Genomic DNA, 144,179 nt, shown 5'->3' on the forward strand with positions numbered 1-144,179 from the left:
ACTGGGACCAACTTTACTGGCATGTGTCAGAGTCTTTGCAGTTCGATTTTTAAGTCCTTGTATCATGTCAGCTTTTCCAGTTTCTTCTTGTCAATTCTGCTGTCACCTGGGATTCCAACATTAATAATCCATACTTTTCCTCCGCACAATTGTGAGGTCAGGAGTATTTGCTCCAAAATTGTGTCAGTCTGAATTCGGAAGTCCCAGAACAAATGCAGTTTGACGTCACTTGGGCAGAGTTAAAAATCTCATTGATGTATCCTCAATATGCAACTTCCACCTTCCCAAATTCCTGACTATTCAACAAACTGGCTAAGGCTTCTGGCAGCTGGAGTCTTCCGGGAGTTGAAGTCCAAACTCTTTAAGGACTTGAGCAGGCATCCTCAACCTGAAGGCCTTCCAGCTGCCAGAAGCCCTAGCCAGTTTGTTGAATAGTCAGGAATTTTGGGAGGTGGAGGTTGCATATTGAGGATGCGTGGATTAAAGTTTAACTCTGTTCAAGTGGTGTCAAACTGCATTCGTTCTAGTAGACCTCACAACCTCTGAGGATGCCTGCCATAGAAGTAGGTGAAACATCAGGAGAGAATGCTTCTAGAACATGACCATACAGCCCGAAAAACCTACAACAACCCAGTGATTGCGGCCATGAAAGTCTTCGACAATACGTTCATGTAGAGTTTCCCAAACATTGGTCTTTCAGTTATCCGGACTTCATTTCCCACAATCCCTGCTCATGGCCGAAGCAGCCAAGGCTTCTGGGAGTTGAAGTCCAAAACTTGAAGGATGCGAGCAGGCATCCTCAACCTGAGGCCCTCCAACTTCCAGAAGCCCTAGTCAACTTGCTGAATGGTCAGGAATTCTGGAAGGTGGAGGCCGCAGGTTGAGGATGCTTGGACTAGAGTTCAAGTGGCGCCAAACTGCATTCATTCTCGTAGTTGTTTCCCAAACCCGGGTCAGCCAGGTATCTGGACTTCATTTCATAGAATCATAGAATCAAAGAGTTGGAAGAGACCTCATGGGCCATCCAGTCCAACCCCCTGCCAAGAAGCAGGAATATTGCATTCAAATCACCCCTGACAAATGGCCATCCAGCCTCTGCTTAAAAGCTTCCAAAGAAGGAGCCTCCACCACACTCCGGGGCAGAGAGTTCCACTGCTGAACGGCTCTCACAGTCAGGAAGTTCTTCCTAATGTTCAGATGGAATCTCCTCTCTTGTAGTTTGAAGCCATTGTTCCGCGTCCTAGTCTCCAAGGAAGCAGAAAACAAGCTTGCTCCCTCCTCCCTGTGGCTTCCTCTCACATATTTATACATGGCTATCATATCTCCTCTCAGCCTTCTCTTCTTCAGGCTAAACATGCCCAGTTCCCTAAGCCGCTCCTCATAGGGCTTGTTCTCCAGACCCTTGATCATTTTAGTCGCCCTCCTCTGGACACATTCCAGCTTGTCAATATCTCTCTTGAATTGTGGTGCTCAGAATTGGACACAGTATTCCAGATGTGGTCTAACCAAAGCAGAATAGAGGGGTAGCATTACTTCCTTAGATCTAGACACTATGCTCCTATTGATGCAGGCCAAAATCCCATTGGCTTTTTTTGCTGCCACATCACATTGTTGGCTCATGTTTAACTTGTTGTCCACGAGGACTCCAAGATCTTTTTCACACGTACTGCTCTCGAGCCAGGTGTCCCCCATTCTGTATCTTTGCATTTCATTTTTTCTGCCAAAGTGGAGTATCTTGCATTTGTCACTGTTGAACTTCATTTTGTTAGTTTTGGCCCATCTCTCTAATCTGTCAAGATCGTTTTGAATTCTGCTCCTGTCCTCTGGACTATTGGCTATCCCTCCCGATTTGGTGTCATCTGCAAACTTGATGATCATGCCTTCTAGCCCTTCATCTAAGTCATTAATAAAGATGTTGAACAGGACCGGGCCCAGGACGGAACCCTGCGGCACTCCGCTCATCACTTCTTTCCAAGATGAAGAGGAAGCATTAGTGAGCACTCTCTGTGTTCGTCCACTTAACCAATTACAGATCCACCTCACCGTAGTTTTGCCTAGCCCACATTGGACTAGTTTCCTTGCCAGAAGGTCATGGGGGACCTTGTCGAAGGCCTTACTGAAATCCAGGTATGCTACATCCACGGCATTCCCCGCATCTACCCAGCTTGTAGCTCTATCGAAGAAAGAGATCAGATTAGTCTGGCATGACTTGTTTTTGATAAATCCATGTTGACTATTAGCGATGACTGCATTTGTTTCTAAGTGTTTGCAGACCGCTTCCTTAACAATTTTTTCCAGAATCTTGCCCGGTATTGACGTGAGGCTGACTGGACGGTAGTTGTTTGGGTCGTCCTTTTTTCCCTTCTTGAAGATTGGGACCGCATTGGCCCTCCTCCAATCTGCTGGAACTTCTCCCGTTCTCCAAGAACTCTCAAAGATGGTTGCCAATGGTTCCGAAATGACTTCCGCTAGTTCCTTCAATACTCTTGGGTGTAGTTGATCTGGCCCTGGGGACTTTAACTCATTAAGAGCGGCCAGGTATTCCTGGACGACTTCTTTCCCAATTTGGGATTGGATGTCCTCCAATCCCTCATCCACTCCATCTTGCTGAGGGTGAAGACTCTCTTTTTGTGAGAAGACCGAGGCAAAGAAGGCATTAAGTAGTTCTGCCTTTTCCCTGTCCCCTGTCAGCATTGCCCCATCTTCTCCTCGAAGAGGTCCTATCGCCTCCTTGTTTTTCCTTTTTCTACTGACATAAGAATAGAAGCCCTTTTTATTGTTTTTAATGTCCCTGGCAAGTCTGAGCTCGTTTTTTGCTTTAGCTTTGCGGACCTTTTCCCTACAGGTGTTGGCTATTTGTTTGAATTCTTCTTTGGTGATTTCTCCCTTTTTCCACTTCTTGTGCATGTCTCTTTTGTGTCTTAGCACAGTTAGAAGTTCTTTGGACATCCATTCTGGCTTCTTTGCACTTGTCCTATTTTTTCTCTTTGTTGGCACGGTTTGCAATTGCGCTCTTGAGAAATTCCCATCCATCCGTAGCTCCCTTGTCTTTTAGTATCTGTGTCCACGGAATGCTGCTCAGCGTTTCCTTCATTTTTTGGAAATCAGCTCTCCTAAAGTCCAAAATGCGGGTTTGACTTGTCTTAGTTTCGGCCTTCCTTTGTACCTCAAATTGCAGGAGCACATGGTCACTTGCCCCTAAGGATCCTACCACTTCGACCACATCGATCAGGTCCTCCGCATTTGTTAGGATGAGATCAAGAGTAGCCAATCCCCTTGTTGCCTCTTCTACCTTCTGGACCATGAAATTGTCTGCAAGGCAAGCGAGGAATTTGTTGGACCTTGTACTCTTGGCCGAGTTTGTTTTCCAGCAAATATCGGGATAGTTGAAATCGCCCATGACTACTACATCTCTTTTCTGTGCCTATTTGGTCAACTGTTGGCAGAAGACTTCATCAAGATCTTCCTCCTGGCTTGGGGGTCTGTAGTAGACGCCTACAACGACATCTTTTTGAGTCCCAGTTCCCTTGATTCTTATCCAGATGATTTCAAGCTGGTTTCTCAGATTGCTGTCTTGAATTTCTTCTGCAGCATAAGAGTTTTTGACATATAAGGCTACTCCGCCTCCTCTCCCCTTTGTTCGGTTTCTGTGAAAGAGGTTATACCCCTCGATATCTACATTCCAGCGATAGGAGTCATCCCACCAGGTTTCAGTGATGGCTATGATATCATATTTGTGGTGTAGTGCTAGAAGTTGGAGTTCGTCTTGTTTATTTCCCATGCTCTGTGCATTAGTGTAAAGACATGTGAGCCCCTGGGATCTTCCCTTGAGCTGTTTAATTGGGATTATTGTGCTTTTGGTACTTGGTCCTTGTTGTGTTTGTGCAGCCCTCCGTTTAGCCTTCTGGCGATTCCCAGACATTATGGGTAAAGTAGTGTTCGCAAGGCTGTTGTCCCCCTCCCCCGGTGGACCTAGTTTAAAGTGCGTCTAATGAGGTTTGCGAGTCTGTTTCGGCCAATCCCTGCTCATTGGCCGAAACAGCCAAGGCTTCTGGGAGTTGAAGTCCAAAACTCTTGAAGGCTGAGAGCAGGCATCCTCAACCTGAGGCCCTCCAACTTCCAGACGCCCTAGTCAACTTGCTGAATGGTCAGGAATTCTGGAAGGCGGAGGCCGCAGATTGAGGATGCTTGGACTAGAGTTCAAGTGGCGCCAAACTGCATTCATTCTCGTAGTTGTTTCCCAAACCCGGGTCAGCCAGGTATCTGGACTTCATTTCCCACAATCCCTGCTCATTGGCCAAAACAGCCGAGGCTTCTGGGAGTTGAAGTCCAAAACTCTTGAACTACAGCAGGCATCCTCAACTAGAGGCCCTCTAGCTGCTTGGGCCTCTAGCTGCCAGAAGCCCTAGACAACTTATTGAGTGGTCAGGAATTCTGAGAGATGGAGGTCGCAGGTTGAGGATGCCTGGACTGGAGTTAAAAGTGGCACCAAACTGCACTCATTCTGATAGCTGTTTCCCAAACCCTGGTTAGCCAGGTGTCTGGACTTCATTTCCCATAATTCCTGCTCATTGGCCGAGATAGCTGAGGTTTCTGGGAGTTGAAGTCCACAATGCAGGGCTAGCGTTGGGACCCTGAGCCCCCCTCCCCCCCCCCCCCGGGCATTCGCTGGAGGGCGAGCGCGAGAAGAGTTGGCGCGAGCCTGTCCCTCGGAGCCTCTTTTCGCCTTGGCAACAGCGAGGGGCAGGAGGAGGCATGGCAGCAGCAGCAGGGCCTGCCGCAAAGGCTGCCGGTCCCTCGTAGGGGGGGGGAGGAGGGGGAGGAGGGGGAGGAGGAGGGGCGGCCCGGGCGTAAGATGGCGGCGGCGCTGGCGGGGGGGAGGCGGCGGCGGAGGCGGAGGCGCGGGTGGCGGCTCCTCCCGGGGCTGTCGCGAGGCGGCAACAACGGCGGGCAGCGGTTGTCCCCGGCCTCGCAGGGCGGATAGAGTGCGGGCGGGGCCGGGTCGGGGTGGGGGCCGGGGCCGGGCCGCCATGGGCTCCCAGGTGCTGCAGATCCTGCGCCAGGGCGTGTGGGCGGCTCTGAGCGGCGGGTGGTACCAGGACCCGCACCAGGGCGCCGGGGTGAACGCGCTCCACCTCTACCTGTGGCTCTTCTTGCTCGGCTTCCCCTTCACCCTCTACATGGTGAGTGAGGCCTAGCGCGCGCCTGAGCGGAAGGTGGAAGGGAGGAAGAAGGGCTTCCTGCCTCTGGGGAGCCAATAGACCAGGCATGGGCCAACTTGGGACCTCCGGGTATTTTGGATTTCACCTCCCACCATTCCTCACAACCTCAGGCCCCTTAAGCAGCTTAAGCGACTGAGGGAGAAAAGGAAAGGGCCTGAGGCTGTGAGGAATGGTGGGAGTTGAAGTCCAAAACCCCTGGAAGGCCCAGCTTTGCCCATGCCTGCCATAGACTGCCTGAGAGGGACTGCTCCTGGCCAAAGGTGCCTCAAGGTGCTCACTAGTAGAGCTGTCCAAACATTTCATGCTGGTGACATGCATTTTAGACACATATCGTTACAGGCAGTGTTTGAAATAGCAGCCTTCCAAGTCTCCACTAACTGGGTTGTTGTAGGTTTTTCCGGGCTATATGGCCATGTTCTGGATGCAATTTTTCTCCTGAACATGGCCATATAGCCCGGAAAAACCTACAACAACCCAGTGATTCTGGCCATGAAAGCCTTCGACAATACATCTCCACTAACTGTTTGTAAATGTGTATAATTGATAACCTATATTGTGTGTACATTTTGGTTTGCCAGTTTAACTGTATCTCTTTGGTGTGGGAGGGGCTTCGGATATAGGACTCCCATTTTTGTATTTAGTAAATGCTATTAGACCTCAATGGAGGTGGATGCAGTTTGTCTGCTTTCAGACTTCAATGAGTACAGTTATACAGTTTGGACTATATCTATATGCTTAAAGACATTGGACTATGAACTAGTATGCTGAATATATACAAGAAGTTTGTTAGTAAACCCGAGCTGTTATTTTTAAAGAAGACTACTTTCTTCTTATCCTTGAGTGGATATTTTAACTAAGAGGTTTTAAGGGAGTATATATCTTTTTGGGCAACTGCAACATCAAAGAAACAACCATCCTCTGCTAAGCAAATATACTTTTATAGTGGCATGTCTTTATCCTTGGCAGTTTAAATACATGGGTCTTCAGTTTAACAGCTGAGTTACCTGTATTACATTAATGCTTGTGAATATTACTTGTTCAAAGAGTTGACTTCTAACAAGGTCATACTCTTCTTGTCTAGTGGTTTTCAAAAAGTGGTCTCCAAATGTTCATGGAGATTCACATTTGTCAAACAGATGTGACATCACTTTTAGCTTTTCGATAAGATTATGGTGCAGTTATTTCCAGTATGTTATGGAATTTCCATAAAAATGAAATGAAATCCTATGCCCAACAAAATAGGTCCCTTCTATGCATTTTCCAGGGCCTCCAGCATGAATCCATGGCAGAGCTTTCCAAACATTTCATTTTGATGACACACTGTTTCGACATGCATTATTTTGCAACACTGTTGTTCAATTTTATTAGCAAATTGGAGGTTAGGCCAATCCGTTTAAAACAGATAAGGACACATACATCAATTGTAATAACAAAAAGGTGTGGGAACACATGAAAACGTGTTTATACACACACACACATGAGATTTATTGCTTATTTCACATAGATTCAGAGTTTTCTTGTTATGTTTGTGTAACACACCTACACCCCATTTGGAAAGCTCTGATTTACACTGCAGAATTAACACAGTGGCTCAGTGCTATAGAAACATAGAAGATGTAGTTTTATAAGGTCTTTATCCTTCAAGGAGTTGTTCCTTGGGGCCCAACTGGGCTTTGGGTTTTTCTGGCATCGGGCCGAGGACAGTGTGCTTCCAAAGGTGCCTCAGACCACTCTAAAGTTGCTCTAAAACAGTAGTTCCCAACCTTTGGGCCTCCAGGTGTTTTGAACTTCAACTCCCAGAAATCCCAGCCAGCTTACCAGTTGTTAGGTACTGTGGGAGCTGAAGTCCAAAACACCTGGAGGCCCAAAGGTTGGGAACCACTGCTCTAAAACAAAGGTTCTAAAACCTTTTCAGCCCTTTTTGAAGCAAAGGTTTCTTGTGGAGCCCCAGGAAACGTGTATATTATATATTAAAATGTATCTATATCAGACACAGGCAGAATTTTTGACCAACATAAATGTAACAGTATTTAAATGGAAGACCCTAGGGGCATTCAGTCCAACCCCCTCCTGCCATGCAGGAAAAACACAATCAAAGCACCCCCAACAGATGCTACACAGTAGTAGTAGTAGTAGTAGTAGTAGTAATAGCAGAAACCCCAGGGGCCATCCTGTCCAGTCCCCTTCTGCCATGCATGAAAAGCACAATCAAAGCATCCCCTGAGCGGAAGCAAGCAAGGTAAAGGGAAAAGGATCTGGGCAGTTAGGGAGGCAAGTGAAAAAGGATTTTGAGGGTGAGGGAAGCCAGGAAAAAATACTTTTGGTGGCAAGGAGGGGGGGGAGACTTTTGGTGGCACAGGAGGTGGGGGAGGGGAAGGAGCAGGAAAGTAGAGGTAAAACCTGAAGGGGGAGGAGGAGAGAAGGAAATGTGGAGCCCCTCAGCATGCTTCACAAAGCTCCAAGGGCTCCGCAGAGCACACTTTGAGAACCACTGCTTTAAAATATGCCAGTGAGTACTTGTTCAGTGGACATGGACTACTGACTGATGGCTGATGGTTTCAGGGAACGAGGAAGAGGGGAAACAAAAATGTAATGGAAAATGCATTACTCCAAATGTGTGGGTGTTGTCTCCTAGGAAGAGGGGGTGGGGTGGGTGAATCTACACTGTAGAATTGATGCAGTTTGACACTGCTGTCATTGCATGCTGCTGTAGTTATAGTTTCATAAGGTATTTAGCTTTCTTTGCTCAAGAGTGCTAATGCCACACTAAACTACAACTCCTAGGATTCCATGGCATTGAGCCATGTCAGCTAAAGTAATGTCAAACTGCATTGATTCTACACCAAAGGAATCCATGACTTGGGTGTACAGAACCTGAACAGGGTTGTTGATGATGGGGAGAGTTGCCATGTACCTACACTGAAGAATTAATGGAGTTTTTCCACCACTTTAACTGCCAGGCTTAATGCTGTGAAATCATGGGAATTGTAGTTTGGTTAGGCTCCAACACTGTTTTTTCAGTGAAGGCTATAAGACTTGGTAAACTTAGAACTATCATTGAGCCATGACAGTTAAAGTGTCAACCTTCTTTATTTCTATAGTGTAGAAGCACCCCATGTGTCAAGGACAAAGGAGAAGAAGGCTCTTCAGTACAACACTTCAAAATGTAAACAGAAAGGGAGTTGTGGAGCTGTTCAGTGGAATGGTAACCTGGTTTTGGGAGTGCCATAAACACTTGCTTGAGGACCACTTCACACATTGCAAAATTCTTACTTTGTAACCAAAATTATCACAGTTTAGTGTTGCTTTTTATGGCAAATGGCTCAGTACTATAGAATCCTGAGATTTATTTTGTTGTTGTTATTGTGGCACCAGAGCTCTGTGACAGAGAAGGGTAAATACAGTATCTTGCAAAATGACAAATTTCAGAATTCCATGTTGTCTGATCAGTTGATTATAATAATAAATTGCAATTTCAGAATTCCATAGCATTGTAGTTAAAGTGTTGTCAAACTGCTATATTTTGTAGAGTGGCTAGATCTATAGAGTTTTGTTTTTGAATAAATGTTCCATCTGAGTTTGAATTCGGATGGGTGGCGGGTTGACATTTGGGGTATTCTTCTGTGTGTGTTTGCGTTTGCAATACAGGATAGACTGTAGTTTGGGATAACATATATACAGTTGAGACTTCGTATCTATAAATTCTGCATCCATGGATTCAACAATTCAAGACTTGAAAATATTCCCCCCCCCCCCCCAAAAAAAAATCCCAAAAGCATACCTTGATTTTGCCATAAGGGACACCATTTCACTACAGCATTGTGTATAACAGAACTTGAGCATCCACTATTTTGTTATCCACAGGGGTCCTGGAGCCAAACTCCAGAAGATACCAAGAGAAGTCTGCACTCCTCTTCTAGGGGGCTTTGTTTAAAATAACTACATACATCTTCAGTAGTTAATGTGTTGCCTCTTAATCTATACTACCAGGGTGGGCTGGTGCGTATAATGTTTCTAATGTCACTCAGATTAATTTCTCTCAGTGTGGTGCAATAGAAGATGCCAACTCTGGTATTGTGAATGCTAATCTTAAAGGCCCTGGGCTTTTTCATATTGAACCATACTGATTGATATCTGTTGGCTTGTCTCAAAAAGGGCTAGGCATCTCCCTGGGTCTGTTATAAGTATCATTGAAAAACTGTGGGATGAACTTTGTTGTGCTTTTAAACTGCAAACAGTTTTGTTTCATTTGAACTAAGTGGCTTATTTTTTGCAATAATCCAAAGTACTGGAAAACTTGCCATATTACTATCAACATGGAAAGCCAGTACTGGAATCTTTTGTCCTTTTGACGGAGGTGACAAAGATTGCACAATGTTTTAATAAGCAGTGGCATGCTCTCCAACTAGGGCTTGAATTTAAATGTTTTAATCTGGTATATCAAGCAAAAAGTGGGCGCTAGAAACAACATCATACGAAAGCTGACTTTTTTGCAATAATCCAAAGTACTGGAAAACTTGCCATATTACTATCAACATGGAAAGCCAGTACTGGAATCTTTTGTCCTTTTGACGGAGGTGACAAAGATTGCACAATGTTTTAATAAGCAGTGGCATGCTCTCCAACTAGGGCTTGAATTTAAATGTTTTAATCTGGTATATCAAGCAAAAAGTGGGCGCTAGAAACAACATCATACGAAAGCTGGGGATCACAACCAGACACAGTGAAGACATCTGCCCTTGCGCTATGCTACTCTGCTGCTGAGTACGCATGCCCAGTGTGGAACACATCTCACCACACTAAAACAGTAGATGTGGCTCTTAATGAGACATGCCGCATTATCACAGGGTGTCTGCGCCCCACACCACTAGAGAAATTACACTGTTTAGCCAGTATTGCACCACCTGACATCCGCCGGGAAGTAGCAGCCAATAGTGAAAGGACAAAGGCAGAGACATCTCCAGCTCATCCCCTGTTTGGGTATCAGCCAGCATGTCAACGACTTAAATCAAGACATAGTTTTCTTAGATCTACAGAGACACTCGCTGGAACACCTCAGCAAGTGAGAGTCCAAATGTGGCAGGCCCAAACCCAGCACCTCAATCCATGGGTGATACCAGATGAGAGACTCCCCCCTGGGCACACAGAAGACTGGGCGACTTGGAAGGCACTGAACAGACTTCGCCCTGGCACCACGAGATGCAGAGCCAATCTTAAGAAATGGGGCTACAAAGTGGAATCCACGGCATGCGAGTGCGGAGAAGAACAAACCACTGACCACCTGCTGCAATGCACCCTGAGCCCTGCCACATGCACAATGGAGGACCTTCTTGCGGCAACACCAGAGGCACTCCAAGTGGCCAGATACTGGTCAAAGGACATTTAACCAAATACCAAATTTGCAAAATCTGTGTGTTTTTTTTTAATCTGTGTGTTTGTTTTGTTCTGTTAGAAATGTAATACAATGGTATGGTTGCTGATGACACGATAAATAAAAATCTGGTATATAAATCTGTAAAAATGGATGTTGCATCTGAGGAAGTAGATAGTCTACAAAAGCTTATTCTACCAATTTTGTTTTCTTAGTTAGTCTCCCAAGGTACTACAGGAATTCTTTGCATAGTGATATTCCAGATTGACAAGACTATGTCTATCGAGAATCAAGTGTTCGGGATAACAGAGAATAAACTTCTTCTTAATGTATGATATTATACATCACAAAACTTATTAAATCAAACCTTAACTGTTTATTGGTGTGAGACATGATGGGTTTCAGGGGCTGAGAGTTTGCTGCCTAGCCCTAGCTTGATAATATATGCTTGTCTCTTTTCTTTCTTTCTCCCCATATTTTTCCATGGCATGCAAGATGTTTGGTATTTTTTTCCCCTACGAGGCCACACATAGTATCAGTTTTCATTTCAGGAATCAAAATACTTAGTTGGAACTGTATCATTGAGTGGAATTAAAAATGGGCATCTCCTCGTTAAATGTTTGATGCAGAAATGCTATCTTTTTCTCACTTTTATCCCGGACTTTATTTTGTCCGCTGTATATATATGACTAATTTTTAGTAAGTGTGTTGTTGCTGTGACAACCAGACAGTGATCACATTTCATTCTTGGCAGCCTCAAATACAGAGTCATTACAAGGCAAAAGCTAACTTTTTAAAAAGTGTTTGTGAATCATTATATGAGACTCCAGGGAGAACTCTACATGAGCATAGAAACTACATGATTGAAGAGCTCACTGGGAGTGACTGACTAGTTGTTTCATTAGCAACTATTTTTGATGGGAGTAAGCTTTGTGCAATTATAAGTATTGCAAAAGGTGTGTGACTAAGAAAGAATATGGAGAATTGCTTCTCAGGACATTAATCCTCCTAGTTTGTATTTTGTTTTATCATTTTAAAGTTACTCACATGATTGAAAACGATATATTATTGGCAATGAAACAGAAGAGAGCGACCGATCATGGCATTCTGTCTAAAGCTGTAATGTGTAATAGATGAGTAATCATGATTTTTTTTATGACTAAACATTTGCCATAAGAAGCTATAATGCTGTTTCTAAAAGTTGCCTCATCATAAAAGAAGTTGTTTTTGTGTTTGTGTTTGGAGTCGCTCTGTTCAAAAGTTGACATGCTCTGTTGGCATTAACCCATGAAGATTATGCACAGCTTGTACCTGTCAACTTTGTGTGATGAATGTAATGGTGTAGCAAACGATGTAGTAAATAAGGTCTGGGGAAGTAAAACAATAGAGAATTTGGTTACAATTCTGTTTGGCTATGGAAACAACATTCTTTCAGTCTCAGAGGCAACTCTTTCAGCTCTGAACAAATCTTGTCAGGAAGATACACTTAGGTGACTGCAAAGTAATATAGACACAAAACAGTTCCAAGTGATACAAACTTGAAGAAGCAAGACCATTGTTTTGTACATATCTATTCAAGTTATGCTTTCTGTGTATCAGTGTCATTATGAAAAACAGTTAGTATTGGATAATCTCGAGGCTCTTTTATGGCCTGCAATATCTTGATTGAAATATTACTTATTAGATCTGATAACAGTGGAGAACAGCATAAACATTTGAGCAACATTTTGAAAGCAATGACAGACTCATATATGCTGTATTTCCAAATCTAGTAATCTTAGTATTTAAGGTTATGTTTGGAGACTGTATATGATATGAATTTAAGATGTCTGCTTTGTCAGGATAAAAACATCAGGTGATGGAATTGAATTTGACATTTCAGAATTGTTCTTGAGCAGTAATTGTTTTATAGCCTTTTGTCTAGAGATAAGTGAAACTATCATTCTTGTTAGTCTCTGGTGCTCACTAATAAGGAAAAAGCACACTAAAGATAATTGGTTCAGAGAGGAAATTATTATTGGATGACCTAGGACTAAAAGCAAAGGTACTCTGCCTTAACTGTTAATATAGGGCAATTAGTTGTGGATTATAAGAGTTTGAACCATGATTTGCAATCCTTATTTGCTGTATTCACATTTTGCCATGTATGTTCAGTCTAGACATATTCTAAACAGAAAAGACCACTGTGGTCATCACCCTCTTTCTTTCCAAAGTATTGTTTACTGGAGGCATTCTGAAGCTCTGCCATTATAGCAGTTTCACAATAGAGCCATATTTTACGATGCATCCTTTGGGAAAGTCAGAACCTTTTTTGGATGTGGTTTCTAACTGTGTACAGAAACCAGTAGCTTCAGAATAACATACTTAATATTACCTAATGTCTCATAAATTTCAATCATAAAAACATTAGGGGAAATTAAACATATGCCAAGTTTATACTGTGGCAAATTGCTTGAAGGAAGATTGCTTACAGTCCAAGCAGTAGTCCTTTGCTTGGCTAGAACTGCTCAGAGAAGATCTTGTGAGTTCCTTTCTCTGAAATGTTGCTTGTAGCACCTGATATTCATTGGCCATCTCCCAAGTACAAAATTTGTATCATACTGTTCTTAAAAATTGGTCTTGATAGTGTCTATGGAATTGTAGGTGAGAACCATAAATTAGAAAGTGTATATCAAATCAGCAATATTAGGAACAATTTGTATTTCTTTCTAGGTGATGAGCATATTTCCATGAACATGGTTGCATGTCATAGAAAGTTGGAATACTATCCTTATGTTATCATGAAGATAAGCTGCTGCTGGTCTTGCCTAGTAAAAAAAAGCCAAAATTGAGGAAGGTCATTAAGTAAGTGATAGACACTCACAAAACTATCCATCAAAACAACACATATGGGAAAATGTAAAATCTAAAACTGTAGATATAGATATAAAAAACCTTAACTAAAATCATATGCCACTAAACTAAAATTTCCCACTTCTTAACAGGTGTTTAAAACTGTTGAACTATAGGAATTTATCGAAATAAATGTCCAATTTGTACTTTTACATCATATTTAATTCTACTAATCCTGAAAACCTCACACTGTTAAATTATCCCAATATTGCCTCAAACGAACATTTACCAGATCTCAATCCTTCTTAAAAAAATTACAGACTTATCTTTGATCAAAATTGTTAGTATATACAGTTCAGCAAGATCATACAATCTAATCAACCAATCTCCTTACATTGGTGTGTTGATATATTTCCTATTGAAGTCTGGCAGCTATGAATGATGTGCAGGATGATTTTTCCATGCTTCTTTTTTAATCGTTCTTTAATCAGACCCAAATGGGGAAAAAATCAGTTTTCATTTAAATTTTTATTTTCAAAATATCCTTCACATCCCTCCAAAATAAAAAAATAAGGAATTCACAGTGAAATCACGGGAGGAAATTAGCTCTCAATTTGGCAAGACATCATGGCTTCAATACTACCAAATGCAAAAATATTTCAAAAAAGACAAAAAAGGGGGGTTCACATCAGACACAACACCATGGGATGTGATAAATAATGAATGAATGAAAGAAATCTAGAAATCTATAACAAGAATATATAAAATTCTACTTGAATGGAACACTGAAAAAGAATCTATCATGTATGATAAGCTGGGCGAGAAACATAGGGAGAACGATCACCTTAAAAGAATGGGCGACAATTTGGAAAAGAAAAATGTACTATACATACTCTTACAAACTGAAAGAAAACTTGATCATGATGACACTTCAATGGTATATAACGGCAAACAACCGGGCATAAAAAATATATATAAACAGTAATTGCTGGGAATGTGGCAAAATAGACGCAACCTTCCACCATCTTTGGTAGACATGTGACAAAGCGAAACAGTATTGGAATGGTATACATGAACTTTCCTCTTCAAAAACCTGCTAGAAAAGAAAGGTTTTATCCTGCTACCAGAAGGACAACTGGGAGGGGGCATTTTGACTTTACTGGTCAGAGTATTTCAGAGTCGAGGGGCAGCCCCTGCTTCCACCAACTGAGCTTTGCGAGGATCTCAGGACATGGACAGGTTTGTACGGGAAGATGCTATCAGCCAAATAGTCTGGACCTGAGATGTATGGAGCTTTGAATTTTATCTGGAAACAGTCTGGCAGCCAGCAGAGCTGCTGTAATGGATTGTTCGATCCCTGTAGCTAGCCCTGGTCAGCACCTCAACACAGCTTTTTGGACCAGCCAAAGTTTCCAAACATCTTTCAAAAACAGCCCCACATGGAGCACGTTACAGTAATCTAAATGGGATGTGCCACCATGGCCAGATCTGGCATCTCAAGGAATGGGTGCAGTTGACGCACATGTTTTAAATGTTCAAATGCACTCCTGGCGACCAACTGACAAGGAACACCCCTGTCTTGTCTGGATTAAGTTTAAATTTTATTGCTGTCATCATGTCCATTACTGATGATAGACACTGTTTTAGAATCAGGACAGCTTCCTTGCCTTTAGGTGGAAAGGAGTAATAGAGTTGGGTGTCTTCTGCGTATAGATGGTACCACACTCCAAAACTCTGATGACCTCTCTTGGCAGTTTTGTGTACATGTTAAAAAGCATGGGGACAAAACGGAGCTATCTGTACATCATCTTGTAATTTTTTCTCAATGTTAACCTTAAATCTTTTGTCCATATATTTTCTCATTGATTTATATATATCCCAGGACCAATATTTTGTGACCACTTAATCGTACAATCTTCATCGTGATCAACTTCCATTTATAGTTTCAAGAAGTGAATGTAGTTTATGTGGATAACATGATAAGTCCATTTGACTTATCAAAGATGACTATAATGTTTTTATTTGAGACCATGGGTTTGTCCATGTTATAAAATAGTGCTAGAGTTACCTCCTACCTCTAAAGTCCCTTCTAACTCAGTTATTGAATGATTTCAATTTTTCTGGGATATAGTAGCAGAAATTGCATCATGAAAACCTAGTTCTAACATTTTAGTGTGGTGTTACATCACTGCTATGTTGATTTAAGCACTGCTTCTGAATTTTGAATACTTTTTGTTCAGAAATGCTAATGTTTTCTCTTTCCCATTGTCTAGTTAGACTTAATTTGTTGTTAGTTGCACATCAGCTGTTGATCTGTTTCTTGGCTAAGATCTACTATATATCATTCTCCCTCTTACACATAAACATACAGTAAGAGAGAATTAAATTTGCTTTAAACTCTTATGGAGACAGGAAGGGAGTTGGCAAGGCATGAGAGGAAGTCATGGTCTAAAACTGGGAAAGAATGATATGTGGAAGGAATATAACAAAAGCACAGAAAGTTCCTGTCAATTCAGAACATTGTTTGCATACTTTGTAACTATAAATGACTGAAGTGCTTTGCATAGGTAGAAGTCCTACAGGATCCAATAGAGCAGTGGTTCTCAACCTGTGGGTCCCAGTCGTTTTGGCCTACAACTCCCAGAAATCCCAGCCAGTTTACCAGCTGTTAGGATTTCTAGTAGTTGAAGGCTAAAACACCTGGGGACCCACAGGTTGAGAACTACTGCGATAGAGAGTCCATTTAGATTGGTAGCCAGCCAGATGCTTCAGGAAAACCAAAAGGTAGGACATGAAGACAGAACTTGAAGCCTGTCTTTTTTGGCAACTGATATTCTGAAATATTTGGGTTTTAAATGCAGGGGTTGATTTATCTATAATGGCTGAAAAACCTGTCAGTGACTATCTACATTACATTTTTGTATCCTTTTGAAAGGCCATCAGGTAATCACTATGATGTGATGTTCGTGAATCTCAATTCATTATTTGTGAATTTTGTGAAATGATTTCTTTAAAATAGTTGCCACCACCACTGAATTCTTGGATAACCCTGTGTTATAAAATTTTATTTTTATTCCAAAGCAGGCAGAAGTACTATTAGTAAGCAATTTATGTGGTCAAATAATGGACTTTTATTTGCTTAGTGTAGTTGTGATCCCTTTGAAAGTTTAGGAAATCAATCTAGGTTTGTTGTAAGATCCAGCCTTAAGAGGAGGGGGATGCCTTTCCTGCCGCTTTGTTCGCACTAGGGCCTTGTAAAAAACTTCCCCGGCCGCCAGCACACCTTCCGCCCTTTGAAGAAAGCAGCCCCAGCAGCTGGGAACCTTCATTAATTTTGACGCACATTGCACAACCAGCGTAGGGTTCGTTGGGTACCAGCTATCATACTTTTGCCGAATGTCTAAATTCATTTGTACAGTAAGATTACAAGTCCAACTCCGTTTATATGTTTTTATTATCCTGACAGCTTGATTTCCAGTTCTTTTCTTTATAATCCTAACACAGTCTTTGCCTTTTTACTGCACACCGAGTCTGATGTATTTAGCGAGCTCCCCATATTTTATTTTAAGACCTTTTTCTTCTATAACTCATCAAAAGAAATATGTGTGGACATACACATACAGAGAAGGAGAGAGAGAGAGAGAACTTGATTTTCTGCTCATTTGTGTCATTTTACGTGTACATGAATCTCATTTGCAATTTTGTGACCCAGTTTGGAATTTTTCAGAGCCTGCTTTGGATTCTATTATACCGCTTGATTTGATGTCCTCTACAAATGTGTTTCTTCTCAGCTATGTCTAAGTAATAATAGCAGTTCTTCATTCATTTGTGGGACTGTACTATTTTCTTCCTTCTGTTGAGAAAATTGTAAATATGTTCCTGTTGTCTGCAATTTGCCAGTTTATAAGGGATTTGCCCTTCTATATTTTGAATGTGGTGCTTCTTTAGGAGCCTTGAGTGAGGGGTTTTGTCAAAAACCTTTGAAAGTTCAAATTAAATGCCCAGTTGACTGCCAATACCTGTAGGAATTCTATCAGGTTAGTCCTTTAATAGAATCTGTTCCAGTCATAACCCTTATTGTTCCATATCCCTAATAATTTTAAGCGTGGTAATGTTTCCAACATCACCAAGTGGTGTTCCATTTCTGAGAGAGAAAGTTAGGCTATCATTCCTGTATTTTCCTAGATCCTTTTCTTAGAAATTGCATTGCTACCTTCCAGTTCTTTGGCAAGGATGCTGGTCTGAATAATTCACATATTTTTGTTAAAGGTTTTGGCCAATTTCACATTTGAGTTCAAGAACATTCAGGAGAATGTTGATAGAGCCTCATAGTTTGTTGACTTCTAACTTCGCATTTAGCTCTCAACATCTATCTTCCTGACTTCTGTTTAACATTGGAGAAGAAATGCCCTCTCTACCAGATGTAGTCAAGATACACCATACATATCACCATGTTCTTACATCATGAAGACCAATGCTACAAATTTAAATATATTTAGTCTGTGACTGTTGATTGCTTTCCTGATTCTTTTGGCGGCGAGGGAGTTGGGGGAAAGGGCTTTTGATAGTGAGAGGGTGTACAGGGTGGAGGGGGGAGAAGCGGAAAAGAGGAGGGAAAACTTGGGAGGAGGGGGAGGGGACCTTGGAGTCCCTCAGTATGCTTTGTGGAGCGCCAAGGGCTCCGTGGAGCATACTTTGAGAACTGCTTCTCTAGAGGAAGGCAAAAGACAAAACAGAAGCCTCACCAGTTCAAAGTACTAACCAGCTCTTTTTTCAGAGGTAACAAAATATTTTCATGTATTGGGACTGAGAATTCAGTTCTTAGGTTCTCACCATGGAAACTACTCAATGCATAATTTTGATCCTAGGCATCTTGGCAACAAAATACCTGGACTTTTAAAAAGCTTGTCAGTTTTGGTTCTAAACCACTAGTTTTTTTTTATGAACACAACAAGCAACATTAGACAGGTTCATCTGCGTAACTGAAGGTGTAGATGCATTTGAGTACATAGTTCTCTAGAGATACTGAGGCAACTGGGTATTGCAGTTTTGTTTTTTATCACCATGGTGCTTTGGGGTGGGGAACACACAAGCTAGATCCAGTCTAGCAAGGTAGTGATGCTTTGGGGGGGGGGGGGGGCACTGAAGTAGTTCTAAGACAGAAAATAGGGAATTCTAGAACTCAATATATTAAATGGTTAGTATGATAAAGAGATAACATTTTAAAATGTGACTTTTAAAGCCAAGCTTTCTTCTGTGTGAGGGAGTGATGGAATATCAGTGTAAATCTCAGTGCTTTTGTTTGTAATATAATTTGCTCCAAAGTCTTTTTCACCAAAGAATTATTTTCCATAGCATGTTCAGGGCTGGCAGGCAACTTGTGTATGTGTGTGCTGTCTATCATATGTTGACTTATGGCAACCCTATAAACTTCATAGAAGACTACTCAGAGGTGGTTTTGCCAGTTTCTTCTTCTAAAGTATAGCCTACTGGTATTTGTTGCAGGTTTCCTACTGAAGTACTGAGCTGATCCTGCTTAGTTTCCAAGATCATATGGGATCTGATGCCTTTAGGATATTTTGGTCCCTTGTAGAAGTACCAATATGCTTACTTGTGTGTCAACCCACAAATCCTGTAATTTGTGCGGGTTTTTTTTTCTAACACAAGAATTTTGCACAAACATTCCATGTTGGTGACATAACCTTTTGGGCATGCACTGTTTTGTGACACAGTAATTCAGTTTTACTTGCAAACTGGAGGTTAAACCAAAACCTTATAAGAGATACGTACACATACATAAATTGCAATGACAAAATATATGGGATCAGAACATACTTTCATTTATATTTTGTGTGTGTGTGTATTGTGTAAGATAATAACATAATTTCTAAGATTTATGTCATTTCTTGTTAGGTTTTCATAACACACTAATGTGCCACCACACACAGTTTGGAAAACTACTCTAACACATTGTCCATGGTACAGAGTGTAAATAATGCAGAATGCCAATTTTGAGAAATAACAGTGTTGCTATCAAATTATCTTTGCTTGTTTAAATCCATAATCTCTTTGGGGAAAGCACTGAAATAGTGTGCCATGTGCCTATTTCAGTTCACGTTCAGTTATCATGCAGAGTAATTGTATCTTTTTCTTGCAAAAACAATACATCATGCTATACATTAAAGGTAATAATCGAGACTCTAATTGTTGTCGCAGCACAAAGTGTGATACACTTTTCTTTAAGTTGGTCTCCTGGACTGACTGATGCCTTGCTAGATTTCCTAGCCCTTAAGAGAGCATCCAATGAAAGCAATGTATGTAATCCTATATTCCTGTAATATTAGGAATCTTCATACTTCGCTTAGCCAGCAGATTCCTTTCTGGCTTGGCCCCATTTTCTGCAGAGTGTGAGCCAAAAAGTTCCCCCCTGTATTAAAGGCATATGGTGAGCATGCTATTTAAGTTGTTCCTATTGAAGCTCGAAGTACTGTTATTAGACAATAACCCATAAAACCCTTGATCACTCTTTCATGCCCTACAGTAGGAAAAGAGATGGAGTATTTCTAGCGTAACCTTGTCTTGCTGAGATGCTCTAGGGTTTTTTATTATGCAGCAGTGCACAACCTCCGGCCTTGCAGGTAGAAACAGGATAGAGATCATTGCAAGACTACCAAGATTAACCTGTCTTTCTCTAACCTCAGGGTTATGAGATAGACTTGCCATTTGTCATGTTTGCCAGAGACTGGTGCCATATTGTATGTGGTAAGTAAAAAACAGAAACTTGGTTACAAGTGCTCACTTCTTGCAATTTTATATTCCCACTCTTTTAAATTACTTTAATATCATTTTATTTACATTCCTTCTTCTTTTTTGAAAAAAAAAATGGCTAATCCCAAATAATTTCATGTTCAATTTTTTATGGACTTTAAACCCTGATTTGAAATTTTCAGTATTATTCATGATTATGGAAGGTTTAAAGATAAACCTTTTTTACCTGGTTGGGGTTAATAGGAATTCAAGTTAGGAATAAATGTTGAGTGTAAGTACAAAGCAAGGTTGACTTGATTTATACCATTGTTTAAATTGTTTCTCTTAAGGACTCATTTTTAATTATCTAAACTATTGTTTAAACACTCGTGAGGAAGCTTATATTTAATCATATTCTTTTAGTAGGCACAATTGTTTAGATTAATTTTAGATTAGTCAGAAATGGGGTCCCCTGCATTTAGATCCAGATATTGCTTCCTCATTCTAAGCTACTCCATGCACCCTGCAATAAGTTGGGGTTCAATAACAAGTCGTATTCAATTTAATAACATCCTCTCATATACTTTATATAGATGACATAAAAGAGAGATTGGTCGGTAGTTCCTGATATTGGAGGTGTCTTTACCAGGTTTTAAAATGGCAGTGATCTTATTTTGAAGAGTAACATGGTAAGTTAAATATAGTCTGCAAAGGAAAGACTAAGCTACATAACATGCAAGCTTCCAAAGGCCAGTTACAACAGTAAATAAAATCCTCACTTGAGTTTATATAGAATGTATTCACTTGAGTAGCCATTATTAATGTTAGCTCTGATCTTTGCAAGGAGTCGGATAATTATAAAAGAATTAGTATTTAATGCACCAGTGAATGCTTGAATATTGTCCATTCTACGGCTTTTATCAATTTTCAAGTTTAATACATTTCCTTAAATACTGTGAATTTCTGTGTGCATGAGTCACTAGAATGACCTACATAAACGTTATAGTAATGCCCTGTATTTTATTATGCTGCAGTGGATTTTGATGGTCCTGATGCAGCCTAGAAAAGGTGTGCACTGAAACCTAATTGAGCTGTTTTGTTGAGCAGGAACAAGTGTTGCAGTATTTCATGCGGGAAATTTGGTTGAGTGGTTCTTGTGAAGTAGGCTTTAAATATTTGTGCTGTTTAAGGAACAAAGTTGTGAAGGACCAAAAAAAATCCAGGGAGATAATTTTCTTTCAGTGTGACCATATTTTACTTTTGCAAGAGACAAAATGGAAATGTAAGAAAATGCAAATATTTTCTTTTGAACTTCTTTTGAAAAAGGTTTTATTTGATCCAACTGGATGAGATGAATCCATTTTTTTAAAGTGAGTAAGCAACGGGCGTTGGCATCATGTAACTTAGGTGTTGATGGGCTGCAGCTCCCAAATTCTCTAGGTATCATTGCTAACAACGAGCAGTGTTGGGATTTGTAATTCAGTAATATATGAAGTTCTTCATGAACTCCACTCTTGATATACAGCATTAGAGGATGGTAGTTGTTCTAAATGATATAGGGTTTAATGTTTTGAAAGTTATTATTTGAAAATTATTAAGATTAGCAATATCCAAATATGCCCTTAGTTGTTAACAATGTGTATATATGAGAGACACCCCCCCCCCCCCCAGGATAGGCTTGTGTACAGTGGGCCCTTGTACACTGAGATTTGACTCTGGGATCACCCTGTGGATAGCAAAATCTGTAGATGGTCAAGCCCCATTATATGCAATGACAAAATCAAGATTTGCCTTTTGGGGATTTTGTTTGGAATATTTTTCAAGCAGTTGATGGTGAAATCTGTGGAAATGGAGGATAGACTGTAAACACAAAAGGGACAAGATAAAAATGTTAGTCCAAAATGGATGCATTTCTTTTGTTGGTAGCATTATGTATTAATATTATGGCAGTACTGTATATACCATAATGCTTTACCTTAGGCTTCTTCAAGCTGCAACCCTCCAGGAGAGCTTGCCTGTAGGGGTGCACAACTCAGCAAAAAATGGTACCGATTTCGGCCCTGTTTTCGCTTCTCCCCATTCCATTTACCAGGAAATGTCTGAAATCAGGAGGGGGGTGCCATTTCTTGTGCCTGTAAGATTTGATTCATTGGCGCCAATGGGAAAACTTTAAAGGCTAGTTTCTCTGTCATTTTTAGGCCAATCAGCATGAAACTTGCCTCACATGTATGCCACATTTTCTTCTGCAAAGCTTCCAAGTTTTAGAATGTTTCAATAATCCACTGATTTTGGGGATATTTTTAAAGTTTTTAATCATAACACCTTAAAAAAACAACAAGAGAGGGTTCTGAGAATAGAAGTCCCAACCAGCGTGCTCCACAAGAGGGGAGGAGAATGGACATAGTCGACCAGACTTCTTTTTGGCTGAAAAAGAAATGTGAGAAACAGAGAGATAGAGAAACAAGCCTCAACTCCCATCATGTCCCAGGAGGGAGCACAGAGGTTCCTTTAATGCCCGCACTGTGCAAAGTGCTGTTGGAAAAGTGAGTTGCCGGTGGAGCCCTCTCTGGATGAGAGGCCTAGGGAACTCCTTTCTCTCACTCCAGCCTTGTTTGCCTCAAGTGGGCGCTCCACTTGAGTGGGGGGGCTTCTGGAAAAGATGGAGGAGGCTGCTGGGGAAGAGATAAGAGGAGCTGCTGCCTCCAGACCCCTGCTTTTGCCTAATTTGCAGGGCCATCCACACACAGCGGCCTCCGCCTCAGGTAGTGTTCTGCTCAGCCCTATTAGTCTCCATTAGCCGAAAGATCAGGCTGTTAGTGATCCGTATTGGTTGAGCCTTTGGCTGCACTCTGCCTGGTCTGTTTTTGAAGGTCCAGCAGCCAGATCAATGAATCTCCCCAAATCCAGTATTGCCAAACGGAATCATGCACACTTGTACTAGCCAGCTTGTTAAATGGTCAGGAATTCTGGGAATTGAAGTTCAAAACACCTGGAGGGTCCCAAGTTGAATTGACCTGCTTTACTGCTTCAAAATGTACACCTCACACAGAACGGTATTTGAATAGAATAAGAGTATTTTTAAATGTATTTTAGCTCTTTATAGTCTGTAATCTTTGCTGAATAGGTTAACTATTTCATTCTTTAGAACACTTACATACTACTATCATACTAAATTGCATGATGTGAGCTGTGTAAAGCCAGAGCTAATATACAATTAATCCCTCCAACCAAGAGGGAGTTTCTATCATTGGGATAATTCCCTGTTTCCATCGCATGCCTTCAAATTCTGCTTTGCAAGATTTAAGTGTAGGAGGCAGCAACATGAAAAAGAAGGTGGGAAACCCTACCGCTTGCTTGCATAGTGTAGATTTTGGCAGAGCACAGTAAAATGAAAAACAAAAGATACAAGCATATAAAAGCTTAAAATGGCAAAACCTTGTTTGATGAGCTCAGTTAAAATGTGTTATAATGCCTCCATACTAAAAAAAGAAATCGGTTTTTGGCTTGCACCTATATGATAGTAATGTTAACAAAGAGATTTCTTCGGACAATGAAATCTTTTTGTTTCTCATTTGGAGCACTGTGTTACCTGTCATGGAAGAGCTATGTGAAGAAGAGCCTTGACAGATGATTAGAACAAACATGGAGGCAGTGGCCCTACGGATGTTTCTGCACTACAAATTCCTTTCATCTTCAGTGGCCAGGGACATTGGAGCTGATGGCACTTGGAATACAATTGGAGAGTCACAGATTTAACAACATTGTCTTACAGCATAGGAAGGTTAATTTGATAGTAACTATGTTTTAGTATTTGAATTTCAAATCCTTTAAGGCAGTTCTGAATGAATGTTAACAAAGCTTTCAAAGATCCTGTATTACATACCTATCTAAATAATTAGGCAGTTATCCCTACATCTACTTTTAATCTGTAATGAAGTCAACAACTTGAAGTAAAAATATCTGGCAACAAAACTAATTTCTCTGGGAACACAAGAGCAAATTGATTATGTAAAATGTTTCCACTATACAACACTCCTGTAAGCAATATTTGCATTATTAATTGATATTAAATGAATGGAAAGGGTATGTTCCTATTTTTAACACTTAAGTATTCAAAAGTCCACTTGTGTTTAATGTGTGTATTACCACACACTTTTCATTCTCAGCTTTTGGTTCTTAAGATGTTTTAGACTTCAGCTTCTTCATTGGATTATCATGAGTTATGTTGGTAGAGACTTCTTGGATTTGAAATATAGAATAGCTGGAGAATGCAAGATCAAGAACGTCTGATAATGAGTTTAGCCAACTAGATAGTTGAACAGCGGGACTGTGGCGCAGCTGGCTGAGAGTCAGCTGCATTAAGATCACTACTGACCGAAAACGTCATGAGTTCGAAGCCAGCCCAGGTCGGAGTGAGCTTCCAACCAATTATGTAGCTTGTTGTTAGCCTTTGCAACCCGAAAGACAGTTGCATCTGTCAAGTAGGAAAATTTAGGTACCACTTAAATGTGGGGAGGCTAATTTAACTAATTTATGAGGACATAAAAAATCTCCAACAAGCATGCGCGGAACAAGGAAGTACTTCATCAGTGTCGCAGATGGACGGTGACTGTGAAGCGACAGCTCCCCTGGTGGGCAGAAAAAGTTGGAATGTTAAATAGCCTCTGACTGTCTGTCTATATGTGTTGTGTGTCTATGGCATTGAATGTTTGCCATGTATATGTACATTGTAATCTGCCCTGAGTCCCCTGCGGGGTGAGAAGGGCAGAATATAAATACTGTAAATAAATAAATAAAAAATAAAACCTTGTGATAAGAAGCATCTAGGACAGGTAAAGGCAAATGAAAAATAATTGATGCACCACAGATTTGGGAAATGCAGAGGAGTAAAACTCTGGACCCAGGGTTATGTGCAAATCTGTTTTGTGTGCTGCTAAAACAATCCAGGTGCCTTATGAACAACAGAATTGCAAGACACTAAGAGAGTGGCGAAGAGCCATTTTTCCTTGTCCTTTCAGCTCCCTGAAAAGTTGCTCTGAAGCTTATGAATTTGTTGATACAAGGGCAAATCTGGACATAAAACCGATACACTTGTTATTTGCAGGGCTGCTGAATATGTACAGAGATCCAAGAACTAATTGTGTAAGCACATGTGCAACCATTGCAAAATACATGCACACATTCCATTGCCACTACAACTTCTACAATTCTGTGCTAGTTATTGATTTATCATGGTACAATTGTGTCCATTGGCATTTTTTTTTCTGCAGGGGAAACATATTCCTGGTTAATGTTATTTAGTGTGTAGGTGTTGCTACTGGAATTTTCTGATCAGATTTATCTGTGTTGAAAGGGGGATAATTTTTGCTGTTTTTCTTTCATTTAAATCTTTAGTCCCAGAGGTCCCTGTTTCACTGACTGAAAGGTCATGTTACCAGCTGCTTTGTAGCCTGCTAACACCAGAGCTGATAGATTTCCCTCAGAGGTTGTTTTTATTCTAGCTCTGTGATGCTCCAGTCATATCTATTTTGAGTAATAGAAAACAAGCAGAAATTGTTTCCCCAGTAACCTGTCATTCTCTCATCCCAGAGCTCCTTGCAGAACTCGTGAAAATTATTTTTTGCTTTCTCCCAGAGTAGCCTTTCCAGGTTTTGCTTCTTCCCTTTTGCCTTGCCTTTCAACTGAACTGTGCATAGAGGATATTGTCCCCCCCCCCCCCAGTGAGGTACAGCGGAAAGTGAAAGAGAAACTTAAACCCATTCACTGTAATCTCACTATATTTATAATGAGTGTTGTATGTCTGTACCTACCCCCACTCCATCAATATTAGAATTTGGGGTCAAATTTAAGGAAAGGCACTGGTCCTTCTCTAATTCCTTTATACAGAGCTTTGGTATCTTTGTGACAGCTTTTCAGAAATGCATTCTTTCCTGCTAACATTTGATAAAACAGATTCTAACTTCGGAAGAATCTGGTACTATTAGAATTAGATTTTGGCTTTTAGAATCATAGCTATAGTAGATTGAATTGTTACTGTTCCATTATCTGGGTAGACTCTGAAAGGGGGCCTAGACAGAGAATGATAGTCCATTTTATTGGGGGGGGGGAGTTGAAGGAGGAAAACCATGCCCCCCATTTTCACTGGTTATTCCCCCCCCCGCCCCCTTCCCATATCATAAAAGAGGGTTGTTTCTACGATGGGGACATGGGTGGGAGGAATAACAGGGAAATGGGGGGAAATCGTTTTACTCCTTCAACTCCCTCCCCCCATAAAATGGACTATCCTTCTCTGTCTAGTGCCCCCTTGTGGTCCTCACCTGGATATTTTTTTTCCAAGATGGCGCAGGAGCAGCACCTTCCTGTGTCCGCTCCCAAGGGGGACTAAAACCCTCTCCTCTGACCTCCCTTCCAGACCCCTCTCCACCAGATTAAGTCCTAGCTGAGGGACTTGTGGAGACCCAGGGAGGTCCCTGATAAACGAGGTTGTTAACGCATCGCTGGAGCAAGGGATTTTTCCATCTAACTTGAAACAGGCTGTGGTTCGCCCACTCCTCAAAAAGCCTTCCCTTGATTCCACGGTGCTGAACAATTATAGGCCAATCTCCAACCTTCCTTTTTTGGGTAAGGTGCTGGAGCGGGTGGTCGCCTCCCAGCTCCAGGGCTTCCTAGATGACATCAATTACCTAGATCAGGCACAGTCTGGTTTCAGGCCTGGTCACGGCACTGAGACAGCCTTGGTCGCCTTGGTGGATGACCTCCGTAGAGAACTGGACAGGGGGAGTGTGACCCTGTTGGTTCTCTTGGACATCTCAGCGGCTTTCGATACCATCGATCATGGTATCCTTCTGGGTCGCCTCTCTGGGATGGGTCTCGGGGACACGGTTCTGTCGTGGCTCCGGTCCTTCCTGGAGGGACGAACCCAGATGGTGAAGCTGGGAGACGCCTGCTCGGATCCCTGGCCCTTGACCTGTGGGGTCCCGCAAGGCTCTATTCTATCTCCCATGCTCTTTAACATCTACATGAAACCGCTGGGAGAGGTCATCCGGAGTTTTGGAGTTGGGTGCCATCTCTACGTAGATGACACACAACTCTACTACTCTTTTCCACCTAATTCCAAGGAGGCCTCTCGAGTGTTGGACGAGTGCCTGGCCGCTGTGTCTATCTGGATGAGGACGAACAAGCTGAAGATCAATCCTGACAAGACAGAGGTCCTCCTGGTCGATTGCAAACCGGACCGGGGTATAGGGTGGCTACCAGTGTTGGACGGGGTTACACTCCCCCTGAAGCCACAGGTCCGTAGCTTGGGTGTCCTGGACTCATCGCTCACACTTGAGGCTCAGGCGTCGGCGGTGTCCAGGAGGGCTTTTGCACAATTGAGACTTGTGCGCCAGCTGCGACCGTACCTCGCGAAGGCTGATCTGGCCGGGGTGGTCCCTGCCTTGGTCACCTCTAGACTGGATTACTGCAACACGCTCTACATGGGGCTGCCCTTGAAAACGGCTCAGAAATTCCAGCTGGTCCAACGGGCAGCAGCCAGGATGTTAACCGGGGCTCATTACAGAGAGAGGTCAACCCTCCTGTTTAAGGAGCTCCACTGTCTGCCGTTTATTTTCCGAGCCCAATTTAAGGTGCAGGTGCTTACCTACAAAGCCCTGAACGGTTTGGGACCACCCTACCTGCGTGACCGTATCGCTGTCTACGAACCCACATGCTCACTCCGGTCATCTGGAGAGGCCCTGCTCGTGATCCCGCCCGCGTTGCAAGCGCGCTTGGTGGGGACGCGAGACAGGGCCTTTTCTGTGGTGGCCCCCCCGACTCTGGAACGCCCTCCCAAAAGATCTCAGACAAGCCCCTACATTGGCAGTCTTCAGAAAGGAATTGAAAACCTGGCTGTTCCGATGTGCCTTCTCAGACTAGGAACCTCCAGCGCCAAATCCTAGAAGCACTTTAATAGAACCAAGATCACTGCACACTGCACATCGCACTTATATTATAATCCTACACTCCTCCTGCCACATCAGCACTTTTAATCCTGTACCCCTACTCCAGCCGGCCCAGTTTTAATAGTGTCTTGTTGCATTGTTACTGTTTATTGTTTTCCTGCTTAACTGTTTTATTTTGCTTTAGGTATTGTATTGTTGTATGTGTTTTGGGGCTTCGGCCTGTGTAAGCCGCATCGAATCCCTTGGGAGATGCTAGCGGGGTACAGATAAAGTCATAATAATAATATAATAATAATGGAGCAGTACTGACAAATCTTCAACATAAACCATTTGTTCTCTGTACAGAGCAGAGAAAGTCGCATAGCTTCAATCTCAGTGATGTTTTAGGCTGCATTTATATGAAAAATTGAGTGTGCACTGAACAAGTGGGCACACATAAAGCATGTCCTGGATTGTGTTCTCCCAAGGGTGCTTCCAGATAGGAGAATTTTAGTGGTATCTGTCACAGGACAGCTTAGGGATTTTCTATACCTCTACAGGTATTTTCCTTCAGTCAATAACATGGAAAGGGCATACATTCAATGCAACAGCTATACCTACTGTAAAGATGTAATGATTGCATAATGAAATATTACTTAGAAGTACTGTATTGTCCAAAATAAGGCATGTTTGGGTGAATAGAAGAATCGTGTGCCAATATAAGTTGATGTCAATTTTCTTAAGCAAATCTAAAAATCTTTATTCAAATCTAAAAATCAATTATATGATTTTTCTGTTAGAATTAGCTGAAATTCTTTTTTTTTCTTTGAAAGGCTCTTCCTTCTTCCATGGTCATAGTAGCAATCTACTGCCCAGTGATAGCAGCTCTTTTCATTGTTCTGAAGATGGTAAACTACCGTCTGCACAGAGCACTTGATGAAGGTGAGATTGTGGAGAGGAATGCCAGTGAACGCATGGACAGGGGTGCGAAAACAGAAATAAATAATTCTCCTGCCAGGAGAAAGGACAGCAATGGGCCTAGGTAAGTGATCTTTAGTATTTACATTTTGGGATGTTTCTTCTACCTTTACTGTATCCTTAACAGTAGACTGAACCTGTTGTATTGGACTTCAACTAGAGTTAAGCAAAGAAGAAAAAGAGTTTCCTTCAAAATATTTCTCTCCAAAACATCACAACTTTACAGGTGCCTAAGTCATCCTGTTATTGTTTCTATCGTTTTTAGAGTGCCATTAACGTATATGGTGCTTTACAAGGTTTTTTTTGGGGAGGGGTATCAGGAGTGACTTGAGAAAGTGCAAGTCACTTCTGGTGTGAGGGAATTGACTGTTGCCCTGGGAGAGTCCACATGTTTTATGTTTTACCATCCTTGTGACAGGCTTCTCTCATGTCTCCGCATGGGGAGCTGGAGCTGACAGTGGGACTTCTACCCGGTTTTCCCAGATTTGAACCGCTGACCTGTTGGTCAGCAGTCCTACCAGCACAAGGGTTTAACCCATTTGCGCCACCAGGGGCTTGCTTTACAAGTAAACTCAAGACTACATGCTTCCTTCACAGATTTCTGTTGTATTATCTGAGTCATTTTGTTGCATCACCATTTTGCAGCCATCTCCGTTACAATGCCTTCATACTGTGCAGGTTGCTCATGGACCCTTTTGTTGTTCCATTCCCTCTACTGTCAACCTTTCTTTCATTAAAGGAATTGGGAACTCAAACTTGGCAATGCCTCACCTCAGCAGTTGTTGCTCAGAAGTCCTCTGGCACAAATATTAATTGAATATCAGTAACAAAACTGAACTTGAGTCTATATTTCTACTGAACTCTAATGGCAATAATACAATTTACTATATCTGGATGAAGTACAGTATATAATATTGGATGGTATAGCTGCACAGTATAACTCCATTGGTGAAAGTAACAGGATTTATTTATAAATATAAAGCTACATATCTTGGAATCTTGTAAAACATAAAGCAGTATGCAAGTAGTCCTCAGGGTAAATAAAAAATAACTAAGCCAACTTTTTAAAAAGTTCCATTCCAAAAAATGAAATATTGACATTAAAAAGGATACCACTGGATTTCCCAGTATATTTTCTGAAGAAATGTATTGAAGCCTAGGGAAAGAGCTATAGCAGCTACATAGCATTGGAAATAGGAGCAAGAGATGACTTGGAATAACAAGGAACAGAAAGAAATGTCCTTGTGTAGCCAATCAGCTGGCTAGCTGATGTCCAAACTAGCTATCCTTCTGATGCAACAGAAGGTTTGGGGGTGTGTGTGGGTTGTCTCATCCAGTCATTTCTAAAAGGTCTGGTGTACTTCCTCCAACCCCTAACTAATTAGCTGATGGTCAAGCACATACAGTGTGGGGAAGTATTTCATCAGATACCAATTGTACAAGTTCTTCCACTTAAAAAGATGAAAGAGGCCTGTAATTGATATCATACGTAGACCTCAACTATGAGAGACAAAATGAGAAAACACATCCAGAAAATGTCTGATTTTTAGCGTATTTATTTGCAAATTATAGTGGAAAATAAGTATTTGGTCCATAACACAAGTTTATCACAATACTTTGTTATATATCCTTTATTGGCAATGACAGAGGTCAAACATTTTCTATAAGTTCTCACAAGGTTGGCACACACTGTTGCTAGTATGTTCGCCCATTCCTCCATGCAGTGATGTTTTGGGGCTGTCACTAGGCATTTTCAACTCCCTCCAAAGGTTTTCTATAGGGTTGAGATCTGGAGACTGGCTAGGCCACTCCAGGACCTTGAAATGCTTCTTACGAAGTCACTCCTTCGTTGCCCTGGTGGTGCGCTTGGGATCATTGTCATGCTGAAAGACCCAACCACGTTTCATCTTCAGTACCCTTGCTGATGGAAGGAGGTTTGCACTCAAAATCTCACGATACATGGCCCCATTCATTATTTCATGTATATGGATCAGTTGCTCTGGTCCCTTTGCAGAGGAACAGACCCAAAGCATGATGTTGCCATCCCCATGCTTCTCAGTAGGTATTTCTTTGGATGCAACTCAGCATTCTTTCTCCTCCAAACACAATGAATTGTGTTTCTGCCAAACAGTTCTACTTAGGTTTCATCTGACCATATGACATTCTCCCAATACTCTTCTGGATCATCCAAATGCTCTCTAGCAAACTTCAGTTGGGCCCGGACATGTACGGCCATTTTTGTGATCATTTCGACCCCACAGGATGAGATCTTGCATGGAGCCCCAGATCGAGGGAGATTATCAGTGGTCTTATATCTCTTCCATTTTCTAATTATTGCTCCCACAGTTGATTTCTTCACACCAAGCTGCTTACCTATTGCAGATTCAGTCTTCCCAGTCTGATGCAGGGCAACAATTTTTGTTTCTGATGTCCTTTGTCAGCTCTTTGGCTTTCACCATAGTGGAGTTTGAAGTGTGACTGCTTGAGGTTGTGGACAGGCGTCTTTTATACTGAGAACAAGTTCAAATAAGTGCCATCACTACAGGTATTGAATGGAGGACAGAAGAGTCTCTTAAAGAAGAAGTTACAGGTCTGTGAGACCCAGAAATCTTGCTTGTTTGTAGGTGACCAAATACTTATTTTCCAACATAATTTGCAAATAAATACATTAAAAATCAGATGATGTGATTTTCTGGCTGTGTTTTCTCATGTTGTGTCTCATAGTTGAGGTCTACCTATGATGTCAATTACAGGCCTCTATCATCTTTTTAAGTGGGAGAATTTGTACAATTGGTATCTGACTAAATACTTCCCCCCCCCCCCCCCACTGTAGTCTTTCTCATATCGTTTGGCAATCTCTAGTCTCAGGTAGCTGGCATCTCCACAGTTGAAGATTTAGTGTATTTGAAGAAAAAGCCAGAACTTTATGGTTGTCTTGTATAATTGGTACTCAGCCTAAATAACTAGATGACTGGTTTCTTTAGAAGCAAGTCCCATAGCTAATACATATCCCCCTCACCCGCCCTCACACTGCTATTTAGAGAGCATTCTAAACCCTAATCTTTCTCATTTAGTGAATTTTAAAAAGTAGTGATATGAACAAAAATAAGTATTAATTCTCTCTATGTATGAACCCAACTTAACTTAGCTACTATTTTACCTATTACAATATAATTACCAGTATCACATTACTCTATTTTTGAGAGAAAGAATTAAGATCTATCTATCCAATATCCTGCTTTACATGTTTGTGGAGATTGCTTTGGAAGAAAACCAACATTATTGTCTCATCTTGCTTGCAAAGAGCTGAGCAAAATATCTGCTTCTGTTTTAACACTTTGCTCAATAAATACCTCCATCTACAGCTGTAAAATTTTCAATATTCTCAGAGCTGATCACTTAGACTGAAGTAAGTTTCAATTGTACATTTTATTAGTTTGACACAGATAATTAGAATAATACCTAGAATGTTTGAATTTATCATGTTTTAGCGATCCTGGCGGAGGGATTGAGATGTCAGAATTTGTTCGAGAAGCCACTCCACCAGTAGGTTGCAGTTCAAGAAATTCCTTTGCTGGCCTTGATCTGAACAACCAGGTGAGAATTAATACTTTTGCTTCTGTACCATCATGCTGCTTCTTTCCTGGTTGCAATAATTGAACAGTTCTCCAAAAGTAAAGTATATCTTCACTTCTCAGACTTTCTTTCTTTTTTTCACTGAGTTCAGCTGAGAGCAGTCTTTTTAAAGAATATTTTGTTGCTACTGGGTTTTTGTTTATCTTAGAAACTTTTAGATGACTCTTGATTACTGAAAAATTGCAAGTGTCTACAATATGATAAAATGTTTTATTAAAATAATATATTGACACAATTCCTGCAGTACAGTAAGCATTTTGTTGCTGCTCTGATTTATTAAAATGGACAATGCACTTTAAAATTTGACAGTTGTACAAAGAATCTGAGTCTGCCTTGAATTGCAGTTTAGAGAGTGAGAGAAGTTATAAATAAAGTAATAAAATGTAAATATACTAAATGTTTTGGCATGTATGTGAAATGAATAATTATTGGAAGTTCTTTATTTTGTATTTCTGGTGAAAGGAATTACATTTTAAATCATAGGTATTTTCATATATTCTGTTATTTTTGAGTACTGAAAAGTCTAGTGAAAACTTGTACATTCTTTTTTCCTTCTGAAATGTATATGTGATTGGTTTTTCAAAAGTGAACATAAGCACAAACAATATTTATTACTATACTTTCAAAAAGAGCATCTTAATCTTACCACACAACCAAATTACCAATAAAGAAGAAATGAGTACTGTGGTTTTGCCACAGAGATGTTAAAACAACTCTTCTGTTTATTTGGAAATTCATGTGTTGATCCCCATTTTAGATTGGATCTGGTTTATCTCGTCGTGGAACAGCAGCTACAATTAAAGGTAAGATTTTTTTTTCTTGAACTCACCTTCATGGAACCTCATAAGTCACTTTGCATATCAAGGAACTTTCCCCTTTTTCCATTAGTGTTGGTATACAATTCATTTGCTGTTTTTATTTGCCATCGAACCAACTTCAACTTATGGTATCCCTGGGCACATCTACACTGACCACTTAATGTGAAGGTTTCTGGAATTAGCTCTGTAGCAGCCAAACTATCCACCAAGGTAATCTGGTGTAACACAGGGCAAGGCTGTCTTAACATGGCCTTGACCACATTAACCAAGTTGTGGGTTACCCTGAATTCTGCCCAAGAATTCAGAGCAACCTGCAACTTTGGACCCAAGTGGCACCCAGAGAATACCTCAACAAGAGAAATGGAAGGAGACAGTAAGAATTGCCATCCAGGGTTAGCGGGTGGGATTGGCTGTGTAACCCATCCAGGGACCGATCCTGTATGCAAGGATCCCATACTTTGGCTTTGGTAGGATTCCTCTTCTTTTGTGCCTTGAATACTTACATCACTCTCTACTTATGAAATGAGTTGTGTTCTAAAGAATGCTTTTATGTGAGGTGCAGCCATTCAGAGGGTTCTAGCACTGTTCTTTGGTTTGCTACTCTACAATGAATTGTTTCTCTTTTGGTGTCTACTCAGGTTTCTTTTCACTGTTTTTATTTTTTAAATTATATTTGGTAATGCAGTTAACGAAGCCACTGTAAAAGAAGCTTCTTTTAAAAAGTCTCCTATTATGGTTTTAGGATAGTACTCTGAAAAATAATCTGCTCTTTCTGGTAATGTGCAGGTGATACAGACACTGCAAAGACATCTGATGATATCAGCCTGAGTCTGGGCCAGAGTTCTAGTCTCTGTAAAGATGGAAGTGAAGAGCAGGGTGAGTCATATTATCTCTTGTGTAAGCTGTCTCTATTGCAATAATTGAGATTCCATTTTGCGGGAAATGCACAAAAACAGCCATAAGACAAAGACTGCTTTTTGCATAGTTGTAGCAGTGTGTCCTTAATTTTGAGGATGTATGACATGTCTGCCTCGTAAGCAAGTCTAAAGTGATTGTTATGATGGAGCTCCTTTTTTTGGTTTTTTTTTGGGGGGGGGGGGGTTTGAACACCTAATAAATTAAAAGGCTTGAAAGTGGTAGCCTATATGTCAATGAATTAACATATGCGTGTCTGAGAAGTTTGGGTTTTGACCCAGACTTTATGGGAACTCTCAAAAGGAAGTAGCACTATTCCCAAAATGTTCACAACTCCACTAGCTTGTTTACTATATATATATACACACACACACCCTGCTCTTCAGCCACAAAGGCTCTCAGAGTGGTTTACAAATTGTAATTTTGCCCTTGGTCTTACAATCTAAATAAGATGTTATTTATTTATTTATTTATTTATTTATTTTGTGTCAAAATCATTGCATAAATAAAGAAGTATAAAACTGATAAAATAGAGGGAACACAAGTGGCTAAATAATTTTAAACCAAAAATGGGCGACAGCACTGTCTGTAGCTTTAAACAGTTCTTTCTCTGTGCGTGAGGCATGGCATTGTGGGCAAGCATACAGATGCTGAGTTGCTTGTTCTGTTTCACAGTCACACAAGGTGGAGGATTCTTCTAGGTAGTGTCTGCTGATAAGTTTCTGGTCCCAATTCAAAGTGCAGGTTATTACCTACAAAGCCCTAAATGGTTCGGGCCCTGCCTATCTTCGCGAGCGTATCTTCCCCTATGAACCGGCACAGTCTCTAAGATTTGCTAGGAATGCCTTCCTCTTGCTTCTGCCTTTTTGGTGACGATCCCCTGGCTCTGTAACTCCCTCCCCAGGAAGATTTGATCATCCCCCACTCTGTCTGCCTTCCAGAGGGACTTCAAAACCTGGATGTTCAGTGTACTTTTGAATGATGGCTTAGGCCCTGATCATGACTGCCCAACCATAATTTACTGATAAGTTTTATCCAGCACTTTACCCCCAGTCCCTGCCCTTTATTCTGCATTTTGCACAAGTCCTTGCCTTACCCTCTGTAATCTGATTATGCCCACAATACCCTGATTACTGGGAGGAGACTAATAGCCATGCAGTGGAAGGCTTTTACAGTGTTCAACCTTATTTCTCTCATTTGTGTCATGTTTGGTCCAGATCCATCATTGTTTGAATTCACAGTGCTCTCTGGATGTAGGTGAACTGCAGCTCCAAACCCCAAGATCTGTGTCCACCAAACTTTTCCAGTATTTTCTGTTGGTTATGAGAGTTCTGTGTGCCAACTTTGGTTCAATTCCATTATTGGTGGAGTTCAGAATGCTCTTTGATAGTAGGTTCACTATAAATCCTAGCAACTACAACTCTCAAATGACAAAATCATTCCCTCCAACCCCACCAGTATTCAAATTTGAGCATATCGAGTATTTGTTCCAAATTTGGTCCAGTGAATGAAAATATATCCCACATATCAGATAGTTACATTATGATTCATAATAGTAGCAAAATTCTAGTTATGAAGTTGCAACAAAAATAATGTTATGGTTGGGGTCATGAGGAACTGTATTAAGGTGTCATGGCATTAGGAAAGTTGAGAACCACTGTTATAGAGTCTATCAACAGATCTAGGTTTGAGACATCCTGTGATTATTCTACATGTTTCATTCAGTGCTATATTCACCTGCTTCGCGTGGGTAGACTTGTGCCAAACAGGGCAGGCATACTTAGCAGTTGAGTAAGACAAGGCCAGGGCTGTTCTTCTTATTAATTTTGGGTCTGCACCCAATGCGCAATCAGTAAGTTTCCGCAGGACGTTATTGCATGCTGCTACTTCGTGCTTGGTGTTCATACAGTGTTTATGTTGTTCATTCGTTCAGTTGTTTCCGACTCTTCGTGACCTCATGGACCAGCCCATGCCAGAGCTCCCTGTTGGCCATCACCACCCCCAGCTCCTTCAAGGTCAATCCAGTGATTTCAAGGATGCCATCCATCCATCGTGCCCTTGGTTGGCCCCTCTTCCTTTTTCCTTCCATTTTCCCCAGCATAATTGTCTTCTCTAAGCCTCTAGAGGCAAAGCCTCATCTGTGCCTCTAATATCCTTCCGTCCAATCAGCAGTCGGACTTTATTTCCTGAAGTATGGGCTGGTTGGACCTTCTCACAGTCCAAGGCACTTTCAGAACTTTTCTCCAACATCACAGTTCAAAAGCATCTATCTTCCTTGGCTCAGCCTTCCCTATGGGCCAGCTCTCACATAGGTGACTATGGGGAATACTATTGCTTTAACTATGCAGATCTTCGTTGCCAGTGTGATGTCTCTACTCTTAACTATTTTATCAAGATTGGCCATTGCTCTTCTCCCAAGAAGTAAGCATCTCCTGATTTCCTGGCTGCAGTCTGCATCTGCAGTAATCTTTGCACCTAGAAATACAAAGTTTGTCACTGCCTCCATGTTTTCTCCCTCTATTTCCCAGTTATCAATCATTCTTGTTGCCATAATCTTGGTTTTTTTGACCAGAGGTATGGTCAGTTATTGATATTGGGTAGGGGCTGTCATCAGCTGCTGGACAAGACCCAGCTTGGCGACCACCAATCTCTAGTGTGCATTGAAAGTTTTCAATTCAATATCTTGTTCCATTTTTGTAACAAATGATAGCGCAGAGATGGGGAAAATGTGCCCAGCAAGCCAGGTGCAGCGCAACTCCTTTATTGTAGCTCTCAGAGTCTCTACCCTCACCTTCAGGGTGAAACATGCCCTCCAAAGTTAATCTCTAGCCCTGGATGCAGTGGATTGAAAGTATTGCTCAACCTTCTCAAAACCCTTAGCATTCCCTGCCCCCTATATTGAAATGGTAATTGGTAGTCATTCCCAGTTGTGAATTTCATCCCCCAAAGTAGTGTGGTCTGTCACAGTTGTGCAGGTGGAACATGTTGTTGTCCACTTCTGCTGTAGAGGTTGTTAGGACTTTGTTTTGTTTTTCCTTCAGTGGATTCATATATAGAGGATATATATTGTTATAAACAAGACTTGCAATGAAGTAATATGAAACATTGATGGGGTGGAGGGTTAAAGTTTATCTGCCACAGACTTTTAAAAAAAACTTCATGTGTTCCTACAGCTGCCCCATTTTGTTTGGTAAACTTATGTAGTTAGCACATTTGTATAACATTTTTGATTGGATGTGTATAGTTTTTTTTCTGTTGCTACAGGAGCTTCCATATGACAATCCAATCACTATTATTATTATATTTATTATTATTATTATTATTTCATACATTTGTATCCCGTCCTTCTCACCCCCTCTTGGGGGCGGGGGGGCTCAGTGTGGCCTCACAATTGGCAGTCATTAGATGCCTAAATAAGACAATTATAATAACAATTTACAATCATACCAACCATTAAAATTCCATCTATAAAAACATCCAATTAAAATTACGCAAGTTCAAGTAATCCAGGTCAGTCCATTGTGTCAGACTATTGCTTTTAAGGCTGACTTTTCTCATTTATATACATACATACATACATACATACATACATATATATAATATATATATAAAAATTGATGTGCACCTCTGATCTGTTTTACACTCAATCATTTTGCCTTTTCACAAGAAATTCATCATTCTGAACAAAGGCAAGATTGCATACACCCATGACCTTTTATATCTTGTAAATTCCCTGCCACACATAGATATACTCAGGTGCCCATTTGAGGTAGTGTATATATTTTTCAAAACTGAAATGTTAGTCTGCAGCACTACAGTCTTTTCAATGATAGGGATTTCTTGGTCAACTTCTTTTTTGGTCAACTTATACTTTTTGCCCCAAACCATTTAAAAAAAACTTATTTAATCCCAAACATTTTTGGGATTTTTATTGCATCCTGTTTGAAGTTTTTTCTCTCTCTACTGCCTTCATGTTTTTCATTCTTTAAACCTAGTTTCAATATGCTCTGTGTTCCTTTTTGTCAGTGAAAACCTTCAAGTGTCCTTCTTTGTGAAGAGCTGGAGACATTAAAGCTCTTTCTTTGACCACCAAGTACACAAAGAAAAAAAGTAGCTGATTTGAGTATGAAGGAAGACATTTCAGAAAAAAACCCTGCCCTATATCAGTCGTAAAGATTGCATGTCCCTAACTACAAGGAAATGTATAATAAATGAACTGGGATATATTTTGTTTTCTTGAACAAGTGTTTACAGATAAAATGGTCAGGGAGTTACTGAATTCAAATAAACAAAAGAATAAATATTTTTTCACAGTAAGTGAAGGAAGCCCAAGACTAGTAGCAGATGGAAAGTTCTTGAATATAATGCTTGAACAAGCCTTTATCAGCTGTATTAATCTTAGTTCCATGTGACAGTTGTCTTAATTTCCATTATTTGTCGTAATGCATTGATAGACCCTGATCTTCTTCCAGGTCAGTCCATTGTAAGACTATTGCTTTTAAGGCTGATTTCTCTCAGCGAGTTGATGGGCTTGTTAAGTATGGATAGAATTTCAACTTCCTTCTGGATTTGGTATTTTTTGTTCAGTCTTATGCCATGGTTTACTTACATGTTGCATAACCAAGAATGTGTCTGTCTGTATATCTATCTATCTATCTATCTATCTATCCATCCGTCTATCTATCTATCTATCTATCTATCTATCTATCTATCTTTCTATCTAGGATTTGTGTGCAATATAATAATGGCCATTAGAGAAGTTGTTGTGTGTGCATGTTAAATAAAGCAGGTATCTATAGTAAAAATTGCTTCAAAGGAGCTACTCATGTGAAATCCATCTACCACACATAGTGTAAATAAATGTGCTTTTTAATTTTTGTTTTTGAAAAACAGATTTTGCAGCTGATCGGAAGACTTTCCATCTGGTCTCCATCGATTCCTTTGTGTCCATTCAGCCGTCGTTGGCATCGGCACAGGAATTGCCACGGGACTGCAGTGACAAAGTGTCTCTCTCTAATAACCACCACATAGACCAGTCTTTGTCTAACGCATGTGACACTGAAGTGGCTTCTCTTGTGCCCCTGCATTCACACTCCTATCGAAAAGAACACAGGCCACGAGGGGTGCCAAGGACTTCAAGTTCAGCAGTTGCTTTTCCAGATGCTTCACTAAATGACTTTCCCATCTATCAGCAAAGACGAGGGCTGGATACAGTCAGTGAGTTGGAAGCTTCTAAGCCCCGATTGGGATCCAAAGAATCTTTAGCTGAAAACTCCTGTATTTCTGGTGTCTTTCAGCTGGAAGATATTCTAAAGTGTAGCAGCCCACAATTGCTGGCCAAAAGCAGCAAGAGTAAATCGTTACAAGCTGACAAAAGTGTGGATAGTCTCAGAAGCTTGAGTACTCGAAGTAGTGGCTCAACAGAGAGCTATTGTAGTGGGACTGATCGAGATACAATCAGTACCGTCAGCAGCTACAAAAGTGAGCAGACAAGCTCCACGCACATAGAGAGTGTATTGTCTGAACATGAAGAGTCACCCAAAGAAGAGAAGACAAGCAGCAAGAAAAAAGACTACTCTGTTGATTCTGATGATTGTAGTTTTGCGACTGACAAAAGGACTAGCAGTGAAAGAACTGTAGAAATGAATGCTACCAGTTGCATTCAGGAGGAAGGAGCATTGAATGCATTACAGGAGATGCACAATCAGAGATCCCTTAGCACCTCAATTTCAGAAGAAGCAAACAAAAATCCTCATGCAAATGAACTGTCAACACAGGCAGACCTGCTTCCTGGAAAACCTGCTGAGAAAAGAGACGAGCAGAAAGAGAAATCTTCCCTGGTGGATTCAAGGACTTGTAAGGAGACAGTTGGAAAACAGAAAGAGGGGGATGTACGTCCAAAATCATGTAGCTTAATTCATCGAACAGCTTCAGCTCACAAATCCAGCAGAAGAAGGACAGGGAAAAAACGAGCTAGTAGTTTTGACACCAGCCGACATAAGGAATATATTTCCTTCCGAGGTGTATCCGGTACCAAACCACACAGTGCAGTTTTTTGCCATGAGGAGGACTCAAGTGATCAAAGTGACTTGAGCAGGACTTCAAGTATGCAGTCAGCCCACCAGTTCAGCAGTGATAGCTCTTCCAGCACCACCTCCCATTCTTGCCAGTCTCCTGAGGGAAAATACAATGCCCTAAAGACCAAATATATTGCAAAAGAAAAGGGCACAGACTTGGAAAACTCTTACAAAATGCACTTGAGCTGTGAGGCAAATGGCAAAAAACATTCAACACGACGGACTTCCAACACAAATAGTGCCAAGAGTCGTATCAGGGTATTAAGTCTGGACAGTAGTACTGTAGCCTGTTTGAATGATCCAAATCTAACAATGCCAGATACCATAAAACAGCTAACAACTTCTAAATCTGATTTAGAGGCCAAAGAGGGAGAGGTGCTTGATGAGCTATCTCTGTTGGGAAGGGCTTCACATCTAGAATCAGTCACTCGCTCTAGGAATAGCTTACCAAGTCAGAGTATGTTTGCTGAAGGGGAAGAGCATGAACAGGGAAGTGTTGGTAAGTAATCACAGATCTAGATACAAGACGTCCTGTCATTGTAATTGCACTTTGAAAATGCTTTGTTTTTATTGACTTGTAATGAATTGCTGTTTTCTGAATATGAAGTTAGAAGTATTATATAGCAGTCCTGTATATTTTGGCACATCTTATGTTATTGAATATTGTGAGATCATTTAATATTAATACACTTACAAGTTTCCTTTCCATTTTGTAAATATTGTGGTATTACTATTTTTTATCATGTCTTAACTCTCTGAATACAATGTGAAAATATGTTTCTTAACACAATGATGTGTGCAGAATCTTATAAGGTGGTTTCCTCAGTGCATCATTTTACCTTTAGTTTGCCTTACATTAAATCATTTAATAACTGTAGCAGAGCATAAGGTTAAAATTATTCTGTGTTCAACATATTTATGGTGCTTTTTATTTATGTTATCTCTAGCTTCTTTCCTGTACTATTTATAGCAAAGGTTTCTCTATTTACTTGGGTTATTTTTCAAGAGAAGGCTCTTCTTTTTTTCTTCTGCCAAATTTGGTACCAAAAACTTATCCAGTGTGGCTACTCAGTTTTCACTAGGCAAGAAGACCTTGATATTAATTTGCCTTCATTTGCTGAATAGTGCTTATTGGTATTAGGATTTATAGTCAAAATTACCAAAGTTGTAATGTCAGAGTATAAATGTAATTTCGACTTTCAAAATTATAAAGTACAAAGAATAAACAGAATTTGTTTTCATAATCCGATTTCACTTGTAGAATAGTAAACTGTAGTAAAGCAAATGCACCCAGCTTTTTTCTTTAGTGTTGCTACCTTTTGTCTTTTGTTGTTGGCCTGTTAATCTCCCCTTTGGTTAGACTTTTCCAATCCTCAACTAAGATAGCCCAGAATTTAATACATCTCTCTGTTGCCTTCATTTTGTGAATACTGGAGTAATAGAAAAAAGGAAACTACTTTATTCTAAGTCAAACCATTAATCCCTCTAGGTCATGTTTGTCAATTCCGACTGGCAGCAGTTCTTCTGTGTTTCTGGCAAGATTCTTTCCTAGCCCTTGGATTCCCTAGATTCCCATCCATGTACTAAACAGACATGATATTTCTTAGTTTTCAAGATCATATGGGGATGGATATGTTCAGTGTGATGTGTTGGTTGGATATCGGAGACATTCACTCTAAGAAGACACCCAGGATTTTTTGATGTCTTTGGCCATTCTTTACAGGCCTATAGAGCATTCATGTCCTTTGTGTACTACTATCCACTGTGAGCATGTCCTGTCTTTGGTCTTACCAGTGATGTTACTTTCATGAGGATGCCTATTGGGACTCTTATTTTGATTATCCAGTCAGCATTTTTTTATTTTCCCCCATAAAATGAAAAAAGCTAGGTAGTATGTCATATTTCATAGTGAAGTACTTGATTCATCTAGAATTCAGCACAGTTTTTAGAATCCTTTACTATAATACCACTTTATTAAGTTTGTGAAGAACAGATGTAACAGTCTGTTGTGGGAATTGGTAATGCAACTTGTATAATTTACACTTAACATATTTTTTTTCTGGCCATATCTGGCAACAGTGCTCAGTATGCATCTTCAGTCCCATTGAATCAGCTTTCAAAGTCCAATTTGATACTTATGTTCATTTGTGTTTTAAATGCCTGATTTTGGATTTTTTCCTCTTCATTTTCTTCACTGAGAAGAGATTTGGGTTTGCCAAATCTAGAGCAGTCTAGTAAACTAGAACAATTTTCAAATCATGTTTAGAAGTAAACTCATAAACTATAGTTTGAACTTAACATGTTTAACAAAGATGCTGGCATAGATGTCATTATAGCAAGGTTTAGTTCCAAGGAAGTATTAATATTTTTCAGGGAAAAAAGGGAATGGGTGTGAAGGAACTTACACAATATGTTTTCACTAGGACAATTTATTAAAATATCCTAGACATGGAACATTGACAATTCTGTGTTGAAAGCTCTTAGACCATTTAAATCTAATAAATAAAGTTTAGGTAATAATGTTTTATTGTTAACTGTTTTAATCTTTGCACAACTATCTCAGAGATACTGGTGTTAGAGTAGAGAGGAAATGTTCAGTGCAGTGTTTATTTCTAAGGACAAGGCCTTCAACATAATTCTGTAAATTGTGTTTCTTGAAGATGGTCTACAGATTCAATCAAGTTCTGGTGCACAATCCAAAGTGTCTATGATGTTTATGTCATTTTGAAATCAGTTGGAAACCTCATTGATTTTGATATGGAACATAATATGATCATCCCAGCAAAAAAATTAGGAACCATGTATCATTTTTAACTAATGAAAGCAAATTGTTCATAGTTATGCAATTTTGGTGCAAATGTGAGATATGTTGCTTTGTGTTTCTGTGCTGTCTAGTCAGCTTGAAATGGAAATTTGAAAAAAATAGGGTAAGGGAAGTACATACTCTGATGCCATCAAGAAGTTTCCACCCCAGAAGATTTAATCTTGCTGTAATTTTCTAAAACTCCTGCTCTTTTCTGCTATTTCCCCTCCTGCTCCCCTTCATGTCTGGCTTGGAAATATATCAGTGATCAATATAAACCTTTAACTGGGAAGCAGTTCTTTGCAGATGAGTACATGGGCTATCAGGAAGTTGGATGTTCCTTGCTCTACAGAATAACAACTTAACTTTGATCTTCCTTTACTACTTCCTAGCAGGCCAACTTGGTTTTCAGCCAGTAATTTCTGTGATTTCATTTATAAAGTAGAGTTATAGTCTTTATTGCATATTTTCCTAATATGTAATTTTGGGGGTTTTTTTAAAAGGATAAGTTGTCAGAATATGTACGAGGGGTATTTTTGAAGTAAGGTCCATTTTGTTGTAGACACTAGTAGTTCGTGCGCATACCGCAGCGTCCATGATGAGGACTGCTCCAGTCGCCCTTCTTTGATTACAGATGATTTTGTGGCTTCAGTTGAAGCGAGGATTCGTGAGAACAGGCTCTTCACGATAACAATAATAAAAATCTGTGAATTGTCATATCCACTTATGCACTTTGCTTTCACTCATAACAGTATCACCGTACACTTCACAAATCTGTCGATGAATTTCTGCAGCAGGCAGGTTCCTTGCTGACAAAAAACATATCACCAAGCGAACCTTAGATGCGGAGGGTGAGTTGATAGTCTTAAACATTTTTAAAGCACAGAACAGAACCGTACAGGTTAGCTACAGAGCAGAAACTGAGCACAGTTGTTCCCGAGGCATGCCGGTACACGACACACGTGCTCGTTGCGGTATGCGCACGAACTACTAGTGTCTACAACAAAACGGACCTTACTTAAAAAATACCCCTCGTACATGCATTGCCCTGAATGCATGATGTTGGTCTTCTACCTTTTAAACTGGATGTTGAAGAAAAATTCTCTTGAGTTCAGGTTACTAAATTGAGGCTTTGTGGAGATACATACATCTGCAGTGTGATTCTGAACAAATGTGTACAAGTGTACAAACAAATTACATATACAGGACACTGGGGAATCTGTTTTAGCAATTGCTACTTCCTTTCCTCTGACAGATAAAGTAACCTCTCATATTTTGTTTTGGTACAGAATCTGCTGAGTGGAAATTTTGAGCTTTCTTTAGAATACAACATAAAAGGATTTTTTAAAGAGGAAAATATTATAAAAGATAGGAGTATTGATCTTGGAGGAGAGTTACCAGAACACATTGAATGAATTGCATCTATGTCAATTCCAACACAAATAGGAGCTTCAATTTCAGGCAATAGATCCACCCAAAATTGCAATATCTTTACTACTCCTCCACATGGTTTAAAATTAAGATGTCTGTTTACTTTTTTAAATGGATGTGTTAAGTATATTCCTGGAAGATTTCTGTCTCAGCTTGTAATTTGTTTTCTCAATGTTCCATGATCAACATGATCAGTGAATAAAGCATATAGGGCGCTTTGGGAATCAAGTGAGAATTATGGAAAGAAATACTTGATAATGTATAAATGTGGATGTGTGCTGTTTGTTTAGGGCTCTACCAGGACATTCATCAGTGAGGTGTCATTTCATGCATTAATGAATAGTAGCTCATTTGATGCCATTGGAAAACCCAAAGAAGAGTTTATAGAGAATTCTAACTCTCCTTTGATTTTTTCCATGCAGGATGCAACCAGGTAATGCAGAATTTCCAGTTCATTCTCACAAAAAAGAACAGAATAGAAGCATCTTTTAAAAAGCTGCTCTCTTTCCTGTGCATCATTATATCTTATCTATTTGCACAATATAGTCTTCCTGTACTGCCTGCCTCACACTGCTGTTTTTGGGGTAGGTGGGAAGTACTGTTCAAGACCTAAGTGAAATCAATGTTGCAGTATTATAACATTAACTAAAACTACCACAGCATTTGTTCTGTAACATTAATTTGTTTCTCTGTGTCAGTAAAATGTGATGGACATTTGGAGCAGCAGCATCTACACATGAGGGCTTGCCCATCAATTCCATGCCCCATTTCAGGGGCTGGAAGGCAACATAGCTCTCTGTTTATAAAGATCTTGTTCTGAAAAAGGATTTAAAATAAAAGCATTTAGCTAGGAGTTTATCTAAAACATTAATCTGCAAGAGATAATTGGGCACTAAATGTGAAGGCAGAATGATAAGATTCTTCTGGTATTTCAGATATTTAAAGTATCCCATTTCAGTGTCATGTAACATTTTTCCTATTTTTGTAGTAGAAAGAAATATCCATGGTAAATGAGGATATCTCAGCATGTAATCACTCACTTTAGTGAAATGATTGCTTTTGCTATGGCAAAAACGTGAGTTAATGAACTAAACCATGTGAGTTTTCTGAGTTTTCTGAGCATATATGATACGCAGTAATTTCAACCCCAATAAAGTAGTTGTGTCTCTAGTATCTGTGAGGTATTTCCACAAATGTTTTATTTTATAATTAGGTAATTAATATTGCTTTCTCATGCTTGGGAAACAATTGTATAAAATATTTTTTATGGACTCTGTGACTCACACAAATGGATTTACCGCATCTGCACAGTGCATACTTCAGAAACTTCTAGAGTTGTTATGTAAGCATTTTTGGTGATAGTTTCTCCTTTCCTGGACCATGTGACCAGCCTGCTTACTGCTGAGACCCCAGTTTTTTTTTCATCCACTACCGCAGAGGCTATCTTTCTGCTTTTCAACTTTCTTTGGACTGCATTACAATTTGGTTTTGTTCTGGACTCTGCTTTTAACTTTACTCAAAGCTTCTCCATTATCTTGCATTTCTCCTAGCGGTTTGGCTTCAGTGGCTCTTCAAAGAAATATAATGCTTATCCAGGCTTAAAGTTCTTCTTTGTGAACAAGGCCTGTTTGCTCCGGATAAGCCCACAAAAACAATTCACATATCATTTTCATATTATTGTTCTTCAGCTCTGATTGCCCCTGGCTCATTGGTCCATCTTGCAGTATTTCCATCCATGAAAGAAGAGATCTTTTTGAGAAATCTGAGGATGGCTCTAAATGCACTACTTCTAATTCTTCCATTCAACCCAAGACAACTTTGGTATCGGCCCAAGCAGTCAAGGTGGAGGCTCAGTCCCATATTCCTTGGACACTAGACCTGTCTCTCATTCTGGAATCTCTAAGCATCCCTCCAAGAGGTGACCTAAGGGAAAAAAAGTGCAGGATGAGGACCACGCTCAGTCCAAGTCATTGTCCCCTCTTCAGATAAGGCTGATCATCCTGTTATGATTGAACTGGTACCTGAGAGAAAAGTCTTGATTTCTAGCTCCATTGATTTAATGCAATCTTCCCTACACTCAGAGATACAGGTTATACCTTTGCACAAGAAGTTGCATCAAATGATTCCTGTTAGTACATCCTCCAAAGGGGAAATAATTGAATCCCCCTCTGTGGTGCCCCATTGGTAATCTATGCAAGTTCTGGTGGTTCATGAAGTCCAGTCTTCTCTTTCTTAGAAGGATTTTTCTTCACCCCCAATTCCTTTGCTTCAGTTTGCTCATCACCACCTGTCTTCATTTTTGTCCTAGTTAGAGGTTTATCTTCAGATACCAGCTCTGCATGGTCTTACATTATCAAAGAATGGTGTCTGCCACATTTTTGGTACCATTTTGAACACAGTTGCCATTGAAATTGACATGAGTTTTGGTGCTATGATGATTGGGAACATGATTGTTATAAGTTTTATTACAAGAGATTACCAGTGATGGCTACTCATCTTCATAGCTTGTCTACAAGGAGTATAAGCAGGACTGGCAACCGTTGTAGCCTACATTACCACTAATCTGATCCACTTCACCATCAGTGAAGTGGGCATCTCCTTATGCACCATATTTCCATATCACTGAAGTTAATACTAAACAGGCAAAGATCTCCTAATCAAGCTGAGTCTAAATTTCTGCACTAGGCCATTGGTCCACTAGCTCAAGTGTTCTCATTCAGCCACTCACTGTTCTTAGTCAGTATCTCAAATCAACTCTTCCTGTTTCGCTTCCACTGGTACTTCCTTGAACTCAGTCCTTGGTACCAAAAACCCTACGCTGACTACCTCATTTATCTCTCTTTCCATCTCCAGTTGGTAAACATACTCTTCATGATTTGTTCATGGCAGATTATTCTGAGCAGATGCCTCATCTATGTCATTAAGCATGCCACCATTGCATGCTCCTATAGCGGTTCTGTGGGAACATGTGTCACTTTTGCTGACTGGTTATATCTGTGCCTTTGCAGAGCAGATATCATGGATTGCATGGCCTCAAGTTAGAGGTTAAATAACAGGAGGCTGAACCCTTGGACCTAAATACGGTCTGATTCAAAATAGGTGCCCGTATTGATTCCGTAACTGCCCTGTTCTTGAATGTTGTGTCAAGGTTGTGGGCTACTCCTTTACCATATGGTCCACATCTAAGAAATTTGATGGACTATACTGTGGAGTGGAGTTGGGTTCTGTACTGCATAGTGTCTCCTCATTAGCAGTCTTTCTGAAAGACACATCGTTGAAGTACGTTTGTAGAGTAGCTACACAGTCACAACCTTTGATCGTCATCACTCACTATATACTGGATGCAAAGTCTAGGGCTGTTGCTGCCTTTGGGAGAGCTGTGCTGTTTTCTTGTGCAACATGATATGAGTACTTTGTTAAGTCTCCCTATTTGTATGAGTTACAGAGACCATGGAGAACGAGGGTGAGTTGCTTATCTGTTCTTGAGTGGTCATCTGTGAACTCCTCACATTTTGTCCTTGAGCATCCATGAAATTGAGGAATCGAGTGGTTGGTTACTTGGACCCAGGAGAAAATGAGTTACCATCAAAATGTTGACATAATGATTTCTAAGTGATGCACTGTTCAGGCACGTTTAAGCCATTTGTGTGAGTTCACAGATAACCACATGAAGAACTGTGGTTATAGGTAAACAACCTATCCTTTACTGTTTGGCTTGAAGGGAAGGCACACAATCTAGCTGATTGTCAGGTCTTCAGAAGTCCTTTTAGCACCATTCTGCTATTTGTTAGTACCTTGAACAACTGGTGGATTTTCCCTGTCTCTAGCCGTTTCAAGTGCCATTTCATGATTTTATCTATGCATTGTGTTTGGTTTTGCTCCACTTATTGGTGTCTGGGATATAGCTATTAATACATTCAAACTGAATACTTCAATGTGGCTTTTAACCAAATGACTGTAGTCCTGGGTTAATGTTCTCAGTTCTCATAGCTTTCATTTCCAAGAGCCTACAGTCAAAAAAGAAAAAGAAAAGAAGCCATTAGCTTTCTATTACACATTGCTGAATAGTTAAATAGGGCTTACCTTTATCACTGACAAGCTCCAGAATGATGTAATATTTTCAGGCTCTATATATGAACAAGGTTTTAAAATTGTAAATTAGCAATGCTATATAAAAGGCACACTTGAACTTTCAATCGTCCCAGCAATACAAAGCGGACGAGGTAATGGGGAAATACAACCCAAAATAAGTAAAGAAGTAGTCCAGGAATACGTGGCTACTCTAAATGAATTCAAGTCTCCAGGGCCAGATGAACTACACCCTAGAGTACTGAAGGAAAGAGCAGAAGTTTCAGAACCACTGGCAATAATTGAAAATTCTTGGAGAACAGGATAAGTCCCAACAGACTGGAGGAGGGCAAATGTTGTCACTATCTTCAAGAAGGGGAAAAAGGAGGACCCAAACAATTGCCATCCAATCAGCCTGACATCAATACCAGGAAAGTTTCTGGAACAGATTATTATTATTATTATTATTATTATTATTATTATTATTATTATTATTAAGGAGGCAGTCTGTAATCATTTAGAAAGTAATGCTGTAATTACTAGAAATCAACATAGCTTTCTCAAAAACAAGTCATGCAGACTAATCTCATCTCTTTTTTCGATAGTGTTGCAAGCTTGGTAGATGCATGGATGCTGTGAATGTATCATATCTTGATTTTTGTAAGGTCTTTGACAAAGTCCTCCATAACCTTCTTGCAAGCAAACTAGTCAAAAATATGGGCTAGGCAATGCTACTATTGGTTAAACAAACCTAAAGGGTTACTCACCAATGGTTTCTCTTCATCCTGGAAAGAAGTGATGAATGGAGTGCCACCGGGTTCAGTCCTGGGCCCAGTGCTGTTCAACATCTTTATTAATTACTTAGATGAAGATTTAGAGAGCATGCTTATTAAGTTTGCAGATTTCACCAAATTAGGAAGGATAGCTAATACTCCAGAAGACAGCATCAGAATTCAAAATGACTTTAAAGGACTAGAGAACTGGGCCAAAACTAACAAGTTGAATTTCAGCAAGGACAAACCTAAGATACTACACTGTGGCAGAAAAATTGAAAGATACAGAATGGGTGATGCCTGGCTCGACAACAGTCCATGTGAAAAAGATCTTGGAGTCTTTGTGGACAACAAGTTGAACATGAGCAAACAGTGTGATGCAGCAACTTTAAAAGCCAATGGGATTTTGGTCTCAAAAGGAGTATAGTGTCTAGAGATTGAGGGAAGTCATGGTGCCTTTGTATTCTGCTTTGGTTAGACCTCACCTGGAATACGGTGTGCAATTCTGTGCACCACAGTTTAAAAGAGATATTGACAAGCTGTAAGGAGTCTAGAGGAGGGCAACTAAAATTATCAAAGGTCTGAAGACCATGCCTTCAGAGGATCATCTTAAAGAGCTGGGTATGTTTAGCCTGCAGAAGAGAAGGTTGAGAGGAGACAAGATAGCCATGTACAAATATGTGAAAGGATGTCATAAGGAAGAGGGAGTAGGTTTGTTTTCTGCTGCCTTTGAAACTAGGACTCGAGCATTGGGTTCAAATTACAGGAAAGGCAATTCCACCTGAACATTAGGAAGAACTTCTTGACCATATGAGCTGTTCAACAGTGGAACTCTCTGCTTTGGAGTATGATGGAATCTCCTTCCTTGGAGACTTTTGAGTAGAGGCTGGATCGCCATCTGTCGGGTACTTTGTGCTTTTCCTGCATGGCACGGGGTTGGACTAGATGGCTCATATGGTCTCTTCTAACTCTATTATTCTATGAGTCTATGTTCCCTATTACAAAAGTTAGACAGTGTTACTGAAGATTAATAAAATATGTCCAAGTATTTTAAAACAAATATAAGACACTTTAAGTTTCCTGGTCCCTTGACATCTGAATATGTTTTAAATGAAAATATAACACTCCACAAAGTGCTCTGAGCAAGAAGAGGAATTCTAAAGGAGAGACGAAGATGCTGTCTGGTATTTACCCTGCTATTCTTAATTTATGCTACATTTGTAACGTATAGGATAAGTCACTGCTGTTCACATTTTATGGATAGGTAACTTAAGCAAAATCACAAAAAATGCAGACTCTGTTAAAATGTCTATTGCTTGTCTAACCAGAGTTGTTTCCCCATATATTGAAAGGTGAAAGAATTAATCGTCCTGAAATAAATTCAAGAGGTTTGATCATATGCCCAACAGGCAAATGGGAACGTTGGAAGGAAGGGCTGTTGATTTAATCAAAACGATTGAAACCCGTGAGAGAAAAAGTTGTCTAAATTAGTAATTTAAGTTTCCCATTTTGCAATACATTCATTTCCTGAACAAGATGCTTGCCAGCTCAAGCATATTGTTTTGTAACTAAATTCATCCTCTGCATACTGCACTCCAAAATATTGTGCTCATGCAACCCATAGCCTTTTAGCACTACAGAATTCTATAGACCTCTCCTTGGGCAAGGGAGAGCTGTGAAGTTGTTTTTTATTTGACTCTCTGTATGTTTGTCAGGACTAAAGCCAAGGCTCAAAGAGGCATGACATTGGTTTCATGAACCAAGAGGAATTTTGTTTCTTTTTGCCATGTACCTCCTGTAAATTAGATTCTAATATTGAAAAGCAGACCGTAACTTAGCATTCAGAGATTTATGAATTCACTTTAACAGATAAGTATAAACTGAGTTTTTTAAATTCCAGTTCAAAAACCAAGGTTTTTTTTTAAGTGGTACACTTACAATAACTGTTCTTAACTCAAATTTATTGACCTTATAAATCAATTTAGCAAAATTGAGAGAGCAAAAGTTTGTACATTTTTAAGATAACAATTCTACAATTAAACTTCTTCATTTGTAATTGAATTCTAAATGATCAAGTTCTTTGCATCAGAATGGATCAGTATCCTTACTTGTGGGGAAAAGCATAACATGCTGTGTACATAACTGGACTGGGCTCCAATTTGACTTGGTCTGTCTTGATGCAGCAGCACAAGCCAGTGAGGAGGCGGTCACAGTTCGTCGTGAACGCAGCACATTTAGGCGTCAGGCAGTACGGCGCCGTCACAATGCAGGGAGTAACCCTACCCCTCCTTCATTGCTCATCGGCTCACCCCTCAGGTATGGTATTTGTGTTCCACTGTATGTAACATGCATGCAGCTGATCACTGCTTCCTGTCCCCAGAAATGTTGCAGAAAACTGTTTTGTTTTGCCTTGCCTTCCCAATCAGCCAGTCTCTTTGAGCTGCTACTGCATGCATTTGTGATATTTATGGATTGTGCACGTGTACAGTATGCTGTTTATATCGATGCCCCTCTCCCCACATGAGCATGTAGACCAGTGAATTACTTCTAGGTCAGGCAAAATGCTAACAAACTGCCCTAAAATGAGCTCTTTCATTTAAGTTTGTCAAAACCTCAGTTTCACTTTTTTTCTAGAAACCAAAAATGTTGACATTTCTGCACTTAATGCTGCAATTTAGCCTACTAGTACATGAACATGAAAGCAAGAGCTACGCAGTAGATGAGTTCAATTTCTGCAAAAAAAAAAAACATTTAATGTACCTTATCTATTCCTAGATAAATCTAACTTGAGCAAAACTCAAACTGCCCATCTAGTTAAACTTATTTCCCAGTTTTCATTCTCAGTTAAGAGCATTTCATCTTTAAATTCTAGATGAAAACAGATTCAAACACCAAGGAATTAATGACTCCTTTTGTAATAATAACATGACTCAAAATATTAATTTAAATATGTCTGTAATTTTAAAAATTAACATAAATGCTAGGTTTTAAAGCACTGTTATTATTCTGGTATTCATACAGAAATCTTAACTGTTCTTGTTATACTGGAAATCAAAGGAAGAAATTTTGAGTATGCCTTATTTGAAATGCTGGGGAGTGGAAGAGTTTTTGATTTTGGATTTGTGGAATACATGTAATTGCACCTTGGAGATGAGATTCAAGTCTAAACATGAAATTCATTTTTGTTTCATGGACACCTTATACACATAACTTGAAGGTGATTCTATGAAATATTTTTAATTTGTGCATGAAACAAAGTTTGTGTACATTGAAAGCAAAATCGTCACTATTTCAGCACCCATGTGAACAGTTTTGGAATTCAGAATTGCGGATAAGGGATGGTTAATCTGTTCGTGTGTGTGCACACATACGCATGCACTTGGAGAGTGCGCCTAGTATTCAGAAAATGTTTAATGTAATTCCTAGAGATCAAAGGTTCAGTTAACCATGATATTTACAGTCCCATGAATGTATTTTTTCCAGTATTTAAATGCAACTCATTAGGATGGATTCAGAAATAGGCAATCAGAACCTTGTTGCATAATGGGTGCTTTCCTGGCTCATCTCTCTCAAAATAGTTTCTTATTTTGAGTCTTTTCCGCCCGGATCTTGGGGATTAAGAGATCTTCAGAGATGGTATGTGATGGGGGTAAAAGGGTATGAGGAAATCAAAAGAATTTGGGACTGCCTTTGATAAGCAGAAGTACATTTCTACTCATAAAATACATGTGTGGATCCAAGCTGTAATAGTTATGTTTAATAATCATGTGCTTTGCTCACTGTGTCTTACCTACAACAACAGAACAAATATTCATAGTAATAACTTGAAAAACTAATTTAATAAAACAGCAAACAATATGAGTATATAAGGTGACCAATTTTATAGAATGAAACAGTAAAGTCAAGAATAAAAATAGAAAATGAAGACAGGGCTGTGCAGAGTTAGAGCTATAATAATTTAATGAGATAAATAGGTATCTGAAATACTAGATATATGTGAAATATTTCACTTGAAAACACTTAATTTATTATAGAGTATAAAGTAAAAGATGCTGAAAGAGGCTGTTACAGTTTTGTATATTTTATTGCTCTTTTGGACTACATTCCATAGGTATGAATGACAGAGTCTATGAATCATTTTATATCCTGCACTTTTGCTTGTACAAAGGTGGTTTCTGATTTTTAAAGAAATGTTAATGAAGTGGACAGTACCTGTAAAGCTTGTTTCATATGGAATAGTGCCTACTCTCTTCATGCAGAATTAGCAGAAGCAAAGTTGCAAAACTTCTCAATTTCCAAGTCATTTGTTTACCCACCTAGACAGGAGATTCTACTGATCATAATTCAATGAGTGTTCAAAGGTTATAAAAATGAACTTTATTTTGTATTAGAAGCATTAAAATTTCCAGTTATATATCAGTACCACAGAAATCACAATAGAAAATCACATGTGCTTTTATTATTGGCCCTAAACAAAATGTAGAATTAGGCATAATCAACAGCTTCCATGCTGCTTTACATGTAAGTGGAACAAAAATACACACACAAAAATGTGTAGGCAACGCAGGCTTGATAAATGAAAACTAACAGTATGCGTAGCACAGTCTCTCACTGTGTGAAAACCTAGTCATGAAAAGTGGCATTTATAACATTTTAAATATGCCACTGCAAGATTTTTCTGGCATGGTTAAAATTTCCAAAACTCCATGAAGAATTACTTCACACATATTCATTGTTTATATTGAAGCCCATTTGTGTAGAATATGGTATCTTCGATGGCAGTTATTTTAAATGGCACCTTTTGTATGGACAGATAAAAACAGTGTAGAACATTCCTTTTAGATATAATGCGCTCTCTCTCTCTCTCTCTCTCTATACACACACACACACACTATATATATATATATATATATATATATATATATATATATATATATATATCTCCAAAGTTACATTTCCTGTTTATAGTCACTGTTACTATTTAACATCGGTAGAATGCTAGGAACTTCTTCCATTTGCAAATACACCATTTGCTGGTGAAGTGTGATGATATCTTGATATTCTTTCCTAGGTTTTATTGTTTAGAATTCTTTCTCTGCACGAGGTAGCTTGCTCAGATGTAGAGTTATGGACTCCTCTTTGCTTTCTTCTCACTTTGTGAAAAAGAAGGTTTAGTTTGTTAAATAGAAATAAATTCATATGGGAGTGATTAGTAAATACTAACCCTATTTTTGTAAGTAGGTGCTGTTTACTATTCCACACTATTTTTCTTGGCCTCTTGGTAGTCCTAACTCAAAGCAAACTTATTTTGAATGATGACATTTAGCACACATGTAAGCCTCACTTCTCTGGTTAGGACTAAAAGTAGAATTTAGGCCTTTATCTTTTTCATCAGAATTCTCGTAAGTAACAAAAAGGCATTTTGTTATGAAAACAACATAGTCACCAATAGTTTTTTGGCTAGTTCTCTTAAATAAATGCTGGTCTTATTTTCTCTTTCACCAAGCCAATAACGTCTTTTTCTCTCATAAAAATAGGCAAAAAAGAAATGCTTAACATCAGATAATCATCTATTGCCTTTAATGTATATGCCTCAAGCTCGGATGTGAGTTTAAGAATATGGATTGACTCCTAAACCTCCAGCAGTTTTTGCAAAGTAGATTATTGTGATAACCTGTGATACCTTAAAGTAATTATTTATAGCCCATTTTACAGGTTATTCAACATTGCTAGGCTATGTTGTTTTGATTTTAAGTGTAGTATCATTCCAAAGATAATGAAAAAAAGAGTAAGTATATAGTAAACTACCTTTACATTTATTCATTTGTTCTAGGTCAATATTGTTTACAATGATGGTTGATGAATTCCCAAAGTTTCATATAATGATCTTTCCCATTCCTGCCTGAGATACCAGGGATTGAGTCTGGAATGTTTTGCATGCAAAGCATGTGACCAACTACTGTGCTATGGCCTTTCCCCTAGTATCTGAATTAAATGCCTTTAATTAATAATCCACACATACTTTCTCTCACACACTCTCAAGGTGAATATTGGCAGTACTCCAGTTATACCTTTCAGCCAGTAAAAGCAACAATTTAAAAGACAATGCTTTGGAGAGAAAAATATAGCACATGAATAATGAGCAAAAAATTGTTTTCACATATTGAAAACGTTACTACATTAAAATTAAAACTAGTTCTAATTCTAAAAATGTTTCTGTATAGATTAGTCCTATTCCAAGTGGTGATCCAAGGAACAATGCCAGTCCTTGAACTATAAGCTACCAGGTCCTGGGTAGTTTTTAGGAAATACTGTATGTACTCATGTATAAATTGACCTCGAGTATCAGTAGAGGGCATATTTTGGGGCCAAATTATGGATTATTGTATGAACTATTCATAAATTGTGGGCTTTTATGCAGAGAAGAGAAACCACCAATGCCAGCTTGGGTCACCAACTACCATCATTTCCAACCTCTGTCATTCAGAAAGGCCAGAAGCTTCATCGCAACAGAGAGATTAGCAAGGGTCAGTGCATTTTTAAGATTCTCCGGGGATGGGCTAAGATCTTGGTTTTCACCACTCTACTCAGAAAAGGGAATGGTTTCTTTTTTCAAAAAATCTACACCTGACCCATGGATAAGTCAATGCAGATTTTTGGGGTTGAATTTTTTTACTAACATTTCTAGACTTATACATGAGTATATAGAGTAATGAAACAGTTATAGCCAATGGGCACAACTATGGTACTGGTCCTTAACACAAAACAATTACAGGTTCCCTTCTCGAAGAGCTTGAAACCCCCCCCAAACCTGGTGTCAGTGGCTGTTGTTCTTGATTGGCTCACTCTTCTGGTAGTGTTTGCTTATTGTTGGCTGGTTTATATCCCTGGAAGGAATTTTCAGTGTTCTTCATGCCTAGTCTGTGGGCAATTCCCATTCATAGCTGGGCAAGGGGAGAATAAATTGATGTCTGGGGCTGAGAGGGGAATGTTTCTTTCCATACCCTGCAAAGCTCGGTTGGTTCCCATACTCACCTGCCAACACCAACCTAGAAACGAGTGCTTCTCCAGAAAGTACTCATTACATCTTTATTTTCCTTTGCATCTTCTACCTTTCTCACAGACTGGCCGAAATCCTCTGGCAGGGCTCAAGCAGCCCACCAGCCATATGTTGTGCAAGTCTGATTTAGAGTGATTTTCACATCTTCCAAAAGATACTAATAGTGTTGTTTAAAATATCTAGTACTTGAAATTGTTTTAATAATTGCAATCCTTATGGCTTTTAACAGTACATACAAATTGTGCACTCCATCCTGCTTTTATGGGAAAAGGCATCTTAATAGTTCAACTCCTAATACATAAGAGAAACATTTTTGTTTAAGTATTACTCACATGACTGCTGTGAGATTGTAATTTCTTTGGTTAAGTGTGATAAAAGTAAACATTTTGAAGTATTTTAGTGAAAAAATAATATATGACATCAGTTTGTTTCAATTGAGAGTTTGGCACTTTCCCTATGAAGGCTATTGGGTATTCATTACATCATGAAGCTAATTATTAACTTTTAAAGTTAGCCTGCTAAGTTTTACCAGCTCTACAACATGGCCTTAAAAGCATACAATGAGCAAATCATTGTCCAAATTGCCTGTATGCAAAGTTAGTGTCTTAAATTATTCGTTCATAAATAGGTGTTGCAAACCATTTTATACTTCCATTATCCTGATTCTACTGTCAATAACTACTACAACTTGTAAATATATCAAATATGGAAACTATTTTGGGTCTTTTTAAATTTTGTGCTTTTTTGCGTTCTAAACTAATCTGTAAAATTCTTAAGTAAACTTTTAAAGATGAGCTTTTAGATTAGAGCTATTGTTTTCCTAGTGTAGTTTTCCCCCAGTGTAGTTTTACTAATGCAAGTACTTCTACTAGCTTTACATTAATATTACTAGTGTATTAGAGAAGTTTTTTGGTTTTTTTTATGATATAGTATTTTGCATGTTTGTGTATATAGCCAGGATGATATAGTGGTTTGCATGTTGAACTAGCACTCTGAGAAACCCATACTTGACCATGTAAACTCACTTGGGAATTTTGGGCAAGTCACATTCACTCAGCTTCAGAGAAAGGCAAAGGCAAATCTCTTTTGAATAAATCTTGTCTGGGATAAGTTTGCCTTGGGATCAACATATGCCAGAAATGACCTGAAGGTACACAACAAATACAGTTTTTACTAGGCCTGTGCAATTAAGGGAAAAAAGATCTTCGCTCATTACTAAATGGGTGGGGGGAGATTGTTATTTATTTATTTATTTAAAACATTTCTATTCCGCCTTTCTCACCCCGAAGGGGACTCAGGGCGGAGCACAGCATATATATGGCAAATATTCAATGCCGGGACAAGAATTCATATACGCATACATAAAACAAAACATTAATCTCAATATTAAAACACACCATTTAAAACCATTCTAAAGTGTTTCTAAAATATCATAAGGGGTCTGTATCATAACTATATTGATATAACTTTTTTGTTACTTTTTTGCTATGTAATTGCACAAGTGGGGAAGCTTCTGGGGCTCCTTTCTCCCTCATTTTTAGAGCTATCAGGATGAAACTTGTTACAGTCGTAGAAACCACTGTTACCCCCCCCCCCCAAAGTTTCAGAACATTTCACATATCCACTGATTTTGGGGAATTAAAAAAATTATGAACTTTAAAAAAATTACTAGAGCTGTCTCCTTGAATTTCTATTCTCAGTGATACAACTTAACCAAGGTTTCATTCCCCTGGGTTTCAGAAAGATTTGCACATCCATTGATTTTAGGAAATTTTAACCAACATACACTTAACCATACTACTTCTCTGAAAGACCCCAGGGTCATCCTGTCCAACCTCCATCTGCCAGGCAGGAAAAGCACAGTCAAACCATCCCCAACAGATGCCCATCTAGCCTTTGAAACAATAATACTAATACTAATAATAATAGTAAACCTAACTAGGTAAACTTCGGAGTTACTGCCTCTCAACTTTGCCTACCTCACAGGCACTCCCAACAATCCCCTTTGATCTCGAAAGCAGTGGTTCTCAACCTGTGGGTCCCCAGGTGTTTTGGCCTACAACTCACAGAAATCCCAGCCAGTTTACCATTGTTTTGAATCTTAAGTTTTTTTGCGTGGGCACTGCCTGCATTTCTTAGTACCATGGCGTATGTAAGAATCTTATGAAATACATCTGACAATACAAGGTACAAACCTTTTACACAGCCCTAGTTTTTACACTAGTTGTTTATAGTTCGTTAAACCATGTATTCATGTGCAAATGGGTTCATCAAAATCTGTTTCCAAGCAGGGTGATTGCTTTTTCATCTTTCTTATAGGAAGGCGACCTCTACTGCCATGAATATTCCACTTTTCGTAATTGCTGAGGGCTGAGTGTTGATTGTGCTAAATATTGTGTAGAAAATAAAATAAACAGCAGGAGGAAGTCAGATAATTGGGTATAACCATGCCATATTAAGAAGAAAAAAAGAGAGAGAATCTTATTTCTATTCATTTCAAATTTATATCTAGTTAAGGCTATCTGACATGTTGACATTAGCTTTTGAGAAACATCAAAAGTCCAGTTTATTTCCTAGCTAAATTGGAAGATGCCCCCACTTAACAAACAGGAAAGCAAAGATGTGGCTGCTGTAGAATTACTGAACATCTTTTTTTTTCTGAGCTGTTCAAACTAACACTGCTTACTGGCCTGTTTGTTGCATGACAATATTTATATATTTATTTGCCATGAAAAATTGAGCCTTGGTTGACTGCAAATATTAATCAGCACCACCATATACTCACTGTGATTATTCTAACCATTCTATTTTCTCAGAACAAACCTAGTTTGTTCATCAGCTTTAACTTGTAGATGACTTCAGAGACTTTAGTGTATAGTGTATACACAACAAGACATAGTATCAAAGTTTTGGGGAAAATAGTACTTGTTAATATTTTCGTTCTTAAAGATTTCTTTAGTTAATGATGTTACTAAAATCTTAATCTATAGCTGCAGAAAAGCTAACCTGGCTTTTCAAATACACTTAAAAAATTACAACCCCGGAGAGTGCATGTTTTATAAATACTTGTCTTATTTTTCTCTGTTGGTCAACAGCATCTGTCCTGAAAATGGGTGTGCGTGTGTGGGGGGGGGGGGGGGTAGTCTTCTTTCCCAAGTGTGTTTTTCCAAAAAGATTTGAAAGTTAGCAATAGTAGGAAGTGCTTTTGCACTAGATAATTCCTATTTACATATTCACTTGTTTCTCCTTTATCATGTTGTCTTGAGGAAACTGATAACTGAAACTGTACATCATCTTAATCTTTCTAGTGTAAAATGTTTTGTGATATTTCTGACAACCAGTAATTGGTTGGGTTGCTTGACAAATACAGTGAAAAACTCTTCTGCTTCTAATATAGTTCTAAGTGTGAATCTGATTAACATATAAACAACCATTTTGGGATGCATGAACTAAAATGTGGCTATTCCTTTTGACAAATCAAGTTTCAGCATTCTGTTTACTTTTTCTGCACATAATATGTCATTAAATTGAGCTGTATTGGTTATTTACCAATTGACTTTGGCTTAAATGGCACCTGTGTCTTATTCTACCCTACTAGTTGAACATGTTTAGTGTGATTCAATGGAGCAGAATATTTTTAAAAGTAAAACAGTATTTTTATGACTCTTGTGAAAGCAACTTCTTAATTTTTATAGAACTGACATTGATTTTTGAGTGCATTTTGTGACAGTTTTGTACAATTTGTTCACAAAATCAAGATGCTAGTCAAAGAGTGATATAGTACATATCTACATCAGTTTAACCAATAGTCATCTTAGAGAAGAATAGCTGCACTTACCTGTTTCTTGATTACAGACCTGATTCCTCATAGAAATATCTAATTTCCCTCAATTCCTAAGCTATCATATAGCTCCTTTCAAGAATAAAAGGAAGAATGTCCCCATCGGAATGCATGCACACAGTTTTCATGCAGCTCCTTTGTTAATAAGTTATTTTAAAGCATGTTGGTGACACCTGTATCTTTGTAATGGAACAAATTGTCAGATAGGTGTATAGAATTAGGTGAAAGGGAAATATTGATCTGTAAAAGTAAGGAAACTAAAAAACCCATCCAGCAGCAGTGTTTGTTTATGCTCAAAATGTTTCTGCATTTGTATGAGCAGTATGGGTTTGTCAGTTTGGATTCTTACTTAGAATGTTACTAAGAAATTGCAGTATCTTGGATCAGGATGGCAGGCAATTTTAAGAAAGGAATCATTCCTTCTTTTCATCAAATTCTCACTTTGAAACAATTGATCATCAGGTAGTATAAATTAGTAGTATTCAAAGTGGTGCTCCTTGAACTGGTGCTGGTCCACAAACTGTTGGCTGCCAGGGAGTTCATAGACAAGACAGAAATAGTTGTAGCCAAAGGATACAATTATGGTACCAACCATGGCATAGTAGGAAAAAGATACTGGTGACCCAGATCTGATAGCATGAGAAACACTGGTATAAAATTTAGTCTTATAATAATTGCATAATAATTTCAATGTTTTTTCTTACATTAATATTGTAGTTAACAATCTAGAAAACTCAGATCAAGATGTTTTTTATCTTATAAAGTTTTACATGTAAAAAGAATGTCTTTTACAAAAACGTTTATTGTACAAACATGTAATCAAGAGTACTCATTTATAATAACATAAATTTCATAATTAGTTAAAAAAAAATAAGCTGATTTAAAGAAATAGCGAGCATTCCAAATACACGTTCAGACTGCAAGAGCAAATCAGTGCTAAAATATAAACAAAAGCTAGACTATAAATTAAAACCATAAATAATGAGCAACATTTTGCACCCTTCTTTGTTACCTGAAATGTCCTCTAGGGCATGAGAAGCCCCAAAGAATTGAACAAATTTTAGTTTTGATTAGACTTACACAGGTTTGTGCTGTTATGAAGTCAAAAGTGAATGTGTCTTAAAAGTATAATTAATTAAAATATATTATAACTTCCCCCTAAATTACACAAGTATTATTAGTATGACATCCTACATTGTTACACAGTTTCTTTTCTTTTATTTGTATATTAACCCAACAATTATAGGCTACTGCTGTTCTCATTTTACAGAAGACCTGGTTCTAAGACATGAAGTATGGTTTTCTCATTGTAAGTCTATTATATAAACAGAACTTTAATACAGAATTAAAATAGATATTTTGGGTTGCAGATAAAACAGACCAAGTTCATAAATTACTTAATTTTCAGTAGCACAATTCTGAAATATTTTAATATTGAAATGAAATATATACAACTATTATGCAATATAGTTTAAAAAGTCTTCAATTCATTCTTAAATCAACAATGCTTTAATTTGTGGATACAATTATATTATTTTTAAAACAGTGAGTAACAATTCTGGTTTATGAAAAAAAGGAACACCCAGTATTTCTAGTTGGCCAGTACTTTATTGGGACAAACGAAAATGCTGCAAAGGCGTGCAAGGTTTTGCATTCTTCAGAACTCTTAATCAGACAAGAAGGTGCCAGTAATATCCACCAGCAAGTAGAGGATGGGAAGAGAAACAAAAAAGTCCCAATTCTCTTACTTTTGTTTCTTCCTTCATCATTTTGTACTACCTTGCCTAATTAAGGAAGTTGAAGATTTGAAAAAGTCCAGACTTTTGTGGCATTCTGTGGCATTTTTATGAGACCATTACTCAGCATTGATTTTGTAATTTATAGACTATTTCCTGCTTATACTCTTCTCAGAGTTTGGGTTAGAACTTGCATGAAAGAGCGACATTTGCAGGTTGTTAGCAAAAGAAGGGCAAATGTTACTTGGTAAAGAATTATCCTTTCCCCACAAGATACTCTGACACCACGAGACAGTAGTACGCTCTTGAACAGGATATTTTCGGGGCAGATGAAAGTCTGAAGTAATGCTGGTGTGTGTGTGTTTGTGCTCATCCTCAGGTGATACTGTTTGTAACCTAACATCTTGGATGTGTTGTGACATGCTTTTCGTTTATTACTGGCTCATTCAATATAGTGTACTACTAGTTTAACTTTTTTTAAATGGGAAAAAAATACTAACATGGTTTCTAGTTGTTGTTTCTGTGTTCTTCCCTGTAATGTCTCCACCATCCGTGTTCTTTCGTAGCCTTCAAGATGTTCAGCAAGGGCAGCAGTCCACAGCCCAAGTCAGAGTCCAGTCCCGCCCCCATTCCCAGGCTGCTGTGCTCAGCGCTAGTGCCTCCTTGCTGGTGAGAAATGGGAGTGTCCACTTAGAAGCAACACATGACAATGCATCTGCTGTCGGCAGCAGCAGTTTGCACGATGAACTTGGTACGCAGGCCTTATGTAACCTTGGTGAAACTAAAGTGTTATGGATTTATGGAGTATAGTGCATTGTATTATCTTTACTCTTAGTTTCATTTTGGAATGTTGGAGGTATGTTTCTTAGAACAAGTCACTTGTAGTCTTTTTTTTTTTTTTTTTTGCAACACTTAATCGGTTAAACCATTATCCTAGAACTGAATCATTGTCTGAAAATACCAAATTAGGTCTTGTCCTGCATTGATGACTACTGTATATCCTGCCATTGCCTGTGTGTCAGAGAGGCTGCTGCCCCCATGATTTCCCTTTCCCTCCCCTCATACATTTAATCCTTTCCTTTCTCTTCCATCCTTTCTTCCCACATTTTTCTTTCTTCTCTTCTCCCTCCCTTTCTATTTCTATTAATTTCCTTCCTTTCCTCCCTCCTCCCTCCCTCCCTCCTGTCCCTCATACATGTCACCTTTCTTTCCCAATGACATCAAAGAGAGCAATAGCCAATCCAGAGACATTACAGAAGTCACTTCAAGCAAGAGTGTGGTACAGACAGAGACAGATAGACAGATATACTTGACTTTTATATATATCATAGTCATATCATAGTATGTCAGATACCATGCTTCAACTTATCACAGTGTTTTTGAAAGCTTATTTAAGCTGAAGCTAAAACCAAGTAGGTTTATTTAACCAGAGTTTGAATACCCCTCCCCGCTAGCCTGCAGTCTTCTGCATTTCCCTCAAATAGTCTGTAAGATTTATAAAACATTTCAGGACCAACTTGTGTGGCATGCAGAGGACTTCGGAGAGAGGTGCAAATCATTTTGCCAGTGGTGTCCACTGCAGTGGTGGAAGGATACCATTTTATCAAATCTATGAGGCTGTAGGTGATGGTTAATCCTCATGTTAGTGAAAAATTATGTAATTTAGGATTCAACGTGAATATTCAGAGTACCATTAATTTCAAATGTTGTTGTGCTCTGACACTTTTGTATTAAAACTACAGTTATAATTTACTGCCCTGCAGTTATTTACAGCACAACATATGTAATTATTTTGTATTTTGACTCAAATGTCTAGTTTCTGTAATAGAGATGGCATTTAAATTTAGAGCAGTAAGAAAGCAGAAAAAGAAACAGATGTTCCATGCGTCATACTATCCTGACATTTTTATAACTGAAACTAAGATGTTGAAATATTAGTCTAAATATTTTTATTGATTTTGAATTCAGAATACATAATTGCCAGTTGCAATGGGAATAATATTGTAAAGAGTGTGTAATACTGGATTGTTCTAGGTTTGTACAAAATGTGACATTGTATGACTTTCCAATGGTCAGATCTTTTATGCAGAATCCTATCAATATTTTAAGTTAGTTGTTGCTTGGTAGCTTCTCCTTTTCCAATAGGATGAAGACTTTTGCAATTTTGCCATAAATATAAAACAATATTGAATCTAATTTGAGCACTAGCACTTATGATCATGGAAATATTTTGTTCTCGACTCTTGATTCTCTTGATTTTAAAGACTCTTTAAAATAATCAAGTCAAAATTTTATGCTGTATGCACTACTAGTAGCCATGTAAAATTGGAAGAAACATCTTTCAAAGCAAATGATCTTACTTGCTTATTTGAAAATCACAGGTTATTTATGTTTTCCAGATGTGTTGTTTTCTGGTCTGTTAATCTTTTCTCTCACCTATTCTGATGGCAAACTAAAGCATTGGAATAGGTTGTTGGTATCTCATGACTGAGAACAGGGTTTTTTATTTGACATAAATTGTTTTGGTAGCACCACATCTCCGCTTGAGTAATTGTTGGACTCAAAAGCAGCCATCTGTGAATAGGCATCTGTGAACAAAGTTATCTTGCAGTTACTGTTGAGCTGTCAGGTAAAACCATTCATAGAGTATCTAAAAACAGCTGGTGTAGACACAAAACTACAAAATGCGGGGGAATTATGTTGCTGTCTCTGATAAGTTTCTTCTGTATTATTTCAATCACAGGTACTACAATTGGAAGTAAAAAGGAGAAGGGTGGTAAAGTTCCATCACTGGAACTTAGATTTCTCAGTCACAAAATTGTTCTTTTTTCTTCTTCCATCTACTTTCCCACCTTGGTCATTTCCTTATATGTCCAACTAGAAGGAAAATTAATGATTTTAGAGATGGGATGTCTGTTTCTGTGTTGCGCCTAATCAGCTGTGAAGATTGTGACAGACATAGATTTATTCTTACGTGCTTAAGAGGATTCTTACTTCATTTCAGACAAGTCCCATATCTGACATATTTGCGGAAACAGTTTTAATTATTTTTGATTAATATGTTTGGCTCCCTTCTTTTCCTGACGGAATGAATAAAGGAGTCAGCCTTTACATTCATGACTCTTTTGGTTCATTTTACATCATTGTCAAACAGTGTTGTCTGAATAGATACATTTATTTATATTCAGTTGATCTCTCATATTAATTTTCCCAAGGAGCAACACAAATTGTGAGTACTTGAAATACTTGATTAGTGTTCGGGAACTTTGAGATAAGGATTGTTTTTCATGTACAGCAGTAACCAGTTTCCATGAACAGTACAATTAAGAATAGGGAAGAGAGGAGGCCAAGTTGTTGGGAAACAGTTTTAAATGGAGATTTAGTGCATCCATACATCTCTTCTACAAGATTTTACTTTTTCCTCTCAATCTTGTGGTTTAATATTACAGAATTAAATCAAATGTTGAAAGCCAAGTAAGTTTGGAACTGTTTAGAATTCCTTGTGTATTTTTTATGCTCAAAAAATAAGGGCAACTGCAGGAAGGCTCTCAGGATGATTTTTATTGCAGTGAGGTGCCATCTACTGTTCTGCTGAAATACTGCAAAGTTGAGTAGTTCATCGTGTTCCTACCAGTGACACCCAGCCAGTATAATATACAACTTCAAGCACTGGACTATATTGTACCATATAAAATCTAATTTTATTTTAATTGTGATGCATGAAGAATCTTTGGTATTGGTGTCATGATGGAATCTGCTGCTTTCCTGTTTGAAAATGATGGTTTAGCAGCAGACGAAGCCAAGGCAGATTTCTTGTTTTGCTACATGATGGCAGTGGCAAGTACATCTTGTTCTTCACCTTGTGCTTTTCTGCTTAAGGAATTATGTCTGCCTAGTTGTTACGTTTTTAATTCTTTTAATCATTTTAGCTCTTTTTGTGACTTGGCAAGGTTCTTCTTTTGCTAGCTGGGAGTCCAGTGTCTGAATAGGAATTAAACTCTAGAGATAACATGGGCATGTTGCGCCATGAAGCGTTTTAATTTTTCTCTCTTCTTCTTCAACAATCCTCTGCTTGAATTGTATCACAAGAACATTTTGCACACATTTCAAAAGCATTTTGCTGTATAAAAGCTCACAGTTTTAAAAAAGAGAAGATCTCTATCACTTTGTATTTATAAGCTGCTATGTACATTTAATGGAACTTTCTAGATTGCTATTAGGACAATAATTCATTTGCCGGTTGATTTGGTCTTGGGAAGATGTGAAGGACTTTTTATTTGCGTGTCATTCAAAGTAGTCAAATAAGTATCATCATCATCGTTATCATCATCATTTCTCTAGAGCAAGGGTGCACCCTCAGCTCTTGGTGTGGAGTTCTCTTCTCTTCCAATGTTAACTGGCTTTGGCTCTCTTTTTCTATAGACCTAGAGGACTGTATTCAAGGTTTCAGTATCTTAGATTCACCTCTTTGTGAACATGGATTCAATGATCATATTAAATATTTTTATGTGGTACCTAATATGAGGAGGCATTTTCTAGTTTCAAATGACACAGTGTAAAGATCACTATTAATTTCTTCTTGGCATTTCAAGTACATGAAAGCAGAGAGATAACTGTATGGTGAGAAGATTTGGATGATGCTACATCCACATAAGGTTACTTTCACAGTGGCTACTGTGGTTTCTTGTGGTTTGCATCTCATCTTGAATAGGTTCTTTTTGTTAGATGTTTGAATAGCATACTATATATCTGAAACAGTGCCACATTATATTTTCTCCTGTTGTATGTTTATTTCATATCTTCCTTCAGTCTAGAGGCCCATGGATGCTCCAGTGTCCACAGCAGCCATGCTGGGAAAAGGTATGGACTGGAATTGTACCCAATGGCTCTGATAGTAAACATGATATCAGAGCAGTTCAGTTAACGCTCTGGGAAAGGGAAAAGTCTTTCCCTTGCTTTTTCTAATAAATGTACATCTTTCATGGAATAAATTGCTCTTTAATGGTGAGCCAGGAAACAGGAGATGTTTTCAATCTCTTTCCATTTTAAACTTAGATCATGGCAGCCTGTTTGTTTTTCTCCTTGAGGAGAGCAGACCTTGTACAAATAGTTGAAAGAATTAGTTATTTCCGAGCAACCAGGGTGCATCCTTTTTTCTTTGAATGCGATTCCTGCTTCTTGGCAGGGGGTTGGTCTGGATGGCCCACGAGGTCTCTTTCAACTCAATGATTCTATGATTCTTAGCTGTTGGGGACAGTTGAGAAATTAAATATCTCTTTTTCCTGTACAGGCAGTTCTCGAATTACAAACGTTCAACTTACAAAAGACTCATAGTTAAGAATAGGGATGAGACAACAGGAACTGAGAGAAATCTACCCCTAGGAAGGGAAATTCACTCCTGAAAGAGTTATCATGGGGAAAAGGTGTCTCCACTGAAGCTTTATCACCAAATCCTTGTTTCTACAACAAGCCAAATTTTTGAAAATCCAGTTATCACAGGAACAGAAAGTAAAGTAAATCTAAACAGGGGCATAGACAGCAAAACAAATATCACAGGGGTGTTAACCCTTTCCTATGCTATCCAAAGATAGATAGATAGGTAGGTAGAGAGATAACCATCTACACATACCGTATATATACACATACATACATGCACACATATACCCACACACTTTTGGCTGGAGTTAAACTTTAAAAATATACCTGTTCCAACTTCAATACATATTGCAATACTGCAAGTCATCTTAAGAACAAACCCACCGAACCTATCTTGCTTGTAACTTGGAGACTGCTATTAGTAATGTATACTGTGGATAGCAGATTTTGTTGCCTGTAATAAGCAAAATATTCTTTGCCCTTGGTTTCACCAGACTTAGGTCAGGGTGCTGTTTATTTGATGAACAATGCAGCAGGAATGGTCAAATGTTTGTGTGAGATTTCTCACAAAGGAGTGTTACATCTTAGAAAGAGGTTTTCACTTATAAGGTGTTGCAAAACCCACATTTTTATTTGTCATTGTGGACATTTGAACTCCAGATGGATCATATCTTCTCACTTGGAGTCAGATCAGTCTAGCAATTAATGTTATTCTTTATTTTGTATAGGATTTTTTAAAGTGATCATAGCTCAGTATTTACAACGTATAAGTATAAACAGATGTCACTTTCCTAGAGTAACATTTGGTTTCCTATCCATTCTTGGGTTGAATTTGTTTGGCCATAGAAAGTTTCTTCCCTTTCCAAATATTTTTTTTATTCTGATTCACTATGTCCACTGACTGAATGTTTGTAATAAAATAGTATTGTTTTAACTTTCTGTCTGTAGGACAAAGAAAAGCTACCTCTAACATGTCATTACAGGTATATATGAGCATAGGGATAATATGTGGTATTGTGTAGGAATAATTCAATCAATATATTTGTTATAAGACAAAATGGATCTGTGTGGAGCTGTATATTAGATTTTTATATTAGATGGAGGCAAAAAATTGCATATCTATAGCATATGAAACTGGAAAAGAGTGTGGGCACTATGCTCAAATGATTAATATAATAATTTGAAAATATTAGAAAAGATTTATAGAGCAGGACATAACAATTTGTATATGTTTCACATTGATATTGCTATTGAAACAACCTTGGAACAAGCCAATAGTTTTCACATGCAAGAGTGGCAAAATAGATGTCCCTGGTAGCTCACCAGCAGATTCTTAAGTGAGGCAGTCATCCCCTGTTTTTGTTTAGAAGTAGGATTTTTTATGGCTTATAAATAAGATTTGACTAATGACCATGAATGTTGCAATACCTACCACCTTAGCTAAATGGGGTAGTAAATGCTCCAAGAGAACTTTCTTCTGTCTGTCCCAAGCATATTGCAATCATTTGTATTTGAATGAACTCAAGTTTAGTATTATACAAGATATATCATTTCTGCTTGTGAGTCATAGTTCCTAACTGTACTATATCTTTCCTTTGTAACTTGGTTATATTCCTTCCCCTACCTTATCCCATAATAATAGGGGCAATCCCTTAGCTTTTCTTTATAGAGATGATATTTCTATGCTTTGAGACGTTTGAGCTAAAGAGGCTCCTAAAAGGGAGTATATAACAAAATAGATGCTTTAATGTCATAGATAGCAGCAATTTTATTTCTGCTTTGATAGAGTGTGTCATGTATGAGGATCTAGTTTAAGAAAGAGATTTTGTTGGTAATGAAAAAGAGATATGTATGCTCTTTTATGAAGGACTGTCTGTGTATGTTCGTTTGCATTCTTCATTATGAACAATTTGGGCATTGCGCTCTGAACAACCATTTATGGTCTATGCATTTGATATGCTTATAAAGTTATAATGAAATTATTTAGGTGATAGCTATGTTAAAGGGAACACATAACATGTATATTAGTTGATGCAGAGATCTGATGGTATTTAATCTATATGACTTTCTCTTCAACAGGTAAGTTCAGTTCTACACTGTACGAGACGGGGGGCTGCGATATGTCACTTGTGAATTTTGAACCAGTTGGAAGAAGAACATCTAATATCTGGTGTGTTTTTGAAAACTACTTTTATGATTTATGCAGCAATGTTGATTTTAACTTGAATTAGAAAATATTTTTAAAAACTTTTTAAAATGTGTTGTGTATTTTTGACAGCACAGAACACAATTGTCTGATGCACAGGGGATATTTTTGTCCTGCTACATATTGTGAAGCAATAATGGGTTTTTTTCGCAATTTGAATAATGAATGACACCCCCTCCTCCCCACACGTGGTCAGAATTGACACCTTCTTAAACAATTTCTCCAGCATTTCAGAGAAATGTAAATTGGTGTAACAGAAATATAGAATATTATTGTTTTAAAAAATCACATTGTGTTGATTGACAAGTTCTTTCATCTTACTTTTTAACTGCCTTTAACTTCAGTGAGTGCTTGAGGAAATCTCCCCCCCCCCCCCTTGGTTAAATCATGTCTCTCCCCCCCCCCCTTTTGTTGTTGTTGTTGTCCTATTTGCTAAATGGCATAGCAACTTTATTTAAATTTGGGGAACTAATATCCAAAAATGTTTTTAAAGAAGAGACTTGAACTGAAAAACAGAATGAGATATCAAACTAAAGTCAATTTTTGTTGCTCTTATAGTGACACGGACTCTCATGTATCAAGTTCTACCTCAGTTCGTTTTTATCCACATGATTTAGTAAGTCTTTTACATTTTTTTGTCCTACTTTTCTTCCAAATAATTAAATCATACTTCTATGTTATTAAGGGCGTTTGTTTTATCTAGTTATGTTATTTCACATGCAGAATGGCTTCTGTCAGTGTAAAAATGTGTCAGGGCCGGGGGGGGGGGGCACGGGGGACGGACGGACACATGACCCTGGTCTCCCATCTTGTTCTCTGTGCACAACTCAACATCTGAACAGAAAGGGTGGAAAGACGGAGAGAAGGGAATTTTCTCAGTAGATTGACTTTTACTTATTTAGTGGGTACAGCACTTAGTGATTCAAGAGGTCTGTAACTTTAAAATACTAATAACTTTTGTTCAGATATTTTTTTACTTATGATTTGTTAAGATGCTATTATAGGGTTCCTCTGAGGCTAAGAGAATGTGACTTACCTAATGTCACTCAATGGATTTCTATGTCTGAGCAGGGATTATAGTCCTACTCTCATAGAATCATGGAATCATAGAGTTGGAAGAGACCTTGTGGGCCATCCAGTCCAACCCCCTCCCAAGAAGCAGGAAAATCACATTCAAAGCACACCCGATGGATGGCTAACTATACCGTGGTGGCTCTCTACCTTACCTTTGCTTTTGCAAATAATTAAAGCACTACAGACTTCCCAGTTCATTAAATACTGTGAAGCCTATAGTATATTTATATGGTAATCATACTATTCCTGATTGCTTTTGTAGTATTTAGAAAGTGTTGCCTAAGCCAGGCTCAGAATTAAATTATTGTTGCATATAATTTTTGGAGACTCACCAGTAAATAAAGCAGTTGATGGTGCAGAGGAGATGGTGTCTCTCTAAGTTGTAGATAGATCTTATTTTATGTATATACCCATCCTGCAATTTCAGTTCTTTATTTTGTTGGAGGCATCCATACTGCTGTTAGGTATGTGACCTTCAGTATCCCATGTGATTTTCAGGCATCCCTTGCCACATTGATATTCAACAGCATGTTTCTTAACCTGCCTATCCTCAGGTGGAGAGGCATGCAGCCGGTGTAAAAGGAGTAATGAGTATCAAAGGAGCAGTTATCCATAGCAAACCTTGACCCATGCTATTTTATATTCCTTCAAGACTATTGTTTTTAGACTGAAGAAGTGATGACCAAAACCAATATATTACTAATTTTCTTATAGCTTTCCCTCCCCCAGATCAGACTGAATAGGCTGTTGACCATAGATACTGATCTTCTGGAGCATCAAGACATTGACCTAAGCCCTGATCTGCAGGACCATCTACAGCCTCAGGAGGAAGCAGCCCAAAAAGTCAAACACTATTACCGCTTTTGGATCCTGCCCAAAATTTGGATTGGCATTAATTTTGATAGGCTGACTCTCTTGGCTTTGTTTGACAGGTGGGATCCTATGTACTACAGTTCAAGGCATTAGTTTCTCTGCAACTTGGGGGTCCTTGTTCATATGCTAGTGTCTGGTACCAGTGCAATATTGTAATTTTTTCTGATAGCAAATGAAACTGAAATTGAGCCACTAAGAGGAGTTGTGTGTGTATAAGTATGTAGTTGTTAGGGGAACTCGGGAACTCCCTTTCCAGAGAAATTACTTTCTTTTCACAAACAAGTGAAGACTTTTCCTGCGAGACATGAATTTGAAAATTGATTAAGTTTCACCAACTAGTGTGGTCTATCTTGCTCATTATTATGCTACTGTGTGTATGTATTTTCACAAAATATCTTTTTATCTAGTTTTATTTTTATGATATAAACTCCATTTTATCCTATCTTGTGGGTGTTTCACTGTAGGGCTTTTTAAAATTTGTTATAAACCACTAAGTTCCAAACTGGGGAAAGCTGAGGTACAAACATCTTCTGCAGTTTTTCCTCAGACATTCAGTTCTGAGATATCTTTGTATGTTTTGTGAACCAATTGTGCCTGCTTATTTAACAGGACTAAGCTAATTCCCCCATAGAATTTTATGGAATATTCTTTTCTCTTTTTTGGCATAATTAGACTGAATTTTCCTAGAAGGAGTTGAGGTTTGGCTGAAATTCCCTGGCTTTTGGCTAAGCCATGGACTCAATCCCATTTTGATCCCATCTGACTTTGATTTTATGCAGTATGTTGAATACTTTAAACACAAATTAAGCCACAGTTGGTTCCATCTGAAATTGATTTTAACATCAAGAGTAAGGAAATCATTTTATACTGATGGTAACGCTGTGTTTGGTTTTGTTCGTTTGCGCTTTTTATTTTTTATTTTTTATTATTATTTGCATTTGTGTAGCCTTTATCCCCATTGCATCAACTTATTCATTTTCCCACTCTTTATATAGGAATCGTGAAATCCTTGAAAATGTGTTAGCTGTCATTCTGGCAATCCAAGTGGCTTTCTTGGGTTCTGTGCTCCTCATAGAGGGTTTCTTCAAGGATATCTGGGTCTTCCAATTTTGTCTAGTGATTGCTAGCTGCCAGTATTCCTTGCTTAAGGTAACTTTTGTCCTCATTTTCATTCACTTTATATTAATACATGATTTAATTACCCTTTTGAGATTAACTCTTCATACTAAGCATTTCCAAAATGTTCTCTATTCCATATCTTATTTCTATACAATGTTTTGAAATCCAGCGAGCACCTACAATACTAATCTAGTTCAGTTGTAATGGGAAGCCACAGATTATTGTTATGCAAACAAACTGGTACTGCCTCTTTGTTTCTTCTCCATTTCCTGTTCACGTGACAGAGTTGGCGACTGTTAGCATCCAGTTTTGTTTTGAAGCTAATTACAGTTCCCTGTAATGTCCAAACTTTAGTGGGATTTGTTTAAAGCAGCTATGCTCTGAGAATAAACCAGGATATTAATCCATTCTTGAGCCCTGTTTGGTTCTCTCTAAACATAGCTATCAAACCAGTCTTCTACTTCAGATGTCATGGGGAACAGCTTTACAAATGAAGTGATTTGCCACACAGCCTGAACTGATTCAACATCATACCACATGAGAATTCTGTGTTCTTAAATCTATACAAATAATTTCTTGTCACCTTATAAAATATCATTAGCCATCAAAATGATCACTAAATCCCCAGATAGATTTTGTTTTACTATTAAAAGACATACTGTCTGTAACTGCACGAATTAACCAATATCCACACTGAGGCAAGATCTTTTTTATGAACAGAGCTTTGACATTATGAGTTACTAGGATTGTAGTACCTGTAATAATGTATTTTGAGAGTTTTATTACTTCTTTATTTATTTATTTATTTAATAATTTTGAGGGTAATATACATATAGAGAAGTTACATATCACAGGTAACAAGAGAGATGTTACTCTAGGCCTGTGTTTCTCAACCTAGGGGTCCCCAGGTGTTTTGGCCTACAACTCCCAGAAATCCCAGTCAGTTTATCAGCTGTTAGGATTTCTGGGAGTTGGAGGCCAAAACATCTGGGGAGCCACAGGTTGAGAACCACTGCTCTAGACATTTAATAAATAACACAGTTTGTTTTTGTTTTTTTTAGCTTTTGTGAGTATGAATTACTGTGATTATGGTAGTTATCCCTTAGAAAATTAGCATCCTCTTCCTCCTGTTATGTGCATTGGGTTCTTTTTGGTCTCCATATCAAATATTCATTCTCCACTAGAAACAATGCCAGTTACTTTGCTTGACTTTTTTTTGTAAGGTGAGGGACTTGAATAAAAAGCACAATCTGGTTATCCTTGATACATTTATGAAAAGCCTTTGAATGCCGCACATTAATAATGTTCTACTGCAGATATATCAGACTTTATTTTTTCCTTTCTGTTTTTTAGAGTGTCCAACCAGATTCTTCATCACCTCGCCATGTAAGTTATTCTGTTTGACATTTCAGTAATTTAGCAATATCCCAGAATGTATATAACTTTGAGTAGTTCTGCTGTTCAGACATTGCCATTAAAGGGAAAGGGAGTGTGGCATATTCATTTGGAAGCAATCTATGATAATAAATTGCAGCTGGACTGGATGAGGGCAAACAACTTGGAATTTTATCAAGACAAGACAGAGGTAACCCTGGTCAGTCGGAAGGCAGATCAGAGAATAGGGGTCCAGCCTGTGCTGGATGGGGTTACACTCCCCATAAAGACACAGGTCTGCAGTCTGAGGATCCTCCTGGACTTGGAACCGAATCTGGAGGCCCAGGTGTCAGCGGTGTCCCAGAGGGCCTTTGGACAATTAAAACTTGTGCACCAACCCTTTCCTTGAGAAGTCAGATCTGGCCATGGTGATACATACCATAGTTACATCCCATCTAGATTACTGTAATGCGCTCTATGTAGGGCCGCCTCTGAAGAGTGCTTGGAATCTTCAGCTAGTCCAAAGAGCTGCTGCCAAGTTGCTAACTGGAGCTGACTACAGAGAGCGGTCTACCGCCTCCCCCCCCCCCCCCCCCCCGTTACAGCACCTCCACTGACTGCCAGTCTGTTTTCGGGAACAATTTAAAATCCTGGTTATGACATTTAAAGCCTTAGATGGTTCAGGTCCAGGCTATTTGGCTGACCGCATCCCTTTGTACAAACCTGCCCGGGCCCTGAGATTTTCAGGAGAGATTCTTCTCTCGGTCCCACCTCCATCTCAAGCTCGGTTGGTGAGAACTAGGATGAATGTTTAAATTTTATATATGTCTTATGTTTAATGGTTTTAATTGACTTTAATTTCATAATTATATGTAGTAATTAGTTATTATTATTTCTTTGTGTACTGTATGTTGGCACTGAATTTTTGCCATGTTGTAAACTGCCTCAAGTCCACCCAGGGGTGAGAAAGACTGTATATAAAATAAATAAATAAATAAATAAATACAGAGAGAGTGGGCCTTCTCTCTTGGGGGCTGCCTCGTGACTGTGGAACTCCCTTCATCCCAGGGAAGCCAGAATGGCTCCTTTCCTGCTACAGGCTAAAACCTTATTCAGATAGACAGACCTTTAAAGAATAAGGTTTTTAAGATCAAGTCAGGGAGTTATGTGGGGGTGTTTTAGCTTTCAATATGTTTTAATGGATTTTAACTGTGATTTTTTTAAATACCATTATGTTTAATTCTGTTTTAGTGTTTGCATATTGTATATTTTAAATTGTGTGGTAATACTTTTAATGTAAGTCGTTTTGAGCCTCCTTCAGGAGACATAAAGCGGGGTATAAATAAACATCATAATAATAATAGCTATAATTTTAAATAAACTGTATCCACAGCTCACAGTATTATATCTATTCAGCCTACTCAGGAAAAAAAAGCCTACTCAGAAAAGTGAATTCATAATAAAGGTTCATGTTACTAAGAAAATTAGGGAAACAATAAAATACTGATTGAACAATATCAGACATGGGCAAACCTAGTCCTGTGGGCCGGAAGCATCCCTTTCATTTCTTTGTCCCGGCTCCCGTCTGCTTTGGCCTCCTCTTGAGTATGTGGATGCAGTGGAGGGCCGAGACAGAGACGCGCCTCTGCCAAGCGCTCTCTGGAGAGCACTCGGCAGCAACATGCTGGTCTCCCTGCTCTGAGCCTGAGGAAAGTGGGTCTCTGTCTTCTTGGGACCCAGAGAACAGCCGGGGAGAAAAACATGCTGCTGGTAAGCGTGCTTGACAGCAGTGTTTCTCTCTCCCTGCTCTGGGCCCGAGGAAGGTGGGCCGCTGCGTTCCTGGGGCCCAGAGAAAACCCATGGAGACAAACACATCACCACACTGCCTTCCCGGGGCCCAGAAGAGCCGGGGAGAGAAACATGCCATTGCCAAGTAGCAGTGGCATGTTTGTCTCCCTAGAGACAGACCCACCCCTTGCCTCTTCTGGCCCCAGCCCCTCCAAGGCCCCATCCCTGCCCTTCTACCCGGCTTCACCTCTTCTGGCACCGACGCTGCCCTTTCTGGCCCCACCCACACTTCCACCTGGCCTAGGCCTTGCAGTCGGGCCCACAAGGCGGACCCAGGGCAAACAAAGTTTGCCAAGCCTGGACTATATGATCACAAGAGCATTTAAAATTACTTTGTTTGGGATAGTGTTGTAGAAATTAAATAAATAAAGGGACTGTATTACAGAGAAAGTGATGTGTTGAAGTTGAAATCAAATACTTCTGAATCTTTAACAGAAGTGAATATTTCCTTTGTAACTGCTACTGAATTCAAATAATGTTGTGTGCTCACTTAAATGTGGTATGAGATTGAACTTTTCCTTGTCAAGAAAGGGTGTGTGGCATACTCCAGTGCATCTGAGTGCATGTGACTTTGTCACATTGTACTTTTCATGCATAATAAAATTTCCAAAATGATTTTTAAGGAGAAAAGAATAGGCATAATTTGTAACTTAATCTACACTTACATTTCAGGGTCATAACCGAATCATAGCCTATAGCAGGCCTGTTTACTTCTGCATATGCTGCAGTCTCATTTGGCTGTTGGATTATGGCAGCAAGAGCACTTTTACTGCAAGGTTCCAACTTTATGGAATGGCTTTCACTAATCCAATTATATTGCTTTCAGCAAGGGACTTGATTATAGGTGAGTAGATTTCTCATATGATCTTAATCTGACTGGTAGAAATTATTTTTTTAATTGTTTATATCCTGTTTGTCTCTCAGGGCGGGACTCTTAAGTGGTGTACAACATAACAAAGACATGATATAACATAAAATACAGTCATAAACCCCAATATATGTGAAGTTAACAATTTGTCACATTAAAAAAGTCTCCATCCCCGGCCCAACATAAGTTACTGCCCTTTTCGCCCCAGTGAGGACCATTCATAGGATTTTATTTGTTAAAAAAAACAGAATATGTGGAATTACCATTTCTTGTTTGGTCTCTAAATATTAGAATAGTTGCCAAACTTGTAAGTAAAGCATTATAAGTTAAATTGTATTCTTTTCTTTAAAACAAGTAATTATTGATAACATTGTTGTTTTTTTAAAAAAAATTGCTCCTAAAACATTAGAATTGACATATTGCGGTTAGCCATTTTTCACCTGCAAGTGTCTTTAAAAAACACTAAATAGCACTTTTAAAATAGTTTTAGTCATATATTGCCATTATTGAAACAGTAATGTTCAATTACTCTTTTCTCTCACTAGAGGATTTTAGTTACTTGGTTATTGCTCTTTTGACGATTTTGTCTGTAGACCCTAGATGTTGAAACAGTACTGTACTTTCTCTCAAGTGACTCTTTTTGATGGGCATGATTCAGTTCTCATCTCATGATATCTCCAAGAATGCTTAGCATAATTGTTTCTACAGATGCCGTCATCTCACAGCTCTTGCGTAGCTTCTCCTCCCAGATGAATTTCTTGTAACCTTCTTAGTCTGCTTCCTTATAAGCCCTTAGAGGCACATACATGTTCCTTCCTGTTGGGCATATGTGGCTAAATTAAAGATGAAAGGAGAACAATAAGAGGTCCAGCAGCTTCTCTGAAGCTCAGTAGAGATTTATTTTTTATAGAGCGGGAGATGGTGTTTTATTATTTACTTACTATTTTTTCTATCATTTTTGTCCTCTGTAGTGTTTACACTATGTTTTCCTATAGTCTTCTTCATTGGTCTTCTGCCACAAGTGAACACATTTTTGATGTACCTCTGTGAACAGTTAGATATTCATGTCTTTGGTGGAAATGGTGAGTTAATTTTTTTATTTCATGGGTATTTATTAGTAAAAAGTTTTCAGAACTATTTGGGAAAAGAGGTTTTAAGGTGTAAGTCAACAATTCCAATTAGACTTTACTAAATAGATGTATACCTGAAAAAAGTGAAGGGATAAAATAAATGCTTGTTTCTTGCAACAGAAATATTCTACTGCTGTCTTTTGTGACAAAATTTTATTATTTTATCATTCCCTAGCTACCACAAGCCTGCTTGCAGCCCTTTACAGTTTTATCTGTAGTATTGTGGCAGTAGCATTATTGTATGGATTGTGTTATGGTGCCCTAAAGGTAAGTAATAGTTTACTGTTATTTTTTGTCACTTCATAAACCCCATAAATGCTATTGTTATCTTAACTTCCTAATACAGAAAGTGGATGGAGATACATATTTCTTCCTTGCAGTAATATTAGAGTGCAGAATTTTCCAGTGAAATAAATTGGCAGACAGAATTAAGTATATCTTCACGTAAAGCCATCAATGTATACACTGTCATATAATGTGATAGTGGCCATTCACATAGATAGTATATTATTCTGCCAGTGGCTGATACTTAGGATGGCTTTGTGGAGCTTCATGTTTCAGAGGAAGAATGTTGATGAATGTAAGTAGTTGAAGAGTAACAGTTGGGACAGTCTATTGCTCTGGTTGTCAGCTTCCTGAAAGCATGTGTCTGACCACCACGGAAGGAAGGTTGAGGGTTTGCATGGATCTTTATTGATCCAACAAAGTTGTTTTTATGATACATATGTGTACCTGATGTGTGTTGTTTTTAATGTCTGTGTTCATTTTAGAAAATTATTTGTTCCACTAGAATTGTATGTTCTGACCTAATTCTGATTTTGCTTATGGTTTTGGAGTGAAATGTCTTTCTGCTTGGCAGAGATCTATTGTAACTGAAGAATTTGATAACTTCAAATTCTTCACTATATTTTCCAGAATCATTTAAAATGATTCCATATCGTACTTGAACCTTCTTTTTGATTAGATTAAATTAAATAATACTAAAATGTAATAGTTTCCTCTGTTTCCATGTGCTTTAGTGGAAATGTGCAGACTTTTAGTTCCAAAAAAGATTGTGGCTCAAAATAGAAAAGTGCACCTCCAGAGTCTTCCTGGGGCAGAATTGTCCGCCCACAGTAAATATTACTTCTTCCCATATTCAGTATTTTTTTAGGTTCTTGATAGCATTTTTATAAATCTAAAAGTGATTCTCTAGTCCAGTGGTTTTCAACCTATGGGTCCCCAGATGTTTTGGCCTTCAACTCCCAGAAATCCTAACAGCTGGTAAACTAGCTGGGATTTCTGGGAGTTGTAGGCCAAAACACCTGGGAACCCACAGGTTGAGAACCACTGTTCTAGTCACTTTTGTTTCCATAAGCACTGGTGAGTGGTACCCTCAGTGTCCTAAATGGTGGTGGAAATTGGAATATGTATCCCAAGGTAGTCCTCAGGTGCCAGCCTTGCTTTAAAGACAACATATTTTTCTAAATGACTTATATCATGGTCAGTCTTCTCCATTTCATATCAGTACAACTGCCAGGAATTGTCTTTCAGAATACACATTTGGAAACATCACATTCATCACTTGTATTATTTTAAATAACTGTTTTAATTGATATGTTTTAATGATGCAGTTTTAATATATATGTTGTTTTATGTTGATATGTGTAATATGGTTAAGGTTCTTAATTTATGGTATATCTTACTGCCTAGAAATTATGTTTTGGTTTGCACATGTATGTATGGTGTTGAATTTTGCCATTATTATGTTGGAAACTGCTTTGAGTCCCCTCAGAGGTGAGAAAAGTGGGATATAAATGCAGTAAATACATGAATAAATATCAGTATCATGGAGCCTGTTCACCAGGCTCCCAAACCTACCCTATGGGTTCCTGTTCCAGCTTCCTTTTGTAACATGGTCCACTATGAAGAGAGGGCTGGGTGTATTATCACTTATGGCCTGAGAAACAAGTAATGCTACTAGCTGATTGTTGACAGATTTTAAAGGAACTGTAATAGTCCTGTCATAAGTTCAAGAGATGGTAAATGCATATGTTCTTTTGAGTTCAATATGGAATAACTAAAATATCATACAATTGTTTGTTCTGCATCATTGGGTTTTATCTCACTAAATAGTTACACCTTTAAATGTTAGAGATAAGAAGAGATACAACCGAAAGATATCACTTGTCAGCCGTATTATTTGCAATGTCAATGGAATAACTTCTATCACCCGTTCAATGTAATGCAAAATCTGTGGCATAACTATGACACCAACTATATGATAAACCATGATACTCATGATAATTTATCTAATCAAAATGGAATAAATTATTCAAGAATTGAAAGAACTTATGACACAATTTGTAGATTATAAAAATAGTTATAAAATTAGTTTACTGAAACCAAAAATGCTAACTTTAAGTGTTAATGCGCAACCAATTTCTCCAGGTTCCTTTTAAGATAACGTCCATCTGTTCTAATACCTTAATATGATCAGTTTCTATGAAAATCTCCATCACTCTACTCATGCAATAGCTAGTGATGGGGTGGCATCTGCACAACAGTAGCCATGGTTTTCCTGGGTGGAGTCGCATCTCCCACACCCCAGTCTATGTTTTACTGTGGATATATGCCACAGCTCATTCAACCATCATTTTACTCTCCTTGTAAAATAAATATAATCATAAGTGTTTTAAGAGATCACAGGGGCCATCCAGTCCAATGCCATGCAAGAATGTACACTATTGACTAATATTCAGTTTACGCTTTATTAAGACTCCTAGATCCCTTTTACACTTAACTGCTGTCAAGACAGGTGTCACCCATCTGTGCATTTCATTCTTTTTCCTACCTAAGTTCAGTACCTAATATTTCTCCCTGTTGAAACTCTTTTTTTAAAAAAAATTGGCCCAGCTCTCTAATCTGTTAAGACTATTTTGAATTCTGATCCTGTCTTCTGGGACATTAGCTATCCTTCCAAAATGGGTGTCATCAATTTGAAAAGCTTACCCTGTACTCCATCATCTAAGTTGTCCAAGTCATTATGTTTAACAGCACTGGGCCCTATGGCACCCTACTAGTTTCTTCTCTCCAGGTTGAAGAGGAGCCATTGGTGAACACCTTTTGGCTTTCGTTGGTGAACCAACTATTAATCCACCTAATATTAGCATTATTTAGCTCACAATATACTATTTTGTTTTCAAGAATGCCATGGGGGATCTTGCCCGAAGGCCTTACTGAAATCAAGATATTCTGCATCCATAACATTCCCTTCAGTTATCAAGCTTGTAATTCTATAAAAAGAGAGATAAGATTAATTTGGCCTGACTTGTTTTTCAGAAGGCCGTGATGACTTTTAGTGATTACGGAAATCCCTTTGTAAGTGATTACAGAGTGTATTGGTGTCAGGCTAAGTGGATGGTAATTATTTAGGTCTTTATTTTTTTTTTCTTATTTTGTGTTTTAATTATGGAAAATAAAACATCAACTGATACACACTAATGCTCTTTATTTTATAAGATCACTGATTTTGTTATTTAAGAAGGTCTTCATTTTTTCTTCAGTGGGGTTAATGATAACCTGGGTGATGTCTTGTATATGTCTGTTCACAGGATTCTTGGGATGGTCAACATATTCCAGTACTATTTTCAGTATTCTGTGGTATGTTAGTGGCAATATCATATCATCTGAGCAGACAAAGTAGTGACCCTTCTGTTCTTTTGTGAGTATTATCTATTATTAACAGTGATAGGAATTAACTAGTTAAATTGAGTTGTTATAAATTAAGTTAGAATTTTTGTAATGAAAAAGGACTGTTTACTTAATTTAATTTTTAACTGAGGTGACTGACATAAGATAGAAATAGAGGGTTAATTTAATTTCAGAATTAATTACATTATTAATTGATTAAATGAAAGTGAGTGCTAAAAGGTTAACGTGTTTTATATTTCCCATTTTATTCCTTTCTATAAAACAACCAAAACCTAAAAGTAGAATTACTTTTTTAATTCTTAAATCCTAAATCTAAATCCTGGGATATTGCAATGATTACACCATAAAATTCAAATCACTTACTGAAACATAGTTCCAATGGGGTGGATTATATTATGGTTTTTGAGGTTAGCAGCCAAGTAACCAATCAATCCTGCCCCATTTCAAAATGGATAAAAATCCATATGATTGAAAGCAGACATTTCTTTATAAAGTCTGGCAGACTTTTAAAAACAGAAGGAAAATGAGATTAAATTATCAGAATGTGAGAACAAGAAAGCAGGGATGTTTTAATGGAATAAATAGAAACAGAGTATGGAACATTTCATGTTATCCTTGCTTCAAAGTACAAAATATGGATGGTGAGTAGGAGAAGTAAAATCTTGCATCACACTCTTCAATTTCTTTCTAGTAAGGCTTTTAATGCAAGCATCTAACTTCAGTTTAAATAGTAATTTATCTTAAAGTTCTGAATTACATTTGAAAAGTTTATTAAAAATTAATTAAACACATCAGTGTTTTTCTGCTAACTTTTCTCTCTCTGCTATGCCCTTAATATACCTGTAAATAAATTGCAATACATTCAGTGGGTCCCTGGATTGTTTTGGATTATGTAGCTCTTCATTGCATTGAAATTGCATTGCGATTTCATCTTGGAAAATGGATCTCAACATGTTCATTGCATGGAATCAGATCCTGAAGAATTTGAATATTTGTTGTCATTTAGTTGACTTTGACTTGCAGTGACTCTATAAATAAAAGAGCTCTAAGACACCCTGTTACCAAAGGACCTGTTCAGAATTTATAAATTCTGGGCTATGGCTTCCTTGCTGTCTTCTGCCTTACCAAGCACGATTGTCTTTTGTAGCAAGTTATGTCTTCTCATTATCTGTCCAAAGTATGATAGTCTCAATTTAGTCATCTTAGCTGCTAAGAACAGTTCAAGTTTTATTTGTTCTTGGACCCATTTATTTGTCTAGTAGTTATGAAAGTTATAAAAGGGCACAAAGTTATTAAAGGGCACCGGGATTGTGGCGCAGCTGGCTGAGTGTCAGCTGCATTAAGATCACTCTGACCAAAAGGTCATGAGTTCAAAGCCAGCCCGGGCTGGAGTGGGTGTCCAGCCATTGTGTAGCCCGTTGTCGACCTTTGCAACCCGAAAGACAGTTGCATCTGTCAAGTAGGAAAATAAGGTACCACCTTGTGTGGGAGGCTAAATTTAACTAATTTATGAGGCCATAAAGAAAAAAGACTCCGGGGAATGTGGAATGCGGAAGAACTTCATCGGTGTCGTTGATGGACGATGAAAAGCAGCAGCTCCCCTGGCGGCAAGAAAAAAAAAGTTAAATAGCCTCGGTGTATTTGTCTGTTAAACGTTGTTTGTCAAACTGGCACTGAATGTTTGCCATATATGTGTTTACTGTAATCCGCCCTGAGTCCCCTGCGGGGTGAGAAGGGCGGAATATAAGAACTGCAAATAAATAAATAAATAAATAAATAAATATTTGTTGTGTATGCTAGTTCATATAATGGATCAACTTCTGTATGTATTCCATTCAAAGGACAGTTTTCACAAAGAAAATGTTATTTCTATTCTTTATATTTTAGCTCTCTAGTGCAATCAAAACTTTTTCCTACATCAGAAGATAAAAATCCAGAGGATCCTTTATCTGAAGTTAAAGATCCATTACCTGAAAAACTTAGAAATTCAGTGGTAAGCCAGTTTTGTTTTCAGATTGGTAAACATGCTGACCAGTTTTCCAAATGATAACTATTAGAGAGTTAAATTTTCGGAGTGGGTATGATTAACATTTTTAAGATGAAACTTTCAGAGGAATCACAGCCTGCATTGCATAGTACAGATATTGTGTGGCTGAAATTTTTATGGCCATGAAAGTAAAAATAGAAAGAGAGGAAGACGATTCTGATAATTTTGTAGCTGTTCATTTATTCCCAGATTGTCTTCTAGTATGTTCATTTACAGAACAGGATGATTAAAACTTACCTGGTAGATGAAGACTATAAAATTACTTAAAAGGGATAGTGGGATGATATTTGATATGCAAGTGTGCTTTTAATGCCTTTCTTTTTTCTTCCTAGAGTGAACGTTTACAATCTGATCTTGTTATATGCATAGTCATCGGAGTGCTTTACTTTGCAATTCATGTTAGCACAGTATTCACAGTTTTGCAGGTAACTTGTTCAGTTTGTCTATCAATGTTTTAAGAATTTAAGAATTGGAGGAATTACTATAATTTCACAATGCAGAATATTAACCCGCTTAAGCTCTCCATTTTTTTCCCATTGTAACTGCTGTAGTGTTCTCTCACTTAATCTTCCATTAACTGATTTCAGAAAGTTTAAGGGAACATTAGCTACCTAGGAGAGCTAAAATAATACTTATATCTCCATGTTCCTACTTGTTGTGCCTCCAGGAGTTTCTTATAGCTTCTGCCATAATTGGCCTAATATTTCTTCAGTTCAGACATACATGTAATCACATGAGCAAAGAGGAAAGTTATAATATCACCAACAAAACAGAAAAATGTCTTATTCTTTGTCCCAAAGAAAAACAAATAGGAAGGAGGATTGGAAGCAATTCCACCAGCTTTTCAAGAGCAAACCTGCTGGGCGATAGTTCTTGTAACATACCATATTAACAGTTGAAAATGAGATCCCCATTTCCACCTATAGCAAAATTCAGCAACACCAATTAGGATCACTTGTGATGAGCCCAGGAACACCTAGCTGCGGAGGGAGGATTTGTGAGAAAGGCAATTTTTAGTCAGCACTACTTCTCTGCACATGCGATTAGACATTCTAATTGTGAGGAGAATTGCTTTTTTGATATGAGAACTTGTCTTTCTCTCTCTCTTATCCATTAGCCTATCTTGAGCTATGTTCTTTATGCTCTGGTGGGATCGGTAGGTTTTATAACCCATTATGTTCTGCCTCAACTCCGGAAGCAGCTCCCTTGGCACTGTTTTTCTCATCCATTGTTGAAAACCAAGGAATACTATCAATTTGAAGTTCGCAGTAAGTATTGCAGTTTTAATTTCCTCACACTTGGTTTATGGCAGTTTGCAGTGGATTGTTACCCACTGAATATTATTGTTTTGATAATGAAGTGTACTGGGCTTATGACAAATGTATTAACATTTGAATTGCATCCAGGCCTGTAGCCAGAGGGGGGGGGGGGGGGTTAAGGATTAATCCCCTCCCTCTAAATGTTTCAGGTTAAAAAAACTGGGTTACTCATGAATTGGTTAAACAATTAAAATTCATGAGTAAACCAGGTTTTTTTAAACCTGAAACATTTGGAGGGGGGGGGGGGTGAAACCTTAACACCCCCACCCACCCACCCCGCTACAGATCTGATTGCATCTGTTCATTTCCTGTTGTAAAAACCTTTTCCTTGCAGGAAAAGTTTCCCCTTTATACTAGTAGAACATACCGTAGTTGAAGGGATGGGGAGGTGAGGGCAGAATCAGTTGAGTTTGATTTCTTTGCTTCTTTCTTCAAACTACTGAACTGTTTGATTCCATAATGTATTCTGCTAACTCTTCATAGATGCAGCTCATTTGATGTGGTTTGAGAAACTTCATATTTGGCTTCTTTTTGTGGAGAAGAATATTATCTACCCTTTAATAGTCCTCAATGAGCTCAGCAGTAGTGCAAAGGCTATTGCTAGTCCAAAAAGACTGGATACAGAGTAAGTAGAAAAGACCATAAGTATATATAGACAAACATACATATGTACATGTGTATTTTTGTCTGTAAAACAGTACCATTTGGTTGCCTTTTTCATTCACACACACACACACAAATATATTAAATTGGTGTATATAACACGTTCTTGCTGTTGCTTGTCCAGTCTGTTAGCACTTCAGTCTTTCTCCCAATATTGTATAGCTCCTCCTAATCCTATTCATGTTTGCTTGTTGGCTTTTTATAATCATTTGATTAGTTACTGTAGTGATCAGAATACTGAACTATGTAAGGCTTTGGTCTAATCCAGCCTGGTGGTGGTGGTGGTGGTATTGATTATTGTGCTAGTGACCTTTGGTCAGTGACAGTCTTCTAGCTGAACCTGATGTATAGGGTTACTTTAGGTTAGACTGAAAAATGATAGTCATATGTCCTAACTTGAGATAGGGAAAAGGATTTGAAAAGGATTTGAACAAGAAGACATAGTTTTTATAATTTTATTATTCATTGCTTTTATGGTTTTTAAATGTATTGTGATGTTTTTGCTTTTTATTGATGTATGTATTTTTTTATATGGCATCTAATTGTTGCTGACTTGTATGCCGCCCTGAGTCACTTTCGGGCTGATATGGGCAGGATACAAATATCGTAAATAAATAAATAAAAGTGAAAAATAAATGGTGCCTGTGACAATGAAACCTTTGCCATTGGCTGAGATTGTATGATAGCACAGAGTAAAGTTTTTAGTGTAATTATGTTTTATTGCCTGAGATTGTATGATAGCATAAAGGTTTTTAGTGTTGTTATGTTTTATTAGTGTAATTATGTTCTATTTAAGTACTTACATTTTTCTTTTTTCTTTTATTTCAATTTTAATTTTTTCTTTGGTTATTGGCTTACTGATGTTATTTTGTATTGTTTTGATGTGTATGAATGTGATTATGGCATTGAATGTTTGCCTTTTTATGTAAACCGCCCTGAGTCCCCTTGGGGAGAGAGAGTGGTCTATAAATAAAGTATTTATTTATTATTTATCAGAGTATTCAAAGAACAAAGTGTCCAAGAAGCAAAGCTGTTAGAAAATTTGCAGTATGGCTTCCTTGAGGGAAGGAAACAATTTCAGTATAGCAAAGTTCAAAATCTTTTGAATTGTGCATAGAATTGGAAACAGATTCCAATGGGGGAAAGGGAATGTAAAGAGGAGGAACCCTAAACTGGGTGAGGCATGTAGAATAATCAATAAACCAAATGAAAATGAAAGGATTGGGTGAATGAGGAGGAAGCATGCAAAGAAGAGAAACGAGGAAAGCAAAGGCTAATGAGATTGAAAATACAGCGTTAAATTTCATATATTGATGTGGCCTAGTTCTTTGGCTGAAGCTTTCTAACATTTTAATTGGAATAGTGAATGTAGATTAAAGCAAAGTGAAAAATATAGTAACCACTTTAGTTATTAATATTTTTAAGAATGAGCAGAATACAGAGAGATAATGGCTAGGAGAAAGATCCATCTTATTGAACCAACAGATGTTTACAATGCTTGAAATATCTTTTTTCATTGCAGACTTGGTGCTTTAATGATTACTATAGCTGGCATGAAGCTGTTGCGTTCCTCTTTCAGCAATCCAACCTACCAGTATGTTACTGTCATTTTCACAGTGCTTTTCTTTACATTTGACTACAAACGTTTCTCGGAGACTATGCTGCTAGACATGTTCTTCATGTCCATACTCTTTAGCAAGGTAATGTCAGATTTTTAAAAAATGCTGAAACTCTGTATTTGATAGCATTAAAATATTATGACTGTGACTCTAGTATTCCTGGGTCAGAGTAAATATTTTGAATGATATGGTAATCTTTCCCGCAGTTTTAGGTGTTTCAAAAAGATCCTCGCTTTTGTTGTTCAGATGTGTAGCAAGAGGCCACAGGGAAGACGAGGCCAAAATTATCAGGCAGGAAGGCAAGCTTAATGATTCAGCACCTTCAGCTTTTTATATCTCATGGCTGGGATTGCCCTCATAAGCTTCATCCATTCTCACAAAATAGGCAGCCTTAAGGGATAGGCCGTTGCCTTAAAGGTTAACACTGCTACATCTTTCCAAGATTTTGTGCCAAATTGGCATTGCTGAACCAGGTCTAGGAAACATGGAGAACTCAGGATATGCTGTTCCATTTCAGGTTTTGAAAAATTACATTTTGGCCTGTATGTCTAAGAATCCGCTCTTGGTAGAATCAGATATCAGTTATAGCCTGCATAACTGAATCAGGTGTTCTTCAATGTATATAAAATTAAGCTTCATATTTTTGGATTTTTGCAGCTCATTTATTTCTGTGAGACTGCAGTCATTCAAAGAATATTTTAGTGCATGTAAAATTGATGAATTTCCTACATTAAACTTGCCACTGACCTCATTGTTTACAGTTTCTAATCTCAACCATGAGCTCAATCCAGTGGTGTGCCAGCAACCCCAATGGAACTTGCTTTCCTTCCCCTTGTTGCTACAGTTTTCCAACCTTCCAGAGCCAATTTGGAGGTATATGATGAAGGGATTTCAATTCACAGATGTGTATGCTATATATGTTCCCTAGTCTTTATGATACCAGAAGAGTCCCTGTTTTTATTTGGAAGCCGAAATCATGTGTGTGTCTCAATAGTACAAGATCTCCTATTGATTCTGTGTTGCCACTGATGATGATGTTGTTGTTGTTGTTCATTCATTCAGTCGTCTCCGACTCTTCGTGACCTCATGGACCAGCCCACGCCAGAGCTCCCTGTCGGCCGTCACCACCCCCAGCTCCTTCAAGGTCAGTCCAGTCACTTCAAGGATGATGACATATGTATAATTTCCTATGTTTTCCTTCCAGCTTTGGGAGCTTTTTTACAAGTTGAGATTTGTGTATACTTATATTGCCCCGTGGCAAATTACATGGGGATCTGCTTTCCATGCATTTGCCCAGCCTTTTGCAGTGCCGCGTATCCTTTTTGAAGCTCAGGTATATGAAGCCTAGCTGTATTTAATCACAGGGGAAAAATATTCCAGAATCATAATCCCAGTAGATTGAAGCATATTCGGTGAATAGAAAATAAATATTATATTTTATGCTTAGTATTACAACACAAACTGATGGGGCATTAATCTTTGAGATGAAGTTTGTGTTTGCTTGGAAAAGAATATATTAGGAAAGAAGACAAATTACTTTCTCTATTCAGTTTCTACTGTAGAGCATTGTTTGATATCAGCAGGAATGCGGAGTAATTATACATAATGTGTTTACCCTGTAATATATATCATGCCTGTTGCAAATTGTTATTGTTGTTTATTATCCAGTCAGCTGTGACTTACAGTGGCCCTACTAATGAGAAAATTCGATGAGCCTGAGTCATCAATACCTATCCTCAGGTTTTACAAACTCGGGGCCGCGGTTCCTTTTATTAAATTAATGCATCTGTAATGTGGTCTTCCTCTTTAGCTGCTCTGTTCCACTTTGCCAAGTATTATTGTCTTTTCTAGTGAGTAATGTCATCTGATAATATGTCCAAAGCATGATAGCTTCCGTTCAGTTATTTTGGTTTCAAGTGGGAGTCCTGTGTTTACTTGCTCTTGGACCCATTTGTCTTTTTGGCAAATCATGAAGTCTGTAGAACTCTTCCCCAAAGCACCACATTTCAAATGAATTGATCCTCTTCTACTTCCTTTACTATCCAGTTTATATTACATAAGTCATGATAGCTATGTAATGCGTATATTATTGAGAGGGGTACTCAGTGTTGGCTTCTATTGGGACTTCAGGTTTCATTTGCTCCAGGGTGCATTCATTTATTTTTTTAGTCACTCTGTGGTATTGGAAGTCTCTTCCACCATGACATTTTCAATGAATTTATTATCTTCCTATCATCTTTCTTCACAATCCATTATAACCGCTATAAATTCATGTGCTTCAAAGAATAGCTTCAAATTCAGACTGTGGTTCTATGGGGTCTTGGTAAATAGTATAATAGAATTCTAACTTTCTACAATTGTATTATTGTGCTATTGTGGTATTTGTTTTATGTCATTCTGCCATGATCACCAGATACAGTTCCTTAATTCTATTGCTGTACAGATTCTGCAATGCTTTTTGTTCAAGCAGTTGTGTCTGCATTTTTCTCTACCCCACTAAATCCTTTTCTGGGAAGTGCAATATTCATCACATCTTATGTCAGACCTGTCAAGTTCTGGGAGAGAGACTACAAGTAGGTGACTTTGGAAACATAAAGGAAGATCCCTGTGTAGCAATAAGTGTGTTTTTAATGTTTTACATTGTACACTTTCTGAATACAATTACTGGCATGATTCCTCCAAAGCTTTTAAAGCAGGCTTTTTGTATTTATATTGCCTTGATGCTCTTCGCTGCCAATACTGACATATTCAGAACAAAACAGTGTGTGGTATAGCAAATAATAAGGCAGATTCTTGTTTGACAATTAACATTTTTGAAATAATTCAGTTTCTGTATATATCTGCCCCTATGCCCCAATATTCCACGAAGCACATACATGTCACACAGAATGGGATACAAATTGGTAACTGAAGCAGTGAAGGACTAACTACTCTTTAGTAGGGCTGGGCGGTTTCGTTTCGTTAATTCGTAATTCGTTAATAATTCGTTAATTTTTTCAATTACAAAACGATAACGAACCATTCTGGAGCAATTTTTTTAAAAAACGAATTTTTAAAAAGATTTGTAAATGCTTCGTATTTCGTTATTGTATTCGTTTCGTTATTGTTCTGAGGTCGTTTCGTTATTATTTCCGCATGTCTGGGGCAAGTTTTTTGTTTAATTAGTGAAAAAAAATTATCATATCACACCAACAGTCAGCAACAGAGGGAGAGGGAAGCTTCAGAAGTTTTTGGAGGTTTTTTAGCGTATTTCGCGGTCGCGTCCGCCATTAACGAATCGATTCGTTATTGTTTCGGAAATCGATTTGTTAATGTTTTGTAATTTTTTTCGCATTTACGAAATTTCGTAAATATCGAACTTTTTTAAGGGAAAATTTTGTAATTATTTTAAATATCGAAACAAAAAAAACCCCCAAATATAAATCGATTTTAGAAACAAATTTTTCCGTTGTTACCCAGGCCTACTCTTTAGCCATCATTTCAAGGCCGTTTGACAAGTAACTCTTCATGTTCTGCCATTTCCTTTAGCACAAAGCGAGTGGACCACTCAAACACAAGACTGGCTTCCCAGCTTGATAGGAATCCAGGTAATTGTTGGTGACAGCAGAGACAATATTCTGTTGGGTAGTTTTTTATAATCACACATAGTTTAATTCATATTCCTTTCTGTAAAACTAGCAGTTTTGCTTACAAATTAACCTCATGCATGGTAATTAAATCTTGTAAAAAGCAATCCCTCCTGCATTTCGTTTTCATAAATAGATTAATAGATCTACTTATTTATATCTGTTTGAGTATTTATTTATTAGTAATACTGATGTCTACTAGGGTTTAGCCTTTGGAAAGTCTGTTAATTTGTAATAGTAGGATTAATATTAATTGGGGCCTCCCTCTTATTTTGTTGGAGGCAGAAACCAACTTAGCAATAAGCCTGATTGTCAGTCCTAGCCTTTATCTTATGTTTAGGATGAATTTTTCAAACTGTAGGTTTGAACTGATCTTCTTGGTTTGGTTTTAATGTCATATGCATTATTTTCATGCAGGTTCAGATGACAATAACTTGAATTCCATCTTTTATGAACATCTATCTCGGTCCCTTCAGCACAGCCTTTGTGGAGATCTGCTCCTTGGGCGATGGGGGAATTACAGCACTGGAGACTGCTTTATTCTTGCTTCTGACTACCTCAATGCACTAGTACACATTATAGAGATAGGCAACGGTTTGGTTACTTTCCAACTCAGAGGGCTTGAATTTAGAGGTATAAATCTCCCTGAACTTGCCTTATGCTTCATAAATATTATACAGTAGTTGATTAAGCTTTGCTCTTATCAAACTATATGCATTATACATTTTAGAAAAATGCTCTTTCAATTTGAATAAAAACATTGGGTGTGAACAAGCTTCTTCTTTTAAGTAAAATATAAAAGAATACATATCAACCAACTCAAAGCTTTTTAACTTTAAATCTTACATTACTGCTGTTGTTTTGGGGTGATTTGGTTTTATTTTGGTAATTTCTGGCATCCCTTCTACTAGACCAGGCATGGGCAAACTTGGGCCCTCCAGGTGTTTTGGACTTCAGCTCCCACAATTCCTATCAGCCGGTAGGTTGAAGTCCAAAAACCAGGAAGGCCAAAGTTTGCCTATGCCTGTGATAGAGTGTCATATTATGAATTAAAACGTTTAAGTTGTGAGCCAGAAGTCTCCAACTATACTCATCCATGAAGTCAAGGAGATACCTTAGTTATTATCCATCTTGTGTATATATAGGACATGATAATTACTTGTCTGCCACACAGACTCTTACAGTTGTTGATGTGATTTACAAGCATTTACCTCTTTTTCATTCAGGAACCTATTGTCAGCAACGAGAAGTAGAAGCCATTACTGAGGGTGTAGAAGAAGACGAAGGGTTTTGTTGCTGTGAACCTGGTCATATCCCTCACATGTTATCTTTCAATGCTGCCTTTGGCCAACGTTGGCTGGCTTGGGAAGTCCTTGTCACAAAGTATGTCTTGGAGGGCTACAGCATCACCGACAACAGTGCTGCTTCCATGCTTCAAGTATTTGACCTGAGGAAAATACTCACTACTTACTATGTCAAGGTACAGTTCTAGAGTTAATACATGTTTGGGGGGGGGGGGGAGTGAAGAGTCGTCATAAAGATCTGTGGGAAAAGCTAATGATCTGCAAAATTGTCTGCTCTTCACAATTGTGATTTCTCTAAATTTCTGACATCTGTGTTATGTTTTATTCATACCTACCATTGTAATTGGTTTGAAATGGAGAGAAGTAGAATAACAAGTCTGTAATTGAAATTGGCCAAACTGAATTTATAAATATAAAAAGACATTCCTTTGAAAACAGCATTCATAGTCTGAGTGCCAATGGCAACTTCCCCCAAATCAAATGTAAAGATGTTTCTAGTAGCCCTGCAATTTTTAAATGTCTTCAAAATGTCATTTGTGTCACATTTACGAAAAACTGGAGGGATAAAGACATTTTCATTCTCTTTTCCCTCCCTGTTCTATTCTGAAAATGATGGATAAACTAATTAAATGGGTTCAGCAGTTTCACAGTATGTTCTTCCTTCTTCTCCCTGTGTTTTTCAGGAGCATACAAAATCACTATAAAGAGCTGTGGTCAGACATGTATCTGTTAATGCCTTTAACCTTTCGTCTTGGCAGGGTATCATCTATTATGTAACATCTTCTCCAAAGCTAGAGGAATGGTTATCAAATGAAACAATGCAAGAAGGACTGCAGCAGTGTGCAGACCAAAATTATGTTGATGTGGACCCTACATTTAATCCTAATATTGATGAGGATTATGACCACCGGCTGGCGGGAATCTCCAGAGAGAGTTTTTGTGTAATTTACCTTAATTGGATAGAATATTGCTGCTCTCGGAGAGAAAAGGTAAGCACTTTTCAATTATTCAAGACATCTGGGAAGATCTGTTGTTTTACTAGTCCAGTAGCATTTAAGTCCTGGCAAATGGTGCATTTTAAAAAGCAACAACCACATGGATTATTTTTTTTCCTTAAGTGAACCTTTTGTTTTATTTTTTGTCAGTCAGTTGGAAGTACTGTATTTTCCGGCATATAAGGCGACTGGGAGTATAAGATGACCCCCCAACTTTTCAAGAGAAAATACAGAGTTAGGGATATACTCACCGTTTAAGATGACTCCGCATTCCATGGAGACTGGCTGGGAGTGATGGCCCACTGGGTGGCCCCCGTGGTTCTCCCTGCTCTACTTTCAAGAATGCCTCAGCAAACACATCCCAGGCATGCCGCATCCCGGGGCTGCTGGGAGTCATCGTCCAGAGGCACAAGGAAGTGCCTTCGGATGACAACTCTATGCTATAGTGTGCCTGGGATGTGCTCGCTGAGGCATTCTGGGAACCGTAGGAGTCAGGAAACTATGCCTCCCAGAATGCCTCAGTGCGCACATCCCAAGCACGCCACTGCCGGGGCTGCTGGGAGTCATCCGAAGGCGCTTCCTTGGGCCTAGTCAAGCCCAGTGGCCTTCAAAGGAAGTGAACATCAGGGGCAGAGGAGGGCCATGAAACTAGAGCAGGGAGAGCGGCGAGGGCCGTGGGGACAGCCCAGCAGGCCATCACCCCTGGCAATACGGTCTGCCACTCCTCCCCATGCTCTCCCTCCACCCACTTCCTTCCTATGCCCTCCCTCCTCAGGCCGTGCCACTAAGGTAGTTGGATTTTATTCTTTCCTTTTAATTATTATTATTTTAATTTTATATCCGGCGTACTAGACGACCCCCGACTTTTCATAAGATTTTCCAGGCCTAAAAAGTTGCCTAGTACACCAGAAAGTACGGTAATTTTTAACCACCCTTCATAGTAATGGATACCACATGGTGTATGAGAGGCACTGAAAGACTAAAATACATCACAAATTAGAGTTCAATTAAATAAGAAATCTGTGATCATAATAAAAACAAAGGAGCATAAAACAGCACACCAAACCTTCAAAAGTTAAAAATACAAAAAAAAACCCTGAATTTTAAAGAATATGGGAAAAGGGAGACAAAGGGTTAATTTCCAGATTATACATATACATATTAAGCTACAACATGGAGGATAACACAGTCAAGACAGTAATGGGCCAAGGACCTAGGTAGACCAATAGAATTGGATAACTGGGAATATTTATGAAACAAAGGATTCAAATTTACACTATCTGGATCAATTAGGGAGAATCTATATAAAATCTCAGTTCTTGTGGGTTTTTTCGGGCTATATGGCCATGTTCTAGAGGCATTTCTCCTGACGTTTCGCCTGCATCTATGGCAAGCATCTTCAGAGGTCTGCTGGAGCTGGGAAAAAGGGGTTTATATATCCCCTTTTTCCCAGCTCCAGCAGACCTCTGAAGATGCTTGCCATAGATGCAGGCGAAACGTCAGGAGAAATGCCTCTAGAACATGGCCATATAGCCCGAAAAAACCCACAAGAACTGAGTGATTCCGGCCATGAAAGCCTTCGACAATACATTGAACATCTATATAAAATGTTTTATAGATGATATATCACCCCAGCAACATTGGCAAAAATAGATAAATCACAACAAGATATTTGCTAGAGGTGTATGAAATGGAAAGGAATATTCTTCCACATGTGGTGGACCTGTGAGACCATACAGGCATTTTGGGATAAGGTAACTAAAGAGACAAATAAAACGCTACATAATAAAAATTTTAGAAGCCCAGGGTTGCATCTATTAGGTTTACACAGAGAAAACTGTAACCAAAAGGACAAAGAAATATACCAATATAGTTTTGCTGCTGTAGGATTAACCATAGCCAAAGACTGGAAAAGGGAAAAAAGTTTCACTAAAAAGGATTGGAGGGAAAGAATGTGGGAATATATGCTGATGGGCAAATTAACTAATATCAGGAGGAACAAAAGTAATGAGGAATGTATGGAAAAGTGGAAGTTGGTCATGACATATCTGAGTGGAGAGTCAATGACATAGAGGAGTACCATTGGAAATTTCGGATTACTGTGAATAAGCATAGATGAATTGACTTAAACACTTCATAGCGTTTTAGTGTTGGAAGTCATGGTGAAGGGTGCATGGGTGTGGGAAAGAGGTTTTATTTTGTGTGTGATAGGGGTGTTGGGAGTATGTATGGTTAGTAATACATCATGTGGTTGTTTGAATGTTATGGTTAACTTTTATGTTGATAAAAATTAAACCAGAAAAAGGTAAAAATACTTGAATAAGTAAGTCCAGTAAGTCTGCGTATTGCATGAGGGATCAATTTATTTTTCATGTATTACCTGAAACCCCTTTTCTCCAGTCGACATGCCGCTGAAAACAGATAATACAATATAGTACACAGTAAAAGTCTCCCTTCCTCCCTGTACTCACTTACTGCCTCATGGAAGGAAAATAACTCAAGGGAAGACTCAAGTCTGGTGGCACAGTCTTTCCAGTGCTGAGTTCCCAAAAGCAAATCTCTCCTCGGGTGCCAAATCTGGCAGAACCCTGCTGTGCAAAGCCATGCAGAAGCCAGGGAAAGGAATCCATTTCTTTCTTAATCAGAGAGAAGCACCTGAAGCCCAGATCTGTTTCTCACCCCAGAGACGGGAATCAATTTCCTTTCTTTGTGAACAGAAACACAACAGGGTTTCAATCCCTTCTGTCCACTGAGGAAAGAGATGGATTGTTATTCTCTGGGGAGAAAGGTGTATGGCGCTACACAGGTTTATCCCCAGATTTGACCTTTCTCAGTGGAGAGAAATTCAGAGGGACTTTGGTCAGTTATGTCTGACAAAAAAATGCATAGAACAGTGAGAATGATATTTTACACATTCAGGACATTTATTCAAGGGACTGGGTTTATGTGAGCACAATGTCTTCAGTTTGGACAGAATGATTTGTGCTAGGATTCCAAAAGTTGGGCAGTCAAGCAAATAAAAGCTTATGCATTGTGGCACTGTAGTATATTTATAGTCATTTTGAACAATATTAGATGGTAGTAGTGTTGCCAGGATGCTATTCCAGCCAAGCAGGAGTCAGAAACAATGATTTTGCCAGGTGTTGCAAAGACTTTCCTGATGGTAGAGGAAGACATAAATATTCTAGCATTTAACTCTCTAGTACCAGTGGTGCAGTTTTGCATCTTCCTTATATTCAAAACGTTTATAATGTTCATTTTGTATTTCATAAAGTGAAGATGTTCACTTTTCAGAGACTCCCTCTCTGAAGAGCAGGTTTTTCTACTGGAAAATGTTCATGAAAAGATGACTTCACTGCTGGTTAAGATACATGTAAAACATAGCTATAATTCTTCCCACAATAGTAACTTCCTATCTGTTTTACTCAATCTTTTCATTTTTTTCTCTCTACTTGAAGCCTCTGAATGCAGATAAAGATTCTTCTCTAGTCACTCTTTGCTATGGACTCTGTGTTCTTGGTCGGAGAGCTCTGGGAACTGCTTCACATCATATGTCTAGGTAATGTGTTTATTTCAGAACTGGGAAGAATAGAAAGGTCAGGCCATTTTAATTCTGTCATTTCATATGTCTTTTCATTCCCTCTATAAGATGTTAGTATGCAAATGTATCTCCCACTCTGTTTGTGTGAAGGAAGCTGAAAATCTGAATAGCTGACATGTGCCTGCAGATGAAAGTTATCAAGGAAATGACTAATTCTGTCAGCGTGTTGAGGGAAAATGATGAGCCTAGCTCCTACAATAATAGCACAGAAAAATTCTTCACTCCTTGCATAAGATTGCTGAGCCACTCTCATCAAGACCATTTCAAGTCTTATTTTACAGTGACAAATTAGTAACAGCAATAAATGACACAATTTTGGGGCCTCTTCTCTGCTAATGAGTGCCAAATTCTTAATATCTAACCTTAAGGGGAGGGAAAGACAATAGGATATCAGATTTACACTAATCCTTTCAAGAACAGAGTATTCTAAGGATGATACTGAAGGAGAAAAATCATTTCAGCTTCTTTAGGCAGAGTTACTTGAGATGATTACTTGCCTTTCAGTGTTACAACCCACAGTGTTCCAGACTCCTTAGCCATTTTCAACACAGAATTAAAATATTCTTCTAATATAAAATGTTGAATACTTGCTACAATAAATGTGTTTCTTTTCCAAACTAAACAGTAATCTGGAATCCTTCCTGTATGGACTTCATGCATTGTTTAAAGGAGACTTTCGAATTTCATCAATTCGAGATGAATGGATATTTGCAGACATGGAGTTGTTGAGGAAAGTTGTTGTCCCAGGAATACGCATGTCATTAAAACTGCATCAGGTATAAATATTGCTCAAGCATTGGGTCTGCAAGTCCTGTAGATTAGCTCAGCTCAAGTTATTTGCAGGTGCTGTGTTGCCTTGTTATTGTATAGAGATTTAACTTTATAAAGTTCTAATTTTTAAAGTGAGAAAGGCAGACATTTATGGAAAGTATTCAGTGGAAAAGCCAGCTTGTAAAAGTGCACAATAAGAATTGGCTCAATATTGCACTTCAATTTGAATTGTGTTTAATTCATGGATGGTGTTGTATTTACACAGCAGGTGTATCGGAATTTTTGAAGCATATTTTGTTAATGTATTAGGGAGCTTATCCAGGTATATATTAGGCCTGGGTAACAACGGAAAAATTTGTTTCTAAAATCGATTCGTTTTTTGGGGTTTTTTGCGTTTCGATATTTAAAAGAATTCCGAAATTTTCCTTTAAAAAAGTTCGATATTTACGAAATTTCATAAATGGTAAAAAAATTACAAAACAATAACGAAACAATAACAAATTGATTCATTAATGGAGGCCGTGATCGCGCAATACGCTAAAAAAAACTTCTGAAGCTTCCCTCTCCCTCTGTTGTTGACTGTTGGTGTGATATTATAATTTTTTTTCACTAATTAAACAAAAAACAACTATAAAACTTGCCCCAGACATGCGGAAATAATAACGAAACGACCTCAAACCAATAACGAAACGAATACATAACGAAATACGAAGCATTTACGAAACGAATTGAAAAATTAGTTTCATTTTTAAGTTGCTCCAGAATGGTTCGTTATCGCTTCGTTAACAAAAAAAATAACGAATTTGTAACGAATTAAGAATTAACGAAACGAAACCGCCCAGCCCTAGTATATATATTTCTTTCCAGAAGGTCTTGGTCTTGGAAAATCTTATTTTTTCAAGTACATTTATGACTTTTCCCTGTCAGATTTCTGTGAAATCCTTAATTTTTATTGCTTACATTTACGAAAGCAGCCTCTGAAGCTTTTAAATATATTCTTTTAAAACTTTCTTCTCAAATGTGTTTTAATGTCTATGCAGACTGATCTAACTTTTTGAATAGTTGCAATGTCATGATGTTTAATGTCGTTGCATGCCTTCAAGTATACATTAATCTATCACAGCAAGATTTCCTCGGAAAAGGTTTGCCATTTCCTTTTCTAAGGCTCAAAGGTTGAGACTTGCCTAGTTCACCAGTGGGTTCTATGACTGAGTAGGCATTTGAGCCCTGGTCTCCTAGGGGTCTAGTCTGGCATTCAAAATAAGACAGCATGCTGGCTTTCTGCTTAATGTTAGCATTCATTAAAATGTGTCACTTTCCTTATAATAGTGAAGACATGAATAAACAACACCTGCATTTCTCCATTTAGGACCATTTCACTTCTCCAGATGAATATGATGACCCTGCCATTCTCTATGAAGCAATCACATCCCATGAACAAAATCTGGTTATAGCTCATGAGGGGGACCCTGCTTGGAGGAGTGCTGTCCTTTCCAATTCTCCCTCCTTGCTTGCCCTTCGCCATGTGATGGATGATGGCACCAATGAATACAAAATTATCATGCTAAACAGGCGCTATCTAATTTTCCGAGTTATTAAAGTAAGTTGTTGTGTGTGAGGGAAAAGATTTTTAAAAACCTTGGAAGAGTGTAACAAATAAGAAGTCTTCTTAAATGCAGTGGTGTCTCTCCCTCTTCACCAGAGAAGGTTTCATGACAAATATATGTTAAATGTGTTTTTGTTAAATTGCTTTGGTTTTCTTAGTAAAGGTAAAGGTTTCCCTTGACATGAAGTCTAGGGGGTGATGCTCATCTCCATTTCTAAGCCAAAGAGCTGGCACTCTCTGTAGACACCTTCAAGGTCATGTGACCAGCATGACTGCATGGAGTGCCGTTACCTTCCATGTTTTCAAATTGCTAGGTTGGCAGAAGTTGGGCCTACCAACAGGAGCTCACCCTGCTCCCCGGATTCAAACCACCAACCTTTCGGTCAACAAGTTCAGCAGCTAAGCAGTTTAACACACTGCACCACCAGGGGGCTTTCATACCACTCTATATTTAACTGCAGTCTATACAAATAATAATTAAACGGAATTGGCATATAATCCTCTAAAAGATCATTCATACTCGGGGAATTTCAGTTAAATTTACATCTTAACAAGTGTGTTTATAAGTGTAGCTTGAGAACTGAAGCAAAGGAAAAGTCAGTCAGCCTTGGTTAACTTGTTCATTGTAACGAGAAACTTGTTTATTGTTCATTTTTAAAAAAATAAATAGACTGTTTTTACATCACTTTTAGACTTAGATGGTAGGATGTAATCTCATAGCATTCAGGTAACTGTAAAACCACCATAACCAGATCTGAGATTGTCTGCTACATGCTTCCCTATTTTTATCTTCCTGTTGAGTTTCCTAATTATGCATACCCTTTCAACTCTTTCAGGTGAATAAGGAGTGTGTGCGTGGCCTTTGGGCTGGACAGCAGCAGGAGCTGGTCTTCTTGCGTAATCGCAACCCGGAAAGAGGGAGCATCCAAAATGCCAAGCAGGCATTGAGAAACATGATAAACTCATCTTGCGATCAACCAATTGGATATCCGATCTATGTTTCACCCCTGACTACATCTTACTCAGACAGTCATGAGCAACTCAAAGAGATTCTTGGAGGTGCTATTAGTTTTGGAAACATTAAGAACTTCATAGTATCTACGTGGCATAGGTGAGTTGATAAAAATATCTTCAGAGGTAATTTACTGATGTGATTAAAATCTATGACAACTGTATTAGGACATAACTCACATTGTAATAATAACAATAATGACGACAACAATTATTATTTGATTCCCTGCCTCTCCTTATGGCTCGGGTTTTGGGTAGTTTTATGTTCTGCCATTCCCCTTCTGTTGCAAATGCATTTTGTGATTGCAGCTGCAACTGAAGATTCACACGGTTTTCAATATGTAAAAAAGGCTCTGCTACCGCCTCACTTTAAATATTGTTCCAGTAAAATGAACGAGTCATGTGTGAGTGAGTTATACCCAGAGGACTGATCTTAGCTGTGCCACTAACTTGATTTTCAAAATTAATTTATCACAAAATTCTCCAAACTGTTTGAGGACCCAGAAATATTCTGGAGCCTGTTTGCCTAGAACTGGATGAGCATATTCTTTGAAATCAATATATTTAATTGTAAGTACAGTACAACCACCATATCTGTGCAGGACACATTCTTGGACTTCATGCAGATATGCAAAACCCGACATTTTTAATGGGACAAACAATGGAGGTGCCAAGAAGCAGGTAAAACCTGTACAGGAGGCTCTCAGTCAATAAGTAAAACCATGCATATAAGTTCTGCTGATGTGGGTGTTAGACTGGAAAATTAAATTTGGTACTGGTTCAGCTGTGTGCAGTTCTCCGTTTGAAAATACAGAACATTCCATTGATATCCTTTATTGCAAATTATAACTGAATGTTTGTCACAACACATTAAACTATTTTCTATATTTTATTCCATTTAAAATTCAACATTGAGTAGTATTTTCATGTCGGATTTCTGTTCTTCTATGATATATGCTTCAGTGTTGTCATGTTGCGCATCACATAATGCCATCAGAATTTGGATGGAATGGAGACCCCCCAGCATGACTTACACAGTCTTAGTGTTACAAATCATTTTAAGTGGGGAATATTTTTTTTCCGTAGTATTCTGAAAGAACCTTGTGTCTGCTTTCCTCTAGTCCATTTTCTGTTGGGTTTCCATCATGTTCAGGTTAAGAAAAGGCTGTGGTGCTGGCTGCAACAGTGGAGGAAACATTGAAGACTCAGATGCTGGAGGTGGAGCCTCTTGCACAAGTAACAGTGCAACTGCCAATGACTCTCAGAGCAATGTATCTCAAGGAGGAGGAGGGAATATAACAGTTGGACCAGTACCTGGAACAGGACTGCATCCTCCTATCACATCTCACCCTGCTACTCTGGGTAAAGTTGAGCCAATATATTTGAATTATTGCAGGGATAGGAAATCCGTGGTCTTAGATGAACACTGGGCAAAAATCCATCAGTTCTTGTGGACATTATAAATCCCAACAACATTTAGAAAAGTGGTTCACTACCTGTGGGTCCCCAGATGTTTTGGCCTTCTCTCGCTGCCACCCCCGTCGAGAGAGCCTTCTCAGTGGTGGTCCCTCAACTCTGGAACTCCCTCCCCAGGGAGATCAGGCTAGCACCCTATCCACGTTTCGTAAGGAACTAAAGACATGGATGTTCTGCTGTGCATTTGATTAAACAATTCCCTTGCCTGTTGGCACTAATCCGTGGCCTAAATATACTATGTCCCTGCACTTTGCTATTGCACTTTTAAAGTCAAATGTCCCTGTTATAATCTGCTCTAATCCTTATATTGCTACTTGATCTATGCACCTTACCGATTAGCCTTTTTCCTAACCTGTTTTGCACTCCAGCCCACCTCCCATAATGAGACTTGAAGTATGTTCTTGGTTGTTGCTTATGATGGTTGTTTTATTATTGTCATAATGTTGTTTTATGTTGTTTTATATTATTGTTATATTTTATATGCTATGTTTTTAACTCTGTGTTTACTGGGCTTGGCCCCATGTAAGCTGCCCCAAGTCCCTTTGGAGAGATGGAGGGCGGGGTATAAAAATAAAGATATTATTATTATTATTATTATTCAACATCCAGAAATCCTAACAGCTGGTAAACTGGCTGTAATTTCTGTGAGTTGAGGACTAAAACACCTGGGGACCCACAGGTTGAGAACAACTGATCTAGAAGATCACAGGTTCTCCACCCCTTATTGCTTTGATCATACTGTTAGCAGAGTAGAGCAGGAAGGTGAGTGTGGGGAGGGAATTTGACATGAAAATGTATACAGAAGATCGAGATATTCTCTAACTAAATATTAAGGGACATAAGCAGTAGCACTTAGTTTGCCTCGCTGCTTTCTTGGACTAAACAGAACATAGCAGTTTAATAGTAGGCGTAAGATCAACTTGTCCTGCCGGATGATCTTAGGCCTAAAGGGCATGTAGTTCATTTGCATTTTATTAATCCAGTGAAAGACATGGGGTTGTTGTATACATCATAGTTGGCATATCAAGTATATTTTAAATCATTTCTAGTGACTCCTGTCAGCACCTGTGGTGAGCTGTGTGTTTGCCATGTTTACCACGTGAATCATAGACTTTTCTCTGTACAGTGCTTCAAAAGCATAGCATGGTACTGTAGAAAAAAAATTACCCAAACCAGTCAATGATCAGTGCAAGAAATATTGGCACAATGGTGGCACCTGCTGTTTAAGGCAGCAGTGCAATCTAGAAGTAGAAACTGTAAAGTGCACCAGCAATGAGAGAAAACAGTTTGGTATGAATAAATTTTGTAAAGTGTACTTCAGTTCACAAAATAAATATATTCCTGGGCATCACCTTGCTAGATATTTGCTGGGCATTAGCAAGATAGTTCATTTCCCCTAATGAACGAAAGGTGTGATATTTCTGCTATCTCTCAATTGCAGTGAGGTTACACTGAATTTTTCAGAAAACCAAAACCATTGTGTATAAAGCAAGAATATCTTTCCCAAGCAGTGTTATCAAAGGCACCATGGCCAGAATCACTGGGTTGCTGTGAGTTTTCCGAGCTGTATGGCCATGTTCCAGAAGCAGGAGAATGCTGCTTCTGGATCATGGCCATACAGTCCGAAAAACTCTCAGCAACCCACTTTCCCAAGTTGCTTGCCAATTTTAGATCAAGCAAAAGTGCAAACCATAATATTAGTGTAACCTCATAGTATATGCGAAATGTGCACTTTTTCTCTGCTCTCACGGTCACATGTATTTCACTTCTAGGCACCAGCCATAGTGCTCACTCTGTGCAGTCCAGCCTTGTCAGACATTCCCCTGCCCGTGCCTCTGTTGCCAGCCAGTCATCTTATTGCTACAGCAGTCGTCATTCATCACTCCGCACCTCTACCACTGGCTTTGTGCCTTGCCGGCGCTCGTCCACCAGCCAGCTCTCCCTTCGTAACCTCCCATCATCCATCCAGTCACGTCTGTCCATGGTGAACCAAATGGAACCTGCTAGCCAGACGGGGGCTGTCAGCGTGCAGCATGGCTTGCCTTCTTCAAGCAGCTCCAGCCAAAGCATCCCAGCCTGCAAACAGCATGCCCTGGTTGGCTTTCTAGGGACTGATGGAATGAATAATAGTACAGATATGCAAGCAGGCACAAATGTGAGCCCTGTAATCCAGCCACAAACCAAAAGGGATGATGTTGTTTACAGAATCCAGGTGAATCAGTTGGAGAAATAGACTAGATTTTTTTCCCTATGTGTCTTTGCTTTTAATACCAGTTTTTATTACTTGTCAATGATATATGTTCAGGACTTGATTATCTCATGCCCTAATGTAATGCAGCATGGTATCATGAAGGCATGATTCTACTTGGAACATTTTATGAAATCATATACTTTTACTCTACTGGCATTTCCTTATTTCTTAGCAATAGCTACAGACCACAATACAATGAACAAAGACTGTAAAAAATCTTTCCAAAAGAAGAAACCATTACTGCAATGAATAATGTACTGTCTTAGGAAAGGAGGATTGTATCTATCTGAAGAGGGAAGGGGGTTAATTTAACTTTAAGTCAGGGCTGGTGTACCTGCAACCCCCCAGGTGATGTTGGACTACTCCTTTTGCTGTTCATAACCATACTGGTCTAGGGCTAATAAGAATCAGAAGCCAAAAATATTAGATGATCAAGTCCTGTTTTAAATGAATACTGTTTTAAATGAATATGACACCTTTTCTGCCGCAGATAACTGATACCAGCCAAGTACTGGAAGGGATCAACTTGTCTAAAAGAAAAGAACTGCAGTGGCCAGATGAAACGATAAGGTTAAAAGCTGGAAGAAACAGCTGGAAAGACTGGAGTCCTCAGGAAGGCATGGAAGGCCATGTAAGTTTCGATTCTGCCACAGATACTGGGAAGAGGCACATTGGTTCTAAAGACCATGTTGAATATACAGCACAGGTGTGCACATGCTTTGTGTTGAAAAACAAACAAAGTAAAAAAAAACTACTGTATATACTCGAGTATAAGCCGATCCAAATATAAGCCGAGGCACCTAATTTTACCACAAATAACTGGGAAACATATTGATTCGAGTATAAACCAAGGGTGGGAAATGCAGCAGCTACTGGTAAATTTCAGAATAAAAATAGATACCAATACAATTACATTAACTGAGACATCAGTAGGTTAAATGTTTTTTAATATTTACATAAAACTGTAATTTAAGATAAGGCTGCCCAATTCTGATTAAACCATTTTTATAACTTTCTTCAATGTAAATGTGCTTATGTATCTTTCCAATAATAATAGAGTAAAATAATAAACGTAATAATAATAATAATAATAATAATAATAATAATAATAATAATGAATAGAGTAAAATAATAAATGTAATACAAATAATAATAATAACAGAATAAAATAATAAATAACCCTGACTTGAGTATAAGCCAAACGGGGACTTTTTCAGCCTAAAAAAAGGACTGAAAAACTAGGCTTATACTCGAGTATATACAGTACGAGCAGGAAAAAACACCAGATTACTTTGCTGAGACAATACATCCATGAGTGGACATCAGGCCCACTCTGAAGTATGATAGATGCACATCTTATGGATGAAACATAGAAATGTAGTGTTTCTCCCACACCACATAAAGCAAGGAGAGGGAATTTGTGATTTTCCAACTACATCTCCCATAATCTCTCACCCTTGAGAAGGTTGGCATGATTAAACTTCAGCAATATGGTGAAGGGCCACACGTTTTTTGCCCCATATGCAGAGAGAAGACTAGGACCTGACCATCCAATGTGACTCATTGTTTTATCATGAAATAATATTGATTTTACAGAATAATAGCAATATTCATCTAACAATTCTTTTTTTTAATCCCATTTTTTTTTTACTGATGCTCAGGTGATTCACCGATGGGTGCCTTGCAGCAGAGATCCAGGGACTAGATCTCACATAGACAAAACCATACTGCTGGTCCAGATTGAAGACAAATACGTTGCTGTGATTGAAACTGGAGTTCTGGAACTAGGGGCTGAAGTATGACCCGCTTTTCATAGTTAACTTCTTGTCCGTTTCCAAAAAGCTTAAAAATGAGGTGCAAATTTCAAGAGGATGTTTCTGATGCCTCAAGTAATAGGAAAAGACTTGAAAAACAACTGGGTGGGTGTGTCAGCCTCTGGCTGAAATAAGCAAGAAGCTGAGCTGCTGAGGAAAAACATTGTGCATGAAGGGTAAACACAACATATCTTTGTTTTATACTTTATTTTATGCATTGCAATGCTTTGAAAGAATCCAGCATTTTCCAGTTTTAAAAAAGGAACATCTCATTTTTTTTAAAAAAAAGTTTTGCCAAAAATGGCCATATGTTGTCACAGTAATGTAGACTCTGTTTGTTCTTTCTTTTTTTAAATACCTGAAAAGGATACACATTTTGAGTTCAGTGTAAAGCAGAATTGAGAATTTGTTCATGGCAAGTGTGACCAGACTTAAATTCTTATTCCTTGTGAGTTATAAAAAAATCAATCAAAAACTGCACTATTTTTTTTATGGCAATGCACTAAAAAAAATCTGAGATCGCTCAGAACATTTATTTATATATATTATATGTATATAAATATATAGAAAGAAGAAAATACCATTATTTAAATTGCCTTTGGGATTAACCCTCTCCCCACTCCATATTCATATTGATGATAGGAAATGTGCCATTGATTATTTTTGTTATTGTTGTTGTTTAATACGTTAGTTTGCACATCTGTGCATTCCTACTATCCTATTCACAATATATGATGGAGTATAAATATAGAATAAACATCTGAAATTTCTGTTTTTCATAAAACAAATTGACGGTGCAGATGTGCAGCAATTTCACAGTTTTATTGTTGGCCCAATCACACAGTTGTGCTTTTTCTTCTTCCCTCTTCATCTGGTTTCCAGTGGTCACCAGCAAAAATACACTACTAGCATCCTTTGGAAGAAGCTTGCTTTTTGCAAGGAAAACTGGATGGGCCCGAGTTGTTCTTTTGTGTTTTTTAAAAAGGGTATTGTGGCTTTCTTTGTGTTGGGACTTCTTAGTATATGTAATCAGGTGAAACAACTTTTTTAATTAAAGAAAAATAGAAACCGCACCGCCTGATCATCATACCATTTCGCCTTTTAGCTCCCTTTAGTTATTATTATTCTTTTTGTGACTTGAATTTTATTTTCAGCTATTATATATTCTATAATAACTGTAGTTTTGAGTATAACTGTGAAATTGATTTTTGTTGCATATCTTAGGTTTTACCGTGTTCAAAGGGGTTTTTTTTAGTGTGTTTTCTGGGAAACAAGTTACTTATACAGCATTGGGACAGGGAGCGAAAGCTGCAGTATATTCCACGATCTGTTGCTTCGATGATTTGCTTGCAGCCATCATGAAAAGGTGTATGTGGAGTGATGGTTTCCTTTATGTGTTCTGGAACACAGTCAACAATTACAGCTTTTAGAAGCAGCCATCTTCTCTTTAATGTTCTCAATATTAAGTGATTCATGGGTGATCATGCAAGGGAGGCATTGTAGTGAAATAAAAAACATTGCATACCTAGGAAAAGAGCTGAAATTTGATCTCATCCAAAGACATTTGAAAGTAATGACCTAACACTAATGGTCCAGTGCCACAACAAAAGGATTTAGGACTTTGTAAAGTAGCAATAAATTGAGCATTGCTTTATTTTTCAAATATGCTGAGTTAGATTGTGGCTGTGACCTGTGTGCATCAGTTGATCACATGAGTGGCAAGATACTTTTAATTTAGCACCTGGCTCTATTTTATCATTTTACAGTAATTTATAGAGATTCACTCCCCCCTCCTTTGTCCAACCAGGTCTCAGTGATGTCGGCCAGGTCGGCATGCTCATCCAAGATTAGGCCTTTTGATGAGTCGTTCTTGGTTCCCTTCCCAATTGACAACTACATATGTGCTCTTTTATCACTCACATCTTAAGTTTTCCAAGAAGGTGCATAAGGAAAAGGCAAACAATCTTGTAAAAATATATTGGATGATTTCTTAGACAATTAAATCCACCAATAAACTTTACTTTTAAAGTTTCAGCTTGAAAGAGGCAAGGAATTGAGTATAATATGGCCCATGTTATGTTTCTTTGCTAACAAGGCCTTACTCTTTCTCTTTTCTAACATCTAGTGGGGAACAAACATCATCTCCATCTGAGAATCTGAATATTCTCTTTCACTTGGGACTAAAATGTAGAATTTAACATGAGTTTCTAACTTCAAGACTTCAGGTTCTGGCATTTGGTATTTAAACCTGTTGATAATTTAATTTGGTTGTTTGTAAGCATTGATTTTTGGTTACACTAGTTTTACATATAAAACTCATCTACTTTCCAGTGAATGTTTCACAAGGAGATATGTAACTCATATGGCAAAAGCCTTTGAATGATTCTTTAGGGCAAAATACAGGCAGCAAAATCCTAACTGTGAAACCAAATAACCCATCCGTGTGGGTCCTCTTATTCAATCCCTCATCCTCAGGTTTCTTGACTTGACTCTTTCCCATGAATTTGGGAATCGAGCTCTGGGATGCTTAGTTTTTATATGACCACCTACCAAATGCATCGAGAATTTATAGGCAAAACCCATCTGCTTTTCTCTTTACTCACCGTATTAGGTCAGTCTGTAAGCCAAATGATACAATTGCTATACAGCTTTCATTATGTGAAGCTGTGATGTAACCCAACATTTATGTGGTTACGTATATTATAATCTTTCCAACAAGATGTGCAATCTGTTTTTGAATTCTTACAACTTTCAGAACTCTTTGCCATTCAGTTCTCAATGTTGTATGCACATGGGAATCCAGAAGTATAGATAAATGTCTCTTTTCCTAAATTAGCTTCTGCTAATATATATCTAGTAACAGACTATGAAGATTTGTCTTTGTGCAATGGATGTTTTTAATTCTATACTTTATGATCTGTCTTCAAAACTAGGGGTTGAACATTAAATGCAGGAGCTTTCATAACTGCCCAGTGGAATATCCTGGATAAAGTTATCCAAAACTTTCCTTACCTCTTTTTGAAATGCTTTGATTTTCTTACAAAACAAACTATTCCATACACACCAAATATCCAAGTAGTGAATTATAACTTTCTTTATCAACTCAGAAATGGAAATGTGTCCTCAGTAGGTGATGAGAAGAGCTTTTTTATAAAGCAGTTCCCATTATAAGAGCACTTGGCATGTCTCTGCATTTAATTCTGTCATGGCGTTACCTCCCAGTTTTGCTTCTGAGGAGCTAATAGTCACAAAAAAATATGATAATGCTGACTAGATGGAATAATATGGTAGAAGCAATTGAACAATGCTTTAGGGCAAAATATTACCAAAGCAGGCAGTGGAATCCCTAATAGTGAGACTAGATAATAACCCATCAACATGGGCCCTCCACTTCAAGCCCTTGAAGAAAGTTAAAATCACAACTCAATGAAGAAGTATACATGGAAGAAACCTTCAAAGCATACAGAGATACTTCATATAAATTATGGGGTTAGGCCACCATGGTATTATATACCTAATTTTATTAAGGGATTTTCTTACCTATTATATAGGTTTCTACTTGTCTGGCCTTACTTGGTGTCTAAAACCCTTTGCTCTGTGATGATAGACAGATTATAGCAGTATTTAATATGTGCCTTAGTAAAATGATGGTGGGTACATAACACCTTGGTGGGAGCTACAGCCCTTGAATAGTTTTCACCCATTTTTAAAGGCTGTTTTTAAGATGGCTGCTCCAAAAGGCTTTAGAAGTGTAACACACCATTCATAGGCAAGCACTTTTAAAAAAATACATGCCATTTAGATGTTTCTACTGTGTGCACACACAACCCAGTGAAGTTGCTCTGCTTATGACTTCAGCAGATGGAAATCATATACCTTGAAAGTCAAACTTATTAGCATCCTTATCAAACGTAGCCTGACAATGAACTGCTAATGAATACATAGATTGTGGTGGGTGAAAATGTTGAAACTTGGAAATATATATTTTGCATCAACCAGCGTATAGAAATCTTGCCAGGGATAGGATATGTGTTTTTGTGTGTGTGTGCGCGTGCGTGTGCGAGCGTGTCTGCGAGTGTGTTGTTGGAAAGAACCTGTAAATATTGTAGTTGTTTAAAACTGGGAAACCCTAAGGGGATTTGTTTGCAACATGTTACATTGACATGGACAGTATTGACAGTGATGAAATAATGAAATAAAAAAATCTTTTTCATCCAGTTGTCTGTGATTTTATTTTCACCTTTAGTTTCCCACATCTAAGGCTTTCAAATAACTACACATTCTGCCTATTTCACATTGATCTTACTCACAAAGAGTAAAAATGTAAATATATCCTCTGTTCTTGATCCTCAAAGGGTTTAAACTAAAAAGCCATTGCCTGTGTGATCTAAATAGTTGGTCAATATTTTTTCATAAGCTCTCATATCACCCATGTAACCACTATCAAAGTCTGAACTACTCTCAGAGGTTTACTTCTACATTCATGTTTGGTTCATTATAACTGAGGTATACTGCAGTAGGAAATGGGTGGATTTATTTTGGTTTCAGTCCATGATTACTTTTAGGAGTTCACATCAACATTCCCCACCTTTTCTTTTACAATCGGAAAGTATTTTTGTGGAAATGCTGATCTGATACAAGGCTATAAATATTACATACGGGAGCATTTCATACAACTGCAAGTGTATTTTTTAGCAAGTCAAACTAATGGTTTGTAGTGTTGTCTGTTGTGGACAACACTATGAACAGGAACTATTTGGTAACTTTGAAGACATTGGAGGCTGAACCTGGGATAATATCTCAGTAATGTCAATAACCACTTCTTTATGGATGAGGCATTATAATCAACCCAAATTTCAGTGCAAGTTGTTTTGAAGTTAAGGGAATAATGACTTTCCTATGGCCACCTAGTGAGTCTGTGAGTGAGATAAGATTTGAGACATGGACCTCCCAGGTTCACACTGTTATTTACTAACTGGATCTTACATACACATCAGATCATTGGTACTCAGATACAGCCTGAATTTATCACACTATTTTCCCCTCATGTTGAAATATATTAAATGGGAAGCTTTTAAAAAATAGATATGAAATGTATGATGTGGCTGTTCAACCTACTGAAGAACACTGACAGAAGGTTGGGACATTTTTTGTAAGATGCTGTTTGCTTCATTTGCTATTGGCATCTAATATGCAGGAAGTAATTCCATTCACTGGACCAAGTTTGGCACAAATATCAAATACACCCAAATTTGAATGCTGGTGGGGTTGGGGGTAATTGATTTTGTCATCTGAGAGTTGTAGTTGCTGGGATGTATGGATAACCTACAATTAAACAGCATTCTGAAGTCCACCAACAATTTAATTGAACTAAACTTGGCACACAGAACTCCCATGACCAAAGAGAAAATACTGGAACGGTTTGATGGGCATTGACCTTGAGTTTTGGAGCCGTAGTTCACCTACATCCAGAGAGGACTGTGCGCTCAAACAATGATGGATCTGGACCAAACTTGGCACAAATACTCAATATGCCCAAATTTGAACACAGTAGCAAAATTACAGTTATCAAGTAGCAAAGAAAATAATTTTATGGTTGGGGTTCACCACAACTGTATTAAGTGGGCTCAAAGCCAACCTTAAAAACTCTGGCATAGACAGAACTGGGAAGCCCTGACCCTTCCACCTGGAAATCGATGCCCTCACTGTGGGAGAAGATGCAGATCAAGAATAGGGCTCCACAGTCACCTACGGACCCACCGTCAGGACACTACACTTGGAGGACCATCATCCTCAGACTATGAGGGATCGCCTAAGGAAGGAAGGAAGGAAGGAAGGAAGGAAGGAAGGAAGGAAGGAAGGAAGGAAGGAAGGAAGGAAGGGGTTGCAGCATTAGGAAGATTGAGAAACAATGAAATCTGTGTACTTAGACTTTGTTTTATTGTGATGGACCTTCAAGTCAATCCTATATTAGTTTTTCATGACAGGATTTATTCAGATTATGTTAGCCGTTAGTTTCCTCTAAGACCTGGAACTAACAGAATGAAATTGCAAGCCTTGCCTGAATATAAAAGAACCCTTGGATAGAATCACATTCACCCTCACATTCACAGAATCGCCCTCACTACCTCTGAGGATGCTTGCCATAGATACAAGTGAAACGTCAGGAGAAATGCCTCTAGAACATGGCTCTATAGCCCGAAAAAACCCACAAGAACCTAGAATCACATTCATCAGATACATTAAGGGACATAACAAGATGGATAGGATTGTTCAAAGTTAGCTATTTGGTTTTCGTACCTTATCTTTGTCTCTCAGAGTCTTAGATCAACATTGAAAGCATTATACCATGCTGGCTCTGTGGTTCACTTTGTTCCAGAACTTGAATAGGGGAGGAAAGGAATGTTCCAGTCTTGGGGGTGGTGGTTGAGAGTTGTAAGTGACACATAGAAATTACTTGAGACAGTTCCAGATATATGGGGAGGGAAGAGAGACTTGGTGCCAGAGACGGGAAAGTAGCAGAACCTAGATGAGCAGAATTCACATGAATGTTAAGAGCACAAAGACATGGATGTAGCCAGGCTCATGGAAAGTTCTGAAGTTTCCAACAGCTTGTTTAAGGTACAGGAGGACTCACCAAGGGATTTAAGGACAGACAGAGGTGCTACACAAAGCAACAAAAGAAGTGAATTTGAAAGCAGAGCCCTGGATAATTGTTAGAGGATGGGGAAAAAACAGAACTGGTTAAGCTATGAGATTTATTTATTTTTTTGTCGTGTCAGGAGCGACTTGAGAAACTGCAAGTCGCTTCTGGTGTGAGAGAATTGGCCGTCTGCAAGGACGTTGCCCAGGGGACACCCGGATGATTTGATGTTTTTTTAATCATCTTTGTGGGAGGCTTCTCTCATGTCCCCGCATGAGGAGCTGGAGCTGATAGAGGGAGCTCATCCGCCTCTCCCCGGATTTGAACCTGCGACCTGTCGGTCTTCAGTCCTGCCGGCACAGAGGTTTAACCCACTGCGCCACTGGGGGCTCCTAGCTAAGAGATGATCAAGATATTTAAAATGGCTTTATATACATTTATATACTATACATAGTTTTTATTTTTTAGGGCAAACAATGATCAAGAGTTATGAGCAACTCTTTTAACACGGGGCCACTGATGGAGGTTCTCTCAAGCTAGAAAGTCTCCTGCTGAAAGTAGGCCACAGAATCCTGAGCAGCATATCTAGATCTCTAAGTTATCTAAACTATATTCCATTTATTTATTGACCATGTATTCAATAAAACATGAATAGCACGTGCTTATGTAGGTTGATGAGGCAGAAATGATCCTAGGACACAACTAATTTGCCACAAGCAATGTCAAAATAGAATTCCACACTTAATTCATCAAAATAGATCCTCTTAATAAATTAGGGGAAATGCTGAATTGGAGAAAATGAGAAGCCTCATTGGTGATATTCTTAGCATGGTGATATTCTTAGCATGGCAGAAAAAGAAATGTATTTTTGGAAAAAGAATTTAATTACATCTAAAATAAGATAAAATATTCAACAGTTATATAAACAACTAGGTGGTGCAGGAAGTTAAACCACTGAACTGCTGAACTTGCTGACCAAAAGGTTGGTGGTTCAAATCCAGGGAGTGGGGTGAGCTCCCACTGTTAGCCCCAGCTTCTGCCAACCTAGCAGTTTGAAAACATGCAAATGTGAGTAGCTCAATAGGTACTGCTTTTGCGGGAAGGTAACAGTGCTCCATGCAGACATGCAGGCCACATGACCTTGGAGGTATCTACAGACGCTGGCTCTTTGGCTTAGAAATGGGCATGAGCACCACCCCTCAGAGTTGGATATAACTAGACTTTTTACCTATATAGACAACTTTTTTCTTTTCAACGTGATTGAGAAAGTTCTATGGTGTTCAAAATTATTGTTGTCCATTTGAATTATGTTACAAATAAACTAGTTTCTATATTGTCTTTGATATATTTTCTTTAAAGAAAAAACTGGAACGGTATAGCTCTTGTTTCTGGAATAAATCTGAAACTCCCAGTAGATGGCAGTAACAATTAAGCCTTGCAAAGGTAACTAATGCTGCAATTCTGTGCACATACTTCCTTGTGAGTAAGCCCCATTAAACACAGTGGAATTATCTTCGGAGTAAACCATGCATTGTATTTCCTTATAAAGTTATGGTTCTTAAAGTGCACTTAGGCATAAGCTAGAGTCAAAGCTTTCTTTGTGTGAGCAGTGGCGGCATGCTGTTCCAAGGTCTTCTTCAAAATATCTGTAATTAATTTCAGGCTGTGAATCTAAATTCCCTTGATGTTCACTTGTCTTAAACCCATTTTGTCCTTTCACTGAACCAGTGCTTGCATCAAAGGTCCTTTATCTGAAATATAATTGGGAGGATTGTTGATGATCTCCAGCAAAGCAGAGCAGTGGTAGATACCAACTTGCCACATGAAACAGACCATTTTGTTCATAATTCGCTCTTATGATCACATATGTGAATCCACCAACATCAAAAATAATTCAAGAGCTATGGATCCAAACTCTGTGCTTGTGATCAATAAGCTAACATGGCGGCCCCTTTGAAACTAATTATGAATCCTATATTTTGAAAGGTGGTGATAATAATAACCTTGTTGTTGTTCATTCGTTCAGTGGCTTCCGACTCTTCATGACCTCATGGATCAGCATGCCAGAGCTTCCTGTTGGCCGTCACCACCCCCAGCTCCTTCAAGGTCAAGCCAGTCACTTCGAGGATACCATCCATCCATCTTGCCCTTGGTCGGCCCCTCTTCCTTTTTCCTTCCATTTTCCCCAGCATAATTATCTTCTCTAAGCTTTCCTGTCTTCTCATTATGTGGCCAAAGTACTTCATCCTTTCCTCCCATGAGCAGTCGGGCATTATTTCCTGAAGTATGGACTGGTTGGATCTTCTCGTGGTCCAAGGCACTCTCAGAACTTTCCTCCAATAATAACCTTAGTAGACAAATAAGATAGCAGATATAGTACAGCAGTGACGACCATCTCTTGTTCAATTGTTTCTTCCAAACCATTGTTGCTATTGTATCCTTCTTTTCTCCCAAATTTGGGACTCAAAGTTAGGTTACAACTTGCCCAATCTTCCCTATATTGCAGGACAGAGCTATAATTTGTCTGGGATCCCCTAAACTAGCCTGCCACCCCTCCTGTTACATTTTTGAATCATAATTACACAAACTCAATGTCCTCTGATGATCCTGGGAGTCTAGAAAGTTGTGGTCCAAATGTTGTTTCTCCATTCCCTGCAGATACCACCATCCCATTGCCAGTGGAAGAAAAATGCAACTGTCAGTCTGCCATTTTCTATATCTGCAGCAGGGTCGGGTGTAACCATCTGGTCCTTCACATCACAAATGTCTTAGGTCAGCCCTAAGCTCTGGAGACAGAATGCCTTATGGTACAAACATTTACCAAATGAAGAACTATAAGCAGTGTCAGTGAGATTTGCCAGAGATGTAATTTATATTGTTCTTGCAGCTACAAGACTTACCCATGGGGCCTTGGAATAAATGAATAATGACAGAACTTCCTGACCATATGAGCTGTTCAACAGTGGAACTCTCTGCCTCAGAGTGTGGTAGAAGCTCCTTCCTTGGAAACTTAAACAGAGGCTGGATGGCCATCTGTCAGGGATAGTTTCAGCAGTCTGTTGTTTCCCCCTTTTTGAAGAGGGTGATGATGGTGGCATCCTTGAAATCTACTGGGATTTCTCGGTCACCCACACTTTTTCTATGAGCTGATGGAGTTGTTGTGTCAGCTCAGGTCCTCCCTCTTTATTTCAGCAGGGATCCCATCAGGTCCACAACTCCTAGAATGAGTCCCTCAGCGTTGCCTCCGGAAAATCCTGCAAATCTCTTCAGAAGACAGGCGGACAAATGTCAGCATTCTGGAAGAAGCAAAGGCCACCAGCATTTAAGCAATGATCCTCCACCATCAACTCCACCGGACCGGCCACGTTGTCCAAATGCCCGACCACTGTCTTCCAAAGCAGTTGCTCTACTCCAAACTCAAGAACAGAAAATGGAATGTTGGAGGGCAGGAAAAGAGATTTAAAGATGGGCTCAAAGCCAGCCTTAAAAACTCTGGCATAGACACCGAGAACCGGGAAGCCCTGGCTCTTGAGCACTCCAGCTGGAGGTCAGCTGTGACCAGCAGTGCTGTAGAACTTGAAGAGGCACAAATGGAGGGTGAAAGAGGAACGTGCTAAGAGGAAGGCATGGCAAGCCAACCCCGACCGGGACCGCCTTCCACCTAGAAACCAATGCCCTCACTGTGGGAGAACATGCAGGTCAAGAATAGGTCTCCACAGTCACCTCTGGACCCACTGCCAGTACACCGATCTTGGAAGATAATCCTACTTGGGCAACGAGGGATCACCTAAGTAAGTAAGTATCTGTCAGAGATACTTTGATTGTGCTTTCCTGCATGGCAGGGGGATGGACTAGATAGCCCATGTGGTCTCTTCCAACTCTATGATTCTATGATTCTATGGGCCCTTCCAGACAGGCCCTATAACCCAGGATCTGATTCCCAGGTTTTCTATTTTAAACTGGATTATATGAGTCCGCACTGGGATAAACAGAAAACCTGGGATCATATCCTGGGATATAGAGTCTGTCTGAAGTACATATTTGTGCTGGAGATACTGCCATCATCCCGCTCTTTTTGTTGACCCTGTCTGCTGTATTGTCACATCCTATGCAGAAATCTGGAAGATGAAGGGTTTCCCGCATCTCCTGACTGTGGGTTAACTGTAGATTGCTCTATCTTGCTTTCGCATCTATTTTTGTCTCTACTAACTTAAAGCTCTTTTGTTACAAACGTAGCCTCAATTTCCAGCTTAGGAACGTGCCTTTTGATTTTGAATGTTTTGCATTAACATATTTCACTAATAACTTGCACGCAAAGATCTGTTTTCCTCTACTTGTGTGAGACAATAAGTGATTGCCGTTCTGTTTTGTCTCCAATGAATGCATCCAGATGTTTGAAAGGAGTGGGGTTATATTAAATTTCTCAGATTTGAAGATGAAGCTCCTAATGTTAAATGAGCAAACCATATTGTAAGAACTGGAAACTTGGTAGGTAGTGTGCTAGACAGGTTTGCCCATTGAGGGAATGAGGAATCCTGACTCAGTCCAACCACTGACCTGATCATAACTCAGTTTAAGGGTTTTGCTGATTGAAGTCAGTTCAATGCCAACTGCTTCTTGAATCTTACTCCCTTCTCTTACTCTTCTCTCCCATCCTAGAAACAATCTCCTTTTTTGCTAATTGCCGCCCTGTGATTCTCAAGCTGGCATCCACATTTTATGTGGGCTGAGGAATGTAGCAGATACGATTCTTGTAAGTGGAGAGAACAGTCTGCTTTGCACAAGCTTGTTGTGCTGTTAGCAGAAATCCACAATCTCTGTTAAACCAGCTGCCAAATGATGACTTCTATTTCATCGGATAGACAACCAACAGAGAGGGCTGGGGTTTTTTTTTAATCACAGAAGGCCTGTAGAAATTACATCAGGTATAAAAATAATCAAAAGGTCTACAAACACAGTATACATGTGCAAATCGAAGGAAAGGAAGAGGGAGAAGAGAAGAACATTGTGTCACCTTTAAAATTAACCACTAACTTTACCATGAGCCTTCACAGATGACAACCCATCTCCTTGAAAATATTTATGGGGTGCAATATTCAGACCTTGGAAAACACATGGGCCATCCACTTCAACCCCATGCCATGCAGGAAGGCACCAACAAAGCCCTCCTGACAGACGGCTATCTAGCCTCAGCTTAAAAACCTCTGGAGAACGAGACTCCACCATCCTGTGAGGAAGCATATACCACTGTCGTACAGTTGAGCTCTTATCCAACAGGCAGTTCTTCCTAATGTTTAGATGATATCTCTTTTCCTGTAGTTTGAACCCATTGATGCTTGACGAAGAACATATAAAGATGGTAGTAGTTCGCCTAATGGGAAAACCAAGATTGAATCCCTTTGTTTTCTTTCCTCCATTGAGTTAATTGAATGCAAACTATGTTTGCACTTTGCACTCAGTTTTCAGCAATGGAAGCAAGCTGAGGGCAAAGGGGGGAAATTGGAGAAGGAGAGAAAAACTAGGACTTTTTAAAACAGTTGAAAAAGTAGGTAGGATGGCAGAGAGTTAATTGGGACTGTTCCTGTTAAATGAGGAGCCCCTGGTGGCACAGTGGTTAAACCACTGAGCTGCTGAACTTGCTGACCAAAAGGTTGCTGGTTTGAATCCAGGGAGTGGGGTGAGCTGCCGCTGTTAGCCCAAACTTCTGCTAACCTAGCAGTTCAAAAACATGCAAATGTGAGTAGATCAATAGGTACCACTCTGGCAGGAAGGTAACGGTGCTCCATGAAGTCATGCCGGCCACATGACCTTGGAGGTGTCTACGGACAACAATGGCTCTTTGGCTTAGATATGGACATGAGCATCACCCCTCAGAGCCGGACATGACTGGATTTAATGTCAGGGGAAAACCTTTACCTTATCTGTTAGATAGGGGCAATTGGAGAGTATGTGCCATCTTTGTTCAAGCCTCTACTAATATTTTGGAAAGTGGGCAAGGCCAAGAAACGAAGTGGTAAAGAACTAAGTACTGAGCTACTACATCTCCTAACATTCCCAGTCAGCATGCCAGTAGTCATGGATAAAAGGGGTTGAAGCTGCGGTTAGGAATGGTTACATTAAAAGCATTGTTAAATCAGGTAGAATCCCAAAATGTGATGGTCACATCATCAAGATGGTAAATACCCATGGAGCCTTTACTCTTTTTCAACCTTGCTCTTCTATACTTGCTTGAAAGCTGTCCAGGTTCCCCTTCTCAGACTCCACATTTAATGCCCTTTATCATGTTTTGTAAGCTATATTCTCTGCAGCACGGAAATATCAAAATATACTTTCTTAGCACTTTAAATTTGCAGTGTCCTTCCTCCTCACTGGTAAAATCTCTGCAATAACACACTAGCAGGGGAGTGCTAGAGAAAGCTTTATGTGCCACAGACAATAAATCTCTTGTGATTGCCTGCATGTGTACGTGCCGCAAAGTCACAAGAAGCCTCCTGCAAGCAGAGGTATAGACAGGAGCACTTTGTACACATGGAGCAGATTTCTGGATGCTGATTTTTCTTCTTCAAAACTCATGTGAAGAAAACATTTGCAGCCCACACGCTTTCTATAATGACAATCAGGTTTCCCTGGCTTGCCATCCAGATTACTTGACAAGATGAAGATGGATAGCCAGTCCTTGCCATTTGGCATTCATATTCTGTTTCATTGGACTGAATTACCCCCAAACCTTACGTTGCTCAGTTTTGGCCTGATCTTGATGGTGTGGGGGCTGAGACAGGCCTCCATCTTCATGCACTGCTGAGACAATGCCAGAACAGTCAACTTCTAAGGCAAGGATTTAACCAGTGTCCCGGGGCTGAATATTGGAAGGAGATGCAGTATTGCTTTCTTCAGGTGCTCACATCAATGATCGGGAAGTTAGAACTGCCTGAGTCCACTCGGGGAGATAGGTGCGGGATACAAATAAAGTATTATGACAGATGGTGATTTTTGTCAGCACCAATTGTTTTTTAAGTGCAGGCCAAGATCTTTAGGCACTGCACCCTGTGTGCCGATCACCACTGGCACTAATCTGACTGGCTTGTGCCAGAGCCTTTGCAGTTCTATCTTTAAATCCTCATATCATATAAGCTTATCCAGTTGTTTCTCAACAATTCTGCTGTCACTTGGGATTGCAACATTGACAATCCATACTTGTTTTGGTATGGGAAGAAGATGCAGTATTGCTTTCTTTAGGTGCTCACACCAATGATTGGAGAGTTAGAACCACCCTGAGTCCGTTCAGGGAGATAGGTCCAGGATACAAATAAAGTATTATTATTATTTGATACATAACAAGATTAGTATATAGCAAACAAGATCACTATGCTGGCTTTTGTATTTAATCACAAGTGTCTAGGACTGTATGATGTATCGGCAAATAATGCATGCAGATCCCAGTAGGGAGGCCTTTTGCAGCTGGCAGATGGTAATTTTGTCAGTGCCGATTGTTTTTTAAGTGCAGGCCAGGGTCTTTAGGCACTGCACCCAGGTGCTAATCACCATTGGGACCACCTTTACTGGCTTGTGCCAGAGTCTTTGCAGTTCTATCTTTAAACCCTCCTATCATGTAAACTTTTCCAATTGTTTCTCGATAATTCTGCTGTCACCTGGGATTGCAACATTGATGATCCACGCTTGTTTTTTTTCTCCCCACAAACTTGAGGTCAGGAGTATTGTGCTCCAAAACTCAGTCTGAATTCAGAAGTCCCAGAGTAGTTTGATGTGTTCATTTTCCATTACTTTTTCAGGCTTGTGATCCCACCAGTTCTTTGTCACAGGCAGATGGTAAGTATTGTTGTTGTTGTTGTTGTTGTTGTTGTTGTTGTTATTATTATTAATAATAATAATAATAATCATCATCATCATCATAGAATCATAAAGTTGGAAGAGATCCCAAGGGTCATCCAGTCCAACCCCATTCTTCCACGCAGGAACACCCAAAGCACTCCCGACAGATGGCCATCCAGCCTCTGCTTAACTTCTTACAAGTACAGTGAGCCCTCCAAATTCATTAGTGTTAGGGGATTAGGATTCCTCTGGAAGTGCAATAATGACAAATTTTAAACAGCCCTGCTTTTTTTAACCCGAGAGAACATCTCACTAGGAATCTCTAGATGCTTCAACACTATTCTGGTCAATTTCCAGTTGAACATGACTATAGAGTCACAATGAAAGATCTAGAGAGAACATTTACATTAAATCTATGAATAATCAAATCCACAAAAATCAAACCTGTAAATGTGGAGGGCAGACTGTGATCTCTGTTTTTGACTCAAAGCCACCCCTTAGTGGAGTGGGTTAATCCGCTGAGCTGCTCAACCTGCTGACTGAGAGGTTGCCGGTTTGAATCTGGGGAGTGGGGTGTTATGTCCAGCTTTTGAAAACATGCAAATATGAGTAGATAATAGGTTCCGCTTCTGCGGGAAGGTAACGACGCTCCATGCTGGCCATATGACCTTGGAGGTGACTACGGGCAATGCTGGCTCTTCGGCTTAGAAATGGAGATGAGCACCACGCCCCAGAGTCGGATATGAATGGACTTAATGTCAGGGGAAATCTTTACCTTTACCTAATGCCCAAAGGGTTATTCATTGGCTGAGGTTTTGTTGGTGTCTTATTTGTGCATCAATTCCCTGGCACAAGTAAATGAATATGTGTGGCTGATACATAGTGGTCATGTACAGGTAAAGGTTTTAAAAAACAGTTACACGTGCGATGCCATTGCACATGGTGCATAGTTGGACATAGCTGCATATTGCACATCAATAAACAATATGTATTTGGTTGTACAATTTGAGGTGGCATAGTGCAATGGAGACACAACTCAAATATCATGAAGTTACGCCATGTTTCCTGATTGCAGAATCTTGGCACTGCCATTAATTGAATTTTTTAAAAGTAAATTATTACATTACTCGTTGTTCATTTTTAATTGGAGGGAATTATAGGATTGACAAGACAGTCCTAAAAGAATGTCATGAAGACTGAAAATTCTTTTCGAAATGTCTTTGAAAAAGTCATTGAAAGATAACTTTTTAAAAGTACTTGGAATATGTTACTAGGTGTGCTAATAGCATAACCACATCCCACTCACTCTAACGTTGGAAATGTAATTTACTTACACTCTTATTGTAGAAACAAAAGACAGCCTCACTGCAGGGAATTATGTTACTTCTAACAACTGCAGGTTTATGCAAAGAAGCAGCTCCCAATTATGGGAAATATAGGAGAAACTAGTCCAAAAAGAAACTAGTCCAAAAAGACCAGGCACTTTTGTCTTGGAACTGGGGCTGTGCAAAGAGCCTTCGGCTTTGTTTGGATTCAAGACCAGTTTGGTCCAGGTTGATTGCGGGCCAATCTATTCCAAAACAAATCAAGATTTGGGAATCTAGATTAGCTGTTCTCCCGCATTGACCTGCATTAGGAAATCCCAAATGATATGTGTTTTAACATATCTACACATGATATGGAGTTTGCTTCCACCTCTTTGAAAAATAGCTATTGAATGCTCTGCTTTGGCAAATCATGCGGCTTTTGCCTCAGCACTGTCCTCCTGGAGCATCAATCAGCTAAATCTGTTAAAATTTAATCAAGGCACCTATTATTATTATTATTATTATTATTATTATTATTATTGATAATGAAAAACACCTTACTTGAGAAGAGGGTGCTTTTTATTTTACCAAATATGAGATGAAAGAGGATGCTTTTTTACCAGTTCAATTGGTAAGAATTAAAAGGAAATGGAAAAGTGGGGGGGGGGGGGGAGAGAACCTCTTATTACAAGTCTTTCATGATCTGCTACTAGCATAAAATAGAGATGTCAGAGAAGATAATCGAATGTATATTATTTGCAGGCCCATAACCAGAAAAAAAATTTGGGAAGGATTTAAACTTTATGCATTTTTTCTATTTTCTACACCACAGGTCTGGAGGGACTCTTAATTTTTGCTTCTCATAGTCTAAGGACGCTTCCAGACCGCACTAAATCATGGATTTTAGTGAGGGGCAAAAAATCCCGGGACTTCAGGAGAAGTCCACATACACACTTGTTGGTCCCAGGATTTCTGCCTCTGTAGTCCAGACTTGATGCTTTGTTCTAAGATTTAGAGGCTCCCAAGGCAGCTGCCGCGGGACTTCAGCTGGAATCAGCAGGGTTAAAAAAAAAAAACCCTGCAAGATGCAGATATGCGGAGATTTGGTTATGCAGATCACTGCAAAAGTTTCATTCCATGTGCAGGCCATAGAAACTGTGCCCTCCATGCATTTCATAAAGTTTCTGGCACACAAACAAATTTTTTGCCTTCCACTCAAGTGTCACCTTCTTAGGAACTGACCAATCAGGAACTAGCATTAAAAACCTGGGAATAAACCCAGATCAAAAAAATCCTGTGATTTCCAATTGCAGGGACATACAGACATGTGAAGATCTGGATAGTCGACTCAAAACCATGATATTTCCATACCTGGAAATCTGGAGTTTTTTTGCCTATTGTAGCAATTGCTTTTGGGTTTACAGGGAACAGCGTCTGGCCACCCTCCTGTTTGTTGCAGAAGTTCTTGGGATAAAGGTACTGTCTGAATGGGCTCTTAGCATGGGGATTTGGTTAAACAGTTACAATTCATGTGTAAACCAGGTTTTTTTTAACCTGAAAAAATCAGGGGTGGTTTAAACCCCCACCCCACCTGCTTGGCTACAGGCTTGATCATCTGTGTCCCCACATAATCCAAGCCCTTGTACCACAGGATTTTGGAGGAAAGCTGGCAACATTCACAACCCAGATTGCATGAGAAAGAGCTATCAAACTGCAAACTCTCATTCTCCTTTCCCTTCTCTTTATCACATTTCTTTACAGACTTCATTTTTAATATATACAGTAGCTCTTACAACTAAACCAAGGCACTTCAGACTGCCATTTTACTCCAGAAGAAAATCTGGCCACTGTGAATCAGAATGGTTTGTTTCCCTATTATGGGTTCTACTAGATCAGTTGCACAGCCCTCATCGAGAGTGAATAGGACTTAATTTTCAAAAACTAACTACATATTTTTTAAAAAAAAACCTGTAAAGAACTTGCTAATAATCTACATCATACTAACTAAGCTCTTTTTTTAAAGAAATCAAAATAACACTGATCCCAGGGTCAAAAAACTATGTGAATAAGACCTATGCTCCACAGAAATCAAAATGATTTACAAGCATTTAGCTATGTTTGGGATACTTACATAGAACAGGTTACACCAAGTGGGCTATTCATTAGCTAAATTAGTGCATCGTGTGCACCTCTCCTTTGTGCCAAGAATAAAATATCTGACTCCACGTGCAACTGCTCTGAATCACTTCAGACTTGCATAACTATATGTATAACCTACATATCCTGAGTCAGATCACTATTACATATACATTAAGCACTTAAGAAAAAAGCCTGGCTGGAACAGATAGGAAATCTGCCTGGTTTAGCATTTTTTCATCTAACATACTCAACCAGATGTTTTTGGGAAGACCACAAACAGTATATTGGGCTACAATTAAGCCCCCAAATGGCCTCCTCTGTGGTAACCCTGTCCAAGATGAAAACTCGGGAATCTCTTGGAAATTAACCATTGGTTTAACTTGGGGGGGGGGGGGCAGTTTTCCATTTTCTTTCTTGTTCAGGTTATTGTTACAGTAAGGTAGGCAACTGTGGGAAGCTAAAGGGACACTCTAGGCTTCCAGGAGATTATGGAGGATATCACCATTTTAAAATGTCCTTGAAAGGACACAAGGAATATTTATGAAATGTTTGGAGGCTCTCATGGAAGTTTTTAGGCCCAGAAGAAGACTTGATACCAACAGGGACCTTTGGTATGGGCTGGTCCATGAGTTCACAAAGAGTTGGAACCGACTGAACAAATAAACAACAGAAGACTTGATAGCAACAGGGAGCGATCAGAAGTAACTTCCTATTTGTTTTCTTTTTAAAGACTTGTCCAGGCCCTAAAATGGACCAAAGAGGGAAATATGGCAAAAGTATCTTGGTGGCAATATAGGTCTAGTGAAGGTTTTTTTAATTGTCCAGGAGGGCATTGGGGGTCACAAAAGTGAACCTCATGGATGCCCTCTGTTCACTCCTGGTTTACGACATCTGCTGTACTTCTCTATCACTCAACCTGACTGCCCAGCTTTTTACACTTTTAAAACAGCAGTAATGTGTTTGTTGTTTATTTGTTCAGTTGTTTCCAACTCTTTGTGACCTCATGGACCAGCTCATGCCAGAACTCCCTGTCGGCCGTCACCACCCCAGCTCCTTCAAAGTCAAGCCAGTCACTTCAAGGATACCATCCATTCATCTTGCCCTTGGTTGGTCCCTCCTCCTTTTTCCTTCCATTTTCCCCAGCATCATTGTCTTCTCCAAGCTTTCCAGTCTTCTCATTATGTGACCAAAGTACTTCATCTTTGCCTCTACTATCCTTCCCTCCAATGAGCAGTCAGGCTTTACTTCCTGAAGTATGGACTGGTTGGATTTTCTTGCTGCACAAGGCACTCTCAGAATTTTCCTCCAACACCACAGTTCAAAAGTGTCTATCTTCCTTTGCTCAGCCTTCCTTATGGTCCAGCTCTTGCATCCATAGGTTACTACAAGGCATACAATTGCTTTAACTATGTGGATCTTCATTGCCAGTATGATGTCTCTACTCTTCACTATTTTATCGATTGCTCTCCTCCCAAGAAGTAAACGTCTTCTGATTTCCTGGCTGCAGTCTGTGTCTGCAGTAATCTTTGCACCTAGAAATACAAAGTCTGTCACTGCCTCCATGCTTTCTCCCTCTATTTGCCAGTTATTAAGCAGCCTGGTTGCCAGAATCTTGAGGTTTTTTTATGTTTAACTACAACCCAGCTTTTGCATTTTCTTTTTTCACCTTGGTTAGAAGGCTCCTCAGCTCCGCCTTGCTTTCAACCATCAAAGTGATATAATCTGCATATCTAAGGTTGTTAATGTTTCTTCCAGCAATTTTAACTCCAGCCTTGGATTCATTAAGCAATGTGTAGAAAACCTGAATGTCTGTTTTGTCATATAGGAGTCAATTAACTTGTTCCCTCTCTCATTTTTTCTCTAAATGACTGGTCTTGGTTTTGGAGCCATTGTGCTATCTCCATTCTGCAGCAGCAAGTAGCAAAGCTCACTCCCTGAACAAATTACCAGCACACTATTTCAATAGGGTCAACACAAGGCATTTTTCTACCTGAAATGGAGGGCAAGATGGCGTCCTCATCCCATTTGCCTGTTGGACCTGTGGTTGAATCTATCTTCGATATGGACAACTAGTCAGTATCATCCATCACACCAAAGCAACACAATGATTCAGAGGCCCCATGAAACACACTTCCTAAACCATCATCTACTACAGATGATGGTCTTAGTATGCCTAGTGGCATAACTGATCCTTGCTCATGAATCAGTTTAGTTTAAATTACAAATTAGTAGATTTTCCTGGAAGGGAGTGGTTCCATCCAGATATTTACAGGGAGAGAAGTTGTGTTGAAGAGTCATGTTGCACCTTAAAGATTGTCATGCTTTATTTTGTGTAAGATTGTGTGGAGACTGGATCATATCAACACATTTACCCACTTTGATTAGTCACTTCTGCACATGTCATAAGCATTCTTGAGTTCACCAGGAGACAGGCTAATAGAAATAATTCATCTTTTTTCTTACTCTCATTGAGGCTGTGACTATACCATCTAGGCTGCAGATGCTAGGGGGCATAGATGCCAGCTTAAGACAAATCAAGATATATAAGACAAGCAATTTGTTCAAGCTTGCATTTTTAAAAGAGCTCTAAAGAATGTTACCTGCTAGAAGAAACTTCTGGTGTCTGTGCCGCTGGCCCAAACACCCTTTCTGTCTTGATCAATCAGACTGACTTCCCTGCCAGGAGTCTCCAAAGACCGCACACAAGTTACTCAAGTCAGTATGTTACAACTGAAGATTGTGAAATGTTTTTCAGGTAGCATGAAATGCTACTTTGCCACTTCCTTTTTTGCCTTGTATTTCCCAATGAAGTGGAAGATATGAAGCCCACAACTATTGTGATAAAAGCTCTTGCAATATCCTATGAAGTGAGTGGGAGACTGCTCTGTTGGTGAGGACACGCATGTAGCTCAAGCAAAAGACAAAGAAAGTGCTTTTTACACATCAGCAGTCCTGAGTTGAGATCATGCCTGAAATTGGGACCAAGCAACCTTATCAAGCATTAGATTTGGGAAACCGCAAAAGGGTAACAAATCACTAGAAAAGTGTTAATGATCTTCTTAGCTATATTATATATTATTTATTGCCAGGAATGAGACAGATGCTTACTGGATTTTTTTCCCCTCATATGCCAAAATCTTGACTTGCTTAGGTGAAAAAGTGCTGTGCCATATCCTCTAATTGGCCATTGAAATATTGGAGATGGGATGTCTGCTGGGGTTTGGAGAGAGTTTATGGGGTTTTCGTTGGTGCCCCATGGTAACATGGCATTCATGGGTATCTCCAGGACCACAGCTTCTTTACTAACACTGCAAAATATGACCCTTCTTCCCTTTTCTCTTGCAAATACTCTTGACTATATCCAGGTCATCTCTTACCTAAACTACTCCAATCCTTTCCCTCTCTCATTCCCCTTCTTCTGTCCCTCTCATTCTTTTCTTCTTTTTCCCATGCCCTTGGACTCAGGGCAGCGTACAAAGATTAACGCAAGTTCACATCACTATAACCATACAATAAATAATCATAAATAATAAAACTTTATTTATACCCCACCCCCATTTCCCACAGGAACTCAGGTTGGTGCCATACAACATATAAAATACAATATATCAGCATTAAAACCAACAACACATGTAAAACCAGATATATAAAATTAGCAAGAGTAGTAGATTCAATAAAATTCAATAAGATCTATACAATCAATTTAGCCTTCCCTGGCTGAAGATAATAGTCTGGCTGTTGTCTTAAACGTTATCAAAGGCCGGTTGAAAGAACCAAGTTTTTAGCTCTTTCTGAAAGTGCTGTAGTACGGGGGCTTGCCTAAGTTCCCTGGGGAGGGTGTTCCAGAGCTGGGGAGCCACCACCAAGAAGGCCCTCTCCCTCGTCCCCTACCAACCACACTTGAGACAGAGGTGGGACTGAGAGGAGAGCCTCTCCGGCAGATCTTAGAGTCCGTGCCAGTTCATAGAGAGAGATGTGATCACAAAGAGAGCTGGACCCAAACTGTGTGTGCCCTTGGTGATTGGTTACTAAAATCTGTGTATGTGCGAGTCCCATTTTGTACAACAGTGTAGTAAAATGGAATTCCTCATAAAAATTAGCAAAATTAAGGTTTGCTTTTTGAATGGATAGAGATGGTAGATAGATGATAGATGATAGATAGATAGATGGATGATAGGTAGGTTTAAAGCATTTCCATTAAAAACCTAACAATAACGAATAGACAATGCAAAATTGTAGTAAAAGCTCTTGCTGCACAAGCAATTGGTTCCCTAAAAGCCTGGCAAAACAAAACAAAACAAAAAAAGGCTTAACCTGCCCGTAGAAGAAGAGCCAGGAAGATGCCTGTTTAACCACTTTAGGAAGGGAGTGACTAGATAATCATCTAGTCCAGAAGATGAAAAGCAACTGGGCCCCATTTGGGTTGGTTGTGTCTGCCATCTGTGAGCCAGTTCGTGCAAACCTGAAAGGGAAGTTCTCTTTCCACATGCCTATCAGGGCTTCAGTGTTGTAATTTTGTCTGCATATAAACATCTGGTGACATGCATATAATCATCTGAAAAAGTGTTTGATCTTCTGCTATGTGGAATATGAGGTATGGACAGGCTTGGATCAAAGGGCAATTCTGGTTGTGAAAAGCCAGGTACTGCATGAATGAGAAAAAATGCTCATGCAGTAGATACAACATCATTAGAATAGGTCAGAAATCTCAAGCTAATTTTAATTGAGGGCTGCATCAGCCTTATTGTTGCCTTCAAAGGGCTGTTGAATCCATAGATGGAGAATCCCTGGATACAGAAAGCCAACTATAATTGTTTTATATAGTGGTAAATGCTCTTTAGTTTTTACCCAGTTTGGATCCCAAAATATCATTGAATGACAACTCCTATCACTTTTCATTATCTGCCATGGAGACTGGGGATAATGGGAACTGCAGTCCAACAGCACTTGTGGCTCTTAGGTTGGGGAAAGTTAAATTACATTTTAAAGTCAGAGACATCATATCCACAATTTAAACTCAAACCCCACTATCCTGACTAAACAGATCAGTCTTCCAGAGATTACTGTATCACAGTTCCCATTAGCTCTAATCATTATGTCTAATGATGAGGAATACAAGTGTTGCAATTCAGAATCTGGAGGGCCACATAAAATTACATGGTGGTGTGGATTCGGCCTGTGGGCTTTGAGTTTGACTTATGTGGAGTACGTGTAGAAGAAAGATACCAGTTATGGAACGGTTTGTTTGTTTGTTGAATGTATATCCTGCCTTTCCTCCATAATGGGATTTGTTCTCAAATCCAAATTATAAAAGGATTGAAGATTATTTGTTAGTTAGTCATTTTAATATTTTAACTCTACCAAAATACAGAAAAGCATTCACACTAGCAAAATTGAATGTGTCACCTTATTATATCTCCTTATTAGAGAGGAGGAATAACCATGTCCCCTATGATGCACGCTGATGTCCTTGTGGTATTGGCTCAGTGGAGACGATAAGACATATATTGCTATATTGCTCCCTCTATAGTGGTTTCCGACATACTTTTATCCACCCGATTCTATTTATTAATTAATTTATTTACATCATTTATAGGCCACTCTTCTCACCCCGAAGGGGACTCAGAGCGGCTTACAAGATATATATATATACATACAATATATTATATTATTAGCATAATAAAATATAATTCTACAAATTATTCCTAGAAGAACTGATGGGTTTACATACACTATTTGCTGGCAGATCAAAATCCAATGGTAACAGTTAAAGTGGCCAGCTTTTGTGCCACTGTGATCGCTTGTCAGCAAAAGATGACGTCATAAACTTAAGGAAATGTTAACTGTATTTAATAATATTTATTTTTTATATAATCTTGTTATTAACATTATTAAAATTATTTGTTAGGTTCTACTTGTTTATTTGATCTGTTAGGAGCCCCCAGTGACGCAATGGGTTAAACCCTTATGCCAGCACAACTGGAGACTGACAGGTCAGAGGTTCGAATCCGGGGGGGGGGGGTGCGTGAATGAGCTCCCTCTGTCATCTCCAGCTCCCCATGGGGGACATGAAAGAAGCAAACATCAAAACATCTGGGCATCCCCTGGGCAACATCATTGCAGATGGTTGATTCTCTCACACCAGAAGTGACTTGTAGTTTTTCAAATTGCTCCTGACACACACACACACAAAATCTGATCTGTTGATCATAATAAATTATTGATTGATTTGATAAATTATGCCATTTTTAAACTTGTTTTTTCAGCATCCACCCATCCCTTTTCTCTTTCTTTCAGATTTTTGTTTATTCTACTTCCCATGTCAAAGATGTCAAGGAAAAAAGGAGAAACAGAGAGTCTTCTCAAAGATACAGATGTTATGTCCAGAATACCATTTAGAGAAGAGTTGAAATGGCAAAGAGTGTGTTGAAAACGCAGGCAGGAGATACTGACTAATTAAGTGGGGTTTGAAAAGGGCTTTAAAAAAATCAATAGTGAAAATTTAAAAGTTTCTTGAAAGAGCTGCTACTAACCCTGAGGTACGTAACTGCTCAGTTCTCAAACCCACACATGTGCTGATATTCGAAGCACTTGCATTCGAGTGGCAAGAAATCTTTAACCGGTTTGAAGTATTCCACCCAGTGTGTCAGTGACTCACTTGTAGTTAGTGCAATCATCCTGTTTTGCTGGGATGCAGGATCTGAATTGGCAGGTGAAGAAAAAATGTTTTATTTCAAGCACCGCTGGTAATATTTGATTGCTTTCACTTAAATTACTGCCAGGTCTTTTTTTTTTTGTCCACTACCTATATATGCATTTTGCTAAAGGTCACTTACAAGGATTAAAATGCATAGTGAATTAAGCATAGAAATATGCAGCAGCTTTCTCTGCTATAAGTAACCTGGCTGGGAAAGATGGGAAAGGCTTTGAATGAAAACACATTTATAATTAATCTTTACAAGAGTCTTTTATTCCTTTCTGGTGAGGTCATTGTTTTGGTCTTTGGAAGTTGCTACAGAATTCCACCGTCCCTTGGGAACTGCGGATATAAGCACATCCACGGTTTATAGTGTCTGCTTGTTTAAAAAAGATGTCCTCATGGAATTTTGGATGGGGCAAACATGTGTCTGTATACAAACTACCACCAAGAGCTGTAATCTTCCTCAGTTCCATTTCCTGGAACCTATACAGTTCTTATCCAAGCTTAGGAAAGTTATTTTTAAAATTACAACTCCTTATATCCCACAGCCAACATAGCCAATGGTGATGCTGTCTATAACATTCTGCAAATTGTAATCCCAAAATGTGAACTTTTGCAAGATATGTATACAAAGGGATCTTGTACTACCTTTAAGACTAATTGAGGTTGTGTGTGATTCTAGACTACATCAATAGGAGTATATCTTCTAGATCCGTGTTCCTCAACCTTCTGAATGCTGTGACCCCTTAATACAGTTCCTCATGTTGTGATGACCCCCAACCATAACATTATTTTTGTTGCTACTTCGTAACTGTAACTTTGCTACTGTTACGAATTTTAAAGTAAATATCTGATATGCAGGGTATATTTTTATTCACTGAACCAAATACCTGATAAGCTCTAATCTGAATACTGAAGAGGTTGGAGGGGCGTTGATTTTGTCACTTGGGAGTTGTAGTTGCTGGGATTTATAGTTCACCTACCTACAATCAAAGAGCATTCTGAACTCCACCAACGATGAAATTGAACCAAACTTGACACACAGAACTCCCATGACCAACAGAAAATACTTGAAGGGTTTGGTGGGCATTGACCTTGAGTTCGGGAGTTGTAGTTTACCTACATCCAGAGAGGACTGTGAATTCAATGATGGATTTGGACCAAACTTGGCACAGATACTCAATATGTCCAAATGTGAACACTGGTGGAGTTTGGGAAAAATAGATCTTGACATTTTGGAGTCGTAGTTGCTAGGATTTATAGTTCACCTACAATCAAAGATGAAATTGAACTAAACAAAACTCCCATGACCAACAGAAAATACTGGAAGAGTTTGGTGGGCATTGACCTTGAGTTCGGGAGTTGTCGTTCACCAACATCCAGAGAGAACTGTGGACACAGTACCCCATGACCAACATAAAATACTGAGTTTTTTATGGTCTTTGGTGACCCCTCTGACACCCCCTCACAACTTCCCCAGGGGTCCCAACCCCCAGGTTGAGAAACACTGTTTCAGATCAAGGGAAATCATAGTCCCATTCTTTTTTTTGCTTTGATCAGACCTCATCCAGAACACTGTGCCCAGTTCTGGGCATTGCAATTCAAGAAGGATATTGAGAAGCTAGAATGTGTCCAGAGAAGGGCAACCAAAATAATCAAAGATTTGGAAACAAAGCCCTAAGGGCCTGTCCAGATAGTACCTTTATCCCAGGAGCTTCCACAGCAAACAGGAGGGTGGACAGATGCCGTTCCCTATAAACACAGAAACAATTCCTACAAATAACAGAAAACGTAAGATTTTCAGGTGCAGGAATATCCCGGTTCTGAGCTGAAAATCCGCATCTTCGAATGCCTGCATGTCCCTGCACTTGGAAATTACACTTTTTTCCCTAGGTTTATTCTCAGGTTTTAGATGTTTGTTCCTGATCGGTTGGCTCCTAAAAGGAAGGTGACCATTATGTAGAAAGCAAAAACTTTGTGTGCCAGAAACTTGATGAAATGTGTGGAGGGCACATTTTCTTGGGCCAGGACAAAGTTGTGGTCCCCTAGTCAATGTTGTACATCTTTTCACAATAAGACCACTCAGAAACACACATATATGACCCAGGAACAACACCCTGTCTGCACAGATGGCCCTGCATTTTATATAACCCAGGAACGGAACTATACAATGATTCACATCTTCCATATTAGCATCTTATGTTTCTTTTTTTTTAAACGGACATTTTGAGAGCCTCTAAATCCCACAATGAAGCAAGCAAGTGTGGACAATAGACAATGGAGGCAGAGATCCTGGGACTAACATGTCTGTATGTGGACCTCTTCTGAAGTCCCAGGATTTTTTGCCCCTGATTAAAACCTGCTGCTGTCTGGGAGCGCCCTAAGAACGATTTAAGGAGCTGGGTATGTTTAGCTTGGAGAAACGAGGGCTGAGGTGACATGATAGCCCTGTTTAAATATTGAAAGGGTGTCACACTGAGGAGGGAGCAAGCTTGTTTTCTGATGCTCTGAAGACTAGGACATGAATAAATTGATTCAAATTACAGAGTTGCGCAGGTGGGGGGAATTCCACATCAATATTAGGAAGAACCTCCTGATGGTAAGAGCTAATCAACAGTGATCTATGCTGCATGGGAGTGTGGTGTAGTCTCCTTTTAAGCAGAGGTTGGATGACCATCTGTCAGGGTGCCTTGTTTGTGTGTTTCTGCATGGCAGGGGGTTGGACTGGATAGCCCTTACAGCTCTATGATTCTATCTACACAAGCAAAAAGGGCAGACTCTCCTCCAAGTCAGAGCTTCTAGATGACATACAACTATCCATCTTCTTCTTTTTTATTTTAACCTAACTTTGCTCTGTGCTAAGCAAAATCAGGGAAACAAATGACCTCAGTTTATTTTGCCATATGGGCATCTGGAGCAGTCATCCACAAGGCAGACACTCCACCATCCCCCTTCCCCATGCGATCAACAAGGAGAAATAATAATAATAATAATAATAATAATAATAATAATAATAAGCATAATCATTTATTTCTATCCTGCCACCATCTCTTAGAGCAGGGGTCCTCAAACTAAGGCCTGGGGGCCGGATACAGCCCTCCAAGGTCATTTACCCGACCCTTGCTCAGGGTATAAAAGTCTGAAACGACTTGAAAGCACACAACAACAACAACAACAACAACAAGAACAATCCTATCTCATCAGCCAAAAGCAGACCCACACTTCCTATTGAAATACTAATAAGTTCTTCATTTTAATTATTGTATTGTTTTAAAGGGTTTTTTTGCACTACAAATAAGACATGTGCAGTGTGCATAGGAATTCATTCATTTTTTTCCCCAAATTATAATCTGGCCCTTCAACAGTTTGAGGGATTGTGACCTGGCCCTCTGTTTAAAAAGTTTGTGGACCCCTGTCCTAGAGGGACTTGGGGTGATTCACAGAACAGTCAATATGCGACATGGTCCTTGCATGTATTATTAGAGAGTTTAAACATGGTTGAAGGCTTGTTGAAACCTTTCCTGGTTGATCACATATCTGGGCACTTGTTTCTGATTCCAGCTAAAGCAATGATGTGCTTGGTAGGCCTTCCACAGTCCTCCTGTAGTAGCACCAAAAACAGTTACAGTTATAATCATCATCCAGATATGCACACAATCCATGCACATGCGGAAACATTTTGAGCATTTCCTGATTTACAACAATGACTTTTGAAAGTGTACCACTAAATTACCACCCTTGGTGGGCTGACTGCATTTGCATTTTGCTTTTCCTGCAAAGGATTCAGCTTTCTGTACATACTGCTCTCCTCTTTTATCCTCACATTAACCCTGTGAGGTGGACTAAGGTGATTTGCCTGTGTTCATGCTCTTGGGCTTAACGTCCACCTCTCATCTATGATGCTACATCAATCTTGTTCCTCATCTCCACAGGGGAGAAAGGAAATCTGCTCTGTGGATGTGCTTCCTTGGACTGAGACTGACATTTAGCATGTCCTAAAATACAGCAGGTTTTTTTTTTTCAAAAAAATCTAATATATTCATATATAGTAAATGTCAGTCTCAGCCCATGGAAACACATTTGTTGCTTGCATCTTTACTTGGGCAGAACAGATCTTTCAGTCATCACAAGATCAGCCGGAGGAGTTGAATGGAGAAGATTATCTTGACAGCCACTGCAGCCCATGGGTTAGGGCAGGGACGAGCAGCCTCAGCAAGTTAGAGGGAACCATCCCCCCCCCCCCCCAGTGTCCTGCTGCAAGTCAAGCCAGCAATTAAAGGCCAACCGGGAAAAGCCACTAGATCAAGCAGAGAAATGATAGTTTAGAGAGCTTTCATTTTGTGTGTGTCTGTCTATATGTATTTGCCTCCCACCCGATATCATATGACCCCAGAGCAATAAAATCAGTTTACCAATGTAATCAGTAACAAATAACGTAAACAGCATGTTAAACAATATGAGACATTAAAAGATAAGCTTTAACATACGTCAACACAATTTTAAAACAATTTTAAAGCAGAATGCATGCACAACTTTGGATTTAGTGGTTTGCTATTAAATTTGAGTGGTGCATTCTGTGCCAAAGGGATTGGGAGCTGAAAGAAATGACCTTGAGGACTGCAGGAAACTCAGAGGCTCTGTTTTGCTCAACCCGTTTTAGATGGTTGGAGTGAGAGACTGGGGGTACATCCACACTGTAGAATCAATGCAGACTGATACCAATTTAATGCCATGGTTCCATGCCACGGAATCCTGGGATTTGTAGTTTGGTGACACAGCAGCACTCTTTGGCAGAGAAGGCCAAGAACATTGTTAAACTGCAGCTCCCAGGATTCTGTAGCATGGAGCCATGGCAACTAAAGTGGTGTCAAACTGTATGAATCCACAGATGCACATGTGGATTCAAATCCCCACCTGGGCATGAGATTTACTGGCTGCTCTTAAACCATTTGGCTGTCTGTCATCCTCCCTAGGCTTAGAGATTCGTTGGAGGAATCCTGCAGAAGACGCTTGTAGACTGCACTGAACTTCTTAAGAAAGAATGGAACAGACATTTGATAAGTATGTATTCTAAAAACAAAGATTTGCAAATTCAGAGTGACTTTCCTATTCAGAAAATGTTAATGTGAATAAGGATATTGTTTTGTAAAATGAGAACATTAGTATCCCTGGCAGTCTGCTCTGTTGCTGAATTGCTTTTCCAGTGAAGCTTAATGCCCCAATTCAGCATGGAAACAAGTTGTGCATGCAAAGACTCAGCAGGGCAATTGTGTATAAAGCAAGGTTAAATTATATGTGCTGATTCCTCACTCCCATCAGAGTTAGCTCTGTGTTTCTTTCCGTTTTGTGTCAAGAGCGACTTGAGAAACTTCAAGTTGCTTCTAGTGTGAGATAATTGGCCGTCAGCAAGGACGTTGCCCAGGTGACGCCTAGATGTTTTGATGTTTTATCATCTTTGTGGGAGGTTTCTCTCACGTCCCTGCAATGGGGAGCTGGAGCTGACAGAGAGAGCTCATCCACACTCTCTCCAGATTCGAACCTGCGACCTGTTGGTCTTCACTTCTGCCAGCACAAGTGATGCATGCAAAAGGATATACTGTATGCACAATTTCAACCCCCAGTCTAAGAGCAAGGCTTGTGTGTACATAGACCAGTGGTTCTCAATCTGTGTCCCCCTAAATGCTTTGGCCTACAACTCCCAGGAATCCCAGCCAATTTACCAGCTGTTACGATTTCTGGGAGTTGAAGGCCAAAACATCTGGGGACCCACAGGTTGAGAACCACTGACATAGACTGTAGGCAGAACTGAAATCCAACTACTCAGATGATGGTTTAGAAGTGACATTTAGGACTGATGACAGCCTTCATCTTTCTTCTCTGCTGACATGCAACCATTTGCCTGATTTATTTGCATGTTGGTAAAATTTCTACTTGATAAATTTCACTATTTTGTCCATTTGTACCAACAAAAATAATTGATGGTAGAATTCTTAATAATTTAATTCTTCAGCTAGCTTTTTATCTTTTGGATTTTTTTATGTTCAAGTTCTTTTTCTTTAATTTTCACTTGAATACTGTCAAATTTGGCCTGTTTCTTTTTCTTTTCTATTATGTTGAGTTGTATTAATTTACCATTCAATATAGACTTTGCTGTACCCCAAATTGTACATGGTGATATTCCTGGAGTTGCATTTAGTTGTAGAAATTCTAAAATCTCTCTCTCTCTTTGCATTTCTTTAAGATTCTCTCTTTCTTGACTAAATTGCCATTAAGCCTCCATGTCCATTGTCTGTCTTGCCATTTTAGTTCTATCAAAATGGGGGCATGGCTTGACACCACCCTTGGATGGATCTCAGAGTTTAATAATTGTGTAGTAATGCTTTTTGTAGACCAGATCATGTCAATTCTCAACAGTGAATTGTATCTGTCTGATAGAAATACAAAGTTCTTTTCAGTTCCATGATGAAATCAACATATGTCTGTAAGATCTAGATCATTTGCCAACTTCCAAAAACTTTGTGGGAGTTCTCTTCTTTTGTTTTGTTTTTATTCATGGATTTATTGTCTATATTTGTTCCGCTACTGAGTTGAAGTCTCCTTGTATGATCAGTTCATCATAGTTTATGTTTTCTATTTTGTTGTGTATTTTGGTAAAGAAGGGAGAGTGTCCATTTTTACGGGCATATATATTGGCCAGTAATATTTTTTTGTTGTCTAGCTGGATTGTGCTCAGCTGGATGCACCCTTCTTGATCTGCTTTTATTTCAATAAGCAATAGGGTTTTTAATATATATATTGCCCCCCCCCCCCCCCCAAATTTTCTTTACAATGCTTTTGCCAAGTCTGGCACCAAGATAACGGTCTCTCTGCTTACTACTCAAGTTGGGAGCTGGAGGTCGTAAATGCAGAAATGCAGAAGCCAGATTAATCTGTGTGAAACCCCTCTAATTCTCTCTTAGACCATAGTGAAGTTGGATCGAGAAAAATCCCTGTACTCAGCTGATTAATCACCTTGAAAAACACCTCTGAGCAGCAAAATCAGAGGCTTCTTTAACACTGTCATCTCTCCACAGAGAAACTGCATCAATATCGTTTATTGCAGACCTAGCACCACATCCCATTTGGGGGAAAAAGTGGGTAAATGCAGGGGGAACCTTCTTAGTGTTCTGTGCCTCTCCGGGTTGTTTGAAAACAGGGAATTTTGTCTATCTCATCATACGTTATAGACTCAAATTCTCTCAACAGCAAACACACACCTCATTTACCATCACAAGCAGAAGTGCAGTCTCTACCCATATCACATTATCTCCCTTTATTTTTGAAAATAAGGTTAACTAAGCAATAACAGAAGTATGAAGTCCAATGATTTCAGGAAATATTCAATATTACAAAATTTTGGAAAATTGTCATTTAGATTTAAAAAATGATCTAAGAATCCATCCTCGTGGAGCAATGGCAGCAAGTGTAGAATTGAGGAAAACGTAAGACCACCCATTTGAATACCCACAAGCAAATGTCATAAAATTCTAATTACATGGAGAAATGCAACATTTGCCACCACACATTAAACTTTATGTCATTTTGTGCTTCTAAGTGTATAGAGTCAACTGGAGTCAATAGTTACCCGGCTCAAAAAAACACCCCATTTCTAAAAACTTTAAAAACAGAGTGCCACAATCAACCCCTTGCATCCTCTGATAGTATTCATCCAACTCTGATTTTAAAGTATGTAGTAATGAAGAGAAGTCTCCATAGTGTATTGAAATGGTTGATGAACACCACAGATACACTATTTGCACTATTATAATAAGATCAAACCAGTCCATACACCAGGAAATAAAGCCCAACTGCTCACTGAAGGAAAGGACATTGAAGTCAAAGATGACGTGCTTTGGCCACATAATGAGAAGACAGGATGCCTTGGAGAAGATAATGTTGCTGGGGAATCTAGAAGGAAAAAGAAAGAAGGGCCAACCAAGGACAAGATGGATGAATGTTATCCTTGAAGTAACTGACTCTACCTTGAAGGAGCTGGGGGTGGCGAAGGCTGACAGGAAGCTCTGGTTTGGGCTGATCCATGAAGTCACAAAGAGTCAGAAGCGACTGAACAAAAAAACACAAATTATTATAAAGGGCCAAAACTAGACATGATTTAAGTTCCCTTAAGTTTCTCTGCTTCTTCCTCTTCTTCCTAAAAAAAGCCAGCCCAACAGGGTGTCTGATCTGGAGAGGGAGAACTGAGAAGTGTCAACATTTCATCTCCCCAATGTCTGTAATTCACATCACACGAAGAAACACACACATTCCCAACCTTCGGCTTTCCTCCTCACATCTGCCTAAACCCTTTCCAACTTTTCTATTACCCTGGACTAAACATTAGCTGTTCTTCTGTCTGTTTTGCTGCTGACCTGTCTTCTAAATTTTTGTCATATACGGAGCTTACCTCTGCACAGTTTTTCTACATGATGACTCAGATGCTGATTGTTCTTTACAAAAGAGTGATAATTTGAAAGGCACACTAGAGAGAGACTGGACTTTGTGAAGATGCTAAAATGATTTTCATGCATGGCACTTTTGCGTCCTGTTCCTGCTGTTGGCATGCAATGATGAAATAAGTTCTTCCATCAGGTTTGTATTTTGATTGATGGCCAGTCTAAATTCAAATTAAAACCCAAAATATCTACGACAAACAAAATGGAAAGTTAGACAAGGTCCTTCACTCTAAGATTTCTTTTATTAAGTTCAAACTCAAAAGCTTTTATTCTGGCATTTTTGTTTTTAATATATCATTTAATATATTACTCATTGATACTATATATTTTAACTTATGGAAATCATATAGTATTCTATGGTTGTCTGCTATGGCTTCCTGCTAAACTGAAATGAATTATTTTATAACCACAAAGTAAAGTGGATTTGCGTTTCAACCCTTCCTTGCTTGTGTCACCTGTCAAAAATCTATCATAGCTACTTCCCAACATGCTTTCCCTTAGAGTTGTATACATTTATAAATTGGAAATTATAGTTTGCCCTATTTTTTATCATATTCTCCCTGCAGTTGGATAAAACTTTGCAGTCTCACTAGGAGCTTGGAAACATTACCTTTATGGTTTGCGGTTCCAAGAATCTCCCAGCCAATGTGGCTATTAGACAGGCTAACTAGAGGATTCTGAGAATTATACTGCAAAAATAATATTACCTGGAATCCTTTATCAGCAGCTTAGTTAAATATACTTACCTGAGTACACTCTCTTGTCCTGACCACACACAAACCTGATGGAAATATTGCATTCAAATCACCCCTGACAGATGGCCATCCAGCCTCTGTTTAAAAGCCTCCAAAAAAGGAGCCTCCACCACACTCCAGGGCAGAGAGTTCCACTGCTGAACAGCTCTCACAGTCAGGAAGTTCCTCCTAATGTTCAGATGGAATCTCCTTTCTTGTAGTTTGAAGCCATTGTTCCATGTCCTAGTCTCCAGGGCAGCAGAAAACAAGTTCGCTTCCTCCTCCCTATGACTTCCTCTCACATATTTATACATGGCTATCATGTCTCCTCTCATCCTTCTCTTCTTCAGGCTAAACATGCCCAGCTCTTTAAGCCGCTCCTCATAGAGCTTGTTCTCCAGGCTCTTGATCATTTCAGTTGCCCCTCTTTGGACACATTCCAGATTGTCAATATCTCTCTTCAGTTGTGGTGCCCAGAACTGGACACAGTGTGATTCCCAGTGTGGTCTAACCAAGGCAGAATAGAGGGGTGGCATAATTTCCCTGGATCTAGACACTATACTCCTATTGATGCAGGCCAAAACCCCATTGGCTTTTTTTGCCGCTGCATCACATTATTGGCTCATGTTTAACTTGTTGTCCAAGAGGACTCCAAAATCTTTTTCACACGTACTGCTCTCGAGCCACGCGTCCCCCATTCTGTATCTTTGCATTTCATTTTTTCTGCCTAAGTGGAGTATCTTGCATTTGTCACTGTTGAACTTTATTTATAATAATGGCAATGGTGTCACAATCATGACTATACAGTGGTTATGAATACATAGCAGTTACCTAGATTTACTCATCTGTAACTGTTTTGTATTTCCAATTGCTATTTAGAACCCACCTACTTTACTAAACCTCAGCTGCATGGGGAAAAGGAGGCCCATTCTGCTTTTGAAATTTGCATGAATGATGTTTCCCATAAGGTATGAGAGGGCTGGCCGAAAGAGGTTACTTTGTATACTTAATTGAGTTGCTGATGCAGAATTGTGGCCAAGCTTTCTAAAGAGCCTTATCATTTGAGCATCATCTTCTGTGGAAATTGTGTTGTTTTCAAAAGTGATATGTAATCAAGACTGATCGATTCCCTATTGCATCTTCAGAATCATTCTGGCATTTCAGCTTTTGTCTGTGCAGAAACCTTGTCTCACTTATTGCTAAAACTGTATTTTCCACTGGCCACCCAGTATCACCCAGCATTCCCCCTTTTCATTGTATGGCATGTGCACACACACATATACAGCTCCCCCCCCCCCCCCAAACACTATAAATGAAAATGATTTTATCTCCAAAAAGGCCTTTATATTATTGAGGGGGAGGGGAACTCCTTAAGATTATAATTTCCAGACTGTAATATTGCTGGCAGATAAAAATGAGCAGCTACTGATCTGTCTATCTGATTTCTCCCTGGCTTTCATGTGGCAGTGATTAGCATGTCTGAAGGGAGAAGCAGCAAGTAAGGGGAAGAACATTAATGAAATAAAGGCTTTTTTAAATGATAAGACTCTTTTGTCTTATTCTCTTACATTTCCAAATGTGTGTCTGTATATGTGTGGGTGAGAGAGAAAGAGCATAAGAGCATTAGCAGGCTATAGCATCATAGTGTTGTTGTGACATTGCAGCTGGAAAACGAGATGGTGTTGTGTGACGGTGAACAAAGTTTTGACTTCTCTGAAAAGCCCCACAGCTTTCCAATGAAGTACATTTATCAAGATTTTAAATGTTTCTATCCATTACTTTACCTATTTATTTATTTATTTATTTACAACATTTGTATGCTGCCCTTCTCACCCTGAAGGGGACTGTTCTGGTACAGCTGTACCAGGAGCTCCAACTTTATTTGCTTTGTATTAAATGATTGCAGTCCTAGGTTTCAGGGACTCTGCAGATAGGTGCCTTCTTTTGGTTGCAGTCATAGGGCAAGTCACCTGCCCATCATCGTTAAGTTTCGGTTCCACTCCTTGCTCAGGGCAATTGGGAAGGAAAGGGAGCCATTTTTAGTTAGTCTCAGCAAGGTAAGCTTATGTATAGGATGTGTGCAAGCTTCCCCTGTACAAAAGCTTCAACCTTTAAGAATTTCCAGGAAAACAGCCCTAAAGACCAAAGAACTCCAGCTGGAGAACATCTACTGCCTTGCTGGTAGGTCCACTTGGCGTTCAAGACACAGTTCGACCTGGTAGCTGAGCCCACATCAGTAAGGGTTAGATTACAGTCAGCCTGGGAGAAGTTAAAAAGGGGATTTTCCTTTAAAGAAGAAGTTATTGAAGACAGTTGCCTGTCCTTCATGGGCAAGATTAGGAATTCACCAGTTGCCTAAAGGCTTGGAATCATTTGCTTAACTTTACTGAAGACAAGATAAGTTTCTGTTTGATTGTTCATTAATAAAAGACTTTGTTGTACTTCTCAAGCCATCTAAAGACTGTTTAGATGGCTTGGAAACCTTTGAGAATTTCTCTTTAGGCCCCCTGGCTTCCCACTGGGCAAAGGTTGTACATCCTGTTCTAAAGACAATTATTTACAGGCCCAGCGTGCGACAGAACAGGGACTCAGAGCAGCTTACAAGATATGTATACATACAATATATTATATTATTAGCATAGCACAATATCAGTATTATATATTACTATATTGTACTATGCCATTGTACAATAATATTATTAGTAATATTACATATAATATAAAATATATAATTATAATATCATATTATTATTAGTATTATATTGTATCACATTATAGTATAAATATTATGTGTGTATACATTATATTATATTATGTTATTAGCATAACGCAGGAGACAAGATGGAACTGTCTTCCTGGGCCCCCTCTCTTCACTCTTATATATATTCCCCCCTTCTCCTTTTTTTCATCCCTGATAAGCAAAGGGCACCTAAGCCATACCCATAGAAGGCTCACTGACTACTCAAAATTGCCATTGAAAACTCTCTCTTCTGAGATGTCAACCTCCATAAAGACAATTGTATGCATCACGTAATTTAAGAATGTGTACCATATAGTAACTTTATAGAAAAACACTTGGCTGAGTGAACTGAAATCAGTATTCTCAGTTTACATTTAGGACATAAACGTGTTAATAACTATTTCCTAATTGTTAACTGTCACTCCTTCCCACCTGCTACTAAGGAGGCTGTCGAGGTCCTGAACCGGTGCCTGGCCGCTGTAACGGTCTGGATGAGGGCGAACAAACTGAAACTAAATCCAGACAAGACAGAGGTACTCCTGGTCAGTCGCAAGGCCGAACGGGATATAGGGTTACAGCCTGTGCTGGACGGGGTCGCACTCCCCTTGAAGGCGCAGGTTCGCAGTCTGGGTGTGACCCTGGACTCATCGTTGAGCCTGGATCCCCAGGTTTCAGCGGTGACCAGGGGAGCATTTGCACAGCTTAGGCTCGTGCGCCAGCTGCGCCCGTATCTCGGGAAGTCTGACTTGGCCACGGTGGTACACGCTCTTGTCACATCCCGCCTGGATTACTGCAACGCTCTCTACGTGGGGCTGCCCTTGAAGACGGCCCGGAAGCTTCAGCTGGTCCAGCGTGCGGCAGCCATGGTACTAACTGGAGCGGGTAGCAGGGAGCACACAACGCCCTTGTTGTCCCAGCTCCACTGGCTGCCGATTTGCTACCGGACCCAATTCAAGGTGCTGGTCTTGGCCTACAAAGCCCTAAACGGTTCCGGCCCAAAATACCTTTCTGACCGCATCTTGGCCTACGAGCCCACGAGGACCTTGAGATCGTCTGGGGAGGCCCTTCTCTCGATCCCGCCTGCATCACAGGCACGGCTGGCGGGGACGAGGGAGAGGGCCTTCTTGGTGGTGGCCCCCCGGCTGTGGAACACTCTCCCGGCACACATCAGACAGGCGCCCTCCCTCATGTCCTTTCGAAAAAGCCTTAAGACCTGGCTGTTCGAGAGGGCATTTAATTAAGTGCTAAGCAACAACATTACGGTAATGAGAACTGGAATGGTATAAGGAAAATGAGACTGGCTATGATTCTACTAAGAGACGAAGCGGATTTTTATGTAGTTTGTATTTGTTGTATAGTCATATGTTGTTGATACTGGCCTCTGTAACTGTCTTTTTATGTCTTTTTATGTGTACTGTACACCGCCATGAGTCGCCCGTAAGGGCTGAGAATGGCGGTCAATAAGTGCATCTAATAAATAAATAAATAATAAATAATAAATAACTCTGCATAGAGATTTTGACTGTGCCACGTTGCTACGCTAGAGTCTCACTTATCCAACCTTCGCTCATCCAATGTTCTGTATTATCCAACGCAGTCTTCCTCCCGCCTGGATCCACAGCCGTTTCAATACATTGCGATGTTTTGGTGCTAAATTCATAAATACAGTAATTACTACATAACGTTACCATGTATTGAAC

The 144,179-nt window shown here is 39.0% G+C and overlaps 1 protein-coding gene across 5 annotated transcripts; it reads left to right on the top strand.

The window, feature by feature from the left end:
• The first annotated feature begins 4,906 nt into the window (after positions 1–4,906).
• Positions 4,907–110,107, top strand: PCNX1 (pecanex 1). 5 transcript variants are annotated; one of them, XM_060761639.2, is made up of 36 exons: positions 4,907–5,183; positions 28,928–29,136; positions 32,564–32,669; positions 33,466–33,511; positions 34,313–34,402; positions 39,335–41,017; positions 51,777–51,909; positions 62,797–62,981; positions 69,686–69,776; positions 70,371–70,428; positions 71,601–71,818; positions 72,755–72,908; positions 74,232–74,264; positions 76,773–76,944; positions 77,940–78,050; positions 78,274–78,365; positions 81,692–81,801; positions 83,679–83,784; positions 84,171–84,263; positions 84,956–85,106; positions 85,641–85,782; positions 87,343–87,520; positions 88,644–88,752; positions 89,883–90,012; positions 90,968–91,026; positions 91,483–91,698; positions 92,292–92,545; positions 93,128–93,358; positions 96,823–96,923; positions 97,591–97,741; positions 99,106–99,336; positions 100,179–100,453; positions 101,507–101,715; positions 103,602–104,041; positions 104,571–104,711; positions 105,742–110,107. In XM_060761639.2, exons 1-36 carry the CDS (start codon positions 5,031–5,033, stop codon positions 105,880–105,882), a joined length of 7,002 nt encoding a protein of 2,333 aa, XP_060617622.2. In that variant the 5' UTR covers positions 4,907–5,030; the 3' UTR covers positions 105,883–110,107. The 5 variants fall into 5 exon arrangements, with proteins under 5 accessions (XP_060617622.2, XP_060617642.2, XP_060617632.2 ...); XM_060761659.2 differs by having other exon boundaries at positions 71,616–71,818; XM_060761649.2 differs by having other exon boundaries at positions 51,780–51,909.
• Positions 110,108–144,179: the final 34,072 nt, after the last annotated feature.

This window comes from Anolis sagrei, chromosome 1 (genome assembly GCF_037176765.1).
Source record: "Anolis sagrei isolate rAnoSag1 chromosome 1, rAnoSag1.mat, whole genome shotgun sequence".
NCBI lineage: Eukaryota > Metazoa > Chordata > Lepidosauria > Squamata > Dactyloidae > Anolis > Anolis sagrei.

Coding starts and splice junctions, on each gene's coding strand:
- PCNX1 (XM_060761639.2), top strand. CDS start 5,031: ATGGGCTCCCAGGTGCTGCAGATCCTGCGCCAGGGCGTGTGGGCGGCT. Junction 41,018..51,776: donor GCATGAACAGGGAAGTGTTG/GTAAGTAATCAC, acceptor GTCTTGATGCAG/CAGCACAAGCCAGTGAGGAG. Junction 78,366..81,691: donor TGTGTTATGGTGCCCTAAAG/GTAAGTAATAGT, acceptor GTCTGTTCACAG/GATTCTTGGGATGGTCAACA.